We start from the raw sequence: 102,728 nt of genomic DNA on the forward strand, positions 1-102,728 counted from the left end.
CAGGATCCCACCCCTGACAGGGACCCTACTGAATCTTCCCCCACAACACCCTCTGCCACAGGATGTTGCCTGGTTCCAACCCAGTCAGCTTCTCCCTAACTTTCTGCCTAACCCCCAGTTTTACCAGATTGTGAGGAGTGGCCTAATGAATAGAACCCTTAGCTCCCCCTGGAGGCCAGACTGTGAAATGTATTGGTGTCTGTGATACCTGGTCAGATGAACTCCTTCAGTGCCATCAGACGTACCATAGCTCCCCATAGTGGCGGAGCAACAGTACTGCAACGACCAGGACTCTGGGGCGCCGCATAGTCTCGAAAGCTGCAATTTGTTATCTTCTTTACATTTAGCCATTAAAAGGTATCAACCACTGAGGACTCTCAATTCTAAATATTTTTCTATCTACTGGCTAACACGGTACCAAGATACTGTATATATCTTTCCTGTATCATGTTTCTTTCGTAAGAAGATCCTGATGGAAAATGCAATCAAAAGGCTGCAAAAACTTTTTTTTGCCCAAAAGAGTTAAAAAAAAACCCCTTCACAAAAAGGAAAAACTTCTCCAAAAACTCGACAGAGGAGACTCCGTTCCTGACGCGGTTTCCACTTCCACTTTTTGTGCTCATAGGTGAGTGGTGAGGGGACATGATCAGGAGTGGGTTGTGTCATCCTGTGGATCTCAGACTGATACATTTTCTCTGCACTGATACATTGTAACAACTGAGGACTGCAGAGAGAATTTGTGGCTTTTGAGGACTTTATTGGATACATTTGTAGCAAGTTCTCAGCTGTGACTGTTCTTAGATCTTTTAATTTCTTTGGAATTGAATTTTCTCATTCACTGACAACAAGCAGAAATTATTTTTTTTTGCAGTATAGAAATAATGAAGTTTAGGCGTCACGGCGGACGGTAACGGCTCAGTGCTGGGATACTGGGCAGAAATTGAAGAACTGAAACAGAAAGTGTTCTCCTTCCTGCACAAAGTGACCCCACGGGCGGAGAATTGTCCCCATGTAATGATTCACAAGGAAGAGGAAGTGAGCGGAGCGTGTGATCTCCGGTGTCACTCAGGAGCCATGGACGAGCGCAGGGGGTTCAGGTCAGTGACGTGGGGGTCTCAGGGGGGGCGCGAAATCTCAAGTGTCCTCTCTTCAATGCAATCTATTGTTCCCTGTTATCAGTCATTTGGGACTGGGAACTGACTATAGGATACATTTATACCCTCTATTACTTTCTGGTATCAGCCACACCTTATTGTTTTTTAGCATTGGTTGATACCTATAGCTCCATTGCTGGGCAGGTTTACCTTTCAGGAGTCTGGGAAAGCTGGGTGGAGATAGATGCATATATGATAACAGTTCATTTACCGTAAAGAACACCTCCACCCAAATCTGCAAGTGGGGTCTGGAATTGGGTAGATCATAGGATCGAGGGTTCAGTGACTGAGTTGCGAAGTATTTATTACATATGAGGAGGAGCAGGTGACGGCCCTATGACAACTCTGCAGGGAATGCTTTGGACATTGCCACATCTTCCCCTTCCCGGTCTATTATTGGGGCAGAAAGAGCTAGAAAACTGTTCTAAGCCTGAGCGTTACATAGATAGGCATTAAAGTGGAGGGCGGAGGGGGAACGTCCCAGTCACATGGTGAAAATCTGCACTATCGTAACTAGGACAGGAAATTCTGTTATGTTCTAACTTGTCTGGAGGAGACGAAGCTTAAAGCTACAGGTAAAAAGTCTGAGCCGGACCCCCCCTCCCGCAGCACCGGGGACCAGGGGACTCCCAGGGAGAGGGGCCACCTCTGCGCCATCACTGACCGCTGCCAATAGTTTTATCTGTTTAATTCTCTCATTTTTTACTCTTTTTTATTTATTAATCCATTTCCTTTTTGTCAACCAGAGCACCAAACATGGCGACCTATGGAACGATGGCGCCGCCGTACGAGCCCAATTACCCAGGTACGACACATCACGGGACTCGTCTAGTCTGATTAACGTTCTCTTGTACTTTCTTACCCCTGTTTGATGTCAGTGAACGAGGACATTGTTACTTACACCCACAGAGCTTCTCCTGCCCTCACATCAGCACTGGGAATCTCTTGCTACAATGTATCAGATCAGATCTAGAGCAGGAGAGAGATTTGTTCAGTTCTGAGGATTGCCTGACACATTGTAACAAATCTTCAGCAGACAATATCAGTTGCTACTAATTTTTTGTAAGACTCATCAAAACAGCCATGAAATGGGGGAATAGAGTGAAAAAGCGAATGCATGAGAGTCGGTCCGGTCATAGTGCCCCCCATGTATAGAATGGTGCAATAATCCTCCGCACTTGGCATATATCATGCTGCTAAGGCTGCCGTCACACTATCAGTATTTGGTCAGTATTTTACATCAGTATTTGTAGCCAAAAACAGGAGAGGAACAATTAGAGGAAAAGTATAATAGAAACATGTCACCACTTCTGTATTTATCACCCACTCCTGGTTTTGGCTACAAATACTGATATAAAATACTGACCACATACTGCTAGTGTGACAGCAGCCTAACAGTCAAGCATGCAGGTAACCATCATCATGTACAGGATGATCAGACATTCACATTCCAGGAACCGTAAGGCCATGTTCACATGATGCAATCCTGCTGCATTTTTTGCCACGTCTTTCCAAAATTGTGGTGAAATCGCCTCACGTGAACCATCCCCGAGCACTACTGTAAAATATACATTTCTCTATTCTAACAATTTTACTATTGTATTGAAAACAAATAAAAATATTAAGCAACTTTTAAATACGATTTTATCTTTTGTGCACACAGCTCCAATGCAGAGCTATGCATCTCTATGGTAACAGACTACAAACCACCTGTGTGTAGTCTGATCTGGGGGTCGTGTATCGCTCTACTCCATGAGGAGGGACAGATGGAGGATGCCAACGATGACTCCATCCCCAGATTGATTTTTTATATGTGAATGATTTCTCCCTTTGGATTTTTCCTTGGTTTCCACCAGATTCTGACCGGGCTCCTCTGCTCCCCGGATTAGCGCAGTATCCAGAGGCTTCTGCACTAATGAACCCGGCTCTGGCTCCAGCAGTGATGTCAGAAGTGGCTTCACTTACTAACCCTGCCGTCATCATCGATGGCCCCACAGCGCCACCCTCTGACTGGGCGAATATTCCAGGGTACGAAGGGATGAGCGGCCATCATGGCGGTAAGGGAAGCAGCTTGAACGGATACATTTTACTTGCAGTGATACATTGTAACAAACTATCAGGACAGGAGGGCGATGTGTGCTGCTCTTAGAGGATTGTCCAGACTGGATACAATTGTAACAAACCCTCAGCTGTGAGAAGTATTAGGTCTCTACAGATTTTCTGCAGCTCGGTAACAATAAGGCTATGTTCACATGTTGTGTTTTTGCTGTGTTTTTTTTTTGCTTTGCTTTTTTTATACAAATTAAAAGCAGCTTTTTACAGAACCCGCAAAGATTCCAGGAATTTTTGTTACGTTTTTGCTTTTTTTTTACCATAGAAAGGAATGAGAAAGTGCAAAAATGCTGTGAAAAAGCACAGCCCTCCTTTTCTGTCGCGTTTTGCTGCTTTTTTGGTGAATAAAACTCACTTTATTAGACATGTACTGTAGACAAATGACGCATGTAATCTGCACCACAAAACCGCAGCAAAGCCTCCTTTTTGTAAGCAGCTTCTTTATTGCCAAAAGAGCTGCATTAAAACACAACCTGTAAATGTAGCCTAAGATTGAACACCAAAAGTAAGCAGAGAGCTGTGGAATGGTGGGACAGAGCTTATTACAAAGTTGCAGAACTTTTTATTATCGAATGATAATTATTTTCATGAAAACAAAAATATAAAAAAACTTCCCATTACGTTATTCTCGTCACTATTTGTCTAATGCGGAACTTTCTGCCGTTCACAGGTAAATTGCTGCCTCCACCACCGATGCCTGATGTTGGGCCGACACCTGCGAGCACCAACTGGTTGTAAGAGAACTTCTGCTGTAATATACAAAGTATCAGAAAGAGGCAAATGTATCAGTATGGAGCACACGCGGGGTCTGCAGACTGTGGCTCCTCTGACCCATCCCGTGAAGTAGTGGTGGACGCCATCATGGCGCTTTCCTTTTGTTGCAGAACCAATATCTTGTCTACTATTGTACCTCGGGGGTGGAGCATGACACAAGCAACGCCCAGAGACAATTTCTGTGCCATGCCCGCCCCCGCAGAGCCCCCGCTGACCATAGCACATAACAGTGTAAGGGCTCATTCCAACGGCAGGGATTTTTCATCAGTATTTGAGAGTCTCCAAAACACAGAGCAGGTGTCAGTCCTTCCATTATAGCGTTTCTCTGTAAATTCCACAAACACTGATAACAATCCCTGCCGTCCGAGTGGAGGGTCCCTGTAATACATTGTGCCGTTGTACCCAGGTCACTGGTCGCTTTGGTGTCTCCATATTTGCAGAATCCCGTCTATCTCAGAAGATGATGCGAGACGTGCGCTGCTGGAGTATTCCAACGGGAAATGCTGCTACGGCTCCAGCCCCGCAGAGGAGATGGACTTCCAGGAACTGCAGGCTTTCAATACGTACCGGGTGCGTCACCTTCATGCACAATGTAATACGTCCCCTTAAAGGGAAGGATCGCATTTCATAGATCTTGTCCTGCTGTATATTTTCCATCTCTTGCATTTTCTCTTTTACAGTATTACTTTTTTGTATTTCTATTTTTGTTGAAGTCGCATTTTACAATAATCTGTCGTCTGATGTCTGATATATATGTGTCTGATATCACTTCATTATTTATGTCTAGTATCGACTGGAGACGTTCACAGAATTGCGGGAGTGCGACTGGGTGACTGCGCCCTTCACTGGTCAGTGTATAATTGGGCTTCAGGAGCCGCAGCATTGTCCTGGAGTCATGGGGTTCTCTGAAATTGGCTTTGGGGTCTTCCTCCTGCTTGCATGGATTCTGGGTGTTTTCTATAGTTTGCATGGAGTGAGGGTGTTTTCCTTCTGTTGCTTGGATTTTGTGCTTTTTTTCTGTTTTCGTGGATTTTTGGTGTTTTCCTTCTGTTGCATGGATTCTGAGTGTTTTCTTTCTGTTAGGCCAGTCTCACACGTCCAGATAATTCCGGTCCCGGAGAAAACGGTACCGGAGTTATCCATGTCCGTGTGGGATCCGTGTGATGTCCGTGAGTACGTTTTTAGGGTCTGTGTGCTGTCCGTGTGTCCGTGTATTGCAACAATTTTTACAATTTTAACCCTATGACAGGAAAATCGCACACGGACAGCATCCGTGTGCGGTACGTGTTTACACGGACCCATTGACTTTAATGGGTCCGTGTGATCTGTGCGCTCCCACGAACACTGACATGTCTCCATGTTTTGCAAACGGACACACGGTCCATGAAAACACGCTGACATGTGAAGAGACACATTGATTTTAATGTGTCTACGTGAGTCAGTGTCTCCGGTACATGAGGAAACTGTCACCACATGTACCGGAGCCACTGACGTGTGAAACCGGCCTTATATGGATTTTTGGTGTTTTCCTTCTGTTGCATGGATTTTTGGTGTTTTCCTTTGTTGCATGGATTTTTGGTGTATTCCTTTGTTGCATGGATTTTTGGTGTTTTCTTTCTGTTTTCATGGATTTTTAGTGTTTTCCTTTGTTGCATGGATTTTTGGTGTTTTCCTTCTGTTGCATGGATTTTTGGTGTATTCCTTCTGTTGCATGGATTGTTGGTGTTTTCCTTTGTTGCATGGATTTTTGGTGTATTCCTTTGTTGCATGGATTTTTGGTGTATTCCTTCTGTTTGCATGGATTTTTGGTGTTTTCCTTCTGTTTGCATGGATTTTTGGTGTTTTCCTTTGTTGCATGGATTTTTGGTGTTTTCTTTCTGTTTTCATGGATTTTTGGTGTTTTCCTTTGTTGCATGGATTTTTGGTGTATTCCTTCTGTTGCATGGATTTTTGGTGTATTCCTTCTGTTGCATGGATTGTTGGTGTTTTCCTTTGTTGCATGGATTTTTGGTGTATTCCTTCTGTTTGCATGGATTTTTGGTGTTTTCCTTCTGTTTGCATGGATTTTTGGTGTTTTCCTTTGTTGCATGGATTTTTGGTGTTTTTCTTTGTTGCATGGATTTTTGGTGTTTTCCTTCTGTTGCATGGATTTTTGGTGTATTCCTTCTGTTTGCATGGATTTTTGGTGTTTTCCTTCTGTTTGCATGGATTTTTGGTGTTTTCCTTTGTTGCATGGATTTTTGGTGTTTTCCTTTGTTGCATGGATTTTTGGTGTATTCCTTCTGTTGCATGGATTTTTGGTGTTTTCCTTCTGTTTGCATGGATTTTTGGTGTATTCCTTCTGTTGCATGGATTGTTGGTGTTTTCCTTTGTTGCATGGATTTTTGGTGTATTCCTTCTGTTTGCATGGATTTTTGGTGTTTTCCTTCTGTTTGCATGGATTTTTGGTGTTTTCCTTTGTTGCATGGATTTTTGGTGTTTTCCTTCTGTTGCATGGATTTTTGGTGTTTTCCTTTGTTGCATGGATTTTTGGTGTATTCCTTCTCTTGCATGGATTTTTGGTGTTTTCCTTTGTTGCATGGATTTTTGGTGTTTTCCTTCTGTTGCATGGATTTTTGGTGTTTTCTTTCTGTTTTCATGGATTTTTGGTGTTTTCCTTTGTTGCATGGATTTTTGGTGTTTTCCTTCTGTTGCATGGATTTTTGGTGTTTTCCTTTGTTGCATGGATTTTTGGTGTTTTCCTTCTGTTGCATGGATTTTTGGTGTTTTCCTTCTGTTGCATGGATTTTTGGTGTTTTCCTTCTGTTGCATGGATTTTTGGTGTATTCCTTCTGTTGCATGGATTTTTGGTGTTTTCCTTTGTTGCATGGATTTTTGGTGTTTTCCTTCTGTTGCATGGATTTTTGGTGTTTTCTTTCTGTTTTCATGGATTTTTGGTGTTTTCCTTTGTTGCATGGATTTTTGGTGTTTTCCTTCTGTTGCATGGATTTTTGGTGTTTTCCTTTGTTGCATGGATTTTTGGTGTTTTCTTTCTGTTACATGGCTTTTTGGTGTTTTCTTTCTGCCTGCACGGATTTCAGTTTTTTTTCCTTCTGTTTGCACATGCTTCCTTCCGTGCTCAGTAAATGTACTGATTAGTACAAAGTCCTGTCCCAGTTGCATCATTCCCACCATGTCTCCAGGCATTGTTGCGTTATTGCAGTGCGTCGTCCTCCAGGGTTTCATGCACTTACAAGGAATCTACCACCAGATTTCACAATAAAAGCTGCATACATTAAAAGATGTTTTAGACCTGCTGAGGCCGGTGTACTGACTTTAAGATCCTTTGAAGCATGGCTGTAACTTTTTTTTTTTTGCGTTTTTCCATTTTATATATCCAGCTAGCTCCAGAACCTGGTGACAGATCGGAAGGGTTAAGTAATTAGTGCCAACCACATGTGCCAGTCAGGGGCAGGAAAATGGCGACTATTCTCTCCCCCTGAGTAAAATCTTCAGTGATTAACTGTAAATTGTACAACAGAAAACTCCCAATAAACTGCAACATTTCATTTCTTTTGCCCTTGCTGACAGGTCAGCCTGTGGACTCTGCAGCTTTTGGGGTCCCCCCTCTGCCGTGGGATATCCCCATCAACATCCCAGCTTTATTCAAAGATGGAGAAACTAAGATGCCCGTCCCTCATACGTCTTCCTTGAAGGTAAGCTGCCAATTTATAGGAGCGAAGACCCTTCCTCACCACTGGCCCTGCTGCATCTACCCCCAAAAATGCAAATGTTGCAGATTCCCCACAATGGCAGCAATAAAACTAGAGCTCGGCCCGCAGAAAACAAGACCCCCACACCGCTGCATCAAAGGCCAAATAAAAGAGTTATTGCTCATGAAATAGGTGGAGGAACGAATAAATATTGTCCCTCTGGTCGGACGCCATCTTGGGGGTCTCCATTATGTGTCTGCAGTAGATTTCATTTTTCTACTCTGCAAAATAATAAGAGACCGTCGTCCCTTTGTTGTTTCAGACTTGTCCCCAGTGTCTAGGAACCTGCAGAACCGTCTGCAAGAAATGTCATGGGACCGGACGGGTAAGTGCTCAGTATGAAGAATATGTTATTTTCTTACAGGAAGTCACATCATCCGCTGACTTTTAGACCCTCCGCTCCTCTGGATGTGACCCTTGCCTCTTGGGCCGTGCTGAGCTGGATAATGTTTGACCTGGTGTGAAACAGTAGGAATCATTGAATCTGGTGGAAATTTATGGACAGATGATGGGAAAAGTCATAAAACCAAAGAATGTGACAGTTGGAAGGGACCCCAGGGGTCCTCGTGTCCAACCCCCTCCTCAATGCAGGAGTCACTAAACCATCTCATGCACATGTCGGTCCAGCCTCTGTGTGAAGACTTCCATTGAAGGAGAACTCACCACCTCTCGTTGCCGCCTGTTCCACTCATTGATCACCCTCATAATTAAAAAAGTTTCTTCTAATGTTTATTCTGGATCTTCTCCCATTCAGTTTCATCCCATTGCTTCTCGTGTTTCCAGGTGCAAATGAGAATAATGATGATCCCTCTACACTGTGACGGCCCCTCAGATATTTGTAGACAGCTATTAAGTCTCCTCTTAGTCTTCTTTTTTGCAGCTAAACATTCCCAGATCCTGTAACCGTTCCTCGTACAACATACTTTACAGTCCACTCACCATACTGATCGCTCTTCTCTGAACTTGCTCCATTTTTTCAATGTATTTTTTGCAATGTGATGCCCAGAACTGGACCCAGTATCCAGATGAGGCCTGACCAAGGAGGAGTAGAGGGGGAGAATTACTTCATGTGATCTAGACTCCATATTTCTCTTAATACATCCTAGAACTGTGTTTGCCTTTTTTGCTGCTGCATCAGACTGTTGACTCATGTGCAGTCTGTCATCTATTTGTATACCCAAGTCTCTTTCACACGTGCTGTTGCTTAGTTCTATTCCTTCCATTCTGTAGATGTAATTTTTGTTTTTCTTGCCCAGATGTACAATCTTGCATTTCTCCCTGTTAAATACCATTCTATTTGTCTCTGCCCATTGTTCAAGCTTATCTAGATCTTTCTGAATCCTTTCTCTGTCTTCTCTAGTGTTAAGGTACCGTCACACTCAGCGACGCTCCAGCGATATAGACAACGATCCGACCTAAACTAGATCGCTGAAGCGTCGCTGTTAGGTCGCTGTAGAGACGTCAAACACAGCAGCTCCAGAACGATGCAGGAGCGATCCAGTGACGTAACGGCGACTCACTTATCGTTCACGCTCCATGTAAAAACATTGCTGACATCGTTGCTTTTGCTGTCAAACATGACGATACACGCCGATCTAGCGACCAAATAAAGTTCTGGCCTTCTAGCTCCGACCAGCGATGGCACAGCGGGATCCAGATCGCTGCTGCATGTCAAACTCAATGAGATCGCTATCCAGGACGCTGCAACGTCACGGATCATTCTCGTTCTCGTTGGAAAGTTGTTTAGTGTGAAGGTACCTTTAGCTCTCCCTCCTAGCTTTACATCATCTGCAGATTTGATCAGTTTACCTTCAGTTCCCTTATCTAGATCATTTATAAAAATGTTGAATAACACTGGGGCCAGGACAGAGCCTTGTAGACCCAACTTGTAAGATTGGGGCCAGGACAGAACCTTGTGGACCCCATATGTAACACTGGAGCCAGGAGAGAGCCTTGTAGACCCCACATGTAACACTGGAGCCAGGAGAGAGCCTTGTAGACCCCACATGTAACACTGGAGCCAGGACAGAGCCTTGTAGACCCCACATGTAACTCTGGAGCCAGGACAGAACCTTGTAGACCCCATATGTAACACTGGAGCCAGGACAGAACCTTGTAGACCCCATATGTAACACTGGAGCCAGGACAGAACCTTGTAGACCCAATATGTAACACTGCAGCCAGGACAGAGCCTTGTAGACCCCACATGTAACACTGTGGCCAGGACAGAGCCTTGTAGACCCCACATGTAACACTGGGGCCAAGACAGAGCCTTGTAGACCCCATATATAACACTGGAGCCAGGACAGAACCTTGTAGACCCCATATGTAACACTGGAGCCAGGACAGAGCCTTGTAGACCCCACATGTAACACTGGAGCCAGGACAGAGTCTTGTAAACCCCACATGTACGCTGGGGCCAGGTCAGAGCCTTGTGGTCCCCACTTGTAATACTGGGGCCAGGACGACTTGTAATACTGGGGCCAGGACAGAACCTTGTGGACCCCACATGTAACACTGGGGCCAGGACAGAGCCTTATGGTCCCTGTTATGATCCTTAGTGGTTGAGGATCACAAATTACTCCAGCTAAGTAACAAACATAGGACAAGCTCTAGGGAGGTGGCAAACTGGACTGACCGCAAATCTGAACCTATCCAAACACACTAGAAGTAGCCGGTGAACGTGCCTAAAAATCCTAGACGTCTCGAGCCAGCCTGAGGAACTAACTACCCCTAGAGAGAAAGAAAGACCTCTCTTGCCTCCAGAGAAATAATCCCCAAAGATATAGAAGCCCCCAACAAATAATAACGGTGAGGTAAGAGGAAGGCACATACACAGGGATGAAAGCAGATTCAGCAAATGAGGCCCACTAATACTAGATAGCAGAAAATAGAAAAGGGAATCTATGCGGTCAGTAAAAAACCCTTACAAAATATCCACTCTGAGATTTCAAGAACCCCCATACCAACTAATGGTGTGGGGGGAGAAACTCAGTCCCCTAGAGCAACCAGCAAGCGAGGAAATCACATTTTAGCGAGCTGGACTAAAAACATAATGAACACTGATAATCAAAAAATGATCAAACAAAAACTTAGCTTGTCTTGGAGAGACTGGGAGCAAGGTAGACACAAGGAATCTGAAGAGCACTGAATACATTGATAGCAGGCAAGGTACTGAGTATCCGGGTGAGCTAAATAGGAAACCAACCAAGGATAACGAACCAGCTGATGCTGCCAACCTGCAGAAAGAAAACACTACACAGTACCGCTAGTGACCACTAGAGGGAGCCCAAAAATAGAGTTCACAACAGGTCCCCACTTGTAACACTGGGGCCAGGACAGAGCCTTGTGGTCCCCACTTGTAACACTGGGGCCAGGACAGAGCCTTATGGTCCCTACTTGTAACACTGGGGCCAGGACAGAGCCTTGTGGTCCCCATTTGTAACACTGGGGCCAGGACAGAGCCTTGTGGTCCCCACTTGTAACACTGGGGCCAAAACAGAGCCTTGTGGTATCTCACTTGTAACACTGGGGCCAGAACAGAGCCTTGTGGTCCCTACTTGTAACACTGGTGCCAGGACAGAGCCTTGTGATACCCCACTTGTAACACTGGGGCCAGGACAGAGCTTTGTGGTACCCCACTTGTAACACTGGGGCCAGGACAGAATCTTGTGGACCCCACATGTAACACTGGGGCCAGGACAGAGCCTTATGGTCCCCACATGTAACGCTGGGGCCAGGGCAGAGCCCTGTGGTCCTCACTTGTAACACTGGGGCCAGAACAGAGCTTTGTGGTCCCCATTTGTAACACTGGGGCCAGGACAGAGCCTTGTGGTCCCCACTTGTAACACTGGGGCCAGGACAGAGCCTTGTGCTACCCCACTTGTAACACTGGGGCCAGGACAGAGCCTTGTGGTGCTTACTTGTAACACTGGGGCCAGGACAGAGCCTTGTGGTACCCCACTTGTAACACTCTTCCAATTGGATGTGCAGCCATTTATTACCACTCTTTGAGTACGATCACTGAGCCAGTTATGAATCCACCTACCTTTCAATAAGGAAAAATGTTTTCATCCTCTGCAGTCGTCCTGTCTCTGGACATAGAACTTGCTGCTTTAGCAGTTTCTGCCATCTTTGTGTAATATAAGATTAGTTATACCGAGTAAATGCACAAGATGGATTTTGCTGCTTACAGTCTTGTGTCAGGTCTACAGAGAGTTTTATGCTGTAACTTCCCTCCACAGATCTGTTATTGTCTTTGTGGAAGTCACAGGATAAATGCCGGATGTTGTGGGTGCACAGCACAGAGATGACATTTTCCTATAATTTCCTAATTCTGGTGATTTACATTGTTGCCGCTGGATAGAAGCATTTTGATGTCATCCTGAAGTTGAGTGATACATTGATATCAGGGGCTCGTCCATTATTCGTATTTTTTTGCTCTCTTATAGGTGCAGTGTTGGGTTTGTCATGGGAGAGGGAGACAATTTGAGAAGGCTTGTCATCACTGCAGGGGACAAGGAACGGAAAGGTGGGTGGAACGTCTCAGACCATGATGGCATCCTGTTTGAAGATACAAAGACTATTAAGAGACTTGACGGACAGTCGGGCTGCACCGCAAAAAATGACCCACCGTGCCCCTTATCTCCTTTAGCCCAAGCCTGTTCTCCACTTCACTTCTCGCTAAATGCGCCATGTTGGATCGGCCAACGGTCAGAGATCACCGGCACTACCCACAGGTGTCTCGTAAGCACAACCCCGGCCAATACATTATGTCAGGGACCCACAGATGTCATAGAAAGACCCAGGACAGAGGGAGGCGCTAAAGAAAACGCTCCACTGTAGGGACTGAGAAAACCCTCTTAATACCATGTGCTGGAAATATAAAGCTTTAACACTGAGCCAGTGACATTGACAGAAGTTGTCAGCTACAAGTTATGGCTGACAACCTGCCACGATCACAGCCCCCTCTAATTCCAAGCCGTTTAACCCCATTAGATGCCACAGTGCATTTCAACCACAGCATGTAAGTCAGAAATTTTTCTAAGTCCAAAAATCACTTTTTTGGGGAAAAAAATTATTTTTCCACCCATCAAAACCCAAACTTTGCCCCCACTTTGGAGACTCTTTTGTGGGGCTCTACAACATACTGAAGCCCCTCTGGGGTAGGAGAAGGGGAAATGTCATTTTTGCACAAAAATCAGACATTTTCAGAATTTTTTCTAAGTCCCAAGGACTCTTCCAGAAAACCTTCCCCAGGGCCCTGGAAGTGTCCTCGGTACAGAGGGAAGGAGCAGTATCTGTCACTCGATTAGTACCCTTACTATGAAAACAAGGGGTACAGATGGTTTTTATGGTGGCGAGGGGCCGAATATAGGCTCCCAGGTCAGAAATCTTAGTACATCCATAAGACTGTGCCATAATTATAACACACTGCAATAAAGAACAAACAATCATGCAGTGAGGCTAAAAATGGTCACATTAAAATATATATATAAAAAATGACTTTACCTGTGTGAAAAAAAAAAAACATTCAAGGCAATTTTTTTGTTTCAAAAAGTAATATTCATATTGGTATCATAGGGAACCGAATCTTAAAACTATCAGCTTATTATTAATCCTGTGTGCTTAATGCGGCAACAAATCATCAGAGAATGTTTCAGTTTCTGCAGTGCCATAAGAAAAAGGAATAAAAAGTGATCAAATAATTGTATGTGACACCAAATAATAGCAATAAAGACTTTAGCTCATCCAAATGCAAAAACAGATTTTTTTTTTGTTCAGTAAAGTGGTTTTAACGTTTTGGCAGAAAATAAAACACATCTGGTATCGTCGTAATCATGAAGAGCTTAAAAAAATGGCATTGATAACGGCTTTATATGGTAAATTGAATGGTGTCATTAAAACCTGCAACTTGTTATGCCAAAAATTGCCCTGATACGACTATGGGGATAGAAGAATAAAAAAGCCATATCTCTGGAAAGAAGGGAAGGATAAAACTATGTTTCCCCTAGTAAAATAATAACACCTGCGGTCACCTCTGCTGCCTGCACTCGGCTATTCCCGGGGCTCTCTTGACATTATGTCATAGGAACCCTGCGGCCAGTCTGCGGCCTCTTCGCTGTCCTCTCCTAATTCACATCCAAGGGGAATAATGAATCTTCTGCAAACATCTGGATTTCAAAAACAGCGTCCATAATTATGAACAGAGATAAAAACAGACGAATAAGTAAAAAATCGACTTCAAGATAGAAGCAACTTGATAAAGAACAAAGCGGAAAAATGATACAAAAAATAAGCCACATGCGGTAATAAATCAGGGCCATACTTCTTCTGCAGGGGAGCTGTGTACATCCAGTATTTATAAAGACTGTTTGCAAAGTTGTTACATTGTTGCTACGTACAATGTCTATGCTCTACATAAAGTGTCGGCCGTCAGTAACTCTCCATCCCCTCAATCACAGGTGCACGATCTGTAACAGCTGCAAATTTGTGAAGTGTGAGGGATGCTCCGGATACGGACAGATCCTGAACTTCATCCAGCTGACCGTCACGTGGTGAGGAGGGGAGTAATAATTATTATAATCTGCAGTGGTCGCCCACGGAGGCAGTCAGTAATCACTACTATTGGCTGGCGAGAACTGTGGTTTTCACCGAAGTTTTATTTTTTAAAAAGTTCAAAGAATTAGAAAAATTGTCGTTGTCGTTACATAGCCAGTTAGATAGGGGAGGGTGGGAGACAGGTGCCAGATAGCTCATTAGCTCCTCCAGGAGGTCCCCGTCCCTAATTCCACCCACTGCAGCAGGCAGGATCCTCCATCTGTAGTGATGTGGCGGATTTACATATATCGAAGCCGGCCCCCGGGGAGTCTTCATCTCTGGGTGAAGGCTACACCAGCACTGGAAGGTTAGGGGGGGTAAGAGTGATTTTTTGTCATTATAATATTGTCTCTTCTGATTCCAGGAAAAATCACATTTATGAGTTTGTAGCCGATCACAATTCAGATTTTAATACTGAGCTGTTCAAAAAGGTGACAGGAGAGAAAATATTCATGGATGAGAAATTGCTGGTGAGAAAACTATGGTTATGTATGTTGGAAAGATAGATGGATGAATAACCCAAAAATGAATAGATACATCACCAAGCCCCCGCCATGCTTCACTGTAGACATCACCAAGCCTCCACCATGTTTCACTGTAGACATCACTGAGCCTCAGCCATGCTTCATTGTAGAAATCACCAAGCCTCCACCATGCTTCACTGTAGACATCACCGAGCCCCAGCCATGATTCACCGTAGACATCACCAAGCCCCTGCCATGCTTCACTGTAGACATCACCAAACCTCCACCATGTTTCACTGTAGACATCGCTGAGCCCCAGCCATGCTTCACTGTAGACATCACCAAGCCTCCACCATGCTTCACTGTAGACATCACCGAGCCCCAGCCATGATTCACCGTAGACATCACCAAGCCCCTGCCATGCTTCACTGTAGACATCACCAAACCTCCACCATGTTTCACTGTAGACATCGCTGAGCCCCAGCCATGCTTCACTGTAGACATCACCAAGCCTCCACCATGCTTCACTGTAGACATCACCGAGCCCCAGCCATGATTCACCGTAGACATCACCAAGCCCCTGCCATGCTTCACTGTAGACATCACCAAACCTCCACCATGTTTCACTGTAGACATTGCTGAGCCCCAGCCATGCTTCACTGTAGACATCACCAAGCCTCCACCATGTTTCACTGTAGGCATCACCGAGCCCCAGCCATGCTTCACTGTAGACATCGCCAAGCCTCTGCCATGGTTCACTGTAGACATCACCAAGCCTCCACCATGTTTCACTGTAGACATCACCAAGCCCCCGCCATGATTCACTGTAGACATCATCAAGCCTCCACCATGCTTCACTGTAGACATCACCGAGCCCCAGCCATGATTCACTGTTGACATCACCAAGACTCTGGCGTGGTTCACTGTAGACATCGCCAAGCCCCCACCATGCTTCACTGTAGAGATCACCGAGCCCCAGCCATGATTCACTGTTGACATCACCAAGCCCCTGCTATGCTTCACTGTAGACATCACCAAGCCTCCACCATGCTTCACTGTAGATTTCTCCGAGCCCCCCCCCCATGCTTCACTGTAGACATCACCGAGCCCCCCCATGCTTCACTGTAGACATCACCGAGCCCCTGCCATGATTCACTGTAGACATCACCAAGCCCATGCTATACTTCACTGTAGACATCACCAAACCTCCAGCATGCTTCACTGTAGATGTCACCGAGCCCCCCCCATGCTTCACTGAAGACATCACCGAGCTCCCCCCATGCTTCACTGTAGACATCACTGAGCCCCAGCCATGATTCAGCATAGACATCACCAAGCCCCTGCTATGCTTCCCTGTGGACATCACCAAGCCTCCACCATGCTTCACTGTAGACATCACTGAGCCCCCCCATGCTTCACTGTAGACATCACCGAGCCCCAGCCATGATTCACTGTAGACATCACCGAGCCCCAGCCATGATTCACTGTAGACATCACCGAGCCCCAGTCATGATTCACTGTAGACATCACCAAGCCCCAGCCATGATTCACTGTTGACATCACCGAGCCCCCGCCATGCTTCACTGTAGACATCACCGAGCCTCCACCATGCTTCACTGTAGACATCACCAAGCCCCAGCCATGATTTTTTTCGGCAATAAACCATTGAAACAAGAAAACTATAAATAACAGAGCACAAATAATAACAATATTATAACAAATACATCACAAAATGTCACAGCAGATCAGTGATGTCTACAGTGAAGCACAGCGAAGGCTCGGTGATATCTACAAGGATATTAATTTCTTCATTTTGATAATAAATGGAATTTAATAAAGGAGGGAGGGGCAGGTATTTGTGATTGGAAATTAATAAACAGAGATTGGATCTTGATCTTTCTCTTTCCTTCTTGCAGTTGTCTCCGCTCGTTGCTTTTCCAGTTCCTTCCATAAACCAGTCTTCCCAGTTTGCCTTGCAGCAGCACCGTACCGAGTTTTTTTCTACCGGCCGGGTGCTCAGACAGGTGCGTTACTAAGGGAAACTAATAATTGTGATACTAATATGGATTACAACATGGCAGCGGTGGGCGGCGGGGTCCATGCGGGGGGCCATCCTATTCCTGAGGGCGAGGTGAACCTGTGCAAAGTTTAATGATTATTTTCCCTGTTCCTGCAGAGGCACACCATCCAATTGCTGCCACTCACCAAGGTGGAGTACGTGTGGAGGGAGAACCGCTATAATTACTTTGTATATGGAAAAGAGAACAAAGTGTATACTGAGAACTATCCACAGAAGTGCGGCTGCTGCGTCGTCATGTGACAGAGATCATCTGCTGTTTCCAGGACCAGGCTCCTCATGGGCGGTGCAAGTGATGTCACAAGTCACATGACTGAACTTCAGAGTGATAATCCAGGGTGTTACATTGTAACAAAGCTGCAGGAGAAAACTGATCCCTATTTCATCCCGGTGTCATTATTGTTATGGATTTGTTACTTGGGAAATCTTCACATTTTCTGTGCCAAGTATGAATAAAAGCCGCTTTTGCCACAGTTTTAGCTTAATGTCAGTTGTTATTGTTTATTGAGAGAATTTTATGTTATCTGATGAATGGCGATGGTTGAGCGTCACTTGTGAGGGGGCTAAATAAGCGGCAAGTCAGGGTGAGCAGCACAGACGGGAAGCATCGATGCACGCGAGGACTAGTAGATCCGGATAGGCTGGGCGGCATGCGGATCCGAGAACTGGAAAGACTAAATGTAGCAGAGTAGAGAATGCGGACCCTGGATTACTAAAGATGAGTATGCAGGCGGCACATTGTCACAGCACCTAGGAATAGCTGAGACGACCGGGCGGGCCGGCACCGTGATGGGACAGCAACAGGCTTCATGTTTTATGTCATTCATTTCCTCTTCCATTAGTAGTTATTAAACGCATGTTGTCTTCTGGGACGGATTTCTACAAGATTTGGGAGGTGTTTTTGGGAATTTTTTCCCCTTCATACACAAAAGCATTTGTGGGGTCAGACCGTGATGTTGGGGGGAGGCCGGGCTCACAATCTGCATTACAGGTGTTAGATGGGACGGAGGTCTGGGCTCACAATCTGTCCTATAAGATTTCCCATCACCGGAGCTGAGGGTCCGAGGTCGCCCCCTGATAACAGCCCATAGCATTATCTGTTATGATCCTAGTGGCTGAGGATCACAAAACGGACTAGCTAAGTTTATGAACATAGACACGAGCTCTAGGGAGGTGGTAACTGGACTGACCGCAAACCTGATCCTAACCAACACACTAAAGGAAGCCGGTGAACGTGTCTAAAATCCTGGACGTCTCGACGCAGCCTGAGAAACTATCTACTCCTGGAGGGAAAGTAAGACCTCACTTGCCTCAAGAGAAATCACCCCAAAGATATAGGAAGCCCCCAACAAATAATAACGGTGAGGTAAGGGGAAAACACAAACGTAGAAATGAAAACAGATTAAGCAAATGAGGCCCGCTAATACTAGATAGCAGAAGACAGATAGGGAACTGTGCGGTCAGTAAAAAACCCTATGCAAAATATCCACGCTGAGAATACAAGAACCCCCACACCAACTAACGGTGTGAGGGGAGAAACTCAGCCCCCTAGAGCTACCAGCAAGCAAGGAAATCACATATTAGCAAGCTGGACAAAAATAAACCAAGAAACATATGACCACTGATGGTCAAAAAATGAACCAAGCAAAACTTAGCTTCTCTTGAAGAGACTGATAACGAAGGACTGCAGGAGAGCTCCAAAATAGCACTGAAGACATTGACAGCAGGCAACAACTGAGAGTCCAGGTGAACTAAATAGGAAACCAGCTAAGAGATAACGAGACAGCTGATCCTGCCTCAGACCTGCAGAATGACACAAAGAACCACCAGAGGGAGCCCAAAGACAGCACTACACAGTACCAGTTGTGACCACAAGAGGGAGACCAAAAACAGAGTTCACTAAAGTACCCCCCCCCCCTTGAGGAGGGGTCACCGAACGCTCATCAAAACCCCCAGGGCGATCAGGATGAGCCACATGGAAGGCATGAACCAAATCGTCCGCATGAACATCAGAGGCGACAACCCAGGAATTATCCTCCTGACCATAGCCCTTCCACTTAACCAAATACTGAAGCCTCCGTCTAGAAATACGAGAATCCAAGATCTTCTCCACCACGTATTCCAATTCGCCCTCAACCAGCACCGGAGCAGGGGGTTCAACAGAAGGAACCACAGGCACCCCATACCTCCGCAACAAAGACCTATGGAAAACGTTATGAATGGCAAACGATGCTGGGAGATCCAAACGAAATGACACCGGGTTAAGGATTTCCAAAATCTTATAAGGACCGATGAAGCGAGGCTTGAATTTAGGAGAGGAAACCTTCATAGGAACATACCGAGAAGACAGCCACACCAAATCCCCAACACGAAGTCGGGGACCCACACCGCGACGGCGGTTGGCAAAGCGCTGAGCCTTCTCCTGTGACAACTTCAAATTGTCAACCACATGGTTCCAAATCTGCTGCAACCTATCCACCACAGAATCCACCCCAGGACAGTCAGAAGGCTCAACCTGACCCGAGGAAAAACGAGGATGGAAACCAGAATTGCAGAAAAAAGGCGAAACCAAAGTAGCAGAACTAGCCCGATTATTAAGGGCAAACTTGGCCAATGGCAAAAAAGTCACCCAATCATCCTGATCAGCAGAAACAAAACATCTTAAATAGGTTTCCAAGGTCTGATTGGTTCGCTCGGTTTGACCATTCGTCTGAGGATGGAAGGCCGACGAAAAAGACAAATCAATGCCCATCTTAGCACAAAAGATCCGCCAAAATCTGGACACAAACTGGGATCCTCTGTCAGACACAATATTTTCAGGGATGCCGTGCAAGCGAACCACATTCTGAAAAAATAGAGGAACCAAATCGGAGGAGGAAGGCAACTTAGGCAAGGGCACCAAATGGACCATTTTGGAAAAACGATCACACACCACCCAGATGACAGACATTCTCTGAGAGACTGGAAGATCCGAAATAAAATCCATGGAAATGTGCGTCCAAGGCCTCTTTGGGACAGGCAAAGGCAAAAGCAAACCGCTGGCACGAGAACAGCAAGGCTTAGCCCGAACACAAATCCCACAGGACTGCACAAAGGAACGCACATCCCGCGACAAGGAAGGCCACCAGAAGGATCTAGCCACCAAATCTCTGGTACCAAAAATCCCAGGATGACCCGCCAACACCGAACAATGAACCTCGGAAATAACTCTGCTGGTCCATCTATCTGGGACAAACAGTCTCTCTGGTGGACAACGGTCAGGTCTATCCGCCTGAAATTTCTGCAGCACTCGTCGCAAATCTGGAGAGATGGCAGACAAAATCACTCCCTCTCTGAGGATACCAGCCGGCTCTGAAACTCCCAGAGAGTCAGGCACAAAACTCCTAGAAAGAGCATCAGCCTTCACGTTCTTCGAACCAGGCAGGTACGAGACCACGAAATCGAAACGGGAGAAAAACAACGACCAACGAGCCTGTCTAGGATTCAGCCGCTTGGCCGACTCGAGATAAATCAGATTTTTGTGATCAGTTAAGACCACTACACGATGCTTAGCGATTCAGCGATGTCAGCGGGACCTCAAGGATCAAAAAACGGCCCAGGCCATTCCGACACGACCAGCGATCTCGCAGCAGGGGCCTGATCGCTGGTACGTGTCACACATAGCGAGATCGCTACTGAGGTCGCTGTTGCGTCACAAAACTTGTGACTCAGCAGCGATCTCGCTATGTGAGACGGGGCCTTAAGGTTGAGTACAGCTGGAAGGGGAATAACTGCAGCTACTTTGTATATGGGCGAGAGAATAAAGTGGAGACTAAGGATTATACGGCCACTTGCTGCTGCGTCATTCTGTGAACGAAAAATTTTACTTTTTTTATTTTTTTTTATTTTTAATCTCTTAATGAAGAATCTGAGAATGTAGGACTGTGATCAGTTGTCCCGTTATTGCCTCTCTGTTATCAGACACTGCTGTATACTCTGTAGTGTTCTGGCAGGTATACAGATGTATATTATTATATGTGACCTCTTGTGCACAGTGTGTATTATACTTTTTACTGTTTCGGCTTTTATTGCTACATTGTATTTCCAGGCAGTTGGTAACTTCTATAGGAGACAGCGGTGACCTCCGTCCTCCGCTGTGTCTGTATTTACCTTGTTCTCTGCTTGTCACAACACTTTTCTAGAGTCCTGAATGGTTAATATCAGTGCCGGATTCCTAGTTCTTGCAGAAACGATTGTAACAAAGAAATGGCAAAGTATCATTGTGACAACACGACATAATAGCACTCATTGAGTTTTGCTGGAACATTTTTTTTATTTTTTGGGAAGTGCCTTTTAACTTAAAGGGATTTTCCGGGTTCATGCAGGGATGTAATATTATATAATTGGATGTATGATTAGATGTATCACTGTCAGTTGTTTCTAGTTTGTGCTTGTTGCATGACTGTATGATGCGTCATCACCGGTTACTGTATCCTGCATCTACGACCGGATGCCGATGTTTTATATACTTTGTTTTCTTACATCTTATAATAAATGTTACTTTTTACCATATCATCATTTCTGTGTTTTGTTCCTGGTAGAACCCAAGTAAACTTGTGCCGATGATGGAGATGCCAAACTCCCCCCTTCCCCATTGTTTCCTTTATACAATTTTTCTTTGCGTCTTTTAGGGGTTAATACATTTCTGGTGGCTTTTGTCAAATAAGTGATTTAGGGTTTTTCTAGCCAAGTATTAGAAAAAAATGGTTGTTACAACATCCGAGAGCCCATACATTGATGTATTTCAGCCCTATTGAAGTGAATGGAGTGGAGCTGTAGTACCACACGTGACCTGCGCACGGATGAGGAGCTGTTTTTAGAGGAAAGTAGCCATGTCTGAATAAAAAGTAAACATTGAAGCTTCTCCTGGGGGTCCGCACACACACACACACACAGCAGACTGATGCCACGGGGGATTTTCATGGATCAGTAGACTTGTTTGGGTGATGCCAGTAAATGAAAAGACATGTCTGTGACTTTTTTTCAATGGGTAATGCCATGAGGAGGCCGTCACACAGAGGAACGTCATACCAGTCCTGCTCCCGGATTACGGTGGGATGTAGCACAATGCGTCTTAGCCGGACCCCTCTAGTTTTCATTCATGGGATCCGCAGCGTTTTCCACATCGTGTGCACATACCCTAAAGCTGACTTTCACGTAGCGGGAAGGTATTTGTGGTGTTAATCACATGATGTAGATTGATCTCACGATACAATGTGACAGGTAATGGACCACAGTCATTACATCTGAGATGACACTGGTGTCCAGTAAGATCAGTGCTTTTACCTTAGAATGTAATTGTAAGATCTTCTCACTTCACTGGTTTTCTCAGCCTGGCTCTGATTGGCTGAACAGTGTGCAGATCTCTTTCTATCATCCTCAGACACACAGCGGCTTGTAATGTGCAACTACTGTGAAGTGCGAAGCGGCTTGTAATGTGTAACTACTGTGAAGTGCGGACGGTTCTTAACCTCATTAGATCTTTCTGGAAGTCTAATATTTTTACTTATTAAAGTTTTCCTGGTTCAAGTAGTAAAAATCTATGTGTTTAGAACATTCAGATTTAAGTGAGTTATCTTCTCACATCACTTAGCTGACAAACCTGAACCCCTAATAAGATGTTGAAAAATGAAGTAATTCTTGCGCATAGGACTCAATGCTGCTGATATCAAGGGGGTATGAAATGGCGTAGGCTGCTTTAACCCCCCGGGTATAGTGTGGACTTCCGTCATTAGACCTGTGGTCACACTGTGATAGATGCAGCTTTATGGATACAGAGATAGTAGGAAGATACTTGATCTCATTTCATGGATTGCTCCTTTAAAAGTAACAACTTGTATGTTTGCAATTCTGTCCAGGATGAAAAGTTACGAAATGTAGCAAATCACTTTATTTCAGGATTAACCTTCAGTGTTCAAACTGTAAAGCGCTGTGGAATATGTTAGCGCTATATAAAAAAAATAAAGATTATTATATAATTCTGTAAATAAATAAAAATGCTTGTAAACAGCTTCCAATCCTTGATTTTTCCTGCTGCATTGATATCACAATGTAGTGATTAGGAGGACTGATGATGGCAGTGACGGCTCCGCACCCGTGTGCCACTAACTCTGGGAATAGGACGCCGTGGGTGATTGCTCTGATAAGGCCGGGGACACACTTAACGTATAAAAAAAACGGTCCGTTTTTCACGGCCGAGAATCGCACAAATGTTTCAAAAACAGTGATCCGTGTGCAGTGCGAGGATGCCATTTCCTCGCATCAAATGATCCGTGTGACATCCGTATGGCATCCGTATGCCGAGATTTTCTCGCAAGCTTGCAAAACCGACATCTAATGGATTTATGTGCTCAAATGTTCAGGAAAACATATATACAGTATATATATATATATATATATGTCATTGAGACACATATATATATATTCTGTATTTATATTTCATTCAGCGCGATATCTGTGAACAGCCGGTAATTCAATTGCCGGCTTTGCATTTCTCCTTCACAAACCCGACAGGATATGAGACATGATTACATACAGTAAACCATCTCATATCCCCCTTTTTTTGCATATTCCACACTACTAATGTTAGTAGTGTGTATGTGCAAAATTTGGCCGCTGTAGCTGCTAAAATAAAGGGTTAAATGGCGGAAAAAAATGGCGTGGGCTCCCGCGCAATTTTCTCCGCCAGAATGGTAAAGCCAGTGACTGAGGGCAGATATTAATAGCCAGGAGAGGGTCCATGGTTATTGGCCCCCCCGTGGCTACAAACATCTGCCCCCAGCCACCCCAGAAAAGGCACATCTGGAAGATGCGCCTATTCTGGCACTTGGCCACTCTCTTCCCACTCCCTGTAGCGGTGGGATATGGGGTAATGAAGGGTTAATGCCACCTTGCTATTGTAAGGTGACATTAAGCCAGATTAATAATGGAGAGGCGTCAATTATGTCACCTATCCATTATTAATCCAATTGTTGGAAAGGGTTAAAAAACACACACACACACATTATTAAAAAGTATTTTAATGAAATAAACACAGCGGGTGTTTTAATAATTTATTGCTCTCTCAATCCATTTTCAGACCCTCGCTTGGCAAAACAATAAACACACAATATACATACCCTCTCTGATGTCCTATCACGTCCCACGAAGTAATCCATCTGGAGGGGTTAACTAATATTACAGGCACGAGCTGCGATAAACCACTCGCTCGTGCCTGTAATCCCCGGGTGCTGAAAGGAAAGCTGGATCTGTACTTACATTGAGTCGCGGTGAGGCGCCCTCTGGTGGATGTTCTCATATGACCTGGAGCGTGGGAAAAAGTTCCCAGGCTGCAGTTCATGAGAACATCCAGCAGGGGCGCATCACCGCGACTGAATGTAAGTACAGATCCAGCTTTCCTTTCAGCACCCGGGGATTACAGGCACGAGCAAGTGGTTTATCGCAGCTCGTGCCTGTAATATTAGTTAACCCCTCCAGATGGATTACTTCGTGGGACGTGATAGGACATCAGAGAGGGTATGTATATTGTGTGTTTATTGTTTTGCCAAGCGAGGGTCTGAAAATGGATTGAGAGAGCAATAAATTATTAAAACACCCGCTGTGTTTATTTCATTAAAATCCTTTTTAATCATGTGTGTGTGTGTTTTTTAACCCTTTCCAACAATTGGATTAATAATGGATAGGTGTCATAATTGACGCCTCTCCATTATTAATCTGGCTTAATGTCACCTTACAATAGCAAGGTGGCATTAACCCTTCATTACCCCATATCCCACCGCTACACGGGAGTGGGAAGAGAGTGGCCAAGTGCCAGAATAGGCGCATCTTCCAGATGTGCCTTTTCTGGGGTGGCTGGGGGCAGATGTTTGTAGCCACGGGGGGGCCAATAACCATGGACCCTCTCCTGGCTATTAATATCTGCCCTCAGTCACTGGCTTTACCACTCTGGCGGAGAAAATTGCGCGGGAGCCCACCCCAATTTTTTCAGCCATTTAACCCTTTATTTGAGCAGCTACAGCGGACAAATTTTGCACATACACACTACTAACAGTAGTGTGGAATATGCAAAAAAAGGGGGATATGAGATGGTTTACTGTATGTAATCATGTCTCATATCCTGTCGGGTTTGTGAAGGAGAAATGCAAAGCCGGCAATTGAATTACCGGCTTTTCAATAGAACACCGCTGCGTATTTCTCGCAATGCACACGCATGGTCCGTGTGTAATCCGATTTTTTCTCGCACCCATAGACTTGCATTGGCGAGTCTCGGCCGAGATACGCTGACAATCGCAGCCTGATGCGAGTTCCCTCGGATCCTGAATACGGTGGAGAAAATATCGGATGATGGGAGCTGCACCATAGATTAACATTGGGCCGAGTGCTATGCGATTTTTTATCGCATAGCACTCGTCCGTATTACGGTCTAGTGTGACCCCGGCCTAAGCACAACACTCCAGGAGGAGACCAGTGCTGATCCAATATTGGATGCTAAGAGATCAATGCAGATGAATGAAGGCAAATACACTAAGAAAAGCTGGAGTTTAGAAGTCACTGATGTGCTTTTTTTTACATGAATGAAGATAAAACTTTTAATAAATTGATTTGCAAAGTTTTATAACTTCCCACCCTGGACAACGGTGTTAAAGGTTATTTAGTCTTTAACTAAAGGATTTATTTGGACATAAATGAAAGGCAATTGTGAGTGGGGCCCTATATCATTATAACAGGGTGCCAGCCCCGGAAATACACAAGGAGTTAATAAGGGGCAGATATGTTTCCCGGGGTGCCTTCCTAGGTAGCACTTACAGAAGATCCATCCCGCTGTATTGATTTATGAGCTGATACAATGTATGTGACGTATAGACACCTACAGCGGGTGAAATCAGGATTGATCACGTCACCAGTTTTCTAAGTAAATCTGTTTCTAAAGCTGCTATTGGCAGGAAATTCTCCCCAGATGTCGGAAACAACCCACCCACAGGAAAGAAATCACCATAGATGTCCATAAATTGTGTGTAATAATGAAGAATGTCACAGGGAAATGTATTGAACCCATGAAGAAAGAGAAAGGAAATCCTCCAGCGATGACACAAATTGTGGATATAAAACGTCACATTTATTTCAGCATTAAAAAACTGGCGCCTCCATCATGAGAACAAACCTGCGTGTTTCAGCTGCAAAGTCTTAACCATGGTTCAACTATTGCTGAAAATACCATCACTAAATAAGGTCTGCTGAAAATCACATGTCTGCCATTGGGAGTAAAGCGCTCATCATGTGGCACCTGATGACAAACACATAATACGGACAAATGTTACAAACATAATAGATTAACCCCTTAGTGACCGGGACAATTTTTACAATTCTGACCACTATCACTTTATGAGGTTATAGCTCTGGAACGCTTCACTTATCCTGATGATTCTGAGATTCTTTTTTGTGACATATTGTACTTCATGTTAGTGGTAAAATTTCTTCGATATGACTTGCGTTTATTTGTGAAAAAAAAAACAAAACGGAAATTTGGCAAAAATGTTGAAAATTTAGCAATTTTCAAACTTTTAATTTTTGTGCCCTTAAATCACAGAGATATGCCACACAAAATAGTGAATATCCCACATGTCTACTTTACATCAGCACATTTTTTGGAAACATCATTTTTTTTGTTAGGATGTTATAAGGGTTAAAAGTTGACCAGCGATTTCTCATTTTTACAACAACATTTATAAAACCATTTTTTTTAGGGACTATCTCACATTTGAAGTCAGTTTTGGGGGTAAGTATAACAGAAAATACCCAAAAGTGGCACCATTCTAAAAATTACACCCCTCAAGGTGCTCAAAACCACATTCAAGAAATTTATTAACCCTTCAGGTGCTTCACAAGAAATAAAATACAGAGAGAAAGAAGAATATATGCACACAAACAAGGGATCACCAAATATTAATTCATTTTATTGAGAGAGCAAACAAAGTTAAAAACACTTAAAAAGCATCCAAACCTTTGGACTACTCAAATTAATCCAAAAATATACTTTGTAATAAACATAATCCTAGCATCCAAATAATAGTAACATTCCAAATCGATATGGTAATCAAAATCCGTCACAATAAATTGTCCGGAAATTATCCTAATATCATCCCAAGTATTGATACAGAAGACACTGTATATCACCCCAACAACACCATACAACAGTGACGTTTGGAGCTGGGAACATCATGGTGTGGGACGGTTTTTCAGCATACGGCCCTGGCAAATTTCATATACTTGAAGGAAGGATGAATGGACAAATATACCAAGACATTACTAATAAAATTCTGCTGACATCTACCAGGATGATGAAGATGAAATGAAGGTGGACAGTTCAGCAAGACAATGATCCCAAACACAGAACCAAGGAAACTCTCAATTCGTTTCAGAGAGAACATAAATCTGCTAAAATGGCCGAGCCGATCACCGGACCTGAGTCTAATAGGACATATATGGAAGGAACTAAAGCTCAGAGATCATAGAAGGAGCCACGAAAACTTCAGGATGTGAAAAGTGTTTATGTGGAAGAATGAGCCAAAATCCCACCTGAGCATTCACACTCCTTATCTATGAACTGTTCCAATATTTATGAACACAGCTGTTTATCACTGACATAATGGTAGTTCTGCTTCTCGTCACCTGTCTTATCTATGGCATTATTTCTGTGCTGTGTTGTGCATAAATATGTGATTCTTCAGAGTTTGTATTAGTCTGTGCCTGATGAAGAGACCTGAGTAGTATCGAATTTGCTACCATCTTTTCAGGTAGCCATTAAAAGGTATCAACCACTCAGGACTCTCAATTCTAAATATTTTTCTATCTACTGACTAACACGGTACAAAGATATAGATCTTTCCTGTATCATGTTTTGTAAGAAGATCCTGATGGAAAATGCAATCAAAAGGCTGCAAAAAAATTTTTTTGCCCAAAAGAGTTAAAAAATCCCTTCACAAAAAGGAAAATCTTCTCCAAAAACTCAACAGAGGAGACTCAGTTCCTGGCGCGGTTTCCACTTCCACTTTTTGTGCTCATAGGTGAGTGGTGAGGAGACATGATCAGGAGTGGGTTGTGTCATCCTGTGGATCTCAGACTGATACATTTTCTCTGCTCTGATACATTGTAACAACTGAGGACTGCAGAGAGAATTTGTGGCTTTTGAGGACTTTATTGGATACATTTGTAGCAAGTTCTCAGCTGTGACAGTTCTTAGATCTTTTCATTTCTTTGGAATTGAATTTTCTCATTCACTGACAACAAGCAGAAATGATTTTTTTTTACGGTATAGAAATAATGAAGTTTAGGCGTCACGGCGGACGGTAACGGGGCAGAAATTGAAGAACTGAAACAGAAAGTGTTCTCCTTCCTGCACAAAGTGACCCCACGGGCGGAGAATTGTCCCCATGTAATGATTCACAAGGAAGAGGAAGTGAGCGGAGCGTGTGATCTCCGGTGTCAGTCAGGAGCCATGGACGAGCGCAGGGGGTTCAGGTCAGTGACGTGGGGGTCTCAGGGGGGGCGCGAAATCTCAAGTGTCCTCTCTTCAATGCAATCTGTTGTTCCCTATTATCAGTCATTTGAGCCTGGGAAGTGACTGACTATAGGATACATTTTTTCCCTCTATTACTTTCTGTTATCAGCCACGCCTTGCTTTGTTTTTTAGCATTGGTTGATATCTATAGCTCCATTGCTGGGCAGGTTTACCTTTCAGGAGTCTGGGAAAGCTGAGTGGAGATAGATGCATATATGATAACAGTACATTTACCGTAAAGAACACCTCCACCCAAATCTGCAAGTGGGGTCTGGAATTGGGTAGATCATAGGATCGAGGGTTCAGTGATTGAGCTGCGAAGCCTCTAGACCTAGTATTTATTACATATGAGGAGGAGCAGGTGACGGCCCTATGACAACTCTGCAGGGAATGCTTTGGTCATTGCACATCTTTCCCTTCCCGGTCTATTATTGGGGCAGAAAGAGCTAGAAAACTGGTCTAAGCCTGAGCGTTATATAGATAGATATTAAAGCGGAGGGCGGAACGTCCCAGTCACATGGTGAAAATCTGCACTATCGTAACTAGGACAGGAAATTCTGTTATGTTCTAACTTGTCTGGAGGAGACGAAGCTTAAAGCTACAGGTAAAAAGTCTGAGCCGGACCCTCCCTCCCTGGTCTCCCAGGGAGAGGGGCCACCTCTGCGCCATCACTGACCGCTGCCAATAGTTTTATCTGTTTAATTCTCTCATTTTTTTATTTATTAATCCATTTCCTTTTTGTCAACCAGAGCACCAAACATGGTGACCTATGGAACGATGGCGCCGCCGTACGAGCCCAATTACCCAGGTACGACACATTACGGGACTCGTCTAGTCTGATTAACGTTCTCTTGTGCTTTCTTACCCCTGTTTGCTGTCAGTGAATGAGGACATTGTTACTTACACCCACAGAGCTTCTCCTGCCCTCACATCAGCACTGGGAATCTCTTGCTACAATGTATCAGATCAGATCTAGAGCAGGAGAGAGATTTGTTCAGTTCTGAGGATTGCCTGACACATTGTAACAAATCTTCAGCAGACAATATCAGTTGCTACTAATTTTTTGTAAGACTCATCAAAACAGCCATGAAATGGGGGAATAGAGTGAAAAAGCGAATGCATGAGAGTCGGTCCGGTCATAGTGCCCCCCATGTATAGAATGGTGCAATAATCCTCCGCACTCGGCACATATCATGCTGCTAAGGCTGTTGTCACACTAGCAGTATTTGGTCAGTATTTTACATCAGTATTTGTAAGCCAAAAACAGTAGTGGAACAAATAGAGGAAAAGTATAATAGAAACATATGCTCCACTTCTGTATTTATCACCCACTCCTGGTTTTGGCTTACAAATACTGATGTAAAATACTGACCACATACTGCTAGTGTGACAGCAGCCTAACAGTCAAGCATGCAGGTAACCATCATCATGTACAGGATGATCAGACATTCACATTCCAGGAACCGTAAGGCCATGTTCACATGATGCAATCCTGCTGCATTTTTTGCCACGTCTTTCCAAAATTGTGGTGAAATCGCCTCACGTGAACATCCCCGAGCACTACTGTAAAATATACATTTTTCTATTCTAACAATTTTACTATTGTATTGAAAAGAAAAAAAAATATTAAGCAACTTTTAAATACGATTTTATCTTTTGTGCACACAGCTCCAATGCAGAGCTATGCATCTCTATGGTAACAGACTACAAACCACCTGTGTGTAGTCTGATCTGGGGGTCGTGTATCGCTCTACTCCATGAGGAGGGACAGATGGAGGATGCCAACGATGACTCCATCCCCAGATTGATTTTTTTTTATGTGAATGATTTCTCCCTTTGGATTTTTCCTCGGTTTCCACCAGATTCTGACCGGGCTCCTCTGCTCCCCGGATTAGCGCACTACCCAGAGACTTCTGCACTAATGAACCCGGCTCTGGCTCCAGCAGTGATGTCAGAAGTGGCTTCACTTACTAACCCTGCCGTCATCATCGATGGACCCACAGCGCCACCCTCTGACTGGGCGAATATTCCAGGGTACGAAGGGATGAGCGGCCATCATGGCGGTAAGGGAAGCAGCTTGAACGGATACATTTTACCTGCAGTGATACATTGTAACAAACTATCAGGACAGGAGGGCGATGTGTGCTGCTCTTAGAGGATTGTCCAGACTGGATACAATTGTAACAAACCCTCAGCTGTGAGAAGTATTAGGTCTCTACAGATTTTCTGCAGCTCGGTAACAATAAGGCTATGTTCACATGTTGTGTTTTTGCTGTGTTTTTTTTTGCTTTGCTTTTTTTATACAAATTAAAAGCAGCTTTTTACAGAACCCGCAAAGATTCCAGGAATTTTTGTTACGTTTTTGCTTTTTTTTTTACCATAGAAAGGAATGAGAAAGTGCAAAAATGCTGTGAAAAAGCGCAGCCCTCCTTTTCTGTCGCGTTTTGCTGCTTTTTTGGTGAATAAAACTAACTTTATTAGACATGTACTGTAGACAAATGACACATGTAATCTGCACCACAAAACCGCACCAAAGCCTCCTTTTTGTAAGCAGCTTCTTTATTGCCAAAAGAGCAGGTTTTGAGTGCAGAAAAAACTGCATTAAAACACAACCTGTAAATGTAGCCTAAGATTGAACACCAAAAGTAAGCAGAGAGCTGTGGAATGGTGGGACAGAGCTTATTACAAAGTTGCAGAACTTTTTATTATCGAATGATAATTATTTTCATGAAAACAAAAATATAAAAAACTTCCCATTACGTTATTCTCGTCACTATTTGTCTAATGCGGAACTTTCTGCCGTTCACAGGTAAATTGCTGCCTCCACCACCGATGCCTGATGTTGGGCCGACACCTGCGAGCACCAACTGGTTGTAAGAGAACTTCTGCTGTAATATACAAAGTATCAGAAAGAGGCAAATGTATCAGTATGGAGCACACGCGGGGTCTGCAGACTGTGGCTCCTCTGACCCATCCCGTGAAGTAGTGGTGGACGCCATCGTGGCGCTTTCCTTTTGTTGCAGAACCAATATCTTGTCTACTATTGTACCTCGGGGGTGGAGCATGACACAAGCAACGCCCAGAGACAATTTCTGTGCCATGCCCGCCCCCGCAGAGCCTGCGCTGACCATAGCACAGAACAGTGTAAGGGCTCATTCCGACTGCAGGGATTTTTCATCAGTATTTGAGAGTCTCCAAAACACAGAGCAGGTGTCAGTCCTTCCATTATAGCGTTTCTCTGTAAATTCCACAAACACTGATAACAATCCCTGCCGTCCGAGTGGAGGGTCCCTGTAATACATTGTGCCGTTGTACCCAGGTCACTGGTCGCTTTGGTGTCTCCATATTTGCAGAATCCCGTCTATCTCAGAAGATGATGCGAGACATGCGCTGCTGGAGTATTCCAACGGGAAATGCTGCTACGGCTCCAGCCCCGCAGAGGAGATGGACTTCCAGGAACTGCAGGCTTTCAATACGTACCGGGTGCGTCACCTTCATGCACAATGTAATACGTCCCCTTAAAGGGAAGGATCGCATTTCATAGATCTTGTCCTGCTGTATATTTTCCATCTCTTGCATTTTCTCTTTTACAGTATTACTTTTTTGTATTTCTATTTTTGGTGAAGTCGCATTTTACAATAATCTGTCGTCTGATGTCTGATACATATGTGTCTGATATCACTTCATTATTTATGTCTAGTATCGACTGGAGACGTTCACAGAATTGCGGGCGTGCGACTGGGTGACTGCGCCCTTCACTGGTCAGTGTATAATTGGGCTTCAGGAGCCGCAGCATTGTCCTGGAGTCATGGGGTTCTCTGAAATTGGCTTTGGGGTCTTCCTCCTGCTTGCATGGATTCTGGGTGTTTTCTATAGTTTGCATGGAGTGAGGGTGTTTTCCTTCTGTTGCTTGGATTTTGTGCTTTTTTTCTGTTTTCGTGGATTTTTGGTGTTTTCCTTCTGTTGCATGGATTCTGAGTGTTTTCTTTCTGTTAGGCCAGTCTCACACGTCCAGATAATTCCGGTCCCGGAGAAAACGGTACCGGAGTTATCCATGTCCGTGTGTCCGTGTGGGATCCGTGTGATGTCCGTGAGTACGTTTTTAGGGTCTGTGTGCTGTCCGTGTGCTGTCCGTGTATTGCAACAATTTTTACAATTTTAACCCTATGACAGGAAATTCGCACACGGACAGCACACGGATGGCACACGGACAGCATCCGTGTGCGGTACGTGTTTACACGGACCCATTGACTTTAATGGGTCCGTGTGATCTGTGCGCCCCCACGAACACTGACATGTCTCCATGTTTTTCACATGGACACACGGTCCATGAAAACACGCTGACATGTGAAGAGACACATTGATTTTAACCCTGCTGTTCTGTTTAGATTTCACATACACTTGTACTGTTCCCGGTCATTTTTGACCGTCCTTATAAAATAATCATTTTTAGCTAATCTAAGTGGTTTTTTTAAACAGTTTTTGCACTATTATATTGCTTGTGAAGATGGTTGTTCAAATACCAGAAAAAAAAATAAATACAAAGCTTGTTTTATATTTTTTTTATATCCAAAAGGGAACATGGTATTTTTTCGATTTTTGTAATAATTGATTATTTTTGCAGATAAAAAAAAAATCTTGATCTAAATGTTAACTATAAGTAATAATATCAAACATTATGTAGATATACTTTTTTCAAAGGCAAAAAAAAAAAAAAAAAAAGCTTTTTTCTCTATAAAATGGCAAAAAACGTTGTTTTTTATACACTTATACTGTTCCCGGTCATTTTTGACCGGACCTAACAAAGTTGTGATTTGTACCTAATTCAAGTGTTATTTGATTACCTGTTGCATTGTTTTACTGTATGTGAACATGGTTTTCAATAATCAGATGAAAAATTAAATCAAAAACTTTTATTTTTTGAATCAAATAAATTAACATTTATGTACAGTGTAATACTGTACAACCAGCAAACACATGGAAAATCAGAAAATCATGATTTACAATATGAAATGTTGACAACTGAATGGAACTAGATCTATATGAACAGCAGGGTAAATAAAAACCAGTGAAATAAATTGCGCATAGCTATACTGGAAGCGAATCCGTCGGCTGTATCGCAACTTGAAAATGTTGGTATGTGTAAATCTGTTCTGACCAAAAGTAGTCAGATACATTGATAAATAGTAGTAGATGCAATATATAGTTCAAAATGAGGTGATAGCACCTTTATTTTTGTCAAAAATTGTCTGGAGAGCTGAATAAAGGCCTATCGGTCATTTTTGACCGAACAGTACAAGTGTAAAAAAAATTGTACCAAATAAAGTAAACAAAAATTTAAAAAAAAAAAAATTCCCACAGAGAGTACCCCCCTAATGACGAAAAGTCAGGGAGCCTCAAGTCTCAGAATCACACGCTGAATTTTTATAACATTATAGAATTTCAAAAACGGTCATTTTTGACCTAACAGAACAGCAGGGTTAATGTGTCTACGTGAGTCAGTGTCTCCGGTACATGAGGAAACTGTCACCACATGTACCGGAGCCACTGACGTGTGAAACCGGCCTTATATGGATTTTTGATGTTTTCCTTCTGTTACATGGATTCTGAGTGTTTTCCTTTGTTGCATGGATTTTTGGTGTTTTCCTTTGTTGCATGGATTTTTGGTGTTTTCCTTTGTTGCATGGATTTTTGGTGTTTTCCTTTGTTGCATGGATTTTTGGTGTTTTCCTTTGTTGCATGGATTTTTGGTGTATTCCTTCTGTTGCATGGATTTTAGGTGTATTCCTTCTGTTGCATGGATTTTAGGTGTTTTCCTTCTGTTGCATGGATTTTTGGTGTTTTCCTTCTGTTGCATGGATTTTTGGTGTTTTCCTTTGTTGCATGGATTTTTGGTGTTTTCCTTATGTTGCATGGATTTTAGGTGTTTTCCTTCTGTTGCATGGATTTTAGGTGTATTCCTTCTGTTTTCATGGATTTTTGGTGTTTTCCTTCTGTTTCATGGATTCTGAGTGTTTTCCTTTGTTGCATGGATTTTAGGTGTTTTCCTTCTGTTGCATGGATTCTGAGTGTTTTCCTTTGTTGCATGGATTTTTGGTGTTTTCCTTCTGTTTTCATGGATTTTTGGTGTTTTCCTTTGTTGCATGGATTTTTGGTGTTTTCCTTTGTTGCATGGATTTTTGGTGTATTCCTTCTGTTGCATGGATTTTAGGTGTTTTCCTTCTGTTGCATGGATTTTGGGTGTTTTCTTTCTGTTTCATGGATTTTTGGTGTTTTCCTTTGTTGCATGGATTTTTGGTGTTTTCCTTCTGTTGCATGGATTTTTGGTGTTTTCCTTATGTTGCATGGATTTTTGGTGTTTTCCTTTGTTGCATGGATTTTTGGTGTATTCCTTCTGTTGCATGGATTTTTGGTGTTTTCCTTTGTTGCATGGATTTTTGGTGTTTTCCTTCTGTTTGCATGGATTTTGGGTGTTTTCCTTTGTTGCATGGATTTTTGGTGTTTTCCTTATGTTGCATGGATTTTTGGTGTTTTCCTTTGTTGCATGGATTTTTGGTGTTTTCCTTTGTTGCATGGATTTTTGGTGTTTTCCTTATGTTGCATGGATTTTTGGTGTTTTCCTTATGTTGCATGGATTTTTGGTGTTTTCCTTTGTTGCATGGATTTTTGGTGTTTTCCTTTGTTGCATGGATTTTTGGTGTTTTCCTTTGTTGCATGGATTTTTGGTGTTTTCCTTTGTTGCATACATTTTTGGTGTTTTCCTTTGTTGCATACATTTTTGGTGTTTTCCTTCTGTTGCATGGATTTTTGGTGTTTTCCTTCTGTTGCATGGATTTTTGGTGTTTTCCTTCTGTTGCATGGATTTTTGGTGTTTTCTTTCTGTTTCATGGATGTTTGGTGTTTTCTTTCTGTTGCATGGATTTTTGGTGTTTTCCTTTGTTGCATGGATTTTTGATGTTTTCTTTCTGTTGCATGGATTTTTGGTGTTTTCCTTCTGTTGCATGGATTTTTGGTGTTTTCCTTCTGTTTCATGGATGTTTGGTGTTTTCTTTCTGTTGCATGGATTTTTGGTGTTTTCCTTTGTTGCATGGATTTTTTGTGTTTTCTTTCTGTTACATGGATTTTTGGTGTTTTCTTTCTGCTTGCACGGATTTCAGGTTTTTTTCCTTCTGTTTGCACATGCTTCCTTCCATGCTCAGTAAATGTACTGATTAGTACAAAGTCCTGTCCCAGTTGCATCATTCCCACCATGTCTCCAGGCAGTGTTGCGTTATTACAGTGCGTCGTCCTCCAGGGTTTCATCACAATAAAAGCTGCATACATTAAAAGATGTTTTAGACCTGCTGAGGCCGGTGTACTGACTTTAAGCTCCTTTGAAGCATGGCTGTAACATTTTTTTTTTGCGTTTTTCCATTTTATATATCCAGCTAGCTCCAGAACCTGGTGACAGATCGGAAGGGTTAAGTAGTTAGTGCCAACCACATGTGCCAGTCAGGGGCAGGAAAATGGCGACTATTCTCTCCCCGAGTAAAATCTTCAGTGATTAACTGTAAATTGTACAACAGAAAACTCCCAATAAACTGCAACATTTCATTTCTTTTGCCCTTGCTGACAGGTCAGCCTGTGGACTCTGCAGCTTTTGGGGTCCCCCCTCTGCCGTGGGATATCCCCATCAACATCCCAGCTTTATTCAAAGATGGAGAAACTAAGGTGCCCGTCCCTCATACGTCTTCCTTGAAGGTAAGCTGCCAATTTATGGGAGCGAAGACCCTTCCTCACCACTGGCCCTGCTGCATCTACCCCCAAAAATGCAAATGTTGCAGATTCCCCACAATGGCAGCAATAAAACTAGAGCTCGGCCCGCATAAAACGAGACCCCACACCGCTGCATCAAAGGCCAAATAAAAGAGTTATTGCTCATGAAATAGGTGGAGGAACGAATAAATATTGTCCCTCTGGTCGGACGCCATCTTGGGGGTCTCGTTTATGTTTCTGCAGCAGATTTCATTTTTCTACTCTGCAAAATAATAAGAGACCGTCGTCCCTCTGTTGTTTCAGACTTGTCCCCAGTGTCTAGGAACCTGCAGAACCGTCTGCAAGAAATGTCATGGGACCAGATGGGTAAGTGCTCAGTATGAAGAATATGTTATTTTCTTACAGGAAGTCACATCATCCGCTGACTTTTAGACCCTCCGCTCCTCTGGATGTGACCCTTGCCTCTTGGGCCATGCTGAGCTGGATAATGTTTGACCTGGTGTGAAACTGTAGGAATCACTGAATCTGGTGGAAATTTATGGACAGATGATGGAAAAAGTCATAAAACCAAAGAGTGTGAGAGTTGGAAGGGACCCCAGGGGTCCTCGTGTCCAGCCCCCCCCCGCTCAATGCAGGAGTCACTAAACCATCCCAGACAGATCTCTGTCCAGCAGGGCCGGTTTTAGGCAAAGTGGGGCCCTAGGCAAAAGTTTAAAATGGGGCCCCAAATGCTAACATATTGCACCAACAGAAACATTTTGGTTGTAGCTACATGCGCTGATTTCAGGCCACTAAACGTGCGTGATCAACAATATTGAAGTCATTCGCCACTTGTTTCCAGCCTCTTTACACTGGCTGGGGACAGAATGATCACTAGTAAATCAATCTGTCCCCATACAGTATCATCTTAGCAGCATATCTGCAGTTTTAACTGGGCGATGTGCTGATGAGAACAATGATTTTTGTTCTGGCATATACTGTACATACATACACCGTACATACACACAGATACACATACCGTACATACACAGACATACACCTTACATGCATACACACATACAGTTATATACACAGATAGTATACACATACCGTACATACACACACATACACTTTACATGCATACACACATACAGTTATATACACATATAGTATACACATACCGTACATACACACACAGACATACACCTTACATGCATACACACATACAGTTATATACACAGATAGTATACACATACCGCACATACATATACCATACATACACACAAATACACATACATACACCGTACGTACACACAGATACACATACAAATACAGTATATGCAAACACATACATATACCATACATACATACAGATACACATACATATACCATCATACATACACATACCGTACATACACACATGCATATACCGTACATTCACACAAATGCCGTACACACATATACCGTACATACACAGATACAGTTATATACATATAGTACACACATACCGTACATACATATAAAATACACCCAAATGCACATACCGTACATACATACATATACCCTACATGCATACACACACATATACCGAACATACAGATACACATACACGTACCGTACATACACACATACAGTATATACACATACCGTACACCCAGGGGTGGGATTCAAATTTTTAACAACAGGTCCTCTAAGTCGCGGCGGCCGGAATTTTGGCCACGCCCATTTTCAATAACCCCGCCCATACTAATAAGCCACGCCCAGTGGCACGATTCATATTTTTTGAAGCAGTTTGTCTCCCTTAATGACAAGAATACGTTGTGACATACGGTATTAAAGTCATTCAAAGAAACAAACGACTAAAGCAAATGTACTGCACAGGACAATTCACTCGTATATCAGCTGAGAATCGCCAATGCAAGTCAATGGGTGCAAAGAAAAAAAATCCTACAGCACTCGCACCATGCGAGTGCTGTCCGATTTTTATGCACCGGCGTCCTTTGAAAAGCCGGTAATTCATGTCCGGTGTACAGTAAGATCACACGGCCTCATTCATTCCCTATGGGACTTGCGGACATGTGCGGCACTTGCAGCAACGGAAAAAAAACACTGCTAGCAGTGTTTTTTTGTCTCACCGCAAGTGCCGCACATGTTGGCTAGTAGCCATCACTACCTGTCCCTAGTGAATCAACCACAGGGCATGTTGGGATTTGCAGTCCCTACAGTACCAACCACAGGGCATGCTGGGATTTGCAGTTTCTACAGTACCAACCACAGGGCATGCTGGGATTTGCAGTCCCTACAGTACCAACCACAGGGCATGCTGGGATTTGCAGTCCTACATCTCCATAATTAGAACGACAGGACATGTAACCTAAACCTGTAGTTATTCTGCAGCTACAGAATAAAAAAGTCAGGGCGTGAAGGTACAAGTCCCCCTTACACAAAGGCTGGGAATGCTGGAATTTATGGTTCTACAGCAGCTCCAGAATAATAAAAACAAGCCTTGCTGGAAGGTGTACATGGGGCAGGGCGGCCACATACTGCAGAGGCCCCCTAATTTCACATTAACCATGTCCTGATCACTGTGATGTTCCTGTCAGCACCTCCCCCTCTGTTCACAGCCTCATGTCAGCAGCAGGGCACAGGCAGCAGCAGAGGGAATCACAGCGTGAGGCTCCGTGTGATGCTCCTTCCCTCCCCGCAGACGGCAGCATCAACAAGAACAGGGCCCCTGCTGTCAGCATAATCCTGTGCAGTCTGTAGCTGAGCGGGCCGGCCTCTCCTGCTAGCGCTGAAGCTGCCGGACATGCTGGGACTTAGGGGCTTGTTTCCACATGCGAGAAACACGTCCGTGTCTCGCATGTAGAAACCAAGCTCTGGCGCCGGCACTCAGGAGCGGAGCTGTGCGGCTCCATGTGTTCCTATGCGGCCGCACGCTCTGCTCCGGAGTGCAGACACCAGAGCTTGGTTTCTACATGCGAGACACGGACGTGATTCTCGCATGTGGAAATGAGCCCTAATAGTCACACACCAACCACCGCACAACTGACCTGGACACAACAATCCTCACACCATCCTCCCCCGCAGCTGGTGCTCAGGCAGGAACCAACTGAACTTGGCGCCACAGCGAGGAGGGGGCGGGGCCTGCAGTGACGTATTTCTCCTCCAGCTCCCGGCCTCCACTGCAGCATATGTGATAGCGCAGCGCAGGGGCCAGAAGAGGGAGATAGGGAAGAGGGAGATAGGGACGGCGGGTGGGTTTGGATGGGCGCTACCCCGCATTATTAAAAAAAAAACAAAAAAAAAAACACACCTTGCTCAGGCGCCGCCCCCCCGCATCCTCCCGCCCCTAGGCACGTGGGAAATACGGCCCTGATTACCGGAACGCTGGCAGATATAAATTTTAGTAAACGGCTGCCCCGTACCGGGTCGTACCGGCTGAATCCCACCCCTGCGTACACCCATATACATACACATATACTGTATGTACATGCACATAAACATACATATATGCCATATATCCATACAAATTTATTGCACATACACAGATACACATACTGTACATGCATACACACACAGCCATACAACTATACCATATACATACACACATACACCGTACATACACACAGATACACATACCGTACATACACACACAGACATACACCTTACACACATACAGTTATATACACAGATAGTATACACATACCGCACATACATATACCATACATACACACAGATACACATACATATACCATCATACATACACATACCGTACATACACACATGCATATACCGTACATTCACACAAATGCCGTACACACATATACCGTACATACACAGATACAGTTATATACAGTACATATAGTACACACATACCGTACATACATATAAAATACACCCAAATGCACATACCGTACATACATACACATACCGTACATACATACACAGACATACACCTTACACACGTACAGTTATATACACATATAGTATACACATACCGTACATACATATACCATACATACACACAAATACACCTACATACACCGTACATACACACAAATACACATACAAATACAGTATATGCAAACACATACATATATCATACATACAGATACACATACATATACCATCATACATACACATACCGTACATACACACATGCATATACTGTACATTCACACAAATGCCGTACACACATATACCGTACATACACACAGATACACACACATATACCGTACATACACAGATACAGTTATATACATATAGTACACACATACCGTACATACATATAAAATACACACCCAAATGCACATACCGTACACACACACATATACTGAACATACAGATACACATACACGTACCGTACATACACACATACAGTATATACACATACCGTACACACATATACATACACATATACTGTATGTACATGCACATAAACATACATATATACCATATATCCATACAAATTTATTGCACATACACAGATACACACATACTGTACATGCATACACACACAGCCATACAACTATACCATACATACACACATATACTGTACATACACAGATACACACACAGATAGAAACATACACATAGATACACACAGATGCACACACACATATACAAGCATATACATACATACATACTAATCTTGTATAGGTGGTCAGATGAGCCCTGCAGGTCAGTTCAGCTGGAGAGGGCTGCAGACCCCACTGTGGGGGATGGGGCACAGAGCAGGACTGATATCAGCCCCCTGGTGCTGCCGTGCAGTGAGCTCCTCCCCCATCTCTTCTCTGTGAGGAGACGCTGCAGCCTGCTCTGAACAGAACAGTGGAGGGAGCAGAAGACCCCCTGTAAGTCCTGCTCTTCCTCCACTGCTGTCTCTATGTGCTGTGCAGCCGGGGCCCCTGACTGTAGGCGAGCACTCACCATTAGGACGCTCCATGCAGGGGGACAGACGGCAGCCAGTGAGCGCTCTCCTCAGTCTGGTCACTGTGAGGTAAGGAAAGCGTTCATTGGCCAGCGTCTCTCCCTACATGACACGCCCCCTTTTTGATCTCCTGCACTTCGCGCCCGCTCTCTCCCCGACACTCGGTGTTCCATGATTACAGGAGGGAGTGAGAGGGGCCCGACCCTGCATGATACCGGGCCTGCCTGCAGGACCCCCCTCCACCTCTGGGCCCCGGAGCAGTGCCATCAACAGTATGTCTGCCCCTGGCTGGGGGCCCCTAGGGCAGCGGGGGCCCCAGGCAGCTGCCTAGTCTGCCTGCCCCTAACGCTGGCCCTGCTGTCCAGCCTCTGTGTGAAGGCTTCTGCAGCGCCCCAGAGTCCTGGTCATTGCAGTACTGTGGCTCCGCCACTATGGGGAGCTATGGTGCGTCTGATGGCACTGAAGGAGTTCATCTGATCAGGTATCACAGACACCAATACATTTCACAGCCGGGCCTCCGGGGGGAGCTAAGGGTGCTATTCATTAGGCCACTCCCCACCATAGTGGGTAAACTGGGGGTCAGGCAGGAAGTTAGATCAGAAAGCTGACTGGATTGGAGCCAGGCAACACCTTGTGGCAGAGGGTGTTGTGGGGGAAGAGACAGTAGGGTCTCTGTCAGGGGTGGGATCCTGACAGAGGCTTGGCAACTTGAGCGAACGTAACGGGACCGTGCCTGCTCAGGATAGCGGCGGTGCCCAAGGAGGGACCAGAAGCGAGATAGATTGTGCTGAGTGAGAAACGAGATCAAAGCAATAAGGAGAAATACCAGTAGGGGTCGTGCTGTAAGACCGAAGCAACATCCTACTGAGGCGCACAGTCGGCGGCCGGAACGCCGAGGGAGTATAATAACATTCAGCTTCAAGCAATACTCTAAACCAACGCCAGGACAGTCAGTCTCAGGCGGGCTGTCTCACCCAAATCACCTATGCAGTCTTGGGGGGCAACTTGTGGAGAGGGGCGACTCTAGGGTCCCGGAAGAGCTCCGAGCCTACCCGTCAAACGGGTGCCGTCCTAACCGTAACATCAGGGAGGGACGGAGGATTAGCAGAACATCATCTAATCGAGTTGTGAGGGAACTTAAGAAACAGACACAACAGTTGTGGGGACTTTCCGTAAGCACAGCAGGGAAGGACCGCAACACATAGCGCTAGAAGGAAGGCACAGATTTCCACCTGTGAAGAGAGCTCTGGAGGTGCCATTGGACCGGCCGGACTTGCGCAGCCTGGTTATCTGGATTCCGGACTGAGGACCCAGAGATCTTCAGTAAAGAGGTAAAGAGACTGCAACCTGGTGTCCTCGTTATTTACTGCACCGCACCACTACAGCATCACCACCACCATCATCTATCCACATCTATTACTGTACGCCCCTCAGCAGGGTCACGGACCGGGCCTAGCCACCGTGACAACCCCAGAGCAGAGACTCAGAGGCCCGGTACCGGGTACCCCTCGGCCCTGCGGCAGTGGGGGCGCTGCAATTTTGGCGTCACGAACAGGATCTACTTAAGCCTGAAGAATCAGGTCATGTGTGCCTTGGAATTGTGAGTTATCGTGCTTGGACTGTGACTTATTGTAAAGACTGTGGATTGCCATTTACCGCCAAAACCGCCGCCATTACAGCGCTAAGGAGAGCGCAGGAGAAGAAGAAGGGCGTGGAAGTGGGAGTGAACAAGCTGAAGAGCGCGAAAGACAATGGCCGCCCAGTCTAAATATCTCGGCCCCTTGAGGACGTGTCCGTCAGCAGCCGAGATCCGCCTCCTGATCCTCAATGGTGGGCAGAGACAGAGAAAACGAAACCGCCCACGAAGGAGAGAGCGGGAAAAGGACCAGGAAGAAGAAGTGAGCGACATGGAGGACGCCATGGCCAGCCGCCCGGAGCCGGAGCGTGGGGTCGGAGCAGAGGACTCCCCCAGCCACCCGGAGGGGCACCGCAACCAGGCCTCCACCGCTGATGCTGAATTCCTACAGACCGGAGTGGACGAGCTCAGCGACCGACCCCGGCGGACGCAGCTGAGCACTGAGGCCGGGTGGAAGAAGGCCATCATCAGGAGCCTCACCAGACATCTGTCGGCAGCCTCATCTGGTCCGGAGCAGGAAAGAAGTTCCAGCGCTCCGAAGCTGGAAAGCAAGGCCCTGCCGGAAAGGGGTATGCTGCGAGCAGAGATGACAACGTCGCAGCACAAGGCCCCGCAACCAGCGTTCCAGACCCCAGCGGAAACGGAGCAGACCGGCACCGGAGGGACCACGTCTGAAGCAGGTATGAAGGACGACCCTGCCCTGACGACCGACATCACTCCAGTGACTGCTAGTGCCACAGCTGCTGACTCCGTTCCAGTGACTGATCTTGCAGCAGCCGCTACCTCTGCTGCAGCAAATGCCCATACTCAAGCTGCGCAGACATCCATCGCTGTGCATGACCTAACCGTACATGAGAGACGGATTAACGGCGTTTGTCCAGCACTGGGTGTAACCCTGGACCTCACTCTTCCCAGGCCAGGAAGGGTTAAGTGCCAGGTGCAACCCTGGAAGCCGTTCAACTAAACCTCGGAAACCTGAAACTGTACATAGTTAACTGTTTGTTTCCCTGCTTTTTGCTACTAATACCCGACCTGGGTTATTCTTAAAGGGATCCCTTAGTTTACCCGGGATCCCTATTGCTTTTATTTTTGTTTTTATTTTCCTTTGCTCCTTGTTTACCCAAGTTTACAAAGAACTGCTGGATCATGAACAGTGCATGATACAAACTGCTTGTAAATAGTTTGCACCTTCTTAAAGGTGCTTCCTACTGGTTTTACTTAAAGAAGGACTCTTTGCGAAGATACCACACCGGAGCCTTTGCTGAGTATGGACTGGTAGCTTGAGAAGATGCGCTACCTCATAGAGACTTGATCCCCTCTTAAAGGGGATGTTCACGTATTGCGCTGATGAACCGTATTGCCTAAAGACAGTTGGGTGGCAATAATGTCTGAAAAAGAGAAAGTAATAATGCTGATATGTAAGAGTTAAATGTAACTAACTAGTTAATTGTAAGAAAGGTTCAATAATGTTGATAGAAGGATGAGGACAGGAAGTGAACCCGTAGGGGTTAGTGGTGAGTCCTCTTAGGAGCCATATAGAGATGGCTCAGTGATTTCAAACTGAAAGTAAATGTTATGTTCTATACCGTGTATAGTAGTGGAAGGACAGAAGGCCCGGGCTGAAAGGGGCGGTCCTGTAAAGGAAAGGAGAGGCAGTAGGTCTGGAGCCGTTAGGACAGGCGGTCCTGCAGACGTAAAGTAGGAGAATGTAGCACAGTTGCTTGAGCCTTATAATGTGTTATAAGAAGGTCTTTAGTGGATTCAGAGTGTACGTCCTTAAAGGCAATGTTAAATTATTGTTCAAAGATTTGCACTAAGTAGAATACCCGGTTGGGTGAGAAAAGTTATTTATACTAAGTTATGCAAAGTATTTAACCATGTTTGTAACGTTCAAGTGTCCTCACCTCCCATCAAGGGAAGCTCTGTTCAAATATGCTTATTGTTATTGCACTCACAAAATTGTATGTCTTTTTGCTAACCTGTATTGTTGTTTTCTTCCCAGTGCCGGAGTACTGGATTTAACCGGGGGGGAGTGCAGCGCCCCTTAGTCCTGGTTGTTGCAGTACTGTGGCTCCGCCACTAAGGGGAGCTATGGTACGTCTGATGGCACTGAAGGAGTTCCTCTGACCAGGTATCACATACACCAATACATTTCACAGCCGGGCCTCCAGGGGGAGCTAAGGGTTCTATTCATTAGGCCACTCCCCACCATTGTGGGTAAACTGGAGGTCAGGCAGGAAGTTAGATCAGAAAGCTGACTGGGTTGGAACCAGGCAACACCTTGTGGCAGAGGGTGTTGTGGGGGAAGATTCAGTAGGGTCCCTGTCAGGGGTGGGATCCTGACAGAGACTTGGCAACTTGAGCGAACGTAACGGGACCGCGCCTGCTCCGGGTAGCGGCGGTGCCCAAGGAGGGATTGGAAGCGAGATAGATTGTGCTGAGTGAGAAACGAGATCAAGCAAAAGGAGAAATACCAGTAGGAGTCGTGCTGTAAGACCGAGGCAACATCCTACTGAGGCGCACTACCGGTGGCCGGAACGCCGAGGGAGTATAATAACATTCAGCTTCAGGCAATACTCTAAACCAACGGCAGGACAGTCAGTCTAAGGCGGGCTGTCTCACCTAAATCACCTATGCAGTCTTGGGGGGCAACTTGTGGAGAGGGGCGACTCTAGGGTCCCGGAAGAGCTCCGAGCCTACCCGTCATATGGGTGCCGTCCTAACCGCAACATCAGGGAGGGACGGAGGATTAGCAGAACATCATCTAATCGAGTTGTGAGGGAACTTAAGAAACAGACACAACAGTTGTGGGGACTTTCCGTAAGCACAGCAGGGAAGGATCGCAACACAAGCGCTAGCAGGAAGGCACAGATTTCCACCTGCAAAGAGAACTCTGGAGGTGCCATCGGACCGGCCGGACTTGCGCAGCCTGGTTATCCGGATTCCGGACTGAGGACCCAGAGATCTTCAGTAAAGAGGTAAAGAGACTGCAACCTGGTGTCCTCGTTATTTACTACAACCTACACTGCACTGCAACACCACCATCACCATCTACATCATTCACTGTGCGCCCCTCGGCAGGGTCACGGACCGGGCCTAGCCACCGTGACAACCCCAGAGCAGAGACTCACAGGCCCGGTACCGGGTACCCCTCGGCCCTGCGGCAGTGGGGGCGCTGCACTTCCATTGAAGGAGAACTCACCATCTCTCATGGCCGCCTGTTCCACTCATTGATCGCCCTCACTGTCAAAAGTTTTTTCTAATATCTAATCTGTATTTTCTCCCTTTCAGTTTCATTCCATTGCTTCTCGTGTTTCCAGGTGCAAATGAGAATAATGATGATCCTTCTACACTGTGACGGCCCTTCAGATATTTGTAGACAGCTATTAAGTCTCCTCTCAGTCTTCTTTTTTGCAGCTAAACCTTCCCAGATCCTGTAACCGTTCCTCATAGGACATGGTTTGCAGCCCGGTCACCATTCTGGTCACTCTTCTCTGAACTTGCTCCAGTTTTTCACTGCCTTTTTTTACAATGTGATGCCCAGAACTGGACCCAGTATACAGATGAGACCTGACCAAGGAGGAGTAGAGGGGGATAATTACTTCCCATGATCTAGACTCTATGCTTCTGTTAATACATCCCAGAATTTCATTTGCCTTTTTTGCTGCTGCATCAAACTGTTGACTCATGTGCAGTCTGTCATCTATTAGTATACCCAAGTCTTTTTCACACGTGCTGTTACCCCGGGTAACCAGGGTAAACATCGGGTTACTAAGCGCAGGACCGCGCTTAGTAACCCGATGTTTACCTTGGTTACCATTGTAAATGTAAAAAAAAATAAAACACATACTCACATTCCGGTGCCTGTCACGTCCCCGGCATCCGCTTCCCTGCACTCCTCCTGCATCCTGTGTCAGCGCCAGCCGGCCGTAAAGCACAGCACAGCGGTGACGTCACCGCTCTTTTGTGCTTTACGGCCGGCTGGCGCTGACACAGGATGCAGGAGGAGTGCAGGGAAGCGGACGCCGGGGGACGCAACAGACACCGGAATGTAAGTATGTAGTGGGTTTTTTTTTTTTACATTTACAATGGTATCCAGGGTAAATATCAGGTTACTATGCGCGGCCCTGCGCTTAGTAACCCGATGTTTACCCTGGTTACCAGTGAAGACATCGCTGGATCGGCGTCACACACACCGATTCAGCAATGTCAGCGGGAGATCCAGCGACGAAATAAGGTGCTGGCCTTCTAGCTCCGAACAGCGATCTCACAGCAGGATCCTGATCGCTTCTGCGTGTCAAACACAACGATATCGCTATCCAGGACGCTGCAACGTCACGGATCGCTATCGTTATCGTTCTAAAGTCGCTCAGTGTGAAGGTACCTTTAGCTCTCCCTCCTAGCTTTACATCGTCTGCAGATTTGATTAGTTTACCTTCAGTTCCCTTATCTAGATCTTTTATAAAAATGTTGAATAACACTGCAGCGCCCCCACTGCCGCAGGGCCGAGGGGTACCCGGTACCGGGCCTCTGAGTCTCTGCTCTGGGGTTGTCACGGTGGCTAGACCCGGTCCGTGACCCTGCTGAGGGGCGCCCAAATAATAGGTGTGAATGATGATGGTAGTGCGGTGAAGTACCGATCGCAGTAAATAACGAGGACACCAGGTTGCAGTCTCTTTACCTCTTTACTGAAGGCTTCAGGATCCTCAGTCCAGAATACGGTTAACCGGACTGCGCAAGTCCGGCCGGTCCGATGGCACCTCCAGAGTTCCCTTTGCAGGTGGAAATCTGTGCCTTCCTGCTAGCGCTTGTGTGTTGCGGTCCTCCCCTGCTGTGCTTACGGGATAGTCCTCACAACTGTTGTGTCTGTTTCTCGTGTTCCCTCACAACTCGATTCTGATGTTCTTCTTCGTCCCCCAGATGATATGGCTAGGACGCACCCGTATGACGGGTAGGCTCGGAGCTCTTCCTGGACCCTAGTGCCGCCCTTCTCCTGTTGTTGCCCACCCTGTATCTTCGTAGGTGATTTGGGTGAGACAGCCCGCCTGTAACTGACTGTCCTGCCGTAGGTTTGAAGTATTGCTTGGAGCCTAATACTTCCTCGGCGTTCCGGCCGCCGGTTGTGCGCCTCAGTAGGATGTTGCCTCTGTCTTACAGCACGACTCCTACTGGTATTCTCCTTGTTGCGTTGATCTCGTTTCTCACACAGCACAATAAACCTCGCTTCTTGTCCTTTCTTAGGGTACCGCCGCAATCAGGTACAGGCACGGTCCCGTAACGTTCTCTCAGTTCGCTAGGCCTCTGTCAGGATCCCACCCCTGACAGGGACCCCTCTGAGTCTCTCCCCGCAACACCCTCTGCCACGGGATGTTGCCTGTTCGATCCCCAGTCAGCTTTCTGCCTAACTTCCTATCCAACCCCCAGTTTTACCAGATTGTGAGGAGTGGCCTAATACATAGCACCCTTAGCTCCCCCTGGAGGCCAGACTGTGAAGTGTATTGGTGTCTGTGATACCTGGTCAGGTGAACTCCTTCAGTGCCATCAGACGTACCACAGCCCCCCTTAGCGGCGGAGCATCAGTACTGCAACGACCAGGACTCTGGGGCGCTGCAACACTGGGGCCAGGACAGAGCGTTGTGGTCCCCACATGTAACACTGGAGCCAGGACAGAACCTTGTAGACCCCACATGTAACACTGGAGGCAGGACAGAACCTGTAGACCCCACATGTAATACTGGAGCCAGGACAGAACCTTGTAGTCCCCACATGTAACACTGGAGGCAGGACAGAACCTTGTAGACCCCACATGTAACACTGGAGCCAGGACAGAACCTTGTAGACCCCACATGTAACACTGGAGCTAGGACAGAACCTTGTGGACCCCACATGTAACACTGGAGCCAGGACAGAACCTTGTAGACCCCACATGTAAAACTGGAGCTAGGACAGAACCTTGTAGACCCCACATGTAACACTGGAGCCAGGACAGAACCTTGTGGCCCCCACATGTAACACTGGAGCCAGGACAGAACCTTGTAGACCCCATATGTAACACTGGGGACTGGGGCCAGGACAGAGCCTTGTGGTCAACACTTATAACACTGGGGCCAATACAGAGCCTTGTGTTCCCCGCTTGTAACACTGGGGCCAGGAGAGAGCCTTGTAGACCCCACATGTAACGCTGGGGCCAGGACAGAGCCTTGTGGTCCGCACTTGTAGTACTGGGGCCAGGACAGAGCCTTGTGGTCCGCACTTGTAATACTGGGGCCAGGACAGAACCTTGTGGTCCGCACTTGTAACACTGGGGCCAGGACAGAGCCTTGTGGACCCCACATGTAACACTGGGGCCAGGACAGAGCCTTGTGGTCTCCACTTGTAACACTCTTGGATTGGATGTGCAACCATTCATTAGCACTCTTTGAGTATGATCACTGAGCCAGTTATGAATCCACCTATCCGTCACCTTGTCAATCCCATACTTGGTCATTTTTTCAATAAGGAACATAGAACCTACTGCTTTCGCAGTTTCTGTCATTTTGTGGAATACGAGATTAGTTATACCGAGTAAATGCACCTGATGGATTTTGCTGCTTACAGTCTTGTGTCAGGTCTACAGAGAGTTTTATGCTGTACCTTCCCTCCACAGATCTGTTATTGTCTGTGTGGAAGTCACAGGATAAATGCCGGATGTTGTGGGTGCACAGGACAGAGATTACATTTTCCTAGAATTTCCTAATTCTGGTGATCTACATTGTTGCTGCTGGATAGAAGCATTTTGATGTAATCCTGAAGTTGAGTGATACATTGATAACAGGGGCTCGTCCATTATTCGTATTTTTTTGCTCTCTTATAGGTGCAGTGTTGGGTTTGTCATGGGAGAGGGAGACAATTTGAGAACGCTTGTTATCACTGCAGGGGACAAGGAACGGCAAGGTAGGTGGAACGTCTCAGACCATGATGACATCCTGTTTGAAGGTACAAAGACTTTAAGAGACTTGACGGACAGTCGGGCTGCACCACAAAAAATTACCCACCGTGCCCCTTATCTCCTTTAGCTCAAGCCCGTTCTCCACTTCACTGCTCGCTAAATGCGCCATATTGGATCGGCCAACGGTCAGAGATCACCGGCACTACCCACAGGTGTCTCGTAAGCACAACCCCGGCCCATACGTTGTGTCAGGGACCCACAGATGTCATAGAAAGACCCAGGACAGAGGGAGGCGCTAAAGAAAACGCTCCACCGTAGGGACTGAGAAAACCCTCTTTGTACCGTGTGCTGGACATATAAAGCTTTAACACCGAGCCAGTGACATTGGCAGGAGTTGTCAGCTACAAGTTATGGCTGACAACCTGCCACGATCACAGCCCCCTCTAATTCCAAGCCGTTTACAGCCGTTTCACTGTCCTCTCCTAATTCACATCCAAGGGGAATAATGAATCTTCTGCAAACATCTGGATTTCAAAAACAGCGTCCACAATGATGAACTGAGATAAAAACAGACAAATAAGTAGAAAATCGACTTCAAGATTAGAAGCAACTTGATAAAGAACAAAGCAAAAAAATAGGAAAAATGATACAAAAAATAAGCCACATGCAGTAATAAGTCAGGGCCATACTTCTGCAGGGGAGCTGTGTACATCCAATATTTATAAAGACTATTTGCAAAGTTGTTACATTGTGTCAATGCTACGTACAATGTCTATGCTCTACATAAAGTGTCGGCCGTCAGTAACTCTCCATCCCCTCATTCACAGGTGCACGATCTGTAACAGCTGCAAATTTGTGAAGTGTGAGGGATGCTCCGGATACGGACAGATCCTGAACTTCATCCAGCTGACCGTCACGTGGTGAGGAGGGGAGTAATAATTATTATAATCTGCAGTGGTCGCCCACGGAGGCAGTCATTAATCACAACTATTGGCTGGTGAGAACTGTGGTTTTCACCGAAGTTTTATTTTTTAAAAAGTTCAAAGAATTAGAAAATTTGTCGTTGTCGTTACATAGCCAGTTAGATAGGGGAGGGTGGGAGACAGGTGCCAGACAGCTCCTCAGCTCCTCCAGGAGGTCCCCGTCCCTAATTCCACACACTGCACCAGGCAGGATCCTCCATCTGTAGTGATGTGGCGGATTTACATATATCGAAGCCGGCCCCCAGGGAGTCTTCATCTCTGGGTGAAGGATACACCAGCACTGGAAGGTTAGGGGGGGTAAGAGTGATTTTTGTGTCATTATAATATTGTCTCTTCTGATTCCAGGAAAAATCACATTTATGAGTTTGTAGCCGATGACAATTCAGATTTTCCTACTGAGCTGTTCGAAAAGGTGACAGGAGAGAAAATATTCATGGATGAGAAATTGCTGGTGAGAGAACTATGGTTATGTATGTTGGAAAGATAGATGAATAAATAACCCAAAAATGAATAGATACATCACCAAGCCCCCGCCATGCTTCACTGTAGACATCACCAAGCCTCCACCATGTTTCACTGTAGACATCACCGAGCCTCAGCCATGCTTCATTGTAGACATCACTAAGCCTCCACCATGCTTCACTGTAGACATCACCGAGCCCCAGCCATGATTCACCGTAGACATCACCAAGCCTCCACCATGCTTCACTGTAGACATCACCAAGCCCCAGCCATGATTCACTGTAGACATCACCAAGCCTCTGCTGTGGTTCACTGTAGACATCACCAAGCCCCCGCCATGATTCACCGTAGACATCACCAAGCCTCCACCATGCTTCACTGTAGACATCACCGAGCCCCAGCCATGATTCACTGTAGACATCACCAAGCCTCTGCCGTGGTTCACTGTAGACATCGCCAAGCCCCCGCCATGATTCACTATAGACATCACCGAGCCCCAGCCATGATTCACTGTAGACATCACCAAGCCTCTGCCGTGGTTCACTGTAGACATCGCCAAGCCCCCGCCATGATTCACTATAGACATCACCGAGACCCAGCCATGATTCACCGTAGACATCACCAAGCCTCCACCATGCTTCACTGTAGACATCACCGAGCCTCCACCATGTTTCACTGTAGACATCACCGAGCCTCAGCCATGCTTCATTGTAGACATCACCAAGCCTCCACCATGCTTCACTGTAGACATCACCGAGCCCCAGCCATGCTTCATTGTAGACATCACCAAGCCTCCACCATGTTGCACTGTAGATATCACCGAGCCTCAGCCATGCTTCATTGTAGACATCACCAAGCCTCCACCATGTTTCACTGTAGACATCACAGAACCTCAGCCATGCTTCATTGTAGACATCACCAAGCCTCAACCATGTTTCACTGTAGACATCACCGAGCCCCAGCCATGATTCACTGTAGACATCACCAAGCCTCTGCCGTGGTTCACTGTAGACATCGCCAAGCCCCCGCCATGATTCACTGTAGACATCACCAAGCCTCTGCTGTGGTTCACTGTAGACATCACCGAGCCCCAGCCATGATTCACTGTAGACATCACCAAGCCTCCACCATGCTTCACTGAAGACATCACCGAGCCCCAGCCATGATTCACCGTAGACATCACCAAACCCCCGCCATGCTTCACTGTATACAAAAAAGGTTGCACTCTATCGTGCCAAAGCATGTCTAATATGAAATACATGAAATATGAATAGCAAAATGGCTTTTCAACATTAGGAAAATATTTAAGAGACGCTTTGCACAGAATTTGATATAATCAAATAGTGTGAGCCCATCAACCATCGTCAAGGTGGTCTCATAAAACTGATGGGTCCCTGACCTCCCTGTCAAAATGTGAACACTTACCGAAGGCCAATGTTTGTATGTCTGGGTGAATGTGGACACCTCTGTTCAGCAAAGCCTACATATCAGTTGGCCGGGACCAAGTGTGATGAGATGCAATTAAAAACCACATGGTGATGGGAGGAGTGCTCAGTCAGTTTATGTATGGAGGTAGCTGCTCCTGGTATGCACCTATTCACACTAGTTTGGATGTGCGAGTCTTTTTTCTGTCATTTCTACGTTAGCTGACTGACTGAGCACTCCTCCCATCACCATGTGGTTTTTAATTGCATCTCATCACACTTGGTCCCGGCCAACTCATATGTAGGCTTTGCTGATCAGAGGTGTCCACATTCACCCAGACATACAAACATTGGCCTTCGGTAAGTGTTCACATTTGGACAGGGAGGTCAGGGACCCATCAGTTTTATGAGACCACCTTGACGATGGTTGATGGGCTCACACTATTTGACTATATCAAATTCTGTGCAAAGCGTCTCTTAAATATTTTCCTAATGTTCAAAAGCCATTTTGCTATTCATATTTCATGTATTTCATATTAGACATGCTTTGGCACGATAGAGTGCAAACTTTTTTGTATATTTATGTATGGAGGTAGCTGCTCCTGGTATGCACCTATTCACACTAGTTTGGATGTGCGAGTCTTTTTTCTGTCAATGCTTCACTGTAGACATCACTGAGCCCCAGCCATGATTCACCGTAGACATCACCAAGCCTCCACCATGCTTCACTGTAGACATCACTGAGCCCCAGCCTTGATTCACTGTAGACATCACCAAGCCTCTGCCGTGGTTCACTGTAGACATCACCGAGCCCCAGCCATGATTCACTGTAGACATCACCAAGCCTCCACCATGCTTCACTGTAGACATCACCGAGCCCCAGCCATGATTCACTGTAGACATCACCAAGCCTCTGCCGTGGTTCACTGTAGACATCACCGAGCCCCAGCCATGCTTCACTGTAGACATCGCCAAGCCCCCGCCATGCTTCACTGTAGACATCACCGAGCCCCAGCCATGATTCACTGTAGACATCACCAAGCCTCCACCATGCTTCACTGTAGACATCACCGAGCCCCAGCCATGATTCACTGTAGACATCACCGAGCCCCAGCCATGATTCACTGTAGACATCACCAAGCCTCCACCATGCTTCACTGTAGACATCACCGAGCCCCAGCCATGATTCACTGTAGACATCACCAAGCCTCTGCCTTGGTTCACTGTAGACATCACCGAGACCCAGCCATGATTCACTGTAGACATCACCAAGCCTCCACCATGCTTCACTGTAGACATCACCAAGCCCCAGCCATGATTTACCGTAGACATCGCCAAGCCCCCGCCATGCTTCACTGTAGACATCACCGAGCCCCAGCCATGATTCACTGTAGACATCACCAAGCCTCCACCATGCTTCACTGTAGACATCACCGAGCCCCAGCCATGATTTTTTTCGGCAAAAAAACCATTGAAACAAGAAAACTATAAATAACAGAGCACAAATAATAACAATATTATAACAAATACATCACAAAATGTCACAGCAGATCAGTGATGTCTACAGTGAAGCACAGCGAAGGCTCGGTGATATCTACAAGGATATTAATTTCTTCATTTTGATAATAAATGGAATTTAAGAAAGGAGGGAGGGGCAGGTATTTGTGATTGGAAATTAATAAACAGAATTGGATCTTGATCTTTCTCTTTCCTTCTTGCAGTTGTCTCCGCTCGTTGCTTTTCCAGTTCCTTCCATAAACCAGTCTTCCCAGTTTGCCTTGCAGCAGCACCGTACCGAGTTTTTTTCTACCGGCCGGGTGCTCAGACAGGTGCGTTACTAAGGGAAACTAATAATTGTGATACTAATAGGGATTACAACATGGCAGCGGTGGGCGGCGGGGTCCATGCGGGGGGCCATCCTATTCCTGAGGGCGAGGTGAACCTGTGCAAAGTTTAATGATTATTTTCCCTGTTCCTGCAGAGGCACACCATCCAATTGCTGCCACTCACCAAGGTGGAGTACGTGTGGAGGGAGAACCGCTATAATTACATCGTATATGGAAAAGAGAACAAAGTGTATACTGAGAACTATCCACAGAAGTGCGGCTGCTGCGTCGTCATGTGACAGAGATCATCTGCTGTTTCCAGGACCAGGCTCCTCATGGGCGGTGCAAGTGATGTCACAAGTCACATGACTGAACTTCAGAGTGATAATCCAGGGTGTTACATTGTAACAAAGCTGCAGGAGAAAACTGATCCCTATTTCATCCCGGTGTCATTATCGTTATGGTTTTGTTACTTGGGAAATATTCACATTTTCTGTGCCAAGTATGAATAAAAGCCGCTTTTGCCACAGTTTTAGCTTAATGTCAGTTGTTATTGTTTATTGAGAGAATTTTATGTTATCTGATGAATGGCGATGGTTGAGCGTCACTTGTGAGGGCGCTAAATAAGCGGCAAGTCAGGGTGAGCAGCACAGACGGGAGCATCGATGCACGCGAGGACTAGTAGATCCGGATAGGCAGGGCGGCATGCGGATCCGAGAACTGGAAAGACTAAATGTAGCAGAGTAGAGAATGCGGACCCTGGATTACTAAAGAGGAGGATGCAGGCGGTTACATTGTCGCAGCACCTAGGAATAGCTGAGACGACCAGGCGGGCAGGCACCGTGATGGGACAGCAACAGGCTTCATGTTTTATGTCATTCATTTCCTCTTCCATTAGTATTTATTAAACGCATGTTGTCTTCTGGGACGGATTTCTACAAGATTTTGGAGGCGTTTTTGGGAATTTTTTCCCCTTCATACACAAAAGCATTTGTGGGGTCAGACCGTGATGTTGGGGGGAGGCCGGGCTCACAATCTGCATTACAGGTGTTAGATGGGACGGAGGTCTGGGCTCACAATCTGTCCTATAAGATTTCCCATCACCGGAGCTGAGGGTCCGAGGCCGCCCCCTGATAACAGCACATAGCATTATCCCCCTCCACCATCTGTACAGGGGGCACAATGCAGTCGGAGTAACGTCCTCCTGGAATCACCAAACCCAGACTCCTCCATCAGACGCAGAGAAGTGCGATCCGTCACTGCACAGAACATCCTACATGCACAGAACACGTCTCCTCCAGAGTCCAGTAATGGTGACTTTACACCACTCAATCCGACACTCTGCATTGTGCTTGGTGATGTACGGCTGCATACAGCTGCTGGACTACGAAGCTCCTGGCGGGGGCGCAGGGTTTGTGCTGATGTTATACCAGAGGAGCTCTGGACTCTGCAGTTATGGGGTCAGCAGAGCGGTGGGGACTTTTCTGCTCTCTGCTCCTCATCTCTCGACCCCCCGCTCTGTAACATTATGGGGTCCCCATTTTGTGGCTGAGTTGCTGCAGTTTCTTCCACTTCTCAGCAATGTTCCTCACAGGAGGAGGAAATGTCATGGACGGACTTGTTTCCCCCGGTGGCTCCTATCACAGGACCGCGCTGATATCAGGAGCTCTGCACCACCAGCTGATCTGTCACATGGTAGTAAAGGCAGACGGCATCATGGCGGGGGGTTGCCTGTGTGTTAGACAATCCATGCAGGTGTTGTGGTTGGCGAACAGCCATGAGACATGCAGGCACAGGGACGCGAACATATTATTTTAGCATGCTGAAGACCCTTGGTTAGCACCTAAGCATGCTCATATAACACCTTATCTGATCACATTCAGTCATCACTAACAATTCTTTTCTTGTGCTTTGGTCTCCCTGGGAATGGAGCCCCTGACTTCTACCATTGCAGACAGCAGCTAAAGCCACAGCCGACATCAGTGGGAGGATAGTAGATACTTGTAGCAGATAATACTGATACACAGAGATACATCTGTACATAGCAGTGTATTTCTATGTCCCTTCATTCTAGAGGGAAAATAAAAAGATCTATTTTCTTCCTATAAAATTACTAAAAAAAAATTGCAATAATGTCATATTTACTGCACTTTTATGAAATAAATAAATAAACGTCACAAATCAGAAAATAACAGAGAAACGTTGAGTCCCTGTAATCGCAACGAGCCGCACAACAAAGCAGTCAGATTATTTACGGGGATCAGTAAATGTTGTAAAATAAATGGTGTGATTGATTCTTTTCTCCATTAAACCCATAAACAATGTAATAAATATGTAACGCTGAGACCGTGGTCACACGTAGCGTGAATGCTGCGTTTTTTCTGCACGTTTTCTGCAGCTGTTCACACCACACGATACAATAACAATCTTCTCCGATTATTTTGTGTTTGCTGCATTTCTTTTAGGTCTTGTCCCTTGTTTGATGCGTTTTTGGTGCAGATGTGAAGCCGCATTTTAACGTTTTTTTAATAGTACAGAAAAGCTTGGATTCTGCACTTCAAAATGCAACATGGTTTTTATTGTGTTTTTTTTCTGGTCCCACATAGAAGCCTACAGAGAAAAGGATGCACCAAAACCGCAGCAGCGACTGTAGACGCACCGGAGACTTCATGGAATCGCAGCCACTTTGCTCGGACATTAGGCCGTGTTCACATGGAGGGTAAATGCTGCGGATTTTTCTGCTGCTTGTTTTACGCAGCAATTCTGCTGTTTACCTGTCCAAGCAAAGCGGGTGTGATTTCATGAAAACTGCGCCCCCTGTGGTCCAAAGACGCCGCTGAACGCTGCGGTTTTGGTGCTTTTTTCCCTTCTCTAGAGGCTTCTATATGGAGCCTAAAAAAGCAGGTTAAAAAATGCCATTTTTTTAAAGAAAGGAAATGTTAAATGTGTGAAGATTGGGGAATAGTCAAAATGTGTCCTTCTTTCTCTTCTGCAAAAGTTGGGAGGTAGCGATATGTTCTTTACTTTATTGTGGCCTCGCTAACATGTAACAAGTGGTCGACATCCCCTTTAAGATGAGAGGCCCAATATGGTCACCTGGTCAGAATGATTGTCCTCGTTAAGATCTGTCCTGGCAGGTGAAGGGTTACACCTGTGATTTCTCCCAGCACCAGGTGTGGACCCTCCGCACATCTTGTGGTGGGATCGCCGCCCCCCACAGTCGCTTTGTCTGTGGATCCAGTGTAAGTGGGATGTGAATATTATCTGACTTCAGGGGTAAGATTAATCTCTGACACATTGTAGCGAATGTCAGCTGTCTGCAGATGGAACCCGGTATGTAGATTTCTGCCTTGTTACAAAATAATATACAAATGTTTCCATTTCTGAAGATCTCACAAGTTTGTAACTAGAGGAATTCTGATTTATGGGAAATATTTCCCCCTGCGCTTCCTGTCTCAGAGTTCCCTGTAGGTATCAACTATGGTTGATAACAGATAGCAGCAGCCCACATCAGCCGAAGCAATATATATATATATATATATATATATATATATATATATATATATATATATATATATATAATGAATTGTGTATGGTCAGATTATCCCTCCAGACGTCACAGCTGAGGGTTTGCTACAGTTGCATCCAGTCTAGTCAATCCTGTGTGCGGCGGCGGCGGCCTGCACTCTGCACGCTGTGCTCGGGGTACAGACTACTACGTTTTGCAGTAACTATTTTGCGCTGGGATCGTTACTTATCAGCTGATTTGACACATTAGTGTCTTGGTCTCCGTCTGTTGTGATTGTACAGTTCCTGCAGCGGTCACAGCATGCTGGGAGTTGTAGTTTCCTTACAATGGAGGAGATAATGTTACTGGCCACTTTATGGCATTGCTATGGTGTAATTGTCTATTGGAATCATCTGACTTATGGGTTAACTCTTTGCTCCCCAGAATCGGTGATGATGGCGCTGACGTCTTCTCGCTCCACTCTGGATTTTGATGACGTTGACCTGAGCACTCCGAAATCCTCCCCGACGGACAACGTTCTGGTTGCCCCATCCATGGGCTCCGCTGCTGATCTGTCCTCGCCACGTGCCCCACAGGGTGGCCTTGTACCCGCTCTGCCCCTCACGTCATTGAACCCTGACACCGAGCAGCATCATCCACAAAGCCCAACCGTGATCAGTGGGAGCTGGGGCACAATGGGGTCTTCATCCAACCCACCAGTTGGCATGAAAGCCAGTCGCAGACCACCGGTTACAACTGTGGGTGCCCAGAGCCGCCCGCCAGTCCCAGTAAGGGTTAACCAGAACTGCCGCAGTGGTCCTAGTTCTGGATCCTCGGGGGCTATTACTGCTGGTGAGTACATGTCGGGGGTCTTGGCGTAGGCCATGAAATTAAAGGAATGGTCCAAGTGGAGCTAGTGCAGGGAATGAGGGATCCCCGGGTCACGTCCTGCCCTCTGACCTCCTCTGTGTGAACGATCACAGCTCAGGGTTTGCTACATTTGTATCCAGTTAGATGATTCTCTGTGCGCGAAACAGCTGGACGACAGACTGATACATTGTAACAAACCATCAGGATGTGATTGACATGTGAGGGGCGGACAGACCACTGGTGCAGCCACTCCGTGGTCCAAGAGGTCAGGGGGGTCCGCTATCCCCTCTATAGGTCAGGGGCTGCTATTCCCTCTAGGTCGGGGGCCACTATAACCTCTGGGTCGGGGGGACTTGTACATTGATACATTATTGGGCGGCCGGGGGCCCATGTATTGTTCTGGCACAGGGGTCTCTGCTGTCTGTGTCGCCTCCTGAGGCCGGGGTCTCCCATTGGAGCATGCTGGGAGTAGTAGTTTCCCCACGCCTGGAGCTGTAGGTTGACTGCTGTTATATTCTGGAGTTGCTATATATGCGATTCTCTGATGTGGCTGCAATGTGAATTCATAATTAACCTGTTAATCCCCGGATCCTCCTCACTTGTCGGCTTCTTTGTCTTCTCCTTTAGACCTAACTCTGGGGTCTGCCCAGACATCCTGCCCTACACATCCAGACCGCAGGTAAGAAGCCCCATGTTACCTGACCTGGGGGCCTGCAAGCGTTAAATGATATTAAAGGGACAGACCCTCTTAATCCTGATACTTGGCTGCTGCCTCCTCTGCAGGGCGCTGCTGATCACCGAAGCTGCAGCCAAACAAGCGTTTCACGAGTACGGTAACGGCAAATGTTGCCACGAGAGATCTCTGGCCAAAGACATGACGACGGAGGAGCTGCAGCCGTGTAACACGTATAGGGTGAGCGGCACAGACTGCTCTCCTCACCATGCTTTACACTGCAGCTCTGCTCCTGTAGGACTCGGGCCTAGCTGCACTGTCTGTTGGGGTCTTGGGTGGTCTGAAATCCACCTTATGTCTCATTACATGGTCACGCTACTTCTTCTCTATCCTCCCCCCATGCTTTACACTGCAGCTCTGCTCCTGTAGGACTCCGGCCTAGCTGCACTGTCTGTTGGATTCTGGCCCTGCACCTTCCTCCTGTCTCACCTTACACTCAGTATCCTATTCCCTCAGTCTCATACTTTACACTGCAGCTCTGCTCCCCAGTGCACAGCTAGGAGTCATAACCCCCCTAGGTGCACTGTCTGTTGGGGTCTTGGGTGGTCTGAAATCCTCCTTATGTCCTCCTTAGGACAGAAATAAGGAAAATGATCAGCTCTCGTTACTGTACGTCCACATCTGTATGTTTTTGTTTTCAGTATTCCCTGGATACCTTCACGGAGTCGCGGATCTGTGACTGGAAAACGGAACAATATACGGGTCAGTGCCGCTGGGGTCATATCTTATGCAGGGCCCCAAGGGGCCACATTTACTGAGATTACCCAAGAGGCGGGGCGATGGCACCATGGGCGGAGCCTATATAACAGATGAGAACATTCCTCATTGGCTGAAGATTAGCGGAATCTTATTATAATAGGGAATTGCTTTTAAAGGGGCGGTGTCACTTTGGGGGTGAGCGGGCCTGACTCGGCTGATGACTCCCTAGGGTCGGTTTTGGGGGTACACTTATTATGTTCATTAACTGTCCGATCCCTCTGTGGGTCCCTAGGTCAGTATGTGGACGCCCCCGATGCCGGATCGGTCCTGCAGCCCTGGGAGATCCCGGTTGTTGTACCCGATATGTTCAAGGATGGATCCCAGACGATGAAGGTTCCTAATACGACCTGTGTGAAGGTACCGAGCCGGGGGAGGGCAGGACGCCTATAAGATTCCTGTAATCCGGCGCCCATTAGTCTAGAATCTGTGTATAGCGCCTCCAGTAATAAGAGGCCGACTATGGGAGACTGGATCCCGCGCTGTAGGGTGAATTCACAAAGATTCCTGTGCCACCCCATGACCCCACTCATGGACAGCAGGTTTGGCAATCTGGGTCCGTGCAGAACCCTGACACCTGGGTGAATCCGCCGATTCATGGCTGCTAATTATTGGACCTTGTCAGCTTTGCTACTTTTTGGATCTTGGGAGAAGCAGTCAGGAGTGACTGGCTGATAAAAGGGGACAATAGCCCAGAGTGAAGGAGCGGCGGGCGGCACTGATGGGCACGGACAGTCCGGTCACTGTGCGGCACTGATGGGCACGGACAGTCCGGTCACTGCGCGGCACTGATGGGCACGGACAGTCCGGTCACTGCGCGGCACTGATGGGCACGGACAGTCCGGTCACTGCGCGGCACTGATGGGCACGGACAGTCCGGTCACTGCGCGGCACTGATGGGCACGGACAGTCCGGTCACTGCGCGGCACTGATGGGCACGGACAGTCCGGTCACTGCGCGGCACTGATGGGCACGGACAGTCCGGTCACTGCGCGGCACTGATGGGCACGGACAGTCCGGTCACTGCGCGGCACTGATGGGCACGGACAGTCCGGTCACTGCGCGGCACTGATGGGCACGGACAGTCCGGTCACTGCGCGGCACTGATGGGCACGGACAGTCCGGTCACTGCGCGGCACTGATGGGCACGGACAGTCCGGTCACTGCGCGGCACTGATGGGCACGGACAGTCCGGTCACTGCGCGGCACTGATGGGCACGGACAGTCCGGTCACTGCGCGGCACTGATGGGCACGGACAGTCCGGTCACTGCGCGGCACTGATGGGCACGGACAGTCCGGTCACTGCGCACGTTATGTCTCCGGACCCTGCATGTTGCCCCTGCCCAGGAGTCCTCATTTCTACCTGACCTTTTCCTCTTCTTCTTTCCCTTTTATTCCAGACGTGTTCACATTGTAAAGGGATGGGAAGGAACACGTGTCTGAAGTGTCACGGGAGCGGCCGGGTGAGTCCGACCGACCAGTCACTGAGAAGATGCCGGGAAGTGGTGACCTGTCCCCGATGTGAAGCAGTCAGGTGCAATCTCCTCCAGTCACATCCAGAGCTGCACCAACTATTGTTACAGCAGGCGCAGGAAAATCTGTGGGTGCAAAAGGGAGTGTCAGCCCGAAAGGACCATATAGACTGAGCGCTCGGCCCTGTAGGGGATGTCTGCCCTATAGATATCGCACCATTATTGCTCTAATCGCTGCCTCGGTTCTACAGAAACTGATGCTAATTCAGTGCTTGGTGCACTCTGGGTGTGGCCAAGACGCTCGGTGCGTGGCTCCGCCCATTGGTTGTGCATGTCCCGCCTCCTTCACCAGTGACTGACAGCGCAGACTTGTCTGGAGTGAGCTCTGTCTGCAGGGAAAGCTCCAGCACACCAGCACTGTCAATCATCGTGAGGGAGCCGGGGACATGCACAACCAGTGGGTGGAACAGTGCGCTGAGCCTCTTGGTCACACCCAGTGTGCACCAAGCACCTTATTAGCATAGGTGATTAAACTTCAGATTCTGCAGAGAAGGCAGCAATTATGGCGCCGTATTTACAGGGGTGTGATATCCTCTACAAGGCGGGGCGCTTAGTGTATGCTCTGTTTGGGCTGACACTCCCTTTAACTGAGCTGCTGCAATGCACAAAGCAGTAAATAAAGGGGATAATCTCCCACAATTCCTAGCAGTGTATAATCTGTGCAGGGGATGCAGCAGAGGCTTGAGTGCTGCTTTGGGTGTGACTGGAGGACTATGTATTTTGTGATGTTCAGTTATAGGGTGGTAGTAATGATCATAGAGTACTATAAGTGAGGCCTTGGGGGTCCGCAGCCCCTGCTCTTCTGTGCGGTGATATTTCCTGTTCCTGCAGGTCCAGTGCATGTGGTGCAGCGGCACCGGGCGGCGGCTGCAGATGGAGATGTGTCAGCAGTGCTACGGGGTCGGGACCGAGAGGTGACTGATGGGACGATCCATGCGCCCGCTGAAGGCTATCAGAGCATGCTGGGAGTTGCAGTCCCACAATGACTGGAATCTGACTTGTTCTTTTACTCTGCAGCTGCAGGATGTGTAACATCAGCAACATCCAGACCTGCGTCACCTGTGCCGGGAAGGGCCAAGTCCTGACCTACCTGCAGCTGAGCATCACCTGGTGAGGAGCTGATAACAGAGAATATAGCGGCACTGCTATACCGCTTCACTTCTTCACCATTTTCAATATCTCAGCCTACTGGGTTGGGAGCACTCGCCTTTACCTGTCAGGTGTGAATGGTCCCACACCTGAAGGTTTGCTACCATAGTATCCAGACAATTCTGTGATCGCACTGATACATTGTAGCAAACATAAAGATAAATATTTATATTCTAGACTGGAAGCTAATCTGCCCCATGTGATGCTAATGGTCTGACACTCGCCGCTCATCTGTCTGCTGCTTCTATATTTCAAGAATTAATCAGTTCTGTTTTTCTTTTGCAGGAAAAATAATAAATATCAGTTTATATCGGATCATCACTCGGAATTCTCCGCGGATCTCTTCCAGGCTGTGCACGGAGAGAGGATCCATACAGTCGAGCAGTTGTCGGTCAGCTATCCAGACAGATCAACCAATAGGGGGGGTGCACAAACTTAAAATTGCATAGTGACAGTACAAGCAGCACAGAGTATTTCAGGAGCAGAGCATGCTGATCGTATGGGATGTCACGGATTAATGGGACAGGGTTAGCAGGAGCACAGAGGATTTCAGGAGCAGAGCATGCTGGTCTTATGGGATGTCACAGATTAATGGGACAGGGTTAGCAGGAGCACAGAGGATTTCAGGAGCAGAGCATGCTGGTCTTATGGGATGTCACAGATGGAAGGGAGAGGGTTATCAGGAGCACAGAGTGATGTACTGTATGCGGAACAGTATGAGGATGGAACATTTACATTGTGGAAGCAGCAGGGTTCTTCAGAGCTGAGACGTGGGGTCGGGCAGAGTCTTGCTCATGTTTAACACTGGATTTAATTTCTTTTTTTAATTCACATAAAGGCGACTCCACTGTCAGATTTCCCGGATTCCTCCATAATTTGGGCTTCCCAGAATGCTTTGGAGCAGCATCGTATGCAGTTCTCCTCCTCGTGTCGTGTTCTTAGACAGGTATGTGTCAGTGCGCTGTATCTGCTTCCTTTCGAGGGAAGGGATTATTTTATATATGGTTGCATAGATGGTTCCCATACTATCATATTTTGTTGAAAACTAAGTCCCAGCTTGCATTCAGCTTTAATAAGACAATTTAGAAAAAAATGCAGATACTGGTTTCTGCCACTAGAGGGCGAGCACTACACGGCTGTAATTGAATCCTATGCACCTGAAAAGGAGCTGCAAGCAGATTGCCCCCTAGTGGTGGTAACTGGTATCAGATCTCAAACAACAATTTTTTATTTTTTTTTCTTCTTTGAGTTAATTTAATGAAAAAAAAATAAAAATAAATAAAAATAAAAATGTACTCTTCCTACAGTCAACATATTTTATTTCCTCCCGGCAGAGGCAGAGCGTTGAATTAATTCCTCTCACCAAGGTGCAATATGTCTGGAAAGGAAAGAAATTAAACTATTTTATTTATGGAATGGAAAACAAGGTGTTTGCACAGAATTACCCCCAGAAGTGCTGCTGCGCGGTCATGTGACCTCCCTGAATCATTCACATTGTTACACCCCCCTAAACACCATCTTTTGTAATAACTTAATATTTAAATCATTTTTCACTTACCTGAGCAAAGAGAAGAGAAAATCCACAGCCTGAGAATGTGTGCAGAGAGTTGTGTTCTTAAAAAGCTTAATTTTATAAATGTGTTTTTATACTGTTCTCTGTAATGGTAAATTATATAACTATTAAAGTTTGTATTCTTCCTGTTATCTGTGGGTTTATGGAAAAAAATAAAATAAAAATATATTCTATTTAAATTTGCCTGTAGTTTAGACAATGACCACAAGGTGGCAGGTGGTGTTACATTGGTTCCCCATTGGGCTGTGCTCACATGCAACATTGTTCATCATAAAACAAGCCCCCACTCGCCTCAATATGAGATGCAAGTTTTTAAGAGAGAAAGTGCAGCCGACAATGTCAAGTGACAAACTCTGCTCTGCTACATCTGCCCATAAAGTAACAATGTATACAACCTATAGCGTGAAAACAGTGCGTGCCGTCACTTGTGCCATGGACTCATCGCCCCCACGTCCTATAATTAGCGCGGGGGACAGAGGCGGTGCGGTCGGGGCTTCCTGAGTATTTTCTCCTGCAGATTCTTAGTTTAGTTTTTTCCCTTCACTTTTAATATTTGCCATAACAAGATGTAATGGACACAATACAACCGCCACACCCAGCACCGCACAATAACATGTGCCTCCACCCACTGCTTCATTGTGTGCAGATGACCCTGGAGACTTGGCAGTGTGGCCAGTGCTCTCCAATGGAACTACAAGTCCCAGCTTGCCCTGATAATACATAGGGGCATACTGAACACAGGTTCTACTTTATTTGGGGTCTGAAGACTTCTACATCTGGATCTAAAATATTAATTGTCTAATTATAAGCTGAATGCTAATATTACTGTTGTCACACCGCTATGAATACAGCGAAGTCCCAGCTTTCCCAGGATTCGATACCCAGCTTTCCCAGGCACACAAATAGCGGCTGCTCAGGACCCGCCGGCCCCTCGATCTTATCTCTTGCTGTAGTGTAAGTGACGCCCCCTAACAATGGAGCGGTTACTTCAGCCGCCCTATATTTAGCGCAGTACAATCCATCCGTGTGAGGCCGCGCCGCGCTCCTCTTATCACATTCTGAGCAGATTTTACACGCCATTGTCTGCCCGTCCCAAGGGGCCTTAATACTGCGCCCCATCCCCGGGGCATGCCCCATAGAGGTGCCGGCCGCGTGGTTCCCCCGAGCAGTGTGTCCAGGCTCCAAGCGGGACATGACCTGACTCTCTGCGCTCCGGGATTTCTCTACCTGTGGAGCGGACTGTGGTGTCTCATTGCACAATGTCTGAAGGATCCACGAATCTCAGTGTTTGTTCTAATAATGGCGCAGACTCGGGAGCCGACAACCCGTTACTGACCACCTGGATGTGACCCTGGAAACATCTGCATGGAGCAAGGTGGGTAACGTGGACAAAGCTCTTATATCTACATTCTCCTGTATCCCTGCGCTACATAGAAGAATATTGACTTACTATAGAGCCATAAAATGTGACTGCTATGGGGTCCATGGAGGGAAAGTATACACCACCGAACTGCTTCCCATCCGTTCTGTGATACAGCTGCCTGCAGCCACCACTAGGGGGAGCTCCATGTATACAGAGATACATGATAAGATCCTGTCTGCAGCCACCACTAGGGGGAGCTCCCTGTATATAGAGGTACATGATAAGATCCTGTCTGCAGCCACCACTAGGGGGAGCTCCCTGTATACAGAGATAAATGATAAGATCCTGTCTGCAGCCATCACTAGGGGGAGCTCCCTGTATACAGAGATACATGATAAGATCCTGTCTGCAGTCACCACTAGGGGGAGCTCCCTGTATACAGAGATACATGATAAGATCCTGTCTGCAGCCACCACTAGGGGGAGCTCCCTATATACAGAGATACATGATAAGATTCTGTCTGCAGCCATCACTAGGGGGAGCTCCCTGTATACAGAGATACATGATAAGATCCTGTCTGCAGTCACCACTAGGGGGAGCTCCTGTATACAGAGATACATAATAAGATCCTGTCTGCAGCCACCACTAGGGGGAGCTCCCTGTATACAGAGATACATGATAAGATTCTGTCTGCAGCCACCACTAGGGGGAGCTCCCTGTATACAGAGATACATGATAAGATCCTGTCTGCAGCCACCACTAGGGGGAGCTCCCTGTATACAGAGATACATGATAAGATCCTGTCTGCAGCCACCACTAGGGGGAGCTCCCTATATACAGAGATACATGATAAGATTCTGTCTGCAGCCATCACTAGGGGGAGCTCCCTGTATACAGAGATACATGATAAGATCCTGTCTGCAGTCACCACTAGGGGGAGCTCCTGTATACAGAGATACATAATAAGATCCTGTCTGCAGCCACCACTAGGGGGAGCTCCCTGTATACAGAGATACATGATAAGATCCTGTCTGCAGTCACCACTAGGGGGAGCTCCCTGTATACAGAGATACATGATAAGATCCTGTCTGCAGCCACCACTAGGGGGAGCTCCCTGTATACAGAGATACATGATAAGATCCTGTCTGCAGTCACCACTAGGGGGAGCTCCCTGTATACAGAGATACATGATAAGATTCTGTCTGCAGCCATCACTAGGGGGAGCTCCCTGTATACAGAGATACATGATAAGATTCTGTCTGCAGCCACCACTAGGGGGAGCTCCCTGTATACAGAGATACATGATAAGATCCTGTCTGCAGTCACCACTAGGGGGAGCTCCCTGTATACAGAGATACATGATAAGATCCTGTCTGCAGTCACCACTAGGGGGAGCTCCCTGTATACAGAGATACATGATAAGATCCTGCCTGCAGCCACCACTAGGGGGAGCTCCCTGTATACAGAAATACATGATAAGATCCTGTCTGCAGCCACCACTAGGGGGAGCTCCCTGTATACAGAGATACATGATAAGATCCTGTCTGCAGTCACCACTAGGGGGAGCTCCCTGTATACAGAGATACATGATAAGATTCTGTCTGCAGCCACCACTAGGGGGAGCTCCCTGTATACAGAGATACATGATAAGATCCTGTCTGCAGTCACCACTAGGGGGAGCTCCCTGTATACAGAGATACATGATAAGATCCTGTCTGCAGCCATCACTAGGGGGAGCTCCCTGTATACAGAGATACATGATAAGATTCTGTCTGCAGCCACCACTAGGGGGAGCTCCCTGTATACAGAGATACATGATAAGATCCTGTCTGCAGTCACCACTAGGGGGAGCTCCCTGTATACAGAGATACATGATAAGATTCTGTCTGCAGCCACCACTAGGGGAGCTCCCTGTATACAGAGATACATGATAAGATTCTGTCTGCAGCCACCACTAGGGGGAGCTCCCTGTATACAGAGATACATGATAAGATCCTGTCTGCAGTCACCACTAGGGGGAGCTCCCTGTATACAGAGACACATGATAAGATCCTGTCTGCAGCCACCACTAGGGGGAGCTCCCTGTATACAGGGATACATGATAAGATCCTGTCTGCAGTCACCACTAGGGGGAGCTCCCTGTATACAGAGATACATGATAAGATCCTGTCTGCAGCCACCACTAGGGGGAGCTCCCTGTATACAGAGATACATGATAAGATCCTGTCTGCGGTCACCACTAGGGGGAGCTCCCTGTATACAGAGATACATGATAAGATCCTGTCTGTGGTCACCACTAGGGGGAGCTCCCTGTATACAGAGATACATGAGAAGATCCTGTCTGTGTAGAATAGATAATTCTCTGTGAATTATACATCTCAGTCCTGGAGAAATTAGCGTAAATATGGTCTTATCCGATTGACACAGTGTAGTTGTTATCAGATTATACTAACCTGATGTATTTGTTATTAAGGCACAGATTATGGGTATCATCAACCGATCCACGGGTCAGCAGGTGACCGTTTAGTAGATAGTTGAGAGGATATCTGTGGACAATTTCCGCACTGCTGAATAGACTGTAACCACCAGGTTTCTGTCATATCCCACCTGGATCTACGTCTCAGCCTTTTCAGCAAAGCGGAAATTGAACTTTATGCATCTCAGTCTATTAGATGTCTTATACAGACTCGGACTGGCTCATGGGGTAACAGGAGAATTCCCCGGTGGGCCGCACTTCCTACATGTCTATGTTTGGAGCTATACACTGGTTTTCTCTGCCCAGATAGAAGCCGCTCCTGATTATTCCGTTACTGACCTTCCCGATCTATCATTATATGGAGGCAGAGGTGAATCTGTGCCTGTCGCTATATCGTGGCCCGGAGTCAGTCTGACATTGCGCTTCTATGTTCTTTCCATAGGAACCTCTGACTTTCGCGACCCTTGTGCCCCACGTGACACATCTCCCGGAGACCGCCAGGATTACAGGTGAGGGGCTCCTTGGTTGTCCTCTATCTGGTTTCTCAGTTCCCTCACGATTCCATCTTTTAGAGTCTCCTCCGAATCAGAAATCCAGAACCCGACGACCTGTCTCCTTCTTATCTAGAAATGTCGTGTTGATCCCAAAGGAAGCAGCGAGGGACGCTGTGCGGAAACATGTCTGGTCCTCATACTGCTGCTGCAGACCCAGAAGAGAAGAGCCGGTGATCGAGAGGTTAACACAAATGCCGGTCTACAGAGTGAGTCCAAAGTCAGCAAAATAACAGTGATCCTCCAGTCACATCCAGAGCTGCGTTCACAGCCCCCCTGGCGCACTGGATAGTTGTACAGAGAAACAGTGAAATCGGGCACAATAGGCTAGCTTCACTAAGGTCCTGGACCGCAGGGAAACTGTGGTGGAAACTGTCAGTAAGCTGCAGAGGGAGCAGCGAACCAAACGTCAATCTCTGAATGTGAATGGCGTGTAAGACACAGTGCCAGACCAAAAGCTAAAAATGCAGCTCTAAATGTGACTAGAGCACAAAACATGCAGCTCTGGATGTGAGTAGAGCATAAACATGCAGCTCTGGCTGTGAGTAGAGCATAAACATGCAGCTCTGGCTGTGAGTAGAGCATAAACATGCAGCTCTGGCTGTGAGTAGAGCATAAACATGCAGCTCTGGCTGTGAGTAGAGCATAAACATGTAGCTCTGGATGTGAGTAGAACATAAACATGCAGCTTTGGATGTGAGTAGAGCATAAACATGCAGCTCTGGATGTGACTAGAGCATAAACATGCAGCTCTGGATGTGACTAGAGCATAAACATGCAGCTCTGGATGTGACTAGAGCATAAACATGCAGCTCTGGCTGTGAGTAGAACATAAACATGCAGCTCTGGATGTGAGTAGAGCATAAACATGCAGCTCTGGCTGTGAGTAGAGCATAAACATGCAGCTCTGGCTGTGAGTAGAGCATAAACATGCAGCTCTGGCTGTGAGTAGAGCATAAACATGTAGCTCTGGATGTGAGTAGAACATAAACATGCAGCTTTGGATGTGAGTAGAGCATAAACATGCAGCTCTGGATGTGACTAGAGCATAAACATGCAGCTCTGGATGTGACTAGAGCATAAACATGCAGCTCTGGATGTGACTAGAGCATAAACATGCAGCTCTGGATATGAGTAGAGCATAAACACGCAGTTCTGGTGTGGCTAGAGATTAAACACGCAGCTCTGGATGTGAGTAGAGCATAAACACGCAGCTCTGGATGTGAGTAGAGCATAAACATGCAGCTCTGAAAGTGACTAGAGCATAAACATGCAGCTCTGGATGTGAGTGGAGCATAAACCTGCAGCTCTGGATGTGAGTAGAGCATAAACACGCAGCTCTGGATGTGAGTAGAGCATAAACACGCAGCTCTGGATGTGAGTAGAGCATAAACATGCAGCTCTGGTGTCGCTAGAGATTAAACCTGCAGCTCTGGATGGGACTAGAGCATAAACCTGCAGCTCTGGATGTGAGTAGAGCATAAACATGCAGCTCTGGATGTGAGTAGAGCATAAACATGCAGCTCTGGATGTGAGTAGAGCATAAACATGCAGCTCTGGATGTGAGTAGAGGATAAACACGCAGCTCTGGATGTGAGTAGAGCATAAACACGCAGCTCTGGATGTGAGTAGAGCATAAACCTGCAGCTCTGGATGTGAGTAGAGCATAAACCTGCAGCTCTGGATGTGAGTAGAGAATAAATCTGCAGCTCTCGATGTGAGTAGAGCATAAACCTGCAGCTCTGGATGTGAGTAGAGCATAAACATGCAGCTCTGGATGTGAGTAGAGCACAAACCTGCAGCTCTGGATGTGAGTAGAGCACAAACCTGCAGCTCTGGATGTGAGTAGAGCATAAACATGCAGCTCTGGATGTGAGTAGAGCACAAACCTGCAGCTCTGGATGTGAGTAGAGCACAAACCTGCAGCTCTGGGTGTGTTCGGACCTCTCCTTCCACAGCAGTTGATGGTTTGTTATATTTCCCCTTATTTCAGTACAGGCTGGAGACCTTCGCTGAGAGCAGGCACCTTGAGAAGCTCTGCAGGCCGTACACCGGTGCGTGCTCCTAGCCCAGCCGTGATTGTGTCGCGCACCGTTCACATGTTGCAGGCGGAGGTTACATTTCACAGTCCTTACACCTGCAGGTCAGCGGATCGACGCTCCGCACCGAGAACTCGTCCCACAGCTCTGGGATATTGATGTCTGCACCCCAAAAATGTTTCATGAAGGGTCAAAGAAACTTCCGCTCCCTCGATCTGGAGAAATAAAGGTGAACGGACGTTGTGCTGAGTATTTCTGTATATAATGAATTCCAAGTTTTCCATTAAAGCCGCTCGTGTCAGGTAATGTCAGAATGCAGAAGTCATCATTATATCACTATAAAGACAGAAAACAGCAGGATCCCTAACTGTATAGTCAGAAGGTGACGTGTGACTATTGGGGGGATGTGTGGAATAATGATACCTTGTAACAAATGGGAAAAGGAAGATTCCAATGGGCCCTTTAAGAATTATTGGTTATAAACGTTGAATCTGTGACATTGTGATAAATTGTTGCAGATATGTCACAAATGTGGAGGTCGTGGACGCTGTAAATGCTCAAGATGTGGGGGATCGGGACAGGTAAGGTACAAAATGTTAGCACTTTTATTTCTATTTTTATTGATTATCTTATAAAAGCTCTCAATTCCTCCACAGTTCAGATGTCGATGTTCCAGCAGCAGCCGCCAAAAATCCAGAAACAAGAGGTGTCCAGCATGTTCAGGGAGTGGCAGAAAAAGGTGAATGATGGAGTAATTACAGAGTATTGTACAAGAATATCACTACTATAATACCGCTCCTATGTACAAGAATATAACTACTATAATACTGCCCCTATGTACAAGAATATAACTACTATAATACCGCTCCTATGTACAAAAATGTAACTACTATAATACTGCTCCTATGTACAAGAATATCACTACTATAATACTGCTCCTATGTACAAGAATATAACTACTATAATACTACTCCTATGTACAAGAATATAACTACTATAATACTGCTCCTATGTACAAGAGTATAACTGCTATAATACTGCTCCTATGTACAAGAATATAACTACTATAATACTGCTCCTATGTACAAGAATATCACTACTATAATACTGCTCCTATGTACAAGAATATAACTACTATAATACTACTCCTATGTACAAGAATATAACTACTATAATACTGCTCCTATGTACAAGAGTATAACTGCTATAATACTGCTCCTATGTACAAGAATATAACTACTATAATACTGCTCCTATGTACAAGAATATCACTACTATAATACTGCTCCTATGTACAAGAATATAACTACTATAATACTGCTCCTATGTACAAGAATATCACTACTATAATACTGCCCCTATGTACAAGAATATAACTACTATAATACTGCTCCTATGTACAAGAATATATCTACTATAATACTGCTCCTATGTACAAGAATATCACTACTATAATACTGCCCCTATGTACCAGAATATAACTACTATAATACTGCCCCTATGTACAAGAATATAACTACTATAATACTGCCCCTATGTACAAGAATATAACTACTATAATACTGCCCCTATGTACAAGAATATAACTACTATAATACTGCCCCTATGTACAAGAATATAACTACTATATTACTGCCCTCTATGTACAAGAATATAACTACTATAATACTGCCCCTATGTACAAGAATATAACTACTATATTACTGCCCTCTATGTACAAGAATATAACTACTATAATACTGTCCCTATGTACAAGAATATAACTACAATAATACTGCCCCTATGTACAAGAATATAACTACTATAATACTGTCCCTATGTACAAGAATATAACTACTATAATACTGTCCCTATGTACAAGAATATAACTACTATAATACTGCCCCTATGTACAAGAATATAACTACTATATTACTGCCCTCTATGTACAAGAATATAACTACTATAATACTGCCCCTATGTACAAGAATATAACTACTATAATACTGCCCTCTATGTACAAGAATATAACTACTATAATACTGTCCCTATGTACAAGAATATAACTACTATAATACTGCCCCTATGTACAAGAATATAACTACTATAATACTGCCCCCTATGTACAAGAATATAACTACTATAATACTGCCCCTATGTACAAGAATATAACTACTATAATACTGCTCCTATGTACAAGAATATAACTACTATAATACTGCCCCCTATGTACAAGAATATAACTACTATAATACTGCTCCTATGTACAAGAATATAACTACTATAATACTGCTCCTATGTACAAGAATATAACTACTATAATACTGCCCCTATGTACAAGAATATAACTACTATAATACTGTCCCTATGTACAAGAATATAACTACAATAATACTGCCCCTATGTACAAGAATATAACTACTATAATACTGCTCCTATGTACAAGAATATAACTACTATAATACTGCCCCTACCTATGTACAAGAATATAACTACTATAATACTGCTCCTATGTACAAGAATATAACTACAATAATACTGCCCCTATGTACAAGAATATAACTACTATAATACTGCCCCTATGTACAAGAATATAACTACTATAATACTGCCCCTATGTACAAGAATATAACTACTATATTACTGCCCCTATGTACAAGAATATAACTACTATAATACTATTTCTCCATAGATTACGGGAAGATCATTTTGTATCGAGGCTAAAATATGTTTTTTTGTCAATTTCCATGGCAAGGAATGACTTTGCAACTTTTTGGAATGTATCTGATCGCTCTTCATAACTCTCTGAAGTTAATTCAGAAACTGAAACAGCAAAGTTTGAAACACAAAATTTGTGTCAATCTCAAATCCATACAATTTGTTCCTCCTTTTACTCTTTTTTTTATGATTTGTATCTTCCTTTCTTTCTTTGGTGATATCTGTAATACTATAAATGCATCGCGGACAGCAGTGAGGGTTGTGGTGATGGACAGGGGGGGACTCAATTCCATTATGAATTTGTGACTTTTTTAACCATTTAGATGCAGCAAATGTTCTGGACGAGGTCGAAAAATATGTGGCTTATGTAAAGGAGAAGGGCGACTCTTTTATTACCAGCAGCTGGCGGTGAAATGGTGAGCGGTGTATTTTTGTTTGTGCCCAAACTTCTGCATCGTCCCATCTTCCTTTTTGTAATTTTTAAAATGTAAAAAATGACAATATTTTGGTGGTGCCTAAGATACAAAGGAAATGGGGCTTCTTTAACTTTAGGCCGTTTGAGATCATTTCATCTTCGACTTGCTCAGCTGTTCACAATAACAGTAACAGAAATTTTCACCAGGGGTGCCCAAACTTTTACATGCCACTGTATACTCTATATATACTAGGCCGGAGGATTGCACCTTGCTAATAAGTTTACTGATGATGATGGAGGTTTTCGTTGCATTCATCTGTTATAGTTTGTGCTTCGAAAGGTTATCAGCTTTCTGCTGCTCCCCAACGTCTACAAAACTACAACTCCCAGCATGCCCTCACCATCACATATTAGGAGCTGCAGTTTTGCAGCAGATTGGAGACTACTGTGTTTGGGTGTGCAGCATAGTTGCTCTTTACAGACACTGAACCAGCAGGAGCTGCGGGAAGATGTGAGCTCAGAGCTGAGTTTTCACGGATTCTCCTGTCATCACTTTTTTTGCTATTTCCCATACTCTCTTGGCAGGAAGACTCTGCAATCCCAGGTCGTCTCGGATCCACTCGAGCAGGAGCTCAGTTTGCCCCTCATCCTCCTGCAGAAGGTGACGGGGGAGGTGATAACGACGGATGATGATGTGACGGTAAGAAGTGGAATCTACACAACGTGATACTCCCCTGCGGATTAGATACATAGTATTGGATTAGAAACGTACAACGCATGAAAATGAGAAACCTGCCTGTCAGTTAGATACATAGTGACGGAAGAGATTCCATCAATGGAATTCATGTGGATTAGATACAAATGAACTGAAAATCGTAAAATATTTAGAATTGAAAATAATAAAAAAATCATATCTGTGCTAATTAGATACATACTCATGAGATAGATACGTAGCTGTTGATTAGATACATTCTTTTGAATTTGTCGTATACCTGGACTACGTAGCTGACGCAGAGATTTATGTGATTAGATACATACTCCGGGGTTACGTAACTAAGAATTCAATACTTCTATAAGGATGAGATTGTAGATTATATGTAAATATTTACCAATGTGTGGGATCCAGTCATTAATTCAAAACCTACACAACAGTTAGAAACCTATTTGTAGCTCGGATACACACTCAGAGATTAGGAAATTACTTGTGACCATTTGTACCCGGAGATTAGATACTCGCCCAGGAATTATGTATCCATTTGTGGGTGGCTCCAGTAAGATGCACCCAATTCATTAACAGCCTTTTGGCAAATATTTTGGCTTCTTGTGCCAAAGTCAGAAACTGTTCTCCCATCGTGGCCTGTGATACTTTTCTGCTACAAACCTTTATGGCCTAAATGACGGGGAACGAGGCTGCGGCGCCTTCTGTAGAGATGATGAAAGGTTTGCAGGATGCTGGAGACTCAGAAGTAAATCTCAGTCCCATAGTCTGTTCTTCAGCCATTTCGTACTAACATCCACTTCTGGGAAAGTTTTCTTCTTCACCCCCCTGCTCTCGCTTTGCTGCAGGAGTCTGGAAAAGCTGAGTGACAGGAGGAGCAGCAGAGGTACAACACTCGCAGAAAGGGGTTTCTGTCTTTCTTATTCTTGTCATTATTGCAGGTTCAGCCTTTAGCCGGATTCACTGACGTCCCTGAGATTTCTGTCGCTTCCGGGAGATTGATCCAAGAACACCAGAAGACTTGTGGCCCCTCGTGCCGCGTCCTGAGGCAGGTAAAGACCCTCCTGATGCCACGGGAGACAGGGGGCGCAATGTAGTGATCACGGTGCAGTGTTAATATAGCCGCAATGGTCTGGTGGGGGGAATCATGTAACATTGTACAACACCAGGACTGCAGCAGTAATCAACAGTAATAGTGTCCTGGTAATGTGCAGCGCAGAAACTGACCGCAGCGAGCCGCCGTGTGTGAACGCAGCCTAAGCAGTGTGCTAACAGGAGCACTAACACTGCAGACTAGTACTGGGCCAATAATAATGAAGTAATAACAGTATAGTAACAATATTCAGTAGTAATATGGTAGTAGTAACAATGTAGCACAAGATTACCGTAGAGCACAGTAGTAATGTTATATTGTGAGTATTGTAGCATTAATATATATTGTACAGTCGCTGGGTCCCACACTGCGCGAGCACAACCGAAATTCAAGGAGTTAATCACAGCAACTGATTGACTGGATGAATGTTATCTTCAATGTATTCATCAGAATCAGAAATACAATCAGAAAAATGTGTTACTGTCTGCTGAGCCGTGTATCTAATCCTATCCTGTGTGATACTGTCTGCTGAGCCGTGTATCTAATCCTCTCCTGTGTGATACTGTCTGCTGAGCCATGTATCTAATCCTATCCCGTGTGATACTGACTGCTGAGCCGTGTATCTAATCCTCTCCTGTGTGATACTGTGTGCTGAGCTGTGTATCTAATCCTATCCTGTGTGATACTGTCTGCTGAGCCATGTATCTAATCCTATCCTGTGTGATACTGACTGGTGAGCCGTGTATCTAATCCTCTCCTGTGTGATACTGTGTGCTGAGCTGTGTATCTAATCCTATCCTGTGTGATACTGTGTGCTGAGCTGTGTATCTAATCCTATCCTGTGTGATACTGTCTGCTGAGCCGTGTATCTAATCCTCTCCTGTGTGATACTGTCTGCTGAGCCATGTATCTAATCCTATCCCGTGTGATACTGACTGCTGAGCCATGTATCTAATCCTATCCTGTGTGATACTGTCTGCTGAGCCATGTATCTAATCCTATCCTGTGTGATACTGTGTGCTGAGCTGTGTATCTAATCCTATCCTGTGTGATACTGTCTGCTGAGCCGTGTATCTAATCCTATCCTGTGTGATACTGTGTGCTGAGCTGTGTATCTAATCCTATCCTGTGTGATACTGTCTGCTGAGCCGTGTATCTAATCCTATCCTGTGTGATACTGTCTGCTGAGCCGTGTATCTAATCCTCTCCTGTGTGATACTGTCTGCTGAGCCATGTATCTAATCCTATCCTGTGTGATACTGTCTGCTGAGCCATGTATCTAATCCTATCCTGTGTGATACTGTGTGCTGAGCTGTGTATCTAATCCTATCCTGTGTGATACTGTCTGCTGAGCCGTGTATCTAATCCTATCCTGTGTGATACTGTCTGCTGAGCCGTGTATCTAATCCTCTCCTGTGTGATACTGTCTGCTGAGCCGTGTATCTAATCCTATCCTGTATGATACTGTCTGCTGAGCTGTGTATCTACTCCTATCCTGTGTGATACTGTCTGCTGAGCTGTGTATCTAATCCTATCCTGTGTGATATTGTCTGCTGAGCTCTGTATCTAATCGTATCATGTGTGATACTGTCTGCTGAGCTGTGTATCTAAGCCTCTGCTGTGTGATATTGTCTGCTGAGCTGTGTATCTAATCATATCCTGTGTGATACTGTCTGCTGAGCCGTGTATCTAAGCCTCTGCTGTGTGATATTGTCTGCTGAGCTGTGTATCTAATCCTATCCTGTGTGATACTGTCTGCTGAGCTCTGTATCTAATCCTATCCTGTGTGATACTGTCTGCTGAGCCGTGTATCTAATTCCATCATGTGTGATACTGACTGGTGAGCCGTGTATCTAATCCTATCCTGTGCGATACTGTCTGCTGGGCAGTGTATCTAAGCCTCTGCTGTGTGATACTGACTGCTGAGCTGTGTATCTAATCCTATCCTGTGTGATACTGTCTGCTGAGCTGTGTATCTAATCCTATCCTGTGTGATACTGTCTGCTGAGCCGCGTATCTAATCATATCCTGTGTGATACTGTCTGCTGAGCCATGTATCTAATCCTCTCCTGTGTGATACTGACTGCTGAGCCGTGTATCTAATCCTCTCCTCTGTGATACTGTCTGCTGAGCTGTGTATCTAATCCTCTCCTGTGTGATACTGTCTGCTGAGCTGTGTATCTAATCCCTTCCTGTGTGATACTGTCTGCTGAGCCGTGTATCTAATCCTCTCCTCTGTGATACTGACTGCTGAGCCATGCATCTAATCCTCTCCTGTGTGATACTGTCTGCTGAGCTGTGTATCTAATCCCATCCTGTGTGATACTGTCTGCTGAGCCATGCATCTAACCCTATCCCGTGTGATACTGTCTGCTGAGCTCTGTATCTAATCCTCTCCTGTGTGATACTGACTGATGAGCCGTGTATCTAATCCTCTCCCGTGTGATACTGTCTGCTGAGCTCTGTATCTAATCCTATCCTGTGTGATACTGACTGCTGAGCTATGTATCTAATCCTATCCTGTGTGATACTGGCTGAGCCGTGTATCTAATCCCATCACGTGTGATACTGACTGGTGAGCCGTGTATCTAATCCTATCCTGTGTGATACTGACTGCTGAGCTGTGTATCTAATCCTCTCCTGAGTGATACTGTCTGCTGAGCTGTGTATCTAATCCTCTCCTGTGCGAGTGTCTGCTGAGCCGTGTATCTAATCTTATCCTGTGTGATACTGTCTGCTGAGCCGTGTATCTAATCCTATCCTGTATGATACTGTTTGCTGAGTGTGTATCTAATCCTATCCTGTGTGATACTGTCTGCTGAGCCGTGTATCTAATCCCATCACGTGTGATACTGACTGCTGAGCCATGTATCTAATCCTATCCTGTGTGATACTGTCTGCTGAGCTGTATCTAATCCCATCTCGTGTGATACTGACTGCTGAGCCGTGTATCTAATCCTATCCTGTGTGATACTGTCTGCTGAGCCGTGTATCTAATTCCATCACGTGTGATACTGACTGCTGAGCTGTGTATCTAATCCTATCCTGTATGATACTGTTTGCTGAGTGTGTGTCTAATCCTATCCTGTGTGATACTGTCTGCTGAGCTGTGTATCTAATTCCATCACGTGTGATACTGACTGCTGAGCTGTGTATCTAATCCTATCCTGTATGATACTGTTTGCTGAGTGTGTGTCTAATCCTATCCTGTGTGATACTGACTGCTGAGCTGTATCTAATCCTATCCTGTGTGATACTGACTGCTGAGTGTGTGTCTAATCCTATCCTGTGTGATACTGACTGCTGAGCTGTGTATCTAATCCTATCCTGTGTGATACTGTCTGCTGAGCTGTGTATCTAATCCTATCCTGTGTGATCGTGTCTGCTGAGCCGTGTATCTAATCTTATCCTGTGTGATACTGTCTGCTGAGCCGTGTATCTAATCCTATCCTGTATGATACTGTTTGCTGAGTGTGTATCTAATCCTATCCTGTGTGATACTGTCTGCTGAGCCGTGTATCTAATCCTATCCTGTGTGATACCATCTTCTGAGCCGTGTATCTAATCCTATCCTGTGTGATACTGTCTGCTGAGCTGTGTATCTAATCCTATCCTGTGTGATACTGACTGCTTAGCTGTGTATCTAATCCTATCCTGTGTGATACTGACTGCTGAGCGGTGTATCTAATCCTATCCTGTGTGATACTGTCTGCTTAGCTGTGTATCTAATCCTATCCTGTGTGATACCGTCTTATGAGCCGTGTATCTAAGCCTCTCCTGTGTGATACTGTCTGCTGAGCTGCTCTACACAATTTTTCACAAGCTGCATTACTGAAGAGTGGCCACAAGATGTCGCCAGACCCCTGTTTCCTCCCTGATCCATTATAACCCTATTATTACTGCATAGACCTTTTATAATTAGTTACATTTTTCCAATGAGAAATAACAGAATTTATCTCCTCTTTATTCTATTTTTCCAGCGTCAGACGGTGGAGATGATCCCAGTAGCGCACGTCCAGTACAGATACAGGGAGAAGGACCTGTCATGCCACGTATACGGCCTGGAGCGCAGAGTCTTCTCTCCGCGCCGTCTCCATAATCTCGGTTGCTCAGTTATGTGAGAGTTAGATATTCATGATGAAGTCCAGAAGCCATTGCCTTGCATGGAACCAATAAATTGCTTCGCCTATGAGGCTGCACTCGCCTATGAGGCTGCACTCGCCTATGAGGCTGCACTCGCTCGCAGACAAAGCCTTCATGTTCTGCAGATAGCAGTAATGTGTGAACGCTCCGCTACGCTGCAAGCATCAGTTTAGGAATAAAATGCATCATAGGATACCAAGCAAGCAAACAACAGAGGGAAAGCGATGATTCCCCATAGCTGCACTTATCTGGGGCAATGGCGGAGTGATGCATAGAAAACATATATATATATATATATATATATGATTTTGGGATGTGCGGTTCATGCTCTTTTTTTTCTTTTTGCACATAGCATATATATATATATATATATATATATATATATATATATATATATATATACATACACACACACACTGTATATACACACATGCACTTTTTTCATTATTTAGTTTGCGCCATTTCTAAGTTATTGTTACTTGGTTTTGTCATTTCTCTTCTTTTCATTGCGGCCGTAGTTTTCCTTATCCCAATGTATTTGTTTAATTCCTCATTTGTAACTTTTTGAACTGTTAGATGACCATTTCCGCATTTGTGATTTTCTTTTTATGACTATTGGCCTCGATTCCTCAGGACACGACGCGTTTTACATCTATTGGCCATAATGAAGGGTGCGCTGTTAACAAATTTAGCGCATGTTTTAGTGCCGTGCGTAAGTTATGGAAACATGTTTTGACCTTTAATGCAGTTTTAGAACAGAATTCTGCTGAAAACAAATAATTTTCTTTTTTTGTGCAGCAAAGGACTAGTGGGCGACACTTTAGGGACTGTGCGACTTTTTTTTATCTAATAAAACATAAATAAGAGAACACCTTTAACAATGCACAATAGTCAGAGTTCACCGTTTTTAAGAATTGGAGTAAAATAATGCAACAAATGTTACCAGAACAACAGAAAAGCGACTTAAAACAGAGACAAACGGTGAATTGGCCTCTGAGTGGGATCATTACAAATGTGTCCAGCAGGGGGCGCCAGTGTAGCAACCATCTGCTGCAGATACTTATAGGGGCCCAATGGGTGCACGGATAAAGGGAAGGTGGGGTGCAACCAAAATCCTAAACTCTCTCCCCAAAACCTACCTAAATTCTGTAACTGTAGCATTTGGTGTTGGTGGGCAGTAGGGGGCATCATTACTGCCGTGACTCCCAGTCTAAGCTTCCGGAAGGTTATCATGTAAATATTATGGAATAATTGCCTAAATATTTCCCACTGCGGTAAAATCCCTTTAATCCGGGATCTGACAGTCTGGAAACTCACTTTTAGGTTTGTGATAGACGCACAATTGTATCCCAATATTTCACTCGTTGTGATGTCATCGCTTTATACCTGGAAGACGGGAAACGACCATCGTATTGGGATGAGATGAAGAACGGCGGCTTTATTATCAATGGAATAAAGATTGCATCGTTATATCCATGATTGACGCATTGATTGTTACTTTTGTGGACACTTTGCTTTACACCTTCTGATGTCATCACTTTTCATTTTGTGATGTCATCGCTTTGGTCCTTGTGATGTCACTGCTTTTCTCTTGTGTCTTTGTGATGTCATCACTTTGGCCTCTGTGATGTCATTGCTTTTCTCATGTGATGTCATCACTTGTGTCTTTGTGATGTCATCACTTTGGTCTCTGTGATGTCATCGCTTTGGTCCTTCTGATGTCACGGCTTTTCTCATGTGATGTCATCGCTTCGGTCCTTGTGATTTCTCCTTTGATGTAAAATTAAATGTAGTCTCCCCCAAGTCCACAGAAGATCTTTCGTGCCGCCTGCAGTATTCATCACACTCAGACCATTATTTTATACCTTCCATGTTATGGATTGTCTGGCGTCTGCTACCTCTACCCCTCCCCCCATTAGGCATTATGATATGGCTGCCTGTCTGGGGTCTTATATTGCAGCTTCACCTCCTGCACAGTGCCCCCCATCAGCACGGACAGTCCTGGATTCTCTCCTCACTTCTCGGACATTTACCCCCTTATCTTCCATAGTTATATATACGCTGCTGACTATTTTAGGTGTCCTGGCCCTTTAATTGGGCTCCATGATTCTGATTTGGCAATGAAGCCTTTATCAGGCTTTTGTTTTATCTGTAGCGCCCTCACAGGCAGAGCAGCAACATCGCACCCCACGCCAGCCGCCGGCGGAAATATCAGCTCCGATGACCGATGCCAGATCTAAACGAAGGCAGAAGAGCAAATATCAGGAGGCGTGAAAAGAGGCGCAACACGTGTCTGTACAAGCGCAAACATCGGAAACAGTCAGCAAGGGTATACATAGAATAGTGAGTGCAGCTCCGGAGTATAATACAGGAGGTAACTCAGGATCAGTAATGTAATGTATGTACACAGTGACTGCACCAGCAGAATAGTGAGTGCAGCTCTGGGGTATAATACAGGATGTAACTCAGGATCAGTAATGTAATGTATGTACACAGTGACTGCACCAGCAGAATAGTGAGTGCAGCTCTGGGGTATAATACAGGATGTAACTCAGGATCAGTAATGTATGTACACAGTGACTGCTCCAGCAGAATAGTGAGTGCAGCTCTGGGGTATAATACAGGATGTAACTCCGGATCAGTAATGTAATGTATGTACACAGTGACTGCACCAGCAGAATAGTGAGTGCAGCTCTGGGGTATAATACAGGATGTAACTCCGGATCAGTAATGTAATGTATGTACACAGTGACTGCACCAGCAGAATAGTGAGTGCAGCTCTGGGGTATAATACAGGATGTAACTCAGGATCAGTAATGCAATGTATGTACACAGTGACTGCACCAGCAGAATAGTGAGTACAGCTCTGGGGTATAATACAGGATGTAACTCAGGATCAGTAATGTAATGTATGTACACAGTGACTGCACCAGCAGAATAGTGAGTGCAGCTCTGGGGTATAATACAGGAGGTAACTCAGGATCAGTAATGTAATGTATGCACACAGTGACCGCACCAGCAGAATAGTGATAAAACGTTTGCAAAAAGATTAACGTATAAAAGTTTAAAAAAATATATCTGTAAAATTCTTAATAAAATATTATCCGTAAAATTGGACCCATATAAGAACACGTGGACAGTCGTGGAAACACCACAAGAAAAACAGAGAAAACGACCATAAATCCACTAAAATCAATTTTATTTATAATGATAACAGTTGAAGGTTAAAACACCGCAATACGGAGGAAATCACAGGTTTCAAAATTATAGGGCGCTGTAAACGGTCAATAATTCACATAGCACTGAAACAATACTTAAAAGTTGATTGCACAAAAAAATGCCCAAAAAACGTGGAAATATCTGTGATGACAATGAAAAAATAAAACAATTTATAAAAAGGATATTAAAATAGTGAATATGTGAAAATATGCAAACAACAAAATGAAAAAGAAAAAGGGGCATATAAGATGTGCTAATGTAATCAGTATAAGAGCATCAGTGCCAAGTGGTAGGTACTGGGCATACACACTTAATAGTAGTACGATTGTTCATAAGCAAAACATTATTTGAACTTACTGAATATAGTACGTGGCCCAGAATTCCAGAAAACAGCGTCTACCTCTACGCGCGTTTCGGCGCTATTGCCTTCGTCAGGAGGTGACGTAGGAAGGATCAGTGTGGTTTTTATGTGAGGAGGAACCAATAGAAAGCCACTATATGGAGGCGGGCGGAGTATCTCAGATTGTGTTAGTCACGTGCAGAAGCATGTGACTAGATGTGACGTACCTAGTGTGGAGACAAGTATAAGACGGCGCATGCGCAGGAGGACGCCGACGGGTAACCATGGACGCCGCGTCATGCCGCGGGAGGTGCGATTACATCGCATTCTCCGTTGGCATGGTGACGCGACCTCACATCGTCAGCCGAGGGGGACACTACCGCGCGTGCGCACTACTGCTCCAACACTGGTAACAATTGTGTTCAATTCTAAACGAGAGGGCAAGAAAGAGGACGTGAGTAATGTCTGGGCTATGCTGAAAAAAAGAAAGAAGCTAAAAAAATTGGGAAAGAGTGATAAAATATATGTGGTTGCTACTAAGGACTGCAATATAGTGAAATTATATACAATATATACCAAACCCTATCCACTTATGTGACTAACCGCGTCATGGTGAAGTTACATATTGAAAAGAAGGTAATAGTGTAAAAAGATTGTGAAAAGGACTTAATTGAAAATAATGATGAATAAGGAATAAAAACAAAAAAAGGTGAATAAAAAGTAGCAAAAATAGAAAAAATAATAAAAAAATAAAAATAAAAAAACAAAAAAATAATAATAAATAAAAATCAATAAACATTGATTATAGAAAAGATAATAATAAAGAAAATAATAATAATTAAAAATAAATGCAAAATTATATAAAGAAATAATGAAAAAATGAAAATTATTATATTGAAAATAAAATAAAAGATAATAAATGGTGATGTGTATAAACCTGTGCGGAAAATTGATAATGATGATAATAATATAAAGAATAGTGCTAACTTATGCTCATAATAATTATATAAATACCATAAGAAAAAAATAATAATTGTGATATTTATTCTTTCTTCTTCCCTGCAGGGTCCCAAAACATCAAACGTCAGGAAAGAAGTCCACAAAGAACGGTGCAGGTCTGTCCGGATTAGAACCAGGAAAGACCGAATTTTCAGTATCATATATAAAAGTATTCTTTCTTCATCCCATCAAGATCGAGACACAAATGCTCTTCAAAGCGAAGAAGGAACCAGTCCATATTAAGGTAAAAAATCGCCCGATATTCATTATGGCTTAAAAAAATAAAATAACAGGGTTATCATAAAATACATCCTTAATATAAAAAGGCTATGCATAAGTGAATATAATACACATAAAAACATTAAAAACATTAAAAATACTAATCAGAGAAAGGAGACAAATAAATAGAGAAAAATAGAGAAAAAGATAAAATAATAGTTTTGTCTCCTTTCTCTGATTAGTATTTTTAATGTTTTTAATGTTTTTATGTGTATTATATTCACTTATGCATAGCCTTTTTATATTAAGGATGTATTTTATGATAACCCTGTTATTTTATTTTTTTAAGCCATAATGAATATCGGGCGATTTTTTACCTTAATATGGACTGGTTCCTTCTTCGCTTTGAAGAGCATTTGTGTCTCGATCTTGATGGGATGAAGAAAGAATACTTTTATATATGATACTGAAAATTCGGTCTTTCCTGGTTCTAATCCGGACAGACCTGCACCGTTCTTTGTGGACTTCTTTCCTGACGTTTGATGTTTTGGGACCCTGCAGGGAAGAAGAAAGAATAAATATCACAATTATTATTTTTTTCTTATGGTATTTATATAATTATTATGAGCATAAGTTAGCACTATTCTTTATATTATTATCATCATTATCAATTTTCCGCACAGGTTTATACACATCACCATTTATTATCTTTTATTTTATTTTCAATATAATAATTTTCATTTTTTCATTATTTCTTTATATAATTTTGCATTTATTTTTAATTATTATTATTTTCTTTATTATTATCTTTTCTATAATCAATGTTTATTGATTTTTATTTATTATTATTTTTTTGTTTTTTTATTTTTATTTTTTTATTATTTTTTCTATTTTTGCTACTTTTTATTCACCTTTTTTTGTTTTTATTCCTTATTCATCATTATTTTCAATTAAGTCCTTTTCACAATCTTTTTACACTATTACCTTCTTTTCAATATGTAACTTCACCATGACGCGGTTAGTCACATAAGTGGATAGGGTTTGGTATATATTGTATATAATTTCACTATATTGCAGTCCTTAGTAGCAACCACATATATTTTATCACTCTTTCCCAATTTTTTTAGCTTCTTTCTTTTTTTCAGCATAGCCCAGACATTACTCACGTCCTCTTTCTTGCCCTCTCGTTTAGAATTGAACACAATTGTTACCAGTGTTGGAGCAGTAGTGCGCACGCGCGGTAGTGTCCCCCTCGGCTGACGATGTGAGGTCGCGTCACCATGCCAACGGAGAATGCGATGTAATCGCACCTCCCGCGGCATGACGCGGCGTCCATGGTTACCCGTCGGCGTCCTCCTGCGCATGCGCCGTCTTATACTTGTCTCCACACTAGGTACGTCACATCTAGTCACATGCTTCTGCACGTGACTAACACAATCTGAGATACTCCGCCCGCCTCCATATAGTGGCTTTCTATTGGTTCCTCCTCACATAAAAACCACACTGATCCTTCCTACGTCACCTCCTGACGAAGGCAATAGCGCCGAAACGCGCGTAGAGGTAGACGCTGTTTTCTGGAATTCTGGGCCACGTACTATATTCAGTAAGTTCAAATAATGTTTTGCTTATGAACAATCGTACTACTATTAAGTGTGTATGCCCAGTACCTACCACTTGGCACTGATGCTCTTATACTGATTACATTAGCACATCTTATATGCCCCTTTTTCTTTTTCATTTTGTTGTTTGCATATTTTCACATATTCACTATTTTAATATCCTTTTTATAAATTGTTTTATTTTTTCATTGTCATCACAGATATTTCCACGTTTTTTGGGCATTTTTTTGTGCAATCAACTTTTAAGTATTGTTTCAGTGCTATGTGAATTATTGACCGTTTACAGCGCCCTATAATTTTGAAACCTGTGATTTCCTCCGTATTGCGGTGTTTTAACCTTCAACTGTTATCATTATAAATAAAATTGATTTTAGTGGATTTATGGTCGTTTTCTCTGTTTTTCCAGCAGAATAGTGAGCGCAGCTCTGGGGTATAATACAGGATGTAACTCAGGATCAGTAATGTAATGTATGTACACAGTGACTGCACCAGCAAAATAGTGAGTGCAGCTCTGGGGTATAATACAGGATGTAACTCAGGATCAGTACTGTATGTACACAGTGACTACACCAGCAGAATAGTGAGCGCTGCTCTGGAGTATAATACAAGATGTAACTCGGGATCAGTAATGTAATGTATGTACACAGTGACTGCACCAGCAGAATAGTGAGTGCAGCTCTGGAGTATAATACAGGATGTAACTCAGGATCAGTAATGTAATGTATGTACAGTGACTGCACCAGCAGAATAGTGAGTGCAGCTCTGGAGTATAATACAGGATGTAACTCAGGATCAGTAATGTAATGTATGTACACAGTGACTGCACCAGCAGAGTAGTGAGTGCAGCTCTGGGGTATAATACAGGATGTAACTCAGGATCAGTAATGTAATGTATGTACAGTGACTGCACCAGCAGAATAGTGAGTGCAGCTCCGGAGTATAATACAGGATGTAACTAAGGATCAGTAATGTAATGTATGTACACAGTGACTGCACCAGCAGAGTAGTGAGTGCAGCTCTGGGGTATAATACAGGATGTAACTCAGGATCAGTAATGTAATGCATGTACACAGTGACTGCACCAGCAGAATAGTGAGTGCAGCTCTGGAGTATAATACAGGATGTAACTCAGGATCAGTAATGTATGTACACAGTGACTGCACCAGCAGAATAGTGAGTGCAGCTCTGGAGTATAACACAGGCTGTTCGTGAAACTTTATTCTATATGTAAAATGCTGCCATGTAATATAACCTGATTCTTTACTTGATCTTTGCTTTTCTTTGCTGTGTTATATCTCTGCTTCCTGAACCCTGAAAGAATGTAAATTGTTCTTATCCGGAATTGCAGATCTCATCTTCAGGAAATCAAGACTCTCAAGTGTAAAATTCCATTCTGTGGCAGAAAATTTTCAGTGGGCTCAGATTGTCGGTGGGCACCTCGCTTGTCCCAGTGGATGGGCAGAGGATAAAAACTAATGATTCCGAAGGCTAAAGGTACCTTCACACTAAGCGACTTTGCAGCGAGAACGACGACGATCCGTGACGTTGCAGCGTCCTGGATAGCGGTCTCGTTGTGTTTGACACGCAGCAGCGATCTGGATCCCGCTGTGATATCGCTGGTCGGAGCTAGAAGTCCAGAACTTTATTTCGTCGCTGATCACCCGCTGTCATCGCTGGATCGGTGTGTGTGACACCGATCCAGCGATGTGTTCACTTGTAACCAGGGTAAATATCGGGTTACTAAGTGCAGGGCCGCGCTTAGTAACCCGATATTTACCCTGGTTACCATTGTAAAAGTAAAAAAAAAAAACACTACATGCTCACCTTCTGATGTCTGTCACGTCCCCCGGCGTCCACAGGGTTACGCGCTGCTGCCGAGAGCTTCCTGCACTGACTGTGTCAGCGCCGGCCATAAAGCAGAGCACAGCGGTGACGTCACCGCTGTGCTCTGCTTTACTGCCGGCGCTGACACATTCAGTGAAGGAAGCTCTGAGCAGCAGCGCGGACGCCGGGGACGTGACAGACATCAGAAGGTGAAAATGTACTGTTTTTTTTTTTACTTTTACAATGGTAACCAGGGTAAATATCGGGTTACTAAGCGCGGCCCTGCACTTAGTAACCCGATGTTTACCCTGGTTACCCGGGTGCTGCAGGGGGACCTCGGCATCGTTGGTCGCTGGAGAGAGCGGTCTGTGTGACAGCTCCCCAGCGACCTAAACAGCGACGCTGCAGCGATCGGCTCGTTGTCTATATCGCTGCAGCGTCGCTGAGTGTGACGGTACCTTTAGAGTCTATCATAGTTTCTTGTGTCCTGATAGTTTGCTACAATGTATCAGTGCAGGTAAAACGCTCAGTTACAGAGGGCTGTTTAGTCTGGATACAATTCAAGCTGAGAACAAAAAGTTCCCCATTCATGGACACAAAGCAGAGGTCTTGAATAATAAGATTTTGAACACAAAGAAGATTAGAAAGTAGCATAAAAGCATAAACCCCATAATGGAGACGTGGAGCTTCTGGAGAGTCAAGACATAAGGGAAAACTGTGGCCCCTCAGTGGCCGGGCCCCTGGACATTGCCCGATTCCCCCTCCAGTATATAAATGTTCCCTCTGCCGGATCTCACAGTTTTCATCTACGAGTCTCAGTGGATTCTTAGGATTCCTTGGGAGATCACACACAATATTTTGCGCCTTCAAGGGCCCACAGGTCACCAGTCAGGAGCTCGCCCCAAGAAAACTCCCATCTTCTGTAATTAGATTTGAGCACATTCCGCTTCATGCCACAGTTTGGAGGAGTCGGAGACACAGGAATGAAGAAAAGTCAATTCTCAAGGAGGAAACCATTGAAAACAAAATTCCTTCCTTTGAAGTTTGTGGTTGGAGGTTTCCAAGCTGCGATCCATTAGTTGGGGCGATGCCGGTGACCCCAATCGCCTCCGTCATATCACCTCCAATCTCGGGGAAGAAGATGGAAACAATTTATTTGGTGCAAAAGTTTAATAGTTCTTTAACGAGCGTTTCCCGTTTTTAAACTCTATGGAGGAATGTTGTGTATGGCGCATTCCTGCTACGTGGCGCAATAAATTCCATGGAATCGATCTTTAAATGGCCTCTCCAGTGTATAATGCGAAGTTCTGCACATTTCTGATTCTCTTCATTTTTCAGTTCGTCACCATTGTCAAGATTTCTGTTTAATATCAATGAACTGGAACAATAATGGTTTCCTTATAAAGATTGTAAGGTCTAAATCATCCAGGGCCCAGGATCGGTTACATGCAGCAAGGTTCGCCATCGTGATGTGCCGAGTCTGCACGTCATGACCACGATGGAAACTTAGAAGCAGAAAGCCCCTTTAAAGGGGAATTGCCCCCTCTTCTGAGGTTAATGGCGGATCCATGATCATAGACCTCCCACCCTCTCTCAGGTATAGAAATTGTCAGCAAGCTCCTTAGAAAGCCACTTTATTGGGAGAATCAATAGAGCTTCCACATTAAAGAAGTATCATGACTGTGGAGTTCCCCTTTAAGAGCTATACATGGCTTTAGGCTGTTGTCACACTAGCAGTATTTGGTCAGTATTTTACATCAGTATTTTTAAACCAAAACCAGGCGTGGAACAATTAGAGGAAAAGTATAATAGAAACATATGCACCACTTCTGCATTTATCACCCACTCCTGGTTTTGGCTACAAATACTGATGTAAAATACTGACCAAATACTGAGCATGTGACGGCAGCCTTACAATGAGGCTGAGGTCATGAGGCACAGTAAATATAGCTTTAATTCTAGATTCATCACCTGTAACATGCCGATAACTGACAGCCGCTCACCACCTCGTCACTGACGCTGCTGATTAATAATGTCAGGACATTCCCTATGATGTCAGACAGGAAGTGATCACTTTGTTTACTGATACATTGTTTCATCCTTCACTGTTTATTGTTTAAGTATCTTCACAAATCTACTTACACTTACATCCTGACTAAAGCCACATGTTCAGTATATGGCCAAGATCACACGCTCAGTATAAGGCCACGTTCACACGCTCAGTATATGACCACGTTCACACGCTCAGAATATGGCCACGTTCACACGCTCAGTATAAGGCCACGTTCACACGATCAGTATATGGCCACGTTCACACGCTCAGAATATGGCCACGTTCACGCGCTCAGTATATGGCCAAGATCACACGCTCAGTATATGGCCACATTCACACGCTCAGTATATGGCCACATTCACACGCTCAGTATATGGCCACATTCACACGCTCAGTATATGGCCACATTCACACGCTCAGTATATGGCCACGTTCAGACGCTCAGTATATGGCCACATTCACACATTCAGTATATGGCCACGTTCACCCGATCAGTATATGGCCACATTCCCACGATCAGTATATGGCCACGTTCACACGATCAGTATATGGCCATGTTCACACGCTCAGTATATGGCCACGTTCACACGCTCAGTATTTCACCAGTATTTTACATCAGTATTTGTAGCCAAAACCAAGAGAGGATAATAAATACAGAAGTGGTGACGAGTTTCTAATTTACTTTTCCTCTGATTGTTCCACTCCTGATTTTGGCCACAAATACTGATGTAAAATACTGACCAAATACTGCTAGTATGAATGTGGCCCTTACACTCCAGTCGCAGCCAAAGCTGCATTCACAATTCTACTGGTTTTCTGCATTGCAGAAGCTCATGGGGCTTTTACATAGGCAGAGTTCAGTAACATTTCTGATCAGGGATTTCTCAGACATATTCCAAGTAGCAGACACATAAAAAAAATATTTTCTTTGGAAGTGATTGGAGATAAAAGCAGGATATCCTATATGGAGACAATGTGTAGGAGCGTTTAAAGGGACGCTGTCGTTTTATGCAGCCAATCAGATCCGTATAGGTTCTAGGTTCACATTGCGTTAGGGCAATCAGTTTAGCGCTAGCAGACTGCGCTAACGCAATGTATTTGTAGGGGCCGCCTTTAGGGGTCACGCTAACGTCCTTGCTCTCGCAGATCCCCGATCTGCGAGAGCGGGGAACGGACCTTGGGCGCGCCGCGGACGCTGCAAGCAGCGTCCGAGGCGCGCTACAAAAGAACGGCACATCGCTAGCGCAAGCCGAAAAAGGCACACGCTACCGATGCGCTGCAGGCGAAATTTACATTGCTGTCAATGGGTGCGCTAACGGACCCGTTGCACGGCGTTAATTGCGACATTTTTGCTGTGCAACGCTGTCCGTTAGCGACCACCCACTAACGCAATGTGAACCTATACTGACAGCTCTGCCATCGACCCAGGGCGTCTCTCCAAAAATGACACTTTCCCTTTAAGAGGTCACAGTCAAGGTCAGGTGAACTTGGTGACCCTCTTCGATCAGGTCCTGGACCTCTGCTGCTGTTTGCTCCGGCAGGGACACGTGTGATCTGGACCTGCGTCATTCCTCTCCCCGGGGACCAGTCCAGTAGTGACGGACACTTCCAAGAATCCGCGATGCTGGAATAGCGAGGACACAAGCTGCCATCAGTGACCTGGGGTGACAAAATCAGCAAAAATAGAAGAAATACTGTATATCTGCAGAATGTGTCAGAATGATAGAACCTAATTAAAGGGAGGGTGCGCCCTAATCCATTAGAGAATTGCAAGTTCCCTAATATGAGCCAAGTACCAGCTCTATAGGCAGAAACGTACATCGTGCATCTCCCGCTGAACCTGGAAACCACCAGCAAGGAGGGCTGCTCCAATTTAATATTCACTTTTTAGCATCTGACACATATCAACCCAAATCCACAAGCAGAGTTTCATTAACCCCATGGGATGATGGATGAGTAGTCCGCAGTCCTCCCATCCACTGACCATCGCTCAGTTGTAGATGCCATGAGTTTTGCGTACAAGGATCTGACGACCAATAAACATTTATTCCATCCTCCTATTTGGCGCATCGTGACAAGGAAATGTCTCCCAGCTGATGGGACACCAGGGAAGCGGCGGAGGTCAGCTGGGAGGTATGACCACCATAAGGGATAATATGGGGTCACTCAGCTTTCTACAGATCCTGAGCATCATATGGGCGGCACGGTGGCTCAGTGGATAGCACTGTATGGTGGCTTAGTGGTTAGTACTGCATGGTGGCTCAGTGGTTAGCACTGTATGGTGGCTCAGTGGTTAGCACTGCATGGTGGCTCAGTGGTTAGCACTGCATGGTGGCTCAGTGGTTAGCACTTTAGCACTGTATGGTGGCTCAGTGGTTAGCACTGCATGGTGGCTCAGTGGTTAGCACTGTATGGTGGCTCAGTGGTTAGCACTGCAGCCTTGCAGCACTGGGGTCCTGAGTTCAAATCCCTTCAAGGACAACAGCTGCAAGGAGTTTGTATGTTCTCCCCGTGATTGCATGGGTTTCCTCCGGGATCTCCGGTTTCCTTCCACATTCCAAAGACTGATAGGGAATCTAGATTGCGAGCCCCATCGGGGACAGCGATAATGTGTGCAACCTGTAAAGCGCTGCGGAATATGTTAGCGCTATATAAAAAGATTATCATATACTTAAAGGGATGTTCCACTTCCAGGCGAATGGACTCCAAACTTTCTAAAATACCTATAATACTAAGCAGTTTCACCCTCCTCGGGTCCGGCACCGACTCCCCATCACTGCTCAGTTCTTGGAGTTTTGCCTGTGGCGGTAACTCCATATAACCAATCCCTGGGCTGGCGGTTTTTGCCATTGACTACATTGGTGATTCGACGTCACCGCTGCAGCCAAAACACCGAGACCCAAGCAGTGGTGGAGAGCGGATGCAGGACGTAGGGGGGGCGAGCACCTGCTGTAGTTATCTTTTAGGGCCCACCTTTAGTTGAGCAGGGCTAGAGACCACCCTAATCATCTGCCTGACTTTGCATTCATGAATCAGGAGGCTCGGGATGAACAGCTCCAGAGTTTCCTGAGGCCCAGATTTTTCTGGAATACTTAGCTGCCACCCAGATGAATCCTTTGTATCTGGATACAATGTTGCACAATGTTTCCTTCTTCTGCCAACTGTTCCTTCCACAAGGTGAATGGATATAATGCGGCCGGTGCCAGCCCCCCATCTCATGTATCTGGTCCAGGGGACTCATTCATCAAACATCTGCAGAAAACACTCATTTTGGGACAGAAATCTCCATAAAAGGGTCGGAGCGAGTCGCTTGTTGTTGTTTTTACTTCACCAAATGTTAATGACATCACCCTGCAAGCAGCTGTACGTGTGCCAAGCGTCCCGGCCCGAAGAAACGCCCGCTCGCCCTGCACACATGTGCTGACAGACTCCCCTATCACCCCCTCCCTGCCTGCAAGAAGTGTCTGGGGGGGCTCTGACCTGGAAATATAGGACTGGGGGGCTTCTGAGAGGCCCTATGGAATAAGTCTGGTTTAGCATTGGCTCTTAGTCAAGGGTGTAGAAAGAAGAAAGGAGGCAAGAAGCCACGGCCTGCGCAGAGTTACATAGAATGGGAATTTACATGTGGTTTTGGGCACGCCCTGGAGGAACAGAAAAGGGCTGAAAGATAAAGTCACAGACTTCCCATGAGAATGCAACCACGATGTCCCTATAACAGTGCAGCCACGATGTCCCTATAACAGCGCAGCCACGATGTCCCTATAATAGTGCAGCCACGATGTCCCTATAACAGCGCAGCGCAGCCACGATGTCCCTATAATAGTGCAGCCACGATGTCCCTATAACAGCGCAACCACGATGTCCCTATAACAGTGCAGCCACGATGTCCCTATAAGAGTGCAGCCACGATGTCCCTATAACAGCGCAGCCACGATGTCCCTATAACAGCGCAACCACGATGTCCCTATAACAGCGCAGCCACGATGTCCCTATAAGAGTGCAGCCACGATGTCCCTATAACAGTGCAGCCACGATGTCCCTATAACAGCGCAGCCACGATGTCCCTATAACAGCGCAGCCACAATGTCCCTATAACAGCGCAGCCACGATGTCCCTATAACAGTGCAGCCACGATGTCCCTATAACAGTGCAGCCACAATGTCCCTATAACAGCCCAACCACGATGTCCCTATAACAGCACAGCCACGATGTCACTATAACAGCGCAGTCACGATGTCCCTATAACAGCGCAGCCATGATGTCCCTATAACAGCGCAGCCACGATGTCCCTATAACAGTGCAGCCACGATGTCCCTATAACAGTGCAGCCACGATGTCCCTATAACAGTGCAACCACGATGTCCCTATAACAGTGCAGCCACGATGTCCCTATAACAGCGCAGCCACGATGTCCCTATAACAGCGCAGCCACGATGTCCCTATAACAGTGCAGCCAGGATGTCCCTATAACAGTGCAGCCACGATGTCCCTATAACAGTGCCAGCCGTGATGTCCCTATAACAGTGCCAGCCATGATGTCCCTATAACAGTGCAGCCACAATGTCCCTATAACAGTGCAGCCACGATGTCCCTATAACAGTGCAGCCACGATGTCCCTATAACAGTGCCAGCCGTGATGTCCCTATAACAGTGCAGCCACGATGTCCCTATAACAGCGCAGCCACGATGTCCCTATAACAGCGCAGCCATGATGTCCCTATAACAGTGCAGCCACAATGTCCCTATAACAGTGCAGCCAGGATGTCCCTATAACAGTGCCAGTCACGATGTCCCTATAACAGTGCAGCCACGATGTCCCTATAACAGCGCAGCCACGATGTCCCTATAACAGTGCCAGGCACCATGTCCCTATAACAGTGCAGCCACAGTGTCCCTATAACAGTGCAGCCAGGATGTCCCTATAACAGTGCAGCCACGATGTCCCTATAACAGTGCAGCCACGATGTTCCTATAACAGTGCAGCCACGATGTTCCTATAACAGTGCAGCCACGATGTCCCTATAACAGTGCAGTCACGATGTTCCTATAACAGTGCAGCCACGATGTTCCTATAACAGTGCAGCCACGATGTCCGTATAACAGCGCAGCCACGATGTCCCTATAACAGTGCCAGCCACGATGTCCCTATAACAGTGCAGCCACGATGTCCCTATAACAGTGCAGCCACAATGTCCCTATAACAGTGCAGCCATGATGTCCCTATAACAGCGCAGCCACAATGTCCCTATAACAGTGCAGCCAGGATGTCCCTATAACAGTGCCAGTCACGATGTCCCTATAACAGCGCAGCCACGATGTCCCTATAACAGTGCAGCCACGATGTCCCTATAACAGTGCAGCCACGATGTTCCTATAACAGTGCAGCCACGATGTCCCTATAAAAGTGCAGCCACGATGTTCCTATAACAGTGCCAGCCACGATGTTCCTATAACAGTGCAGCCACGATGTTCCTATAACAGTGCAGCCACGATGTCCCTATAACAGTGCAGCCACAGTGTCCCTATAACAGTGCAGCCAGGATGTCCCTATAACAGTGCAGCCACGATGTTCCTATAACAGTGCAGCCACGATGTCCCTATAAAAGTGCAGCCACAATGGTCCTATAACAGTGCCAGCCACGATGTTCATATAACAGTGCAGCCACAATGTCCCTATAACAGTGCAGCCACGATGTCCCTATAACAGTGCAGCCACGATGTTCCTATAACAGTGCCAGCCACGATGTTCCTATAACAGTGCCAGCCACGATGTTCCTATAATAGTGCAGCCACGATGTCCCTATAACAGTGCAGCCACAATGTCCCTATAACAGTGCAGCCACAATGTCCCTATAACAGTGCAGCCACGATGTCCCTATAACAGCGCAGCCACAATGTTCCTATAACAGTGCAGTCACGATGTTCCTATAACAGTGCAGCCACGATGTCCCTATAACAGTGCGCCATGATGTCCCTATAACAGTGCCAGCCATGATGTCCGTATAACAGTGCCAGCCGTGATGTCCCTATAACAGTGCCAGCCACGATGTCCCTATAACAGTGCAGCCATGATGTCCCTATAACAGCGCAGCCACAATGTCCCTATAACAGTGCAGCCAGGATGTCCCTATAACAGTGCCATTCACGATGTCCCTATAACAGCGCAGCCACGATGTCCCTATAACAGTGCAGCCACGATGTCCCTATAACAGTGCAGCCACGATGTTCCTATAACAGTGCAGCCACGATGTCCCTATAACAGTGCAGTCACGATGTTCCTATAACAGTGCAGCCACGATGTTCCTATAACAGTGCAGCCACGATGTCCGTATAACAGCGCAGCCACGATGTCCCTATAACAGTGCCAGCCACGATGTCCCTATAACAGTGCAGCCACGATGTCCCTATAACAGTGCAGCCACAATGTCCCTATAACAGTGCAGCCATGATGTCCCTATAACAGCGCAGCCACAATGTCCCTATAACAGTGCAGCCAGGATGTCCCTATAACAGTGCCAGTCACGATGTCCCTATAACAGCGCAGCCACGATGTCCCTATAACAGTGCAGCCACGATGTCCCTATAACAGTGCAGCCACGATGTTCCTATAACAGTGCAGCCACGATGTCCCTATAAAAGTGCAGCCACGATGTTCCTATAACAGTGCCAGCCACGATGTTCCTATAACAGTGCAGCCACGATGTTCCTATAACAGTGCAGCCACGATGTCCCTATAACAGTGCAGCCACAGTGTCCCTATAACAGTGCAGCCAGGATGTCCCTATAACAGTGCAGCCACGATGTTCCTATAACAGTGCAGCCACGATGTCCCTATAAAAGTGCAGCCACAATGGTCCTATAACAGTGCCAGCCACGATGTTCATATAACAGTGCAGCCACAATGTCCCTATAACAGTGCAGCCACGATGTCCCTATAACAGTGCAGCCACGATGTTCCTATAACAGTGCCAGCCACGATGTTCCTATAACAGTGCCAGCCACGATGTTCCTATAATAGTGCAGCCACGATGTCCCTATAACAGTGCAGCCACAATGTCCCTATAACAGTGCAGCCACAATGTCCCTATAACAGTGCAGCCACGATGTCCCTATAACAGCGCAGCCACAATGTTCCTATAACAGTGCAGTCACGATGTCCCTATAACAGTGCGCCATGATGTCCCTATAACAGTGCCAGCCATGATGTCCGTATAACAGTGCCAGCCGTGATGTCCCTATAACAGTGCAGCCACGATGTCCCTATAACAGTGCAGCCATGATGTCCCTATAACAGCGCAGCCACAATGTCCCTATAACAGTGCAGCCAGGATGTCCCTATAACAGTGCCATTCACGATGTCCCTATAACAGCGCAGCCACGATGTCCCTATAACAGTGCAGCCACGATGTCCCTATAACAGTGCAGCCACGATGTTCCTATAACAGTGCAGCCACGATGTTCCTATAACAGTGCAGCCACGATGTCCCTATAACAGTGCAGTCACGATGTTCCTATAACAGTGCAGCCACGATGTTCCTATAACAGTGCAGCCACGATGTCCGTATAACAGCGCAGCCACGATGTCCCTATAACAGTGCCAGCCACGATGTCCCTATAACAGTGCAGCCACGATGTCCCTATAACAGTGCAGCCACAATGTCCCTATAACAGTGCAGCCATGATGTCCCTATAACAGCGCAGCCACAATGTCCCTATAACAGTGCAGCCAGGATGTCCCTATAACAGTGCCAGTCACGATGTCCCTATAACAGCGCAGCCACGATGTCCCTATAACAGTGCCAGCCACGATGTCCCTATAACAGTGCAGCCACGATGTCCCTATAACAGTGCAGCCACGATGTTCCTATAACAGTGCAGCCACGATGTCCCTATAAAAGTGCAGCCACGATGTTCCTATAACAGTGCCAGCCACGATGTTCCTATAACAGTGCAGCCACGATGTTCCTATAACAGTGCAGCCACGATGTCCCTATAACAGTGCAGCCACAGTGTCCCTATAACAGTGCAGCCAGGATGTCCCTATAACAGTGCAGCCACGATGTTCCTATAACAGTGCAGCCACGATGTCCCTATAAAAGTGCAGCCACAATGGTCCTATAACAGTGCCAGCCACGATGTTCATATAACAGTGCAGCCACAATGTCCCTATAACAGTGCAGCCACGATGTCCCTATAACAGTGCAGCCACGATGTTCCTATAACAGTGCAGCCACGATGTTCCTATAACAGTGCAGCCACAATGTCCCTATAACAGTGCAGCCACGATGTCCCTATAACAGCGCAGCCACAATGTTCCTATAACAGTGCAGCCACGATGTCCCTATAACAGTGCAGCCACAGTGTCCCTATAACAGTGCAGCCAGGATGTCCCTATAACAGTGCAGCCACGATGTTCCTATAACAGTGCAGCCACGATGTCCCTATAAAAGTGCAGCCACAATGGTCCTATAACAGTGCCAGCCACGATGTTCATATAACAGTGCAGCCACAATGTCCCTATAACAGTGCAGCCACGATGTCCCTATAACAGTGCAGCCACGATGTTCCTATAACAGTGCAGCCACGATGTTCCTATAACAGTGCAGTCACGATGTTCCTATAACAGTGCAGCCACGATGTCCCTATAACAGTGCGCCATGATGTCCCTATAACAGTGCCAGCCATGATGTCCGTATAACAGCGCAGCCACGATGTCCCTATAACAGTGCCAGCCATGATGTCCGTATAACAGTGCCAGCCGTGATGTCCCTATAACAGTGCCAGCCACGATGTCCCTATAACAGTGCAGCCATGATGTCCCTATAACAGCGCAGCCACAATGTCCCTATAACAGTGCAGCCAGGATGTCCCTATAACAGTGCCATTCACGATGTCCCTATAACAGCGCAGCCACGATGTCCCTATAACAGTGCAGCCACGATGTCCCTATAACAGTGCAGCCACGATGTTCCTATAACAGTGCCAGCCACGATGTTCCTATAACAGTGCAGCCACAATGTCCCTATAACAGTGCAGCCACGATGTTCCTATAACAGTTCAGCCACGATGTTCCTATAACAGTGCGCCATGATGTCCCTATAACAGTGCAGCCACGATGTCCCTATAACAGTGCAGCCACGATGTTCCTATAACAGTGCAGCCACGATGTTCCTATAACAGTGCAGCCACAATGTCCCTATAACAGTGCAGCCACGATGTCCCTATAACAGTGCAGCCACGATGTTCCTATAACAGTGCAGCCACGATGTTCCTATAACAGTGCAGCCACGATGTCCCTATAACAGTGCAGCCACGATGTTCCTATAACAGTGCAGCCACGATGTCCCTATAACAGTGCAGCCACAATGTCCCTATAACAGTGCAGCCACGATGTCCCTATAACAGTGCAGCCACGATGTTCCTATAACAGTGCAGCCACGATGTTCCTATAACAGTGCAGCCACGATGTCCCTATAACAGTGCAGCCACGATGTTCCTATAACAGTGCAGCCACGATGTTCCTATAACAGTGCAGCCACGATGTTCCTATAACAGTGCCAGCCACGATGTTCCTATAACAGTGCAGCCACAATGTCCCTATAACAGTGCAGCCACGATGTTCCTATAACAGTTCAGCCACGATGTTCCTATAACAGTGCCAGCCACAATGTTCCTATAACAGCGCAGCCACAATGTCCCTATAACAGTGCAGCCACGATGTCCCTATAACAGTGCAGCCACGATGTTCCTATAACAGTGCAGCCACGATGTTCCTATAACAGTGCAGCCACGATGTTCCTATAACAGTGCAGCCACGATGTCCCTATAACAGCGCAGCCACGATGTCCCTATAACAGTGCAGTCACGATGTTCCTATAACAGTGCAGCCACGATGTCCCTATAACAGTGCAGCCACGATGTCCCTATAACAGTGCAGCCACGATGTCCCTATAACAGTGCCAGCCATGATGTCCCTATAACAGTGCGCCATGATGTCCCTATAACAGTGCAGCCACGATGTCCCTATAACAGTGCAGCCACGATGCTCCATACTGTATAATGGCCCCACACGATACTGCGTACAGTATAATGGCCACACATGATGCTCCATACTGTCTAATGGCCACACAGTGCTGCATAATGTACACTACGTTCCAAATTATTATGCAAATAAAATTTTTATTGGATTTTCCTAAATGGTCGGTGCAAATGACAGTCAGTCTAATAAAAGTCATCACCCGTTAGATTATACATCGAATTTTATTGAAGAAACTTCCCAATGATAACAGTATAATCTCCAAAATTAATAAAACCTCACAATGCGCTGTACCAAATTATTAGGCACAGTAGAATTTCTAAACATTTGATATGTTTTAAAGAACTGAAAATGCTCATTTGTGGAATTTGCAGCATTAGGAGGTCACATTCAGTGAACAAAAAGCTATTTAACTCCAAAACCTCCTAACAGGCCAAGTTACATGTTAACATAAGACCCTTCTTTGATGTCACCTTCACAATTCTTGCATCCATTGAACTTGTGAGTTTTTGGAGAGTTTCTGCTTGTATTTCTACCTCCCAGAGCTGCTGTTTTGATGTGAACGGCCTCCCACCCTCATAGATCTTTTGCTTGATGATCCTCCAAAGGTTCTCTATAGGGTTGAGGTCAGGGGAAGATGGTGGCCACATTATGAGTTTATCTCCTTTTATGTCCATAGCTGCCAATGACTCAGAGGTTTTCTTTGCAGCATGAGATGGGGCATTGTCAGCATGAAGATGATTTTGTTCCTGAAGGCACGTTTCTGCTTTTTATACTATGGAAGAAAGTTGTCAGTCAGAAACTCTATATACTTTGCAGAGGGCATTTTCACACCTTCAGGAACCTGAAAGGGCCTTACCAGCTGTTTCCCATGATTCTGGCCCAAAACATGACTCCTCCACCTCCTTGCTGACGTTGCAGCCTTGTTGGGACATGGTGGCCATCCACCAACCATCCACCAACCATCCATCTGGACCATCCAGGGTTGCTCAACACTCATCAGTAAACAAGACTGTTTGGAAATTAGTCGTCATGTATGTGTGGGCCCAATACAATCATTTCTGCTTGTGAACACTGTATAGTGGTGGCCAAATAGTAGGGTTATGCACCACAGCAAGCCTTTATAGGATCCTACACCTTGAGGTTCGAGGGACTCCAGAGGCATCAGCAGCTTCAAATATCTGTTTGCTGCTTTGTAATGGCTTTTTAGCAGCTGCTCTCTTAATCCGATGAACTTGCCTGGCAGAAATCTTCCTCATTATGCCTTTATCAGCACAAACACATCTGTGCTCAGATACAGCCACAAATCTCTTAACAGTACGATGATCACGCTTATGTTTTTGGAAAATTTCTAATGTTTTCATCCTTTCACCAAGGCATTGCACTAGTTGATGCTTTTCAGCAGCAGAGAGATCCTTTTTCTTTCCCATGTTACTTGAAAACTGTGGCAGCTTAATAATGTGGAACATCATTTTTAAGTAGTTTTCCTTTAATTAGAATCACCTGGAAAACCAATTATCACATGTGTTTAAGATTGATTTCAGTGATCCATTGAGCCCTGAGACACAATGCCATCCACGAGTTTATTTGAAAAACAAAACAATTAGATCTTTATGACACTTAAATCCAATTTGCATAATAATTTGGAACACAGTGTATAATGGCCACACATGATGCTCAATACTGTATAATGACCACACAGTGCTCCATCTATATATCTATATATATAATTGTCTAAGGGTTTTTCTGTCTGTCTGTCTGTCCCGTTTATTCATTCGCTGATTGGTCGAGGCCGCCTGGGCCTCGACCAATCAGAGACGGGCACAGCATGGCGACGATGATGTCATAATGGAAATCCCGCGTCTCTGATTGGTCGAGGCTGCCAGGCCTCGACCAATCAGCGACGGGCACAGTATCGACGTAGATGTCATAATGGTTGCCGTGGCGACGATGATGTCAAAAAGGTTGCCTCGACCAATCAGCGACGGGCACAGTCGGAATCATCATTGTCCATATACTATGGGGACATGCATATTCTAGAATACCTGATGCATTAGTCTAGTACTGTATAATGGCCTCACATGATGCTCAATACTTTATAATGGCCACACAGTGCTCCACACTGTATAATGGCCACAGATGATGCCAATACTGTATAATGGCCACACATGATGCTCAATACTGTATAATGGCCTCACATGATGCTCAATACTGTATAATGGCCACACAGTGCTGCATACTGTATAATGGCCACACAGTGCTCCATACTGTATAATGGCCACACATGATGCTCCATACTGTATAATGGCCACACATGATGCTCCATACTGTATAATGGCCACACATG

The 102,728-nt window shown here is 45.5% G+C and overlaps 3 protein-coding genes across 5 annotated transcripts; all 3 read left to right on the top strand.

Moving 5' to 3' along the window:
• The first annotated feature begins 648 nt into the window (after positions 1-648).
• LOC143787767 (protein SSUH2 homolog) lies at positions 649-17,416 on the top strand. Of its 3 annotated transcripts, XM_077276791.1 has the most exons (14): positions 979-1,097; positions 1,901-1,959; positions 3,011-3,032; positions 3,075-3,211; positions 3,937-4,000; positions 4,481-4,610; positions 4,828-4,888; positions 7,611-7,735; positions 8,055-8,117; positions 12,244-12,323; positions 14,257-14,349; positions 14,757-14,862; positions 16,773-16,880; positions 17,033-17,407. In XM_077276791.1, exons 1-14 carry the CDS (start codon positions 1,015-1,017, stop codon positions 17,174-17,176), a joined length of 1,275 nt encoding a protein of 424 aa, XP_077132906.1. In that variant the 5' UTR covers positions 979-1,014; the 3' UTR covers positions 17,177-17,407. The 3 variants fall into 3 exon arrangements, with proteins under 3 accessions (XP_077132907.1, XP_077132906.1, XP_077132908.1); XM_077276792.1 differs by having other exon boundaries at positions 649-1,097; positions 3,011-3,211; positions 17,033-17,416; XM_077276793.1 differs by lacking the exon at positions 979-1,097 and adding an exon at positions 1,372-1,729 and having other exon boundaries at positions 3,011-3,211.
• Positions 17,417-28,337: 10,921 nt separating this feature from the next.
• On the top strand, positions 28,338-64,610 carry LOC143788855 (uncharacterized). Its single transcript, XM_077278767.1, has 25 exons — positions 28,338-28,489; positions 29,279-29,337; positions 30,392-30,592; positions 31,339-31,402; positions 31,883-32,012; positions 32,230-32,290; positions 36,145-36,269; positions 36,588-36,650; positions 49,686-49,765; positions 50,588-50,680; positions 51,089-51,194; positions 54,351-54,458; positions 54,611-54,752; positions 57,759-57,788; positions 58,408-58,815; positions 59,461-59,512; positions 59,617-59,746; positions 60,208-60,268; positions 60,558-60,682; positions 61,724-61,786; positions 62,687-62,769; positions 62,873-62,965; positions 63,290-63,395; positions 63,843-63,950; positions 64,339-64,610. The coding sequence occupies exons 1-25, from the start codon at positions 28,407-28,409 to the stop codon at positions 64,477-64,479; spliced, it is 2,715 nt and encodes a 904-aa protein (XP_077134882.1). The 5' UTR covers positions 28,338-28,406; the 3' UTR covers positions 64,480-64,610.
• A 1,130-nt stretch (positions 64,611-65,740) lies between these two features.
• On the top strand, positions 65,741-80,364 carry LOC143787768 (protein SSUH2 homolog). The gene is made up of 11 exons (XM_077276794.1): positions 65,741-65,952; positions 68,859-68,925; positions 69,044-69,176; positions 70,961-71,021; positions 71,111-71,235; positions 71,525-71,587; positions 71,663-71,745; positions 74,027-74,119; positions 74,704-74,818; positions 75,778-75,888; positions 79,910-80,364. Exons 1-11 carry the CDS (start codon positions 65,943-65,945, stop codon positions 80,048-80,050), a joined length of 1,002 nt encoding a protein of 333 aa, XP_077132909.1. The 5' UTR covers positions 65,741-65,942; the 3' UTR covers positions 80,051-80,364.
• Positions 80,365-102,728: the final 22,364 nt, after the last annotated feature.

Source organism: Ranitomeya variabilis, chromosome 8, assembly GCF_051348905.1.
Source record: "Ranitomeya variabilis isolate aRanVar5 chromosome 8, aRanVar5.hap1, whole genome shotgun sequence".
Lineage (NCBI taxonomy): Eukaryota > Metazoa > Chordata > Amphibia > Anura > Dendrobatidae > Ranitomeya > Ranitomeya variabilis.

Bases quoted from the DNA above. Each gene is read 5' to 3' on its own strand.
- LOC143787767 (XM_077276792.1), top strand. From the start codon at position 1,015: ATGATTCACAAGGAAGAGGAAGTGAGCGGAGCGTGTGATCTCCGGTGT. The intron at 4,889-7,610 runs GTCAGTGTATAA...CCTTGCTGACAG, and splicing joins GGTGACTGCGCCCTTCACTG to GTCAGCCTGTGGACTCTGCA. The intron at 7,736-8,054 runs GTAAGCTGCCAA...TTGTTGTTTCAG, and splicing joins CTCATACGTCTTCCTTGAAG to ACTTGTCCCCAGTGTCTAGG.
- LOC143788855 (XM_077278767.1), top strand. From the start codon at position 28,407: ATGATTCACAAGGAAGAGGAAGTGAGCGGAGCGTGTGATCTCCGGTGT. The intron at 32,013-32,229 runs GTGCGTCACCTT...ATTTATGTCTAG, and splicing joins AGGCTTTCAATACGTACCGG to TATCGACTGGAGACGTTCAC. The intron at 62,966-63,289 runs GTGAGGAGCTGA...TTTCTTTTGCAG, and splicing joins CTGCAGCTGAGCATCACCTG to GAAAAATAATAAATATCAGT.
- LOC143787768 (XM_077276794.1), top strand. The intron at 69,177-70,960 runs GTGAGTCCAAAG...CCCTTATTTCAG, and splicing joins CACAAATGCCGGTCTACAGA to TACAGGCTGGAGACCTTCGC. The intron at 74,120-74,703 runs GTGAGCGGTGTA...CTCTCTTGGCAG, and splicing joins CAGCAGCTGGCGGTGAAATG to GAAGACTCTGCAATCCCAGG.